Source organism: Cibotium barometz, chromosome 5 (assembly GCF_041138505.1).
Source record: "Cibotium barometz isolate CiBa-2024 chromosome 5, ASM4113850v1, whole genome shotgun sequence".
Taxonomy (NCBI): Eukaryota; Viridiplantae; Streptophyta; class Polypodiopsida; order Cyatheales; family Cibotiaceae; genus Cibotium; species Cibotium barometz.
Window position 1 is genome coordinate 44,144,771 of NC_141050.1, and position 144,179 is coordinate 44,288,949.

Sequence of the window (144,179 nt, forward strand, 5' to 3'; positions counted from 1 at the left end):
TAATCACGGCTTGATTAATTAGCTTCCACCATGCATGTACACATGTAAATGACTTGTTTTTTCTAACGCTTTATCAATGCAAATAACCATTGAAAATGCAAAAACAAACAAAAACAACCCTTTCTTTTCTATTTTCTTCTCCTTTCTCACAACCTTATCCGCTTCTCAACCATCCACCTAGCTTCAAGAAGCCATATCTAGGGAAAAGGGACTTGTAAGAAGGTGACATAAATACAAATAAAGTAACAAGAGACGGTTGCAACGGCAACGGTGCCAAAAATGTTAATGGGGCTACACTACCCCTTCTCAAATGTAATGGATAATGCTTACCTTAACATGGGAAACTTGCTAGCTCCCATCTAGTATCTCTTGAAAACTCCAAGCTACACTGGTGGTTTCTAGCTCCACTCCTTTGCCTCCTTCCTCAAGCTATCACCAAGAGGCTACCTTTCTCCATACAAGGACTCTCACTCCTCTCTACTCTTGTACTCATAAACATAAGCACAAGAGGAACATGCACCAAGAATGGAGTACTCTCTCCTCTCAACTCTCTCTCTCACACACCATATGCACACAAGAGAGCAAAAAGACTCAATTGGCACAAAGGGGGATTGTGTCTTTGCATTATGATAAGTTGATATTTATATAACTGGCCCTTATTCACACTTGGCTTAAAAAGAGCTGAACTAAATGATCACAAGAGTTACTTATTCTTGGGCATGGCCAGCTGTTCTTATAGTTTTAACCTTTATAGTGTGGTTCCATGACACTTATTATGTTATCTCTCATATGTACTGGAGAGATGCTAAGTTAACCTCAAAATGTGACAAACAGCCTTGCAAACTGATTTTGGGATTGTTGATGTGGGTTTTTCATCGCCCCTAATGGTGCTCAATAAAAGAGACGTCCTAATTGCCACGAGAGAAATTATGGGATTTTTGGGGGCATCACAAACTCGAAGTCGATGCTATAAGCATTTGAAAAAGTGTGGTGTATGTTGACATGATTTGAGCACTTCCAGCTGGGGTGAACCTTGATAGATGTGGTCTTGCTCGCATTTCCTCACTAGAGCTTCACCCAAAGATAGAACGGTTCCACACTTTTCATGAAATTCATGGCACTATTTACCAAGCCTATTGGTGAATTTAGGGCTTGGAGAACCCTGGTGCCTCTCCCATTTCTAGGGATTCCGTAGTTCCTCCCCCCATATCTGACTTTACTTGGATCATTTCTTCCCAAATCTCGCTTAAGATAGATTCGAAGGAAGATTGCCTTCTTTATCCATGGGGAAGCACTATGTTGAGTGTTGGTCGTTTGATGAGAATGAAAACTGGGTTTGTTTGAGGATGTATGGTTTGAAGCACTACAATCGACTCGATTATCGTTTCCAACAATTCGATAGGATCAAATTCCCATTAAAGAGTTTATCTCAAGTGAATCAATCCAACAGTCCCTATAGCGAGTTTGAATGGATTCAAACACGTGTACTACCCAAGTTGTAACCTAAGTTATAAAAAGTAAAGTTTTCTTTTTGGATTGAGTTTTATTTATATTTTGAACTCTTTTTTTCCACTTGAACTTGGCTCATGACATCACATCTCGTGGATCACCATGTCACGTAGTATGAGTAGACTCACATCTCGATGGTCTCGCGTCTAGTGGGCTCACATACAGAGGCCTCAGGTTTTATTTTTGGATTTAGTTTTTTTTTTGAATTCTTTTTTTTTCACGTGAACTTGGCTCGTGACATCCAGTATGGTGGATCACCATGTCACATCTGAGTAAACTCACGTCCGGATGGTCCTTGTGGGCTCACATCTGGTGGATCACCACGTCACATTTAAGCAGACTCATGTTTGGATGGTCTCATGTCTGGTGGGCTCACATCTGATGGGCTCACAACTTGTGGCCTCACATCTGGATGTTCACACTCTTGGTGGTCTCATGTCCCATGGCCTCACGTCTCTTTAGATGACATAGGCTCACGTCCTGGATGTTCTCACTCTTCGTGGTCTCATGTCTCATGGCCAGCCTAAGGTTCGAAGGCACTCTCACCAAAACATTTGGAATCCACTCACTATAGGTATGAGCAGTTGGGCGTACTCCCAAGTTGGGTGACAAGAGAGGGAGATTCAATGGTGTACATGTTGCTCCTAGTTAATTGAATTCCCTTTTACTTGGGTTTTGTGGGCTTGTTACCTTCTCGCCCCTTGATTTTAAGTCGTCGAGCGTTTAAGAATGGTGCGTAGCTTTCAAAGATGGCAATATGAGAGATTCTTACAATAAAAATCAATCAATGCCTGCATATCTTGGACGTGAGCCTTCCAGTTCGCTACAACCAACTTTGATACCTTCCTCAAGCTTCACAAAAATTCCGAGCAACTAGAGTTTTTGAATGGAACAAGCCTACAAGGTAGTTGATGTGACTTTGGCGCCTGTATATCCATTGTAACTCGACTACTTTTATTAGAATAGAATTTACCCATTGTTTTTTTTTTAAGTAAAACAGGGCTGATTTATATTACTACAAAATCTCAAAAGGCAAAATTTTATGCCAAAAAACAAAACCTATACAAAATCTCAGGGAGGGAGATAAGAGATAAGAGATGCGAGACATAAACCACTGTGGAGGAATGTTGGGGTACCACCTTGCAAGTGGAAGAAAATCTAGTAATGATTCCAAGTCTAAGAAATGTTCTCTCCGAAACTCACCAGACCAACAGGAGAGAGTCATCAAATAGTCCCATTCACCACAAAGCGTGTGAATGGTGTCGAACCAAATATCTACCAAAATCTGATGAGTGGAAGAAGATTATTCTCCAAGAGTGTGGCGACATTTGGGCCCTCCAAGAGATGTAAGATCGCTCACCAATCATGTGCCCAAAAGCATCTTTGATGTGGGGATTCCATAGGATAGGTGTCGCTCAATCTTCTCTATAAGAGTCGGCTTGGGTGAATGAGGCATCGTCTGAGAGAATGCCGAACACGCAATAAACTACAAAGAAAGACCGAATGAGGCAACTGATAGTCGACAATAGTGAAAATACATCTGATAAAAGGCCTCCAATCTCCACCAAGGCGAGGGTGACAATGACACACACCATCCCAAAGTAAGATCTTCCAAGTGTGATCTCCTGGAGCGAGCCCTCGAATCATGAATTTCGCCAATAAATCCTTGCTCTATGTCTCAAGGTCTATGATGCCCAATCCCCCATCATATGTCGATAGAATAACATATCCCAAGCCACTCTAGCTCATATTCTAAGTGCCATCTAACCCAACCCACAAATAATTTTGGATCAACGAAGTTAAGAGATGGAAGAGTGAAAGGCACCAACAAGAAGCGGCATACCAAGCCAACTACTTTTATTAAAATAGAATTTACCTTCCTCACATGCTTCTATGTTTTCCGTATCTTTTCAATTGATCTATATTCCCCAATTTGGCACTGGCCACACTCTTTCCCTGATCTATTTATACCTCTCATCTTGTTTCAACCTCTCTTCCACTCCACATTCACAACTTCCATTTTTTTTTACATCATCTCCTCATTCAAGGGGCGAACATTAAATTTGGTACCTTCAAGCAACTAATTCACAAAAGCAAAGGTTGATACCTCTAGATTGTGCAAATCCGTCATCCCAGTTCTTGAGTAAATGTTCAAGGGCAAGCTCCGTTTGTGACGAGAGCAAAAGTCATTGTGGGAGATTCTTTCCTTCCACCCCACAGGCAACATCGTGCACTAGCAAACCACATGTACCTTCATTCTTAAGATCATCTTGAGATAGTGGGTCTCTACCAGCTTTCCTTTATCCATCACACGTTTCATGTTGGATGACCTAAGAGGCCTCATACAAATATTTGCATATAGATGCACCAAGAATAAGAGGGCTCTCTTTGCAAAATCATGTTTATGCACGACGACCAATGACAAGGTTCTATTTCTCTGTCTAATTCATAAGAGCAACCAATATAACAGTGCAGCTCACGCAAGGATGTTAATTCAATGCAAATCATGAAGGTTAAAGACAGCTCAACCAAAAACTCCAAGAAAAGGTCCAGAACATCCCCTCGTGTGGATCAGCAGAAACAGCTCACACTAGCGTTTGACCTAATAAACCTTCTAGCGTTTGTGAGTCAGGGTAATCTACGGCCAAAGCACATTAAGGATTAGTCTTTGCCAAAGCCAAAGATCCATATCCTCAACATCCTCCAAGATGTCACTTTACTCCTACCCAATAGCCAGGAGTTACCCCAACACCCACCAATTAACTCCAATTTGAAGGCCGACCTTATGCTCAAGATCTTTTCAGAACCGTATGCTACATATTGTCAACGAAGGAGAGGTTTGCCAACACCAGAGGTTCAACAACATCATTAAAATTCCCTCTCCGACCACTGAATAGCAAGAAGAAATGGGACATCATTGTTGTGGAGCTCTACGTATCCCTCCGTTTTCAACCTTCAACCAGCTCAAAAACCCTTTTGAGGAGCAGCATGTCAAGCTCGCCATCGTTATAAATATCTTGTTTCCACCTCTCTACCTTGCTTGCCAAGAACAAGAACTCTTCCAGAGTCAAAATTTGTATAACAAGCATCAAAATATCCATGCCTCTGTTGGGGTTGAGGAAAGCTTGAATGTACACCACCACACACAGAGCTTGAACCACACACGTGAGAGAGAGCTAGTTGCTGGAAAGTACTCTTATGATAATGATCGGTACAAAAGTACTATGAGTACAAGATATAGCCTAGGGCAAAGTGCCCAACACACAAGTGTGTTCACACGAGTGTGTCCAGCCACATGGAAAAAGTGCCCGTGAGTAAGCTGTGTTCACACTTGAACTAGCCAGGAGTGGTCATGACCAACAAACCCCCCTCAAGTGAATGGTGTGAACGGAGACAGGGTGTAGCAGACTACCTTGGTAGTGGCTGTAAGCTCAAAGCTTTGCGAAAAGCTTCAAACTTTTCCCTCGAAAGAGGCTTTGTAAACCCATCTGCTATTAGCATGTGTAGACACATAAGCCAAGTCAATCTCTCCTGCATGGAGCCTTTCCCTGACATAATGATAGTGAACCTCAATATGCTTTGTGCGGGCATGAAATACTGGGTTTCATGCAACTGCCAAAGCACTCTGATTGTCAATGTAAATGGTGGTAGTGGACTGATGTCCAACACCAAGATCGGCTAAAAGGCGTCGTAGCCAAACACATTCCACAGTAACTGTAAAGGCTGTCCTGTATTCAGCTTCACAGCTAGAAGTGGCCACTGTAGGCTGCTTCTTACTAAGCCATGAGATGCATGAGTCACCAAGAAGAAAACAATTACCACTGGTCGACACTCACGTGTAATAGCAACCTGCCCAATCACTGTCTGTAAATGCAAGCAAGCATAGTGTAGAAGAACTGCCATAAAACAAGGCAAATTTTACAGTGCCTTTAAGATAGCGAAAGACACGCTTACATGCTTGCCAATGCATAGTGCTCGGACAATGCATGAATCTGCTCAACTGAGAAACAACATACTGTGCTCGGGCCAGTGATGACGAGCACGTCATCCACAAAGAATAAGGATGAGAACATTGTTCCCAATGTGGCATACATAAAGTGTACTCTTAGCTGAACTATCCTGAAACCCTTTGGCAGTCAAGTATGCATGAATTTTGTGGTAAGAATCACAAGGAGCCTGTTTATGACCATACAGTGCTTTATGTAAATGGCATACTTTACTTTCTGCACCTTTTTGAACAAAGCCAGGAGGCTGAGACACAAACTTCCTCTTGCAAATCGCCATTCAAAAGGTAGTTTTGACATCCAACTGATGTACATGCCATTGTTTGCGTGCAGCCAATGCAATAACAGTACGTATGGTAGTCATACGTGAAGTGGGAGCAAAGGTCTCCTCATAGTCAATGCCCTCACGTTGAGCATACCCTTGGCGACCAAGCGAGCCTTATGGCGATCAACTGAACCATCAAGCTTACGCTTTAGCTTGAAAACCCATTTTGTGCCAATAGCACACTTGCCAGCAAGCAAGTCTAACTCCCGAGTACCATTTTTGTCAATGGAGTCCAACTCCGAACGCATGGCTGCCACCCAATTGTCATCCTCCAATGCATCAACATGAGAAATGGGTTCCTCATTACAAGCGATGGCAACAAGAGCTGTATCCACATAATGTGAAGATGCATGGCGAGAAGCAACACGTGTACGACCTACGACCTGGCCATAAATGTAGACTGTTTGCTATCACGCAAAGTCTCAACCAGTCATCTAGGAACAGTTTTTGACTTCCTAGTATCTGCATCTTCCTCTACCAATGCATCACCCAAGGAATCTTGATCAGTTTGAGACATTTCAGGATCAATTTGGAGCAAGTTCAGCTGCTGATTTTCAGCAGGCATAGGTGGCTGTAAATGAGCCGAAACTGGCTCTACATTATCCACATTGGAATTGAATAAATAAAGGCAACAAAGTATCAAACACATCTTCCAGCCCAATAGATGACTGTCTGGTACATGAGACAAGTGGTTGAGATGCATATTCATCAAAGATAACATCTCGTGACACAATGATCTTGCATGTATTAGGCACATAGAGTCTTTATCCCTTACTCTCAGTACTATAACCAATGAAAATGCATTTGATTGCTTATGTCTTGCCAAACACCCAAAGACTCTCATATGAGTCACCACTGGAATCCTGCCATTTCATGCCTCATAGGCAGTCATAGATTTCAAGGCTTTAATGGGACAACGGTTAAGTACATAATTGGCACACACAACCGCCTCAAGCCAAAACTTACCAGGCATATCCTTGCTCTTGAGCATGCCACGTGCTATCTCCATAAGTGTACGATTACGTCTTTCTACAACTCCATTTTGCTGAGGAGTATAGGGTTAAGTACACTGATGGAAAATACCATGTAACTGCATGTAAGCTGTGAACTCATTTGATAAATATTCCCCCCCTCGATCTGTACACAATGTGACAAGCTTGTGCACAATGTGACAAGCTTGTGTCCACAAGCATTTTCAGCCATGGGATGAAAGTCTCTAAAAGCTGCAAAGGCACCTAACTTCATTTTTAAACCATACACCCAACAAAACCGAGTGTAGTAATCAATGAACGTGATGAAGTACAAGTGTCCTCCAAAAGATGGACCCTCATGGGGCCACAAAGATCACTGTGAATGAGCTGTCATGGATGGACAGCCCTCATAGCACCATCTTTAGAAAAGGAATTCATGTGCATCTTTCCAAGGATGCATCCCTCACATACATGCTTGAAGGGAACCTCCATAGGAGGGAGCTCATTCACCATACCTTGCTTCTGCAAGCGTACAAGAGATGGAAAATTCAAGTGACCAAACCGAGCATGCCATAACTCAGTGTCACTCAGCATGCGGGAGGTGGATGCAAGCATACCATCATGAGAATAAGTACTCTTGTCATACATGTCAAGCCTATACAAGCCACTGCATAATGTCCCAGAAAGCATAAGAGAAGCTAAATCTCTGCTGTCATTCATTGAGGAACAATAGTCAGAAAACTGAACCTTAAACCCAGATAATGCAAGGGCTGAAAAAGAAATGAGATTCTTCTTAATGCCTAGTACATATAAAGTGTCACAAAGAGAAACTATCCATTACATGTTGTTAGCTCCACATTGCCAATGCCTTTGGAGTAAGAGGCATCATTGGCACACATAACTATGCCACCTGGAGGTGAATCCTGCAAACTGACAAATAGATCTCTGCAAGAAGTGATGTGCTTAGAAGCACCACTGTCAAAGTACCAATCTCCAATTGAGATAGACATACAAGAAGTAGGCAAACTGCATGTAACCACTAATGCATATCCCTCATCAGCAAAGTCAGCCTCTTCTTTGGTGTCCATAGTAGCAGCCAAACCTTACTGCTTCTTTTTCTTTTCACTCTCAATGCGCTTCCTACATTCCTCAATAAGATGGCCAGGTTTTCTACAATAGTTGCATCTCTTCTTTTTCTTGGTTTCACCCTCTTTAGACGAGGTAGAATCTGAATGGGCATGTGGTTTGCCCTTAGGCTTACCACTAGATGCAACCCCAGATTTACCTTTGTTTCAATCAAAGGCACCAAATACCTGATCAACAGAAAGCATAGTAATCCTGTTAGAACGAGACTGCTCCTCCTGCAATAAGAGAGTCACCAACTCATCAAAGGTATACAAATTTGGATTACCCTTCATCAGTAGACGAAGAGTAGTAGCAAAACCCTGGTAGGATTCTGGCAAACCCTGAAGCACTGTAGAACCATCTGGAATGACCTCATCAATGTTGATGAGCTGCTCTCGCAAATCCTTGACGCAGGTAAGGAACTTGTCCATTGAATCACCCTCATCCATATGCTCAAACTCAATCTTCTTGCGAAGATAGGCAACACGAGCCTCATTGCGAACCTGATACAAAGAAGCAAGTACATCCCATGCACCCTTAGCAGAAGTCCATGAACGAATGTGCGGTATAACCTGCCTTTTGCATGAAAGGACGATCAATGAATGTGCCTGAGCATCCTTGGCATCCCATCTGAGCTCTTCTGGAGTGGGTGGCAAAGGTGCAGAAGATGTAGCACCACCTGAAGATGCATCATCACCTGCATCAATGATTCCTAAAGTACTAGCTGCTCCTACAGGTACAATAGGCCTGACATCAGCCCCTGATACATAGACCCACAAATTCTTTGCAACAAACTAATACATGTTTCATCATATATGCCCACATAGGATAGTTCGTGCCATCCAACTTATCATCAATGATGAGCATACCAAACAAATCACTAGTATTCCCAGACATGGCTGTCACAAATGCGTAGGCAAAAATCTGCAATCCAATGCTGAGACACACGAGAAATTGGGGGAAATGCCCCAATTGTGTCTTTATCACCTGTTCCAATGCTGTAACACCCAAAAAATTGGGGGAAATGTCCCAATGCTAGAGCAATGTACCTGTAATAGCAAAAATGCCTGCAAATAGCTCTGGTAACCCTGCAAATAGTGTTAATTTCTGCAAAATCTCCAAAATTTTAGTGCAATTATGCACCAGATCTGAGAAAATCAATACCAATGTCGCAATTTCAGGCTCAATGATGAAAAGCCTCAAAATTAATGTTGTCAATTTGCTAATTTTTCAGCAATTTCTGTAATATTTGATAGAGATTAGAAATAATAGCAAAACAACTTTACTGATTACTGATGGCCCTGGTTTCGAGAAGAAGATGCTGATGTTGATGCAGATCTGTACAGACTACAGCAGGTACCATGGGGTGTTGCAGACAGACAGCAGCGTTGTGAAGAGGTGGCGCGAGCAGGCGACACAGGGGGCAACGAGTAGATCTGAGGCGGCACTGGGCAGATATGAGGCAGCGTCGGGGCGGCGAGTTGCAGACAGGCGGCGCCAGGCAGATCTGAGGCGGCGCAAGGGCAACGAACTGCAGACAGGCAGCACCGGGCAGATCTGAGGCGGCGCAAGGGGCAGCGAACTGCAGACAGGCGGCGCAGGGGTGCAGAGGGGGGCACAAGGCGAAAGGGCGGCGGCAGATCTGAGCAGATTCAGGGCTGTACGAAACCCTAATGCAGGCAGCAGACAATACCAATGTTGAAGACCCTAACCCTTATGCTATGATACCAATGTTGGGGATGAGGAAAGCTTGCCTGTACACCACCACACACACACACACACACAGCTTGAACCACACACGTGAGAGAGAGCTAGTGGCTGGAAAGTACTCTTATGATAATGATCGGTACAAAAGTACTATGAGTACAAGATATAGCGTAGGGCAAAGTGCCCAACACACGTAAGTGTGTTCACACGGGGGAAAAAACCTGTGTCCAACCACAGTGAAAAAGTGCCCGTGAGTAAGCTGTGTTCACACCCGAACTAGCCGGGACTGGTCATGACCAACAGCCTCGAAGTGCTAGTTTAATAGGTACGACAGGTTTGAACCAAGCCCCATACACTCCAGACAACCAACACTCGGTCCAGAACTATGTTTATTGGATTTGGTAGACTTATCATACAACAGCATTTTTGGTCACCGGATAACAAGCAACCCAGGGACAACCACAAAAGCTAAGCCACTACAGACCAAAAAATTCAAGTTTTAAGGCCTCAGAAAATAAAAACTCCCTGTAAAATAAAAATACCAGCCCACTTCAAACGAGGACATTTGCATTTGTACACAAAGTACCAATTCACACCAACATGTCAAATTTATATCATGGGGGAGGCCACCTCTGTAAGAATTTTTACTGGAACAGCTTCTTAGAATTAAATGTGGTTGAAGTAAACCCAATAAGCAGTGGCCAAAGTGTAGATAACAACAGGGTGAGGAAGCATTTGAGTTCTCATTCAAGTAAATGCCAACATTTCAATATTCTTTTAAGTTGTAATATTGAGAACCATCAAATTCTTTCCAACACAATTTTCGATGTAAGCACTGCTTGCTAGAACTACATGTCGTGAAAAGCACATGAAAAAAAAACCTCAAGCATTGTCTTATCACAAATCTTACAGCTTCAATGTGAAGTGGGGCCTGACGCCCATAGAATGCTATCATTACCGTACACTTGCTTTGGCACCCAAAAACACTAGGAGCCAAGCAATAAATGCCTGGTATACAAATCATCTGAATAATCAGATGATGAAGGCCTTTGGCATGCCCCTTTATTATTACACAACTTTCTTTCTTCAGTTCTTAGCGAAGGTCTATCACTTGATACTGCAAATCCGCACTCATTAAGACATGTGCACAACGCTCATAAATTGGATTTCCGTCAGAAGGTGGGTCATGTGGATGAAATCCCCGCAATTGACACTTCTGGATAACTTTGACGCCCCCAGGGTCAGACAACCGAAAGATACCATACTTCCTGTGACATAAAATTTAGTCAATTGATCCACAATCACATAAGAAACAAAGAAACCTCTATATGCATAGCAACGTACCTTCTGCTATCAGTTGGAGCCATGACAATAGCAATGGCTTCTGGCAACATTACCTGCCAAAGCAGTGATGAAGATACAAAAGGTTGAAAAGTTACAATAATGACTAGTCAGCTATACAGGCTACTCACATCAGCTTTTGATGAGTGCAAAGAAGGGGTTGAAACAGGAACTTACCTGGTAGGAATAGTGAGTATGAAGATCAACTGATGACATAAAACACGATTGCGTTGGATGAGTCTGTAAAAAGAACTCATCAGGCATGGGTTCTCAAAAATCAGAATGCCACGAGGGTTGCACAAGTGTTGAGGGAGGGAGGGAGGGAGGGAGGGAAAGGGGGGGAGAGAGTGGGTTGGGAGCATGTTTTAATGTCCTCACATGAATCCATCCCAGTTGAAAGAGCCCACGCTTGTCTTGCCAATCAAAAATCTCCTCCTCATTTACTGTTTGACACTGTAAAACAGTGAAGCATAAAAAAAGGTTTCTAAATTATTTGTTTCAAATTCAATATCTGCAAGTAATTCTAAAGTGCACCACTCACAAAAGCCTCATCACAAACATATGGAACCAGGACAACATGCTTATGGCGTCCCTACTCTCATCCTCAACAATGGTACTTATAAATTATATAGAATGCATAAAATTGTCTCTATTTTAGCATTCATTTGGGAACAAGCCAAAACACACAAAATCAGAAACCCCTCGGAACTTCAACCTGACCAGCTGCCAACAAAAGCTTGTAATGTATCTAGATAAGATCTAGATCTATGAGTTAGTGCCCAACATAGTCACATGGAACGTGGAATGGAACGGGAACAAGGCCCGACTAACGGGGACGTTTGTACTATGAAGCTCTCATTGTCAAGATTACCACTTGCAACTTGAGCCAAAAGGCGCAAGTTGGCTGCCACATACACCAAATCATTTGTTCTAGTTGTTAACAAGCGGTACCTCTTCTTTGAGGCAGCATGGCTAAAGACACTCCATAGTTGCTCAATAGGAGAGGAACTTGCATTCTGACTAAGAATGCGGATGGCAAGACGTTGAAGATCTGGAGTTACTCCTCCATAATCCTCCCACCAAAGAGGCCCTCCAACATGTGTCTTGTCCACTTGCGCATCTGCAGAACCGAACTTTCCAGCTTTGCTCCTATACAAGGAGAGCTGGCTTCTAATTGCAATACGTACCACAGCATCTGGTACCAGTCTCGCAAGAATAAGATCCCAACCTTCAGAGACTTCATTATCCCTCTCTTGCCCATTACCCTGGAACTCCGGATCTAGCACAAATGCAGCCAGTAAATATTTGAATGGTATTGATCCCACCTATCCTGACATAGTTTTCGGAGTTGCTCTCGCTTGTGTTCATCTACTTCCAGCTCCTTGATGCGCTCCACCATCTTGTTGATGCCTTCCACACCTTACCAATGCATGGCTTTCTGCTATCCACAATTCGGAGCATGTGGATGATAGGCTTGGTGATGTCAACAACAGGCTTCACTTCACTCCATGAGTTGTCATCCATGATATGGTTGTGGCATGCTCTTCCCTGCGCTGTTCGAGAGGTTGGCCAACTGTTCCACTCATCGCTCACCACCATCTACTTGAGAACATTTTGCACCTCACCCTGGATATGTATGTATACACGAGGTTGCTCTGTCAGAGCAGGAGGCAGTCGCCATGGGCCACAGCCACTGGCGCCTGCTCCGTGATTCTTGTGGTACACCGGGTGGGCAGATTCGAAGCCGCTCGGATGGGGACTACTCTCCATCCAAGCCGCTTGCGAAGGCCCGCCGTACGGCTGAGACAGCACCCACCTCAGCAGGTCACCCATGAGGATCATCTCATGGAATGTACAGGGCCTGGGCGGAGCACATTTTATACGCTATCGAGGTTGCTTGAGGCAGGAGCTTCAGAGATGCCTGGTTGGTGGCAGCATTGATATTTTGATGATGCAGGAGCACCACTTGGGTGAGAGCAGGATCCGGAGATATGGTTCGGTGATGCCTGGTAGATGGGATACCTTTTGGTCTGCAGGGTTTGGTCCTTTGGGTGGACAGGGAGGAGTTTGCATGGTCATTGCAGATGTATGGTGGCAGGCCATTGTGGATCGAGGGATCATTGTGCCTGGCAGAGCACAGTATGTCATTCTGAGGATGCATGATGAGCTAGTGGGCGTGCTCAACGTCTATGCGCCTAATCATGCTAGTGCCAGAGCAGAGTTCTGGACCCAGGTTATGGATGCATTGCCAGAGGCCGCACATTGGTGTGTCGGGGGAGACTTCAACATGCTTGAGGACCCGGCCGATAGGGTGGGAGGCAGTCATGTTACAGTGCACGGCACGGAGCTTGCAGCTTGGGACCGGTTTTGCATGACATTGAGGATCACTGATGCATGGCAGCATGGGGCCTTTTCCCGCTCTCAGGACAGTCTTAGTTTCTCTCGGTCGGATCGTCGACAGGGAGGGACTAATTTATCTCGGATTGATCGCTTTTATGTGGGCGACTGGTTAGGGGAGCGAGGGGGCTCCGTCAGCATTCTCGCTGGCACCTCATTTTCAGATCATGCGCCAGTTATCCTGACATTGGAGGAGAGGACACGGGAGCCCAGCTTGCAGTTGAGGATCCCAGAGAGGGTACTTACAGATCCCAGTCTCGCTGAGGACATTGAGAGGATCTGGCATGATAGTCAGTGCCCTGACCAGGATGCAGCAAGGCAGTGTGCCCAGGGACTTATCGAGCTTAGCTCTTTTCTGCACGCTGCAGCTTTGACACGGCTGGGAGAGATTCGCGAGCGGGAGCATCGGCTGAGACGCAGCCTTGCCTTGCTTCAGCGCCTTCAGGAGCAGCAGCCTGCATGTGAGTGGTTGGCGTCACAGCTGAGCCAGGCACGCCAGGAGCAGCAGCTTGCATGTGAGTGGTTGGCGTCACAGCTGAGCCAGGCACGCCAGGAGGTTAGAGAGGCACAGGAGCAGAGACATGAGTTTTACTATCGTCGTCAGGCCTCTCAGTGGACGCAGCTTGGTGATAGAGTGACTGGGAAGTTCTTTGAGATCATTGGACCCCGCCATGCTCGGGCAGGAGTCCGTCAGCTTGGTAGACCGGATGGTTCGGTAGCTACTGAGCCTGGGGAGATCACAGCCATTGCCACTGCATTTTATAGAGACCTGCTTTCAGCGGAGTCAGCCACTGAGGACAGAGATGCTTGCAGACAGACTGTGTGGGCCCATGTGCAGAGGAGGGTCACAGATCGTATGCGTTCAGTTCTTGGTGCGCCTCTTTCAGAGATTGAGCTTGCCGAGGCCTTGAGGGTCCTGCCGCGACATAGTTGCCCAGGGGAGGACGGACTGATGCCGGCCTTTTTTATGCACTATTGGGACCTATTGGGGCCAGGCCCCCGCAGGGGCTTTCAGCATGTTTTGGATACTGGGGTGATGCCGCAGAGCTTTTCAGAGGGCTTGATCTATCTTATCCCCAAGGGGGAGGGAGTATCAAATGATATTCGGCATTGGAGGCCTATCACGATCCTCAATACTGTCTACAAGGTCTTAGCAAAGGCCTTGAGTTGGAGGATCCAGCCCTTCCTGCGGGAGTTGATTCATGCTACTCAGACAGGATTTGTCAAGGAGCGCAGTATCCTTGACAACATCTTCACTTTCTGGGAGGCGACGGCCCGAGCTAGATTTCTTGGCGAGGACTTGGTCGTGATGCTTCTCGATTTTGAGAAGGCATACGATAGAGTTGATTGGGGTTTCTTAGAGGGCACTATGCTTCGCTTGGGCTTTGAGCCAGGATGGATCAGAGGGGTGGCGGCTCTGTATTCCACAGCTCGCAGCCAGGTGTTGATTGCAGGAGGACGGGGGCCGAGTTTTGAGTTGACCAGATCAGTCCGTCAGGGTGTCCCCTTGCTCCTTTTCTTTTTCTCTTCTTTGCGGAGGCTATGAGCATGTATTTGACAGCAGAGGAGGTTGGTTTGAGAGGACTCCAGCTCCCAGTCCGGGGAGAGGACCTGCTTGATGCTGAGTTTGCAGACGACACGGGCTTATTTTTGCATGGCCAAGAGGCCAATCTTCTTCGGGCAGAGCAGTCGCTCCAGGTTTTTAGTGCAGCCTCGGGAGCATTGATCAATTGGCGCAAGACAGTGGCCTTTTGGATCAGTAGTGCTCCTACTCCAGCATGGAGCCCGGACCCCGGTTTTAGATGGATTCCTCCAGGCACAGCAGTGCGGTATTTGGGATGCCAGATTGGCCTGGATTTGTCACCTGAGCAGCAGATTGCCCCGCTTCTTCTCAGCATTCGGAAGAAGCTTTTGTATTGGAGTACAGCTCGACTATCCTTGGCCGGGAGGGTGGTGGTGGCAAATCAAGTGCTGTTAGCGACCATGTGGTACATTATGTCTTGCTGGATCTTCTCGAGCTCTTGCATCAGCCAGGTACAGAGGCTAATCAGGAACTTTTTGTGGTCTGGGCGGGACGGTCAGCCAGCTCGGGCAAAGGTTGCATGGGCAATTATTACACTTCCGCTGGCTCAGGGAGGTTTGGGCATTATAGATCCAGTCGATCAGAGTAGAGCCTTATTGGGGAAGCTTATTGTTCGGGGGTTCCTTCCAGGCGCTGAGCCTTGGAAAGAGCTCCTCTTGCAGCGGCTGCAGGCTCGGGCGCCCCCAGCAGGGGGCACTTGGGCACCAGAGATTCACTGGATCTTCATAGAGATAAGGAGGACAGGCCTCAGTAGAGGATGGGAGGACAGATTTGCTTTGAGTATCCTGAGAGCTTGGGAGCTGCTGAGACCGGGGCTCTCTCAGCGACCTCCTTCTTGTGTTGAGGAGCGGGCCAGACAGCTGCTCATCTGGAGCCCTGCGGTTCGCACAGAGCAGGGTCATATGCTGGGTTCTCAGCCTCGTCTAGCCTGGGGGCCTTTAGCGGCAGGCCCAGCTCGTAGCTTTGGAGACTGGCAGGCCTTCTGCAGTCTCCCAGAGGAGATTCAGATGGAGAGGCTGAGTCACTTCAGAGGGGGGTTGATTATGAGGGATGATATCCAGGAGGCACTCACAGAGGAGTGGTTCACGCCTCTCGAGCCAGTGGCCCCACGGTGGATGGGAGCCTTTACTCAGTTGGAGATCCTGATCGCGGTCAGAGCTTGCACTGAGGATGGCAGTTGCCTCTACTATGAGATTCAGGATGAGGGCAGACTCCAACGAGTGGAGGTGGAGTCGCCTTTGGTTGTAGAGTGCACTTTTCAGAGGATTCGGGTAGTGGCCGCCGCTTCTCGGAAGTGGCATATTGACCCCGATCCTGCTGATGTACTCCCGGATTGGCGCATATGGGCATATGCAGCGCGCCCCTTGGCCCGGCTACAGTGGGACCCCGGGGAGTACGAGTGGCCTGATCCTTATGCATCCCTTGAGGCCACAGAGATTACCTTTTTCCAGTATACTGTTCGGCTGGGACGGCATATTTTGACCGCGAGGAGGACGGTCTCTCCAGCGGCAGCGGGGCATTGGCGGCTACAGGGACTTTCTCAGGAGTTCCTGGAGGATTTTTGGGCTCGGCTCTGGGCCAGTCGACAGGCCCGCAGGATCTCGACTTTTCAGTGGCTGGTCGCCCACAGGGGCTCACCAGTTGGCACTTGGCTTGTTTACAGCGGTCTTCCGGCGGCCTGCGTCCGATGCGGCCACCCTCTGGAGACACAGAGACATTGCCTTTGGGATTGCCCTCAGGCGCAGCAGATTTGGCTGCGGATGCTGCGTCCTCTCTCCAGAGGGTATGTTTACGTGGGGTGCCGCTGCTTGGTCGACTTCGTCAGGGCCTGCTATGGGCTATGAGATGGAGCAGGGCAGTCAGGCCATCAGATTTATTAGGGGCCAGCCTCGCCTGGTTCCGGCACCGGATTTCTCGTCCGCCAGCTGGACACAGGAGAGGGATTTACGATGGGAGCTCCTCAGTAGCCTCACCATTTGGTTCACCTGGAGGACCCGTTGCTTTACGGCCTTTGAGAGGAGATTGGAGCCACCAGCAGAGACAGTACGGGGGATTTGGCAGGAGTTGATCCACACCCTGCGAGGACAGTACGACCGCATCCGGGGTGACTCGGACGAGGCGATCTTACGGCGCCAGGCCTTTCACACCACTTGGCGCTGTGGCCCCTTCTACACCTTACACACGAGATCCCCCCGTTGGCACTACAGGCCACCGGTTTGGCTCTTCCCCCCCCCTATTGTATGATTTAGCCTCTCAGTCCTTTGTACTGATGCTTGTATTCTGCAGCACCTAGGGAGAGTCTCCCGAGCTGCCATGCTGTACTCACTGCTCTGTCTCTCTTATGAGCAGGAGCGATCTTTTGTAGCCCTACGGGCGTTTTTTATATAACTAATGAAAGGATCTTTTCTCGGAAAAAAAAAAATTTGATAGAGAGAGAGACTCTAACCAATAGAGTGAGTTGGTAGAGAGAGATTGCAAGATAGAAAATGTGGACATTTTGTAACTTCATACTCATAGCTATAGGAATGAGCATTGAGAGAAGGCTTCAAATTCTAGACTTACCTTATGCACTGCACAAGGCAAGGTTAAATAGAGAGAGAGAGAGAGAGAGAGAGAGAGAGAAGTTGTTATGGAAGGTGGCCAGATGTTTTTTTCTTTTTTCTTTTTTCTTTTTTTTAATTTAAAAAAATCCGAGGTGCAAGCCTTCGCTTCTTCGACAAGGGCAACACGATCCTAAATTCTTATCCAGGTTGGTTGATAGAAGTCATTTCGAATCTATGGCTGGCCAGAGTCCCTCAACGACTAGCGTGAGGCGCTTGTCGAATGTGTGGCTGGCCGCAGGCCGTCGTTTGCAAGTGGGTTAGGCCCTCTTTATTGAGCGACGTGGCCAGGTGTTACTACCAAAATAACAAAGAACAGCAAAATATAAAACAAATGTCGTGGCCTTCGTTCCATCGCTTCGAACGTTGCATTCACACTAGACGTTCCCCGAACGAGTTCTAGGTGTTACCGGAACGCGTTCCAGGCGTTCCCGAAACACTTATTATGTGACAAGCCGACTCAGCCGTTCCCATGCTCCCTTGGACAACAAGCCGGCGTTCCCACATTCCCTGCACTCTAGCACACTGTTCCATGTGACTATGGTGCCAAACCCCCCCAAAAAAAAGAGCTCCCTATTACATACCAAACTAACCATCAATTAAGACATACACTCTCACGCATGGATGCATAGTTGTTTGCAAACACGTTTGCATGAGCTTGCAAACGTTTGCTGCAATCTCCACATTTGCATGAGCTTGCAAACTTGACTTTTTTGCCCACTTAAAAATTTGGGAGGCCGGCCATGTTTTAGCATGTTTTTAATGTGGTGTGAAAAAGTGTGACATTGGGTAGCTTGGTGTTAAAAAACGTGAAAGGCTGAAATTTCAGCGTTGGGAATCGCACCACGTGGCAGCACGCAAAGAGTGTACTGTGTGTAGCTGAGTAAGGAGTGTTGACACATGAGCTGGATAATTATAGATCCAGAAAGGGTATTTTTGCACAGCCTCTTGCACTAGATGAGAACAGTATGCATGGAGTGAAGTGGTGGGAGTCATCTGGTGCAACCACACCTAGATTACAGCAACTTGCCATTCGGGTGCTCTCTCAGAGAAATACAGCTTCCCCATGTGAGAAATTGGAGCACTCTCTCCCTCATACATACTAAAAAAAGGAACAGGTTGAATCCCTCAAACATTGACAAGTTGGTGTACATACACACCAATCCTCGACTCATATCCAAATTCAAGGCTAGAGGATATGAGAAGAGTGAGGTAACTTTACAGATGCTCAATAAGGAGAAAAATGATGAGAGGCTCAGTGCCTTGCAAGAGATTCAAGAGACCATAGAGGATGTGGGTACAAAGAAATTGTAAAGTGCAACACTCACAAAAGCCTTATCACAAACACTCGGAACCAGCACAACATGCTTATGGCGTCCCTACTCTCATCCTCAACAATGGTACTTAAATAGAACGCATAAAATTGTCTCTATTTTAGCATTCATTTGGGAACAAGCCAAAACACACAAAATCAGAAACCCCTCGAAACTTCAACCTGACGAACTGCCAACAAAGCTTGTAATGTATCTAGATAAGATCTAGATCTACGAGTTAGTGCCCAACCACCTGTCACGATTGTGACGTATGTATGTATCAGATCCTCTCTTCATTGCTGATTCCTGTTGCAGATGCAAAGAGTAACCAGCCAAGGGAACCCCTACCCTCGACTGGTTGCGACTCTTCGCCAAAGGATGTACCTCTTCATCGAATAGCCACATCCCTTCGACGAATGGTTGTATCCCTTGATGAATGGTTGTGCCTCTACATTGAATAGACACATCCCTTAGCCTAAAGATGTATCCTTTCGTCTATGGTCATGTCCTTTCGTCAAAAGACATGCCTCTTCAAATGTGTCTCTTCATCTCCTATATAAGAGACCTATTGTACTCAGTTTAATCAATTCAATTCAATCTTCTCTCAAGTGTTCTCCTGAAGTCTTTTGTTCTCTAAGTTAAGTACTTAAGTAGTAATTAGTACACAATATGAGGGATTAACAACATAATCCTCAGTGTGGTATCAGAGCAAAAATTTTTCCTACCCGTGGGTTGTGAAGCCCTCACCCTCTCCGCGGCACTCCCTCGGTACACCCCTCTTCTCAGTGTTGTATGGAAGCAGCGGAGCGATGGTGGATTTGGCGTAAATCTTTGCCCATGGTGATGTTTTTTTTTTAAAAAAAATTCCCGCACCCATACACCGCACCGTGTGTTTCAGAGAGGGAACCCTTGCTGCATACCTGGATTACCCCCCTCCCTGCTGCCAGTGGTGGTAGTTGTTTGCTACATGTCAAGAAAACCCTCCCCCCCTCTCTGCTGAGTATGGAGCACCACCCCCCGCCCTCGCCTCGTTCGTTGCAGGCCGTGAGTCCTTGCTCGCTTTGTGCAGCTGCCGGCCCTGAGCCCCCCTCGCCGCTGAATATCGACCGCCCCCCCTGTCACCAATTGGCCGACCATTTGGTCCATCTCCAAATTTGTGTCTCGTTCACTTGAGGCCAGGCCGGTGTCTCATGTGAAGGGGCCATTATTTTTGCATAACATGGACGAGAGCCAGATTGGTGCCACCCATGTGTTAGCAGGATGGTGTCGTATGGACGGGAGCCAGACTGGTGCCACCCGTGTATGACCTGGACTGTGTTTTATTCATGGGATTGTCACGCCATGGAAGAGCCAGTATTTGTGCCGTGTCTTGCCTATGGGATTCTCACTCCATAGGGAGGCTCGTGCCTGGATCTGTGTCTTACCTATAGGACTGTCACTCCATATGAAGACCGGGATTTATGTTTTCTGTCGTGCCATCATTGTGCCCGACAAAAATGTTTAGTACTTGTTCCATGAACGGGAGATATGTTCATGATACTGTTTGCACATGCATTCATGTTTTGCATTGTGTTTTTGTGTTTGCCTGTTTGACGTGCCACTTACTGAGCGGGGACGCCTGCCAGTGAGTCGTGAAGTTTCCTCTGTCTTCTAACGAGTTTTGTTGCGTGTGAACAAGTGGTAAGTGTATTGCACTTGTTTATTTTATAGCATTCTTTTTAACCTTTGTTTTTATAAGGTTGCACGTTCACACTCATTAATGAGTGGACACCCTCCCCAAATATTACTTGGTGTCCTTGGTGGGGTGGGCACCCATTTTTGGGCACCCACGTTTTTTTGGGTCATGGAGGGTGAAGGGAACCCCTTATGTGTGGGGGTGGGTGCATGGCCACCTACCCACCCCCCACCTTCGAACTGGCCGCCTCCATGCAAGCTGGGGGGCCGGCCAGCTGTTGGACGTGTGCCCTCTCCAACACCTACATATGGGCGACCACTTCATCAGCTTGGGGATACAACTATGCAGGCATCCCATCAGACTCCTCTACACTCTGCAGGCGTCTGTGCCCAGACAGAAGGCGGCTGCGCCCATATACCTATTCCCTTGCAGGCGGCTGCGCGGTGGCTGCGCCCATTCTGCAGGCAGTTGCACCCAAATACAGGCGGCTGCGCCCATAAACCTCTCCACTTTGCAGACGGCTGCGCCGGACACCTCTCCACTTGCTGACGGCTACGCTCAGATCTCCAGGCGGCTGCGCACTCTTCTCTCTTGTCAGCAGCAGCAGGTTGCTGCGCCCTGGTGTCCTTCTCTAGATGCTGCACTTAGGCGCCTTTGGTATTTGTCTTCCACTAGCGAGCTACAGGTAAGTAGATTGAGATTTAAGCAAAGGACTTTGATGTAAATCTGATAAGGGTTACTCTCTCTTGCTAACCACGGTCCATGGGTGCCGAGATCGGGAGAGCCAGGCGTTAGTACGGGAGCGCCTGTTTGTGCCTGGTCCTGGAACACCAGGGGGACGCTCTCTGCGGATTCCAATGAAGGCACAGGACCGTAGAGACTAGACTACTCAAGTGGATTGCTCTCCTTCGAACGTCTACTTCGAGTCTCTTGTTTGGTAACTGTATTCATCTCAGTTGTACATGGACATCATCTGGTTCATTGAACCCATGGAGCATTGTATCTTTTAAATACTCCCAATAATATATCATTTATTGAGGGGGGGGTCGGCCCGTTCCAGCCCCAGTGCTGGTGTCCATTGATCAACATTTCATTTCATTTCAAATTTCTGTTGTTATTAAGTTGTCCATTCAAATTGTGATATTTAAGTTGTGCTATTACGCGTGTGGGTGTCCAACGGAGTCTATTCCCACTTGACGGGATCGGTTTCATTGGTATCAGAGCACGGTTATTTCCCTCTTCTTAGTGGGGAAACGAACCTATGTATTGGACACCCCGCTTCTAGCACACTTAACACAATGGACAGCCAAGGCAACCCTTTGGAAGTGCCTAATTCGAGGGGCCCATCTAATGCCTCGCATGGTTCTGATGCTTTACAGGGAAGGCACAAGCCCCTTGAGAGGGTAAATGATAGTGATTCAAGGAGACAACTGTCTTGAGGAAAGACAGTCATGCAAGAAGAAGAGCCTGATGCAATGAGGGCTAAATTGGAGCATATGAGAAAGCTTTTGCAGGCACAAGAGCAAGAGCTGAAATTTTTGCATGAAGATCCCCATGTGCAAAGTGCCATTGAAGCAAGGAAAGCCGATGCAATGGTAGACGTGACTTTTGAGTCCATGGCACAGGAAGTGGGCAAGAAGCCAAGGTTGTTGGCACTTTCCTACCTCCTCCGCAAAGGTGACATCAAAGAGGGGGAAGATGGAGAACTGAAATTCAGAAATCCACCTCGCTTGAAGCATGGAGATCCCGCATCTCAAAGGTTGAGGTCATTTATGCAAAGGAAGAGGTGACAGTCACCTCTCGTCATGCAGATCTTCTCTCCAGTGGTCAAAATGACCACACTTAGAGCTGTATTAGCTTTGGTTGCTCATGATGATCTGGATTTGATTCAGATGGATGTGAAGACTGCTTTTCTTCACGGTGATCTCCATGAGGAGATATATATGCAACAGCCAGAGGGTTATGCAGTGAATGGAAAGGAGAAGCTTGTATGCAAGCTAAAAAAGAGTCTTTATGGGCTCAACCAGGCACCAAGGGAATGGTATCATAACTTTGATACATTCATGAAATCCCAGGATTTCAGGAGAAGTGACATAGATCACTGCTTATACACCAAGAAAGCTTTGGATGGCAGTCTATTGATCCTCATCTTGTATGTTGATGATATGTTGATTGCCGGGAAATCTCGTAAAGAGATGGATGCCTTGAAGAAGAGGTTGCATCAGACCTTTGATATGAAGGATTTGGGTAATGCAAATCACATTTTGGATATGTGGATACTTCGGGACAGAAATCAGCATGTGTTGCATTTGTCTCAGAAGGAATACATTGGCAAAGTTTTGCAGAGGTTCAATATGGAAGGGGGGAAGAAGACTAGTACTCCTTTGCCTCCATATGTGAAACTCAGTGCTATGGACAGCCCACATTCGGATAGTGACAGGGCTGATATGGCCAAGATTCCGTATGCTTCAGCTTGTGGCAGTCTCATGTATGCCATGGTTGCTACCAGGCCTGACATTGCATTTGCAGTGGGAGTGGTTTCTCGATACATGGCCAAACCTGGCAAGAAGCATTGAGAAGCAGTGAAAGGTGTCATGAGATACCTAAAGGGCACAGAGGATATGTGCATTTGCTTTGGCAAACAAGATGCATTAGTGCATGGTTACACCGATTCGGATTATGCCGGTCATCCAGATAACCGGAAGTCTACTACCGGTTATGTGTTTTCAGTCACAAGAGGTGCTGTGTCATGGATATCCAGGATGCATAAGTGCACTGCCTTATCTACTACAGAGGCCGAGTATATTACAGCCACAGAGGCTTGCAAGGAGGCATTATGGCTATCTCGGTTAGTGGTTGATTTGGGTTATACAGGGGATATTCCATTGTTGCATTGTGACAGTCAGAGTGCCATCCAGTTGGCAAAGAACCCTGTCTTTCATGCAAAGACGAAGCATGTGGATGTGAAGTATCACTTCATCAGAGAGGTGATAGAGAACAAGCAAATTCAGCTTGTTAAGATTCATACGGATGACAACCCGGCTGATCTGTTGACAAAGAGTTTGGGCATTGGATGAGGCCAGTTTCAGCCTTGATATGGCCTTGTATATTATCATGTACATGCTGATTTTTCTTTTCCTTCATTTAAGGGCACTTTGCCTTTAAGTGGGAGGTTGTTGAGGTAAAGGCATTATGCCCACCCTTATAGTGTGTACTAGCCCATAAGTTGTATAGAACATAGTACACTTAGTACTTTTAATGTACTAAGTGCACTATGTGTACTAGAGCAAATATACATGTGTGATAGGGGAGTCACACACTCACACTCATACATTGAGTTGACTTATCCCCACATCTCTCTCTCTCTCTCTCTCTCTCTCTCTCTCTCTCTCTCTCCCTTCTTCTCTGTGTATGTCTCCCACATGAAACCCTAACTCTACAGCTGAGCTCTTCAGAGCTCCTTCATCTTCATTCTATGCTTGTCTGCAGCTTTCTTCTGCTTGGCTTGAGATCTCTCTATGGCTTGATGCACTTGAGTGAGCATATGGTCCAAGTCCTGTACAAATTCATCAGCTGCAAATATCTTCTCTTTGGTTTGCATTATGGGCAGCAAGTGCGGCCTTCCATAAACTACTTCAAAGGGCGCTTTTCCTGTAGAAGAATGAACAGTGTTGTTGTATGCAAACTCCACAAGAGGCAAATACTTCTCCCAAGTTGCTTTCTTTTCAGTACAAAAGCACTTTAGAAGATCTAAAATCTGTAAGTTGACATTTTCACTTTGTCCATCTGTTTGGGGGTGATAAGAAGAAGAAAAATCAAGCTTAGTTCCCACATTCTCAAAGAGGGCTCTCCAGAATAAACTGGTAGTTCTCAGATCTCTGTCTCCCACTATGGACTTTGGAAGCCCATGATATTTGAAGATTTGAGCCAAATAAGTAATGGCTGTCACCATTTGGCCACCCAATTGGTCCACCCGTGCTTTCTTATCATGTATGTACATTGGACTGGTGTCCATGGCAGTTGTTTATGCCGGGGATTGATGCCACTCATGTGATACTGTAGACTTGGCTTTCCGTTGGGACTTGTGCCTCCGTGTACATGCCCGGAAATGCTTGGTGGATTGGTGTTCCATTGGGTCTGGTACCTCGTGTACTTGCCTGGAGCACGTCTATTTTGGTATAGTCTCATGAACGGGGATTGTCCATACCAATGCTGCATTGCATAGCATCTTTATGTGCTTGCTTGCAATTGAAATTGCATGCTGTTTTCATGCCTGCATGACCTATGTGTAGTTCCGGGCTAGGGGATGTCCGCCCGTGAACTGCGTGTGAAACTGTCTGCTGACATGGTTGTGTGGCATGTGAACAGGTGGTAAGTATTACCCAATCTAGGCTCAAATAGTCCTTAGGACTTAGCCAATATTTATAAGTGAGTGTGTTCCCACTTCATTAAAGTTTGGGCGCCCAAAAGTCACTTATAAATTATGACCGCTTCCAAGTTCACACTCACTGAAGTCCCGAGGCAGACAAGACTCAATGTCCAAGACTTGATCCTCCCCTTTTACTCATAAATGGACATCTCCCCATGTCCCTTCACCTGATTGGACCCCAATTCACTTACTTATTAAGAGAAAATTCGTGTTTTCTCTTCATGAAGATTTTTGGAGACTGAAAACTCTGTTTTTCCACCATTTCTCTCCATTTCCAAGCTCTCCATAGCCATACCCAACTTGCTAGGGTGTTTTCCAAGCTTGTGCTAATCACTCTCCTACTCACTCCTAATGACTGAAATTCAGAAAAAACAGCTCTCTTTATTGCTGTAATTTTTGGTCTTTTTGCTGAAAACCCTAATTTCAGCTCTCCTTTCTCAAGTTGAACCATAGGGGAAGCTTTCCCAAGGTTCCCTTCATCCTCTTGAAGACTTTTGTCACGAAGAAAGGCGACAAATCAAAGATCTCAACACTCCAAGGACTTCCATCACGAAAACTTCCGCTGTCATCGACTCTACTTGCTATTGGTAAGCTTTAATGCTTAAATATGGGAGCAAGTAGCAGGAGGGAGGAACCGGATTACAAGATCACATACCCTGTGTAGTGTTCTCTTGTCCTACGTGCTCTCTTGCAGATTGTTGCTACCATGTGTTGGTGGAACAATAGAGAGCAGCTGGTAGGGAACATGGGCACTTGAGAGGGTAGTGTGGGTTGCAAGTCTACATCGACAACCACTTGTTTGCAATACTGTATTGATATGCATTGGTATGGAAATCTGGTCAGAAATGCCCATGACACTATGTACTTGATTCTCCCAAGATCAATATACTTTATTTGAGGGAGAGGTCGGCCGTTCCGGCTCATTGTGTGTCTCTTGTCAATTCAGCAATTTACTTCTTGTATTTTGAGCAGGTGTCCATCAAATCTTAGTGTATTTAAGTGTATTGATTAGCATTGTGTTCAACCAAGTTACATTGGTATCAGAGCATACGGTTCTCTTTCACTTCTATCGTGAGAGACGATCACCGTGAACACTAGCTATCTCTACACTTAGAACATTATGGACAACCATACAATGAATGTTGGAGATGCTAATATAAGAGGCAACAAGGACAATGAAATGCATGCCTCCAATGCTTTACAGGATGAGCAAACTCATGTGGTGCACAATAGGGAACATGAATGTGTGGGACAGCCGTCCCGTGGCAAAGAGAAGATGCACGAAGAAGAGTCCATAGTCTTGAGGGCTGAACTTACTCGTATGTAGGCTCTTCTCCATGCACAACAAGAAGAATTGAATCTCTTCCGCCGCGAGGATCCATTGGTACATGACCGTTTAAAGGCCAAGAAAGTTGAATCTTATATGGATCATTGCAATGGCAATGATTGCTCAAGAGTTGCACATGCAACCGATGGATGCAGCACGTGCATACTTGGCTCGTACCAAGGATGTCTATGCAGAAAAGGCAATCATCCCACATGTCTTGGAATCCCCACAAGTGCCCGAATAAGAACTTATGTCTAAGAGGATGAATCTCCATGCTATGAGAGAGGAACAATCAGTGACTTCACGCCATGCAGGAATACCTTATGTAGCCCATGAAAGATACAATGTTTATGGCAGTGGTCAAAATGTATGTCAAATGCCATTGCCGGCTAAAAATGTACATGCACAACACATGCAACATGGGCTGCAATTTTCTGTTGGTGCAGGTATTCCGCGTATCTCTCATGCCACTCATGCCTTTGAGTGTGCTCGTGAGAGAGAAGTTATGGCTGAAAATGTATCAATGCGTGTTGAGGGACCAGCCATGCCTCATGCTTACAAGGCACATGTATCTATGCCTTATGCATCACCTTTTGGTCCTAAAATGATGCCGATCACAGGGGCTGTCCCAATGGACAAACATGGGGGAAAACATGTTGAGATGCACACACATGCATCAAAGTCTCGTGACTTCAAAGCCGGAGATAAATCTGTGAAGTTTGACACATATCATGGGGAATATGATGCATCAAAGGCACTTGCTTTTTTGCCGAGTTTGATATTGCTTTCAGTGATGAGGATTTCACTCAAAAATCCATGATCCGGCATGTAAGCATGTTCATGAAAGACACTGCTGCCCATTGGTGGCTCACGGAGAAGCTCTCACCGAATCCTATTAGATCATGGGAAGAGTTCGAGGAGAGGTTCTATGCTCAATTCTTGCCTCCCAATGCATTGAATGAGATAACAATGAAGTGGGATTGGGTAAAGCAAAATGAGGGGGAATCGGTAAATGCATATGTACAAAAGTTTTGGAAAGTGTTTTTGGAGATCTCTCCATTTATGCATGTCACCGAGGCGGAAAGAAAGAGAAGGTTTCAATCGGGATTGCAACCCGTGTACAAAGCGGGACTACAAATGTATCCTGGTCATACCTTACACCAATTAATCACAGCCGCCACCGCCACCGAGCAATTGGAACTCAAATTGAGTCGATCCAATAAGGCTGAACCCTCATTTCAAGGCAAAGAGAGGGCTGTCCAAAACCTGCAAAATGATGGACAGCCACCTAAAAAGAACCAAAACCAAGATAAAAATGGTCCAAAGGCTCAAAATAACACTACCAAGAAGCGTCCCTTCAAACTGAGAGACTACGGTCTCACTCCGGAACAGAAAAAGCAATATATGATTGAGGGGAAATGCTTTACTTGTGGTAGCACCGAGCATATTGCAAAGGCATGCCCAAACAAGAAGAAGCGTGATAATGCAAATGCATCAAACCCTAATGTGCATATGGTTCCGGATGTGCAAGGCAACACTTCACATGATAGCAAAGATAGGGTTGTATGTAAAGCTTGGGAACAACTCAAAGATCAGCCCGCTTTGTTCATGTTTGATGATTGTGCATCTGAAAATTTCATATCCACTCAAATGGCAGCTGCTTTGGGTATTGAAGTGGAGGACATGGATCCTCAAATTGAATCAGGGACTGCCTTTGTTGGTAGAGAAGTGCAGGTCATGCCTATTTTTGGCAAGTTGCGCATACACATTCAAGGCTATGTGGATCATGAAGATTTTCTTGTGGCGCCTTTGAATGGTTGTGATCTATTGCTTGGAAAGCCTTGGCATACAGGTATTGATCCGTGCAAGGCTTACAAGACCAACAGGATCACCCTCATGCATAAAGGCCAAGAGCATGTAATTGATGCTGGTGAAGAGGGTGATACCATTCCCCTTGTATCTCATGTACAAATTAAGAAAGTAATGAAAAAGAGTGTTTTTGCGTACTTGATTTTTGTACGAGATCATGTTGAGGAAAATAATGTACATGTAAACACTCTTGGTAATGATAGGCTGAAATTTTTGCATGAGCGCAATGATTAATTTGCTGATGAGTTACCAAATGAGTTACCACCCGTACGACCAGAAGATCATCGCATTGATCTTGTGCCGGGTAGCTCACCACCTAATAGGTGCATCCCAAAAAGAGGAGATCATGAAGCAAGTGAATGAGCTTCTTAAGAAGGGTTTGGTTCAGCCAAGCTCTTCCCCATATTGTTCACCCGTCCTCTTGGTTCAAAAGAAGGATGGATCCTTTCGTATGTGTGTGGATTGTAGAGCTTTGAATAAGCTTACCATCAAGAATCGGTTTTCGATTCCACGCATAGACAACATCCTTGACAAGTTGGATGGATCGGCATGCTTTAGCTGAATTGATCTCAAGAGTGGATATCATCGAGTGCGTGTAGTGCCTGAGGATGTACACAAAACTGCTTTCAAGACAGCATTTTGGCTTTATGAGTATCTTGTTATGCCTTTTGGTCTTACAAATGTCCCGGCTACATTCAATAGAATGATGGATCGCATATTCCGTGGGTACAGGAAATTTACAGGTGTCTTCTTTGATGACATCCTAGTCTTCTCGAAGACCGAAGAAGAGCATAAAGCTCATTTGGCCATTGTTTTTGAAGAGTTCCATAAGCATAAACTCTTCATAAATGCAAAGAAGAGTGAGTTCTTCTTATCAGAGATACATTATCTTGGACATATTGTGTCCAAAGATGGAGTGCGGATGGATCTTGCAAAGATTAATGCAATTCGGAATTGGCCCGAATTAAGTTCGGTGCATGAGATTCGTAGTTTTATTGGATTATGCTCTTACTACCGCAGGTTCATTCGGCACTTTGCATGGATTGCTTCTCCTTTACATGATTTGACAAAGAAGAAGGCCATGTTCAAATGGACTAATGTAGAGAAAAATGCATTCCTCAAATTGAAAGATGCAACTACTCATGGTCCAGTGTTGATCATTCCGGATTTGCAAAAGCATTTTTGTGTGGAATGTGATGCATCTGAAAATTGCATAGGAGCTGTCCTTAATCAAGAAGGACATGCCGTGGCTTATGAGAGTCGTAGATTGCATGATGCAGAGCTATCTCTGGGCATTTATGAGAAAGAACTCTTGGCTGTAATTCATGCACTTACTATATGGAAACATTACCTTCTTGGGGCTGATTTCACTGTGAAGACAGATCACCAGAGTTTGAGGTATTTTCTTACTTAAACTAAGTTGTCAGAGAAGCATATGAGGATGGCCATTACCTTCTTGGGGCTGATTTCACTGTGAAGACAGATCACCAGAGTTTGAGGTATTTTCTTACTTAAACTAAGTTGTCAGAGAAGCATATGAGGATGGCCAATTTCCTCTCTATGTTTCATTTTCAGATCTTACACACCCCGAGAAAGAAGAATGTAATGGTCGATGCATTGTCACGAAAGCCATATGTAGCAGCTATCTCGGTTGCCTCTCATGGGGACTTGTCTACCATGCGTGATTTGTATCATACGGATACTGATTTTGCCACTATTTGGGCTGATTTGATGGCTGGTCATGCACATGCCTCATATGTGATCAAAGAGGGTTATCTCATGAAAGATAATTGCCTATGTGTGGTGTATGACATGAGGCAAAAGGTTTTGGATGAGTGCCATGCTCCTCCATATGCTGGTCATAGAGGCATAATGCCTAATACGCACATGATTGAGCGGTATTTCTTTTGGCCAGGTATGCGCAAGGACATAGAGTCACATGTACGTGCATGTATCACCTGTCAAAAGGTCAAATTTGATAGGCAAAAGGCACCAGGTTTTCTTCAGCCATTGCCTATTCCCACGCAGCCATGAGAAAGTATTACAATGGATTTCATTATGGATTTACCACGGACCCAACAGGGTAATGATGCAATTTGGACAATTGTGGGCAGGTTAGCAAGCAAGCTCATTTCTTGCCGGTCAAAAAGACCATCAAAGCTGAGCATATGGTTAAAATATATCTTGCACAAGTGTTCAAACATCATGGAATGCCAAGTCCATTGTGGGGGATAGAGATCCCACGACTACAAGTCTCTTTTGGCAGGCCTTATTTGGTAATATGGGCACCAAATTGGACTTCTCATCAACTAATCACCCTCAAACGGATGGGCAAAGTGAGGCTGCAAATTCAGCCGTGTTGGATCTCTTGAAATGTTATGTGGTAGATCAGAAGTCTTCTTGGGAGAAGTACTTACCGCTTGTGGAATTTTTTTACAACACGATGCATGCATCTACGAGAAAGGCCCCGTTTGAGATTGTTTATGGTAAGGTGGTTTTGCCACCCATCCTTCGCACAAAGGATGAGATATTTGCAGCTGATAAGTATGTAAGAGACTTGGATATTGCATTCGCTCAGGTGCGGACAGCCATTGCAAGGTCACAAGACAAGCATAAAAAGGCTGCCAACAAGCATAAAAGGCAATTGGATGTTAAAGAGAATGATTGGGTATTGCTGAAATTTGAGGAAGCAAGACTCGCAAAGAGGCCTGGCAAAGAGGGTGCATATCCTAAGCTTACAACCAGGTACTATGGGCCTTTTCGAGTGATCGAGAAGATCAATGAAGTGGCTTTCAGATTGGCATTACCTAGTCATTGACACATACACAATGCTTTTCATGTGAGTCTCCTTCGCAAGTATGTAGGGCCAGAGCCCAGTGAAATGGTCATTGAGGATCCACCAAAAGTGGATGAGCTTGAGGAGATCTTGCAGCCAGAGTAGATTGTGTGTGTATCACAAGGAACGCAAGCTTGATGCAGGCAAAGTTGTGAGGCGTTACCTTGTGAAGTTGGGTAGATGAAGAGTTCCTCAAAGATTGCCCGCATGTGCTTCAGACATATTTAAATGCTTTTCAGTTGCGGATAACTGTTTAGAAACCGGGGGGATGTCACCATTTGGCCACCCAATTGGTCCACCCGTGCTTTCTTATCATGTATGTACATTGGACTGGTGTCCATGGCAGTTGTTTATGCCGGGGATTGATGCCACTCATGTGATACTGTAGACTTGGCTTTCCGTTGGGACTTGTGCCTCCATGTACATGCCCGGAAATGCTTGGTGGATTGGTGTTCCATTGGGTCTGGTACCTCGTGTACTTGCCTGGAGCACGTCTATTTTGGTATAGTCTCATGAACGGGGATTGTCCATACCAATGCTGCATTGCATAGCATCTTTATGTGCTTGCTTGCAATTGAAATTGCATGCTGTTTTCATGCCTGCATGACCTATGTGTAGTTCCGGGCTAGGGGATGTCCGCCCGTGAACTGCGTGTGAAACTGTCTGCTGACATGGTTGTGTGGCATGTGAACAGGTGGTAAGTATTACCCAATCTAGGCTCAAATAGTCCTTAGGACTCGGCCAATATTTATAAGTGAGTGTGTTCCCACTTCATTAAAGTTTGGGCGCCCAAAAGTCACTTATAAATTATTCTTGCGAAGAAAGGCGACAAATCAAAGATCTCAACACTCCAAGGACTTCCATCGCGAAGACTTCCGCTGTCATCGACTCTACTTGCTATTGGTAAGCTTTTATGCTTAAATATGGGAGCAAGTAGCAGGAGAGAGGAACCGGATTACAAGATCACATACCCTGTGTAGTGTTCTCTTGTCCTATGTGCTCTCTTGCAGATTGTTGCTACCATGTGTTGGTGGAACAATAGAGAGCAGCTGGTAGGGAACATGGGCACTTGAGAGGGTAGTGTGGGTTGCAAGTCTACATCGACAACCACTTGTTCGCAATACTGTATTCATATGCATTGGTATGGAAATCTGGTCAGAAATGCCCATGACATTATGTACTTGATTCTCCCAAGATCAATATACTTTATTTGAGGGAGAGGTCGGCTGTTCCGGCTCATTGTGTGTCTCTTGTAAATTCAGCAATTTACGAGAAGAAATCCACCCATTAACGGTACGAATCTGAGCGCCCAGCAGTTTCCTTCATCTTCCCAGTTGAAATCTCCTGCCCAAGAGATAATGCTTCCAGATGGTCAAAGCATGAACCACCGCAAGCAATTCCCTTTCTTTTCAGCTTCATGCAACTTCCGGCTTTCATAGGCAACCGGTCTTTCTTCCTGCATTAAGACAACACCAATGCCTATATCGGAAGCATCACAATGTATTACCAAATCTTTATTTAAATCTGGCAAATGCAAAACAATATTTTTGCTAGGCTCGAAGACTCGCTGAAGCTCCCGCTCTCTCCCCCCTACTCGCGCTGCCTGCACGCCCTTCCCCCCTTCCCACCCACGCGCCCTCTTCCTCCCGCCTGCCCTCGCTTATGCGCCCCCCCTCCACCTGGCTCTCTTGTGCTGAAGCGCCCGCCCCCATATCCTCGCCTTCGCGCCCCCCCTCCCCTCTTCAGCGCCCCGTCCCCCCCCCCCCTTCGCCAGCCATCTTTTCCCCCCGCCCCTCTTTCACGCTGCTCCCCCCCCCCCCCCCCCCCCCCCCCCAGCTACTGGGCCGTGGACACTACCAGATCGAGTTCGAGACAGCCCAGAGCGTGGCCCAGGTCCTTGCCATGAGCCCCCTTGACATCAGGGGCGCTCGGGCATTCTTCAGACCTTGGCAACATGGCTTTGACCCAGCAGCGGTCGAGCAAGGAGAGCGCCTTTTCCACGTTACAGTTTGCTTCCCTGGACTCCGCCACGAGTACCTTCCACTCCTTTCGAGGCTAGGAGCACTGGTGGGCTCGGTGCTCGAGACTGGCCCCACAGCAGCTTCAGTGGTGGCTAGAGCAGCTGGGCTACCTTCAGTGGTGGCTAGAGCAGCTGGGCTACCTTCAGTCAGATTTTTGGTTCCTGACATCTCCTCCCTTCCGAAGGTCATTCAGCTACCTAGGATAGGGGAGGGATGGATTGATCAGAGAGTGGAGTTCTCGGGGCTCCCGAACCAGTGCTTTATTTGCAGGCAGGTCGGCCACCTAGCCAAGGCTTGCCCTCGCAGGAGACCCCGACCTTCACCGCAGCAGAGCAGGCCCCTGAGTGAGGGCCCGACCACAGATGCGGCTCGGCAGGCAGCCTCCAGGACACCTGCTCAGCCCACAGAGACCTCGGAGTGGCAGCCTGGGCAGGGGCGCCGTCGAGGGAGACAGCCACAGCAGCACGCCCAGAGACCGATGCAGCAGCAGCCACAGTCTCACCATCACTAGGTTCCCGTGAGGAACAGCTTTGCTCCCCTCCAGGAGGAGACCCCAGCACCGACTGAGGACCAGGAGATGCCAGCACCCCCTCCTTCGCCCCCACCCCCCCCTCCCCCGTCCCCCCCTTCTGCCTCGCTTCCACCTCCGCCTCCTCCCGTCCCCGCTCCGGTTTCGACAGCGGCTCCTTCTCCACCCCCTTCCCCCCCCCCCCCCCCCCCCCCCCCCCCCCCCCGCCCGCCCGCCTCAGCTCCCCGGGAGGCCCAGGCAGTCCCCTGGCGTTCACCTACAGTTCGGAGAGCTCTAAGCACCGACCTTGCTCGACGCAGAGGAGACTTACCATGCCGATTCGGGCTTCACGAATATCATCTATCCGCAGTCGGCTGAGTCGTCTCGGCACTAGACAGTGCTCGGAGGCTTTTGATTACTCCTTCACATGGCTTTTTGGAGCACAGGGCCCCCATGAGCCAGCACCCATCAAAGTGCATGTAGTGATACCTCCGGCCCGCGGGGAGGAGGCACTTGATTCAGCAGTGGCCTTCTCATTCCCTCTCTGTGGCCCATGCGACCGAGAGTGGACTCTGGAGCTCGCTCTTAGCACTTTGAAGACTCAGGCAGTTGAGTTTTCTAACCATGTGAGCGATCTGGAGGTGACAAATGTGATAGGCCGACTATGGGAGTTGGCTCATTTTTTCTTGGATCCCGGGAGTGTGGATGCCTCAGGGATTCGTCATTTGGTCGTTCGCATAGTGGCAGACTTAGCACGCGACCCTGGATATGTATGCATACACAAGGTTGCTCTGTCTGAGCGGGAGGCAGTCGCCATGGGACAGCCACTGGCGCCTGATCCGTGATTCTTGCAGCACACCGGGTGGGCAGATTCGTAGCCGCTCGGATGGGGACTATTCTCCATCCAAACCGCTAGCGAAGGCCCGCCGTACGGCTGAGACAGCATCCACCTCAGCAGGTCATCCATGAGGATCATCTCATGGAATGTACAGGGCCTTGGCGGAGCACATTATATACGTTATCGTGGTTGCTTGAGGCAGGAGCTTCAGAGATGCCTGGTTGGGGGCAGTATTGATATTTTGATGATGCAGGAGCACCACTTGGGTGAGAGCAGGATCCAGAGATATGGTTCGGTGATGCCCGGTAGATGGGACACCTTTTGGTCTGCAGGGTTTGGCCCTTTGGGTGGGCAGGGAGGAGTATCTATGGTCATTGCGGATGTATGGCCGCAAGCCATTGTGGATCGCGGGATCATTGTGCCTGGTAGAGCACAGTATGTCATTCTGAGGACGCATGATGAGCTCTTTGGCGTGCTCAATGTCTATGCGCCCAACCATGCTAGTGCCAGAGCAGAGTTCTGGACCCAAGTTACGGATGCATTGCCAAAGGCCACATATTGGTGTGTTGGGGGAGACTTCAACATGCTTGAGGACCCGACCGTAGGGTGGGAGGCAGTCATGTTACAGTGCACGGCACGGAGCTTGCAGCTTGGGAGCAATTTTGCATGTCACTGAGGATCACTGATGCATGGCAGCATGGGGCCTTCTCCCGCTCTCAGGACAGTCTTAGTTTCTCTCGATCGGATCGCCGGCAGGGACGGACTAATCTATCACGGATTGATCGCTTCTATGTGGGCGACAGGTTAGGGGAGCGAGGGGGCTCCAATGGCATTCTCGCTGGCACCTCTTTTTCAGACCATGCGCCAGTTATTTTGACACTTGAGGAGAGGACACGGGAGACCAGCTTGCAGTTGAGGATCCCAGAGAGGGTTCTTACAGATCCTAGTCTCGCTGAGGACATTGAGAGGATATGGCATGATAGTCAGAGCTCGGACCAGGATGCAGCAGGTCAGTGTGCCCAGGGACTCATCGAGCTTAGCTCTTTTCTGCACGCAGCAGCCTTGACACGGCTGGGAGAGACTCGCGAGCGGGAGCATCGGCTGAGACACAGCCTTGCTTCGCTTCAGCGCCTTCAGGAGCAGCAGCCTGCATGTGAGTGGGTGGCGTCCCAGCTGAGCCAAGCACGCCAGGAGGTTAGAGAGGCAGAGGAGCAGAGACATGAGTTTTACTATCGTCGCCAGGCCTCTCAGTGGACGCAGCTTGGTGATAGAGTGACTGGGGAGTTTTTTGAGATTACTGGACCCCACCATGCTCGAGCAGGAGTCCGCCAGCTTGGGAGGCCGGACGGATCGGCAGCTACTGAGCCCGAGGAGATCAGAGCCATTGCCACTGAGTTCTATAGAGGCCTGCTTTCAGCGGAGCCAGCCACTGAGGCTCGGGATGCTTGCAGACAGACTGTGTGGGCCCATGTGCAGAGGAGGGTCACATTGACGCCTGCCTTTTTTATGCGCTATTGGGACCTTTTGGGGCCAGGCCTCCGCAGGGGACTTCCAGTGTGTTTTGGACACTCGGGTGATGCCACAGAGCTTTTCAGAGGGCTTGATCTTTCTTATCCCCAAGGGGGAGGGAGTATCAGATGATATTCGGCATTGGAGACCTATTACGATCCTCAATACTGTCTACAAGGTCTTAGCAAAGGCCTTGAGTTTGAGGATCCAGCCCTTCCTGGGGAGTTGATTCATGCTACCCAGACAGGATTCGTCAAGGAGCGTAGTATCCTTGACAACATTTTCACCTTCTGGGAGGCGACGGCCCGAGCTCGATTTCTTGGTGAGGACTTGGTCGTGATGCTTCTCGATTTTGAGAAGGCATACAATAGAGTCGATTGGGGTTTCTTAGAGGGCACTATGCTTCGCCTGGGCTTTGAGCCAGGTTGGATTCGAGGGGTGGCGGCTCTGTATTCCAGAGCTCGTAGCCAGGTGCTGATTGCAGGAGGACGGGGGCCGAGTTTTGAGCTGACCAGATCAGTCCATCAGGGGTGTCCTCTCGCCCCGTTTCTTTTACTCTTCTTTGCTGAGGCTATGAGCATGTATCTGACGGCAGAGGAGGTTGGTTTGAGAGGACTCCAGCTCCCAGTCCGGGGGGAGGACCTGCTCGATGCTGAGTTTGCTGATGACACGGGCTTATTTTTGCATGGCCAGGAGGCCAATCTTCATCGGGCAGAGCAGTCGCTCCAGTTTTTTAGTGCAGCTTCGGGAGCATTGATCAATTGGCGCAAGACAGTGGCCTTTTGGATCAGTAGCGCTCCCACTCCGGCATGGAGCCCAGACCCGGGTTTTAGATGGATTCCTCCTGGCACAACAGTGCAATATTTGGGATGCCAGATTGGACTAGATTTGTCACCTGAGCAGCAGATTGCCCCGCTTCTTCTGAGCATTCGAAAGAAGCTTTTGTATTGGAGTACAGCTCGGCTATCCTTGGCTGGGAGGGTGGTGGTGGCAAATCAGGTGCTTTTAGCAACCATGTGGTACATTACGTCTTGCTGGATCTTCTCGAGCTCTTGCATCAACCAGGTACAGAGGCTGATCAGGAACTTTCTTTGGTCTGGGCGGGATGGTCAGCCAGCCCGAGCAAAGGTTGCTTGGGCAGTTATTACACTTCCGCTGGCCCAGGGAGGCTTGGGCATTATAGATCCACTTGATCAGAGGAGAGCCTTATTGGGGAAGCTTATTGTTCGGGGGCTGCTTGCAGGCGCTGAGCCTTGGAAAGAGCTGCTTTTGCAGCGGCTGCAGGCTCGGGCTCCCCCAACAGGGGGCACTTGGGCACCAGAGATACGATGGATCTTCATAGAGATGAGGAGGACAGGCCTCAGTAGAGGATGGGAGGACAGATTTGCCTTGAGCATCCTGAGAGCTTGGGAGTTGCTGAGACCGGGCTCTCTCAGAGACCTCCTTCTTGTGTTGAGGAGCGGGCCAGACAGCCGCTCATCTGGAGCCCAGCGGTTCGCACAGAGCAAGGTCATATGCTGGGTTCTCGGCCTCGTCTAGCCTGGGGACCATTGGCGGCAGGCCCAGCACGTAGTTTTGGAGATTGGCAAGCCTTCTGCAGCCTCCCAGAGGAGATCCAGGTGGAGAGGCTATCACTTCAGAGGGGGGTTGATTATGAGGGATGACATTCAGGAGGCACTCACAGAGGAGTGGTTCACGCCTCTCGAGCTAGTAGCCCCATGGTGGATGGGAGCCTTTACACAGTTGGAGATCCTGATTGCTGTCCGAGCTTGCACTGAGGATGGCAGATGCCTCTACTATGAGATCCAGGATGAGGGCAGACTTCAGAGAGTGGAGGTGGAGTCGCCTTTGGTTGCAGAGTGCATCTTTGAGAGGATACGGGTAGTGGCCGCCACTTCTCGGAAGTGGCATATTGACCCAGACCCTGCAGATGTGCTCCCTGATTGGCGCATATGGGCATATGCAGCGCGCCCCTTGGCCCGGCTCCAATGGGACCCTGGTGAGTACGAGTGGCATGATCCTTATGCATCCCCTGAGGCCACAGAGATCACCTTTTTCCAGTATACTGTTTGGTTGGGGCGACATATTTTGACGGCGCGGAGGATGGTCTCTCCAGCTGCATCGGGGCACTGGCGGCTACAGGGACTCTCACTGGAGTTCCTGGAGGATTTTTGGACCCGGCTCTAGGCTAGTCGACAGGCACGCAGGATCTCGACTTTCCAGTGGCTGGTCGCCCACAGGGGCTCAGTAGTTGGCACCTGGCTTGTCTACAACGGTCTTCCGGCGGCCTGCGTCTGATGCGGCCACCCTCTGGAGACACAGAGACACTGCCTATGGGACTGCCCTCAGGCGCAGCAGATTTGGCTGTGGATGCTGCGCATTCTGGCCCCCCTCTCTCCAGAGGGTATGTATACGTGGGGAGCCGCTGCTTGGTCAACTTCGTCAGGGCCTGCTATGGGCTATGAGACGGAGCAGGACAGCCAGGCCATCAGATTCATTAGGGGCCAGCCTCGCCTTGTTCCTTCATCGGATTTCTCGTCCGCTAGCTGGACACTGGAGAGGAATCTACGATGGGAGCTCCTCATTAGCCTCACCATTTGGTTCACCTGGAGGGCCCGGTGTTTCAGGGCCTTTGAGGGGAGACTGGAGCCACCAGCAGAGACTGTTCGGGGGATTTGGCAGGAGTTGATCCACACCCTGCGAGGACAGTATGACCGCATCCGGGGCGACTCGGATGAGGCGATCTTGCGGCGCCAGGCTTTTCACACCACTTGGCGCAGCGGCCCCTTCTATACCCTACACGCGGGATCCCCCCGTTGGCACTACAGGCCACCTGTTTGGCTTTTCCCCCCTCCTATTGTATGATATAGCCCCTCAATTCTTTGTACAGGTACTTGTACTTTTCAGCACCTAGGGAGAGTCTCCCTGGCTGCCTTGTTTTGTTCTCTGCTCTGTTTTCTTATGAGCAGGAGAGGATCTTTTGTAGCCCTACGGGCGTTTTTATATAACTAATGAAAGGATCTTTTCTCGGAAAAAAAAAACAATATTTTTGCTGGCCTCTTCTTTCAATCTTTTGAAGGCAGCCTCCTCTCTTTGAGTCCACTTGAAAATAGCCCTCTTTTTGCACAAGTCATGCAATGGTGTAGCAATGTGTGTAAAGTAGCGCACTTACTGCCAGTAGTAGGAGCAAAGTCCAAGAAAGCTTCTCACTTCATGGACATCCTTCGGAGTTGGCCACTCCACAATGGCCTTGACTTTGGCTGGATCCATCATTCGCACACCTGCTCGGTGAATGTGCCCTAAGAACTTGATTTCCTGCAAAAAAAACTCACTCTTCTTTGGATTTATATACAACTTATGTGTTCTGAGTTCTTGAAATATTATAGCTAAATGCTTCTTGTGTTCCTCTTCATTTTGTGAAAAGACAATAATGTCATCAAAGAAACTTCCACAAAATTTTCTGTGTTTACTAAAAATCCGACCCATCATTCGGTTGAAGGTCGCCAGAGCATTAGTCAAACCAAAAAGCATGACCAAGAACTCATAGAGACCAAAGGTGGTGCGGAATGCAATCTTTGAGATGTCCTCCGGTGCAATCCGAACTTGATGATATCCACTTTTTAGATCAATGCGGCTGAAGATTGAAGCTCCGCTGAGTGTATCCAAGATATCATTGATTCTTGGAATAGGTTATCTATTCTTCACAGTGACCTTGTTTAGGGCTCGGTAATCCACACACATGCGGAAAGAGCTATCCTTCCTTTGTACCAGCAAGATTGGCGAGCAGTAGGGAGAGTGGCTAGGTCGGATCAAGCCCTTCTCCAACAGTTCATTTACTTGTCTCATGATCTCCTCCCGTTGTGAAGCACTCATCCAATAAGGAGCTTGATTCGGAGTCGAGCTTCCTAGAATGAGATCTATCTTGTGGTCTTCAAGTCTTTCAGGTGGGAGTTCACCTAGAAGAGACTCACTGAAACAATCATTGAATTGTTGCACAAATTTCATATGCGCAACATTTACATCATTTTCAGATTTACTTTTGTGTAAAAACCAAATAACTGCAAATGAAACTTTTCATTGCTTTCTTAATCTGTACATGACCAACAAGAGGAATGGAGTTTCCCCGAACTCCTACTTCTAATGCAATATTCTTTCCTTTATGAGTAATCTTGATTTTATCTTCATTTGGGCCGTACACAGGTACAGCTTTGACCTTGCGCATCCAAGGCATTCATAGCATTACATCACACCCTTGAGTAGGGCCTATGAGAAAATCCACAGATCCAAGTAGTTTCCTATGTGAATCCTCAAAGGATCCTTCACAGTGACAACTTGTGCTTGTTGACCAAAAAGTGTGTCAGCAATAGTGGATATACCTTTGTCTTCCTCCATTAGGCCAATGGATATGGCCACCTCTTCAGAGATGAAGTTATGAGAAGACCCAAAGTCAATCATAACTACCACAGACTGATTTCTCAACTTACCAAATGCCTTCCATGGCTGTCTTTCTTTGGCATCATGGCTGGCTTCAGAAACTTGCACATCAGCTATGGTACCAACCTTAGGTTTTGATGTTTCTTCTTCGGTCCTCTTCTCAACATCCTTCTTTTTGCATTCCCAGGCCATGTGCCCTTTCTGTCCACACTGGAAGCATCTTCCTTCTTTGATGTGTTGCTCTAGCTCCTCCTTTGACAGCTTCTTGAAGATTGGTTTAGGCTTTTTGGTTTGATCTTTGGAATTGGATGATTTGGAGGTTACATAAGGCTTCTTTTCTGGCTTCTCTTGGTTCTTTGTCTTCTTTAAGTGTGGCTCCTCCGAAGAAGGCCCCTTCCTCTTTATCATCCACTTCATGTCATGAGATTCTGCATTCAATGCAGACTCCATCCAATCCTTCAAAGTATCTATGCGTGAAATATGCATGAGAGGATGTAAGAGAGGATTCAAACCTCCCTCAAACTTGCGGATCACTTCACTATCACTGATGTCAATGTATTGAGCAGCTTTGAGGTCGACCTCCCAAAACCGATTAATGTACGTTTGCACATTATCTCCTTGCTGATCCAACTTATCCCATTCTATGCACACCTTCTTCTTGAAGTCAATGGGCAAAAACTAAGTTCTAAACATCTCCTTGAACCAAGTTTTTGGATTGAGATTCCTGGTAACAAGTGCTAGATACCAATTACTAACAACTTCTTTAAGATGTATAGCTACCTGATGGAGTTTAGATTCTTCTGAGAAGTTCCGGTTCTTGAAAGCCAAATCAAACTCCCGGATGAAGGCTAAGATCTTTGAGATGTCACGGTCCTTCCCATCAAAGTATGGCAGTTTCACACTTCGATCTCCCAGCTCTTGCAGGTCTCTTTCTTCTCTTTCTCCTTGGTATCTTGAACAGCTGCCTCTTTCACCATCATGGGTAACTCTGTTGGTGATATATTAGAGGAAGCTATGACATAGGGCTCCAAGAAAACAGCTTGCCCAGGTGGATCGGGACCAATGATTCCCTTCTCATAGAGGTATTCCTTTGCAAACAGCATAGGATCACCTAAATCTCATTTCTTCACATAATCTTCAAAATGAGATACCTTGGAATGGTTGATGGTCTTCTTTGACACAACCGCTTGCACATCTGGATCGGTCAGCAGGTCCTCCATTTCTTTGATTCGGCGATGGAGCGCCTCCTCACCATAGGCATGAGAGTTACGCCGTATTTCTTCATTTTGGCCAAAGGATCTTGAAGTTCGTGGAGAATCACCACTTTGTCTTGTTTCCTTGTCAGCACCACCACCTCTTCTTTTTGAAGAAGACTTCCATTGACTCACTAGGATGAGCCAGCGATCTTGATCTCTCTCTGTGGGTTGACATCTTCTTCTTTAGCAGCAAAAGGCTTGTTCTCAAGGATTGTCTTCAATCACCAACAAGATAGAGAAGAAAACACTGCTCTGATACCACTGAAACTCGTTGAGGTTGCGTAACAAGCTTATCACTGCTAAATCACATTAATTGACTTCTAACCATGGCTAAAAATTGAAGTAAAACTTGTGAATTTTCAGCCAACAATACTTAAGCCAAATAGATGGAAGAATAAATGTGAGAGAGAGAGAGACGACATAGCATAAACCCGGAACGGCCGGGCCCCTTCACAAGAATATGAATTATTCCTCCAGAATTTTACAAGTGTATGGGCTGATTTGAATCAGCATGATACCGCCATCAAACAAGATAGAAAACAAAGCCTTTGGAATCTCCTAGTTTGTATTTGGTGGCCTACCACACACACACAAGTGTTGGAGAAACTCACCCGTCTGTGTGCCACCCCAATGGCCTACCAATGGGTCACACAACCGGTTCTCTTGTGGCAAGGATGCTTACAAGTGAGCCCTTTGATGAAGAAAACAACAAGCTCTTCTTCAACTCTTCAAAGCCTCTTCTTGAGTAGCACCTCCGTCTTCACATCATAGCCTTCTCTCTTGAAAAATGGTTCTCTACACTTGTAGAGAAGAAGCTAGTCTTCTTGCCTTCATGCTCTCAAAAATGCATAAGTTTACATGAACTCTCCTCTTCCAAAAATGAAGGGAATCACCTCCTTTTATAGGTGAATTCCTTTCTAAAAAGCTTTCTTAGTTCAAAATAAAAAAAGATTACACAAGTTAGGTTGCATGGGAAACTTTCCTTTGTCAACAAATAGAAAGAGTTAGTTCTCTTTCCCTCTTTGGAAAATAGAAAGAGATGCTTATAACTCAAGTTCTAAAACGAATTTGCATGTGCAACTGAAGAGACAGTTGTTGAGATGGCCCGGGCGAGTCACCACCTCACCTCAAAAAAGAAAATTAAAATTTAAAAAAAAATGCCCGGGGAATTTTTGACCGCTTTGATTCCGATTCCAGCCTCTGTTTTCCCAAACGATGAAAGGAAAGGCCTCAAAATTGACCTCCAACTTAAAAGGTACATATCTTGTAAAACTATAAAAATTGAAAGTAGTTTAAGTAAGAAACATACTTAACCTCCTGCAAAATACAAGTCGCTAGATCAGCAACCAGTATTATGCACAAGTTCGATGCTTTAAGATGAATGCCTAAATGTTCAAGCATTCTCAAAATTAGCATCCAATGCAAGCTCTTCAAACAGCTTATTGTGCATGTGCCTAAGGTGAGTACCATCCGTTCCATACACCTTTATCCATCTATACGCTCTCCCATAATGGTAAGAGTGCATAGTCCATCATGCTTATGAAGCATGTCCAATCATACTTCCCCACTTTTGGGATGGAAGCATGTCCATTCATGCATGCAATATTATGCTCGCCCATTTCGGAATAGAAGCATGTCCAATCATGGTTCCTTGGAAAAAAAACACATGTCCAATCATGAAGTCTGCCATGCTAGGTCAGACAACATGTCCAAGTTTTATTAACTTCAAAATTCTTGATACAAAATTCCCTGTAAGTTGATTAGGGTTTTGGATTGGGGATTTCTCACAAATACAGGAGGGTGACAGGGCTAGTTCTGGGAGCTGAGGGATTTCATGTGTGACCAAGCTCCTATCAGGCCTAACATGAGAGTTTTAAGTGTTGGTGCACTGTGCTCTTTTGTATCACATGTATAGTCGTGGGCACAAATCATCATGAATATGAAGGCTACCCACATAACACCTCGCTAAGTCCGAAAGGGGGTTTGTTGAGCTTCGTAGTCTACCTTGTGTCCGCCCTTTATGTGTGTGTATGTGTTCCTCCTAAATAACCTTCATATAGTCCTACTCTTATGAGTAAGTGTGTGTGTATAAATGGGAACACTCTCTTAAGCCTTTTCGCTAAGCAGTGACGTCAGCGACGTCAACACCTATTACGTAGATATTAACTTCTTTGATTTAGCCAAAGACCAAGCCTATAAAAAGGCCCATGTACTTTCATTTCAAATCAATCAAGTGAAGTACTTGTGCCAATCATTCTCGCACTTTCACACACTCACTTTGAGTCGCTATCACACTCTGCAAAGACTCCTACTCTTGCACACCATGTCTACAACCGGGTTGTCAGGCAATTTGGAACTCGTGTGAATTATGATTTCACACATTGAGTGTGATAGCAACTCATTTTGAGTTGCTATCACACTCTGCAAAGACTCCTACTCCTACACACCATGTCTCCAACCGGGTTGTCATGCAATTTGGAACTCGTGTGAATTGTGATTTCACACACATGGTATGGTGTGCACAACTACAAGCTCATATTTGATGAGACATGGACATTTTAAATGAAAGAGGACACCTGTGGAGGTCAAGATTTGATGTGGAGTCTTTACAAAGGTTTAACTAGCATGGATATGCCTAAAAGAAGGCCACAAAACATAAGTTTTATGTGATTTTATTCATTTATATGGTTTATTAGGTTTATAAGTGTATGTGTATACACTCACTAAAGTTGGGCGGCCAATAGCTAATACTTTATAAGTGAATACACACCAAAGGTGGACTATTTTAATGGATTATGAACAAAACACAAGATTGGGCGCCTGGAAGCTACAAACTAAAAAGGGCTAGGGAAGCTTATTTTGAGCTGGTCAACTTGCAAGAGAAGGCAAGGGGATTATTTTCAGCTGGCCAACTTGCATGTGTGGATATAATTGGCATGAGCGTGTGTTTTTCACCTCTCCTTCTCTCTTGCATTGACATGTAGGGCTGGTCGATGGCTATTTTCTGTGCTGGGCAGCCCCCAAACAAGCAGCACAGCTCTCTCACTCTTTCACATGCATGAGCCGGATTCTGGAAAGTTTCATCATGAAAAGCTGCTTGCTTTGCGAGATATCTTGAAGACCTAGCCTTGGGTTACAAGTGCAGAACTTTATGAGTTTCTGGGACAGCGCTCTCAGAGATTCGTCTTCTTTCTTTGATTGGATATCTTATGTACTTCAAAAATTACGGTGCTGGGCACCCGCATCCTTTGTTTGAAAGATTACTCCTGAGGAATAGAGAATTCCAAGGGGGGCCCGCCGTTCCGGTCCCTGTGTCTTGTGCAAATATTTATTTTTCAGCCCTGTGGATAGTTTGTAAATGGTTAATTTGTCAAAGTTCTTAGTCCACTGAGCTGATTGGTTACAGCTATACCAGAGCAGCCAACTGTTAGGCCAAGCCTCGCCAACACTTGGCTACTGCTGAAATAAATTAGCCGGAGATGCCATTGAATAACTTTACAGCTCGACTTGTGAGATCCCAACAAATGATGGCTCATGAATGTAGTCATCAAACCAACAAAAGATTGACACTAAAAAACACAAAGCAGAGCTTCTGTATGCCTTGTCATCCTAGACAAGTAGAAACTCAAAGCAGCTTTTACCTCACCTCCAGCTTACATAGCAAAATACAAAACAAAAGAACAGCCAAATGGATACATGGGATAAAAATTCCATTACTTTTTACTCAAAACTCTCTGAATCTAGGTTTGTTAGTGCTGGGTTTCCTATGCACTTTCTCAAGTAGAAATCTTAAGTAGAAAATACAACCCTTTCAAATTTAACTTACTGAGTCTGATGTTGCCTGCTGTTTTGGAATAATGAGAGCTGTCACAGAAAATGTAGCATTCTTCTGAAATCACAAGATAACCAACAAGTCAGAGTGCTTTCCGCTCTTCAAACCACCATTTCCTATCATCGCAACAATTACCCAGACTTTGAGCTTCAAGGTTGTGTCCTAGAACATACAAGGGATCCAGCAAGAACTCCACAAGTCTCAATATTGCTATTGGTGTTTTGCCAAGCAAGCTTCATAAACTCCTCCATCATTTTTGCCGACTGAAAGTGTAGTATCAAAGTACTAATCAATATCAGACGAAATTTTGTAGCTACAGTGACTTGCAACTGTAAGTTTTGAGTTTTATGAACAAAGACCATAATCTTACAATATGTAACTGTTTTGGGCCTTCAGTTTGTTTCAAGTCATCTGCAATTGTTGGCATGGACCCTGGCAATGGGTCATCCAGTTTCAAGTGCGGCAATGGATCCTCCGGCTTACAAAGTTGCATGAGATCAGCCATAATTGGTAAATCTTGTACAGGTGCAGCAACAGGTGGAGGTGCTGGTTGCCTTATCAAGCTTAGTTGAGAAGTAATGTCCACAGGCTTGGCATCAACCCGTCTCTCGAAAGTAGGTTCTGCTTCCAAGTCCATAGTGGCTGCGAAATTTGGAGCTTCTACGGCTGATAGTGTCTTGTTCCAGTTTTGATCCAAACTGTGTTCAAAAGTAGTAGTAAAACACTGTGATCAAAAGGCAATCCTTGCTTCAAAGATTCCCACACCCCCCCCCCACAAACAAACAAAAAAACAGACGAAAAAACTTTATAAGCACCAAATAGGATGCCTTCCCCACACAACTAGTTTACAGCAAAAACTAAAAAAATACCGTACCTTGATATCTCCATAGATGTTGCATCACTATAGCTCGGGTACTCAACCTACAGTAAGTAGTAGTCTGTTAGGATAGCTGTTAGAAACATGAAGTTGAGAAGACAGTTCATAGAACGGAACAAAGTTTGATACCCTGGCTTGTGTGACAGGAGGGTTCCAGCGGGCCCGCAGGCCATCTGGCCCCAAGAAAGAGTGCCTTGATAGCGTCTCCTTGTTTGGGGGGAGAAACTTTAATGAGCTACAACACAGTAAACAAGTAGTCGCCTATGTCAAAATCCACATACTTCTGAAGGCATAACAGATGCTTACCAATTTAAGTGTAATACTTCTAATTCTTAACTGAACACTACATTACGCATGGCCAACCACATTTCAAAGATCTTGAGCACTGCAATAGAGCAAAGAAGAGCATAAACGTTATGAACAAATACAAGGATTTACATCCAAATGGCATGTGTTTTTGAAAATACATTGTTAGAATAGCTGGGGTCCAGCTAGGATTAAGTGTTGGATATATTGGCTTGGAAGTGTTGTTACAAGCTAAATGACGATGTCCATCATGGAGTACAGGATAATCCTGCACGTGACACCACTCACTCCTGGTCTCTAAAAGATCGTCCTTACTTCTCCTTGCCAAGAGGGCCAAAATGGCAAAGAATGAAGGGGACGAGCAACATCTGCCTCCTCACAGCAAGTCTTGGTCGGATGTGAGGTAGGAATTTTTCACCTCCAATTTCCTAAGACACCACCTTACCACACTGGGCCAACCTCCATGTTGGAGGTGACAATTCTCATAGCTACTCTCGGGTTATCGCATGACTAGAAGTTGTGGTGGATTATCCCATATGCAAGAGCATGGGAAGTTGAAGAGCCATATATAGGGTGTGGTGGCACCTTGTCATAGATATCTCCTCCAACTGAGTTTTGGGGGGAGCAATGGCTAGGAGATGGGAGCCCAGCCACCCACGTTGCTCAGTGCCATAGGGTGGTGTGCATGCTACTGAAACTGGCCTCTGATAGAAACCAGAGTGCGGTAGACTAGCAGTCACCCGTCCACTTATAGTCTAGATATGAAAACAGAAAAGATTGGGGCTAGAGTGCCCAAATCTGAAAACAAAGCGACACCTGTTGGCCCCAAAGCTTGGCGCCCCTTGCGATATTTCCTTATTCAATTCCAAAAGTATGAAAGGCTGAGTACAACAAAAATCAACCAAGAGATTACACCTGTATGTGCAATCTGACGGCCCACAATACCTCTTAGCACAGAGGATCCACGTGCACAGATCTGTGTCTCAAAGCAACACACTATGCCTCCCTCTAATCAGCCAAGACCACTAAGCAGGGCAGCCATGAGCATACATCTGGCATAACTCAAGCACATGATTCAACATCTCAGCTCATACATACATGTACTCTTCAGCCTCTGTCTCCACCCTTGTCAATCTGCCATACCCCTCCTCTCACAAGGGGCCAGATAACTCAAATCTACAACAGACATCAAGCAGTAGAAAGAGAGACAGATGAACAGATGCGGAGCTTACCAAAATCAGCCCGTGAATATGCACTGGAGGAAGCAACGGTACCAATCTGTACTTGCAGGCACTTGTTTCCACAACCCTGCTTCACACGTGGGTATGTACTTGTCTGTACCCTCCTCCTTGCATCCAACTCTATGCTGTACTTGACTGTACAGATCTGAAAAACAGCACTGTACCAGTCTGTACCGCCTCGGGATACGTGCCAGAAGCTGTCCTTGCCTGCAGCCAGCACTTGCACACACATGTACCTGCGCAGCTAGTAGTAGCCGCCTGCTGTTTTGATGCTGGTCGCCTGCGCCGCCTGCAACAGTGATTCCTAGCACCTGTACTTGCACCTGATCTGGCCGTACAGTGTACCTGCAGAAGTACAGAACTGTACTTGCAGTCGTACAGCCTGTACTGCCTGAGTTCAGCAGCTGCAACCGCCTGTTGCAGCCTGTCTCTGTTCCACAGCTCAGCGCCGCCTCTGTCCACAGCAGTACTTGCTGTCGTACAGACCTGTACGGCTACTGTACAGCCTGCTCCAGCACACAGAAATCAGCAGCAGCAGCCCTAATCAGCAGTCGACGACTCCTCTTCCTGCTTTTCCACGCATGAGAACAAGCAAGTATGCTCCACGACTCTTTTTCCCAAAAATAAGAGAGAGAGAGAGAGAGGAGAGAGAAGCACACACTCCAAAAGTGGAGTGGCCCCCTCCCCATAATAATCCTAGGGCCCCCCCCACTTTAAAAGTTATTAAAGTCCCTAGGGGCCACTAAGGCCTAGGGGCAACTTTAATAAAACATTAAAATACTAATGTTCTAGTTCCCCCCTTCACACCTAGGGATGTCCACACATCTTTAACTCTGTCCGGGCACCCCCATGTGAATCATTCAATATTCTGACTCAGCAACCACCATGCCCACACTTGTCGACGGGAAACTTTACCTCGTACCTTCCTTTCTTTATGTGCCAGTATCTGCTCTGGAATCAGAACCTCATCAAGTTCCTCAACTTCCGGCTCAGCCTCATCTGATACATCCTCAGGCACATCCCCACGGAAAGGTCTAAGAAGACTCACGTGAAAAGCATTGTGAATCCTCCAGTGATCTGGTAACTTCAAACGATAGGTTACCTCACCAATCTTTTCCAAAACCTGAAAAGGCCCATAATAACGCATGCTCAATTTAGGGAATAAGCGCTCTTTACCCTTCATCTTCTTGAGTCTAGCCTTTTCAAAGCGCAAAAGAACCCAATCACCCAATGCAAACTATAAATCACGTCTGTGACGGTCTGCGGTTTTCTTTTGCTTCTGCTGAGTTTTCAGAGTGCCAACTTAACCCTCCAATAAGCTTCATCCAAACTTTCCACATACTGATCAGCCTCAAAGATCTTAGCCTTTGTATGCAAAATGGGTGGTACCTTCTTCCCTCCTTCCACAATCTCAAAAGGCGCCTTGCCTGTCGAGGTATGTACAGTGTTGTTATATGCAAACTCCACCAAAGGAAGATACTTTTCCCATTGTTGCTTGTGCTCTGACACATAACACTTGAGAAGATCCAACACTGTAGAGTTAGCCTCTTCTGACTGACCATCTGTCTGTGGATGAAATGACGATGAAAACTTGAGAGTTGTACCCATGTTGTCAAACAACCCTCTCCAGAACAAACTCGTCATCCGTGGATCACGGTCACTAATGATAGACATAGGCAAGCCATGATACTTGAAGATGTTCGCCATGAACAACTTCACCATATGATCCACTTTGATCGTCTTACGCACGGGAATGAAATGAGCCTGCTTACTGAACCTGCATATGATAGTCCAGATGCCATCATTTCCCGTTTGTGTCCGTGGAAGATCAAATATAAAATCCATGGCAATGCTCTCCCAAGGTCTATCTAGAATAGGTAAAGGCTGTAATAACCCTGGTGTCTTCTGACAGTCAAACTTTACCTTCTGACATACAATGCATTGCCTCACAAAGGCATCAACATCTCTTCTCAAAGTTGGCCAATAAAAGAAAGTCTCCACTGCTTTGACCGTGGCGTCAATACCTCTATGACCTACATACGGTGGAGCATGACTTTCAATCATAACCTTGAGTCGCAATGGCCTGGTAACACACAGTCTGCCATGCATCAATAAAAACCCATCCCTGAGGGTATAGTGCTCATGCCGCTGACCCTCAGACATCTGATCATACAACCTTTCAAAGTCCTCATCATGGGCATACTGCTCTTTCATTTCATCAAGCTCATGATGATAAGCAAGTGAAACTGCAGAGACCTGTGGCTTGCGTGACAAAGCATCTGCCACTACATTCTTTTTGCCTTCCACATGCACAATCTGGAAGTGAAACATTGACAAAAAGTTTGCCCAACGCATATGCTTCTCTGAAAGCTTAGTCTGCGTGAGGAAATAACGCAAGGTTTGATGATCTGTCTGTACAGTGAAATCAGCCCCAAGCAAGTAGTGTTTCCATGTAGAAAGAGCGTGAATTACAGCCAACATCTCTTTCTCATAAACCTGTAAATGCTTCTCAGCATCTTGCAAAACTCTACTCTCATAGGCTATCACATGTCCCTCTTGCATGAGAACTGCACCAATGCTACTTCCACATGCATCACACTGGACAACAAAAGCCTTTCGGAGGTCCGGTAACACCAATACTGGGTCCGAAGTAAGCTTTTCTTTGAGCTTTTTGAATGCTGTAATTTCCCGATCAGCCCATCTAAACGGAGTTGCCTTCTTCGTCAAAGCATGAAGAGGCAAAGCAATTTCAGCAAAGTGCCGTATGTAACGCCTGTAATAGGAACACAATCCTAGAAAACTGCGTACATCATGCACGGTCCTCAAAGCTGGCCAATTAAGTATTGCTTCCACCTTTGCTGGATCCATACGGACTCCATGCGCAGACACAATATGCCCCAAGAAATGTATCTCTTGCAAAAAGAACTCACTCTTCTTGCCATTAACAACCAGCCTATGGTTTCTGAGTTCTTCAAACACAATGGCCAAATGCCCTCTATGCTCTTCCTCAGTTTGTGAATGCACAATCATATCATCAAAGAATGTGCCCACAAACTCTCTATGAGGCCTGAAAATCCTGTCCATCATTCTGTTAAATGTGGCAGGCGCATTTGTCAAACCAAAGGGCATAACCAAGAACTCATACAACCCAAACGTGGTTCGGAATGCTGTCTTATGCACATCCTCGGGTCTAATGCGTATCTGATGATACCCACTTTTCAAGTCAATACGACTAAAAACTGTGGAGCCCTGTAAGCGGTCCAAAATGTCATCGATCCTCGGTATGGGGAATCGATTCTTGATGGTTCTTGTTCAGCGCCCTGTAATCAATACACATGCGCCAAGAACCATCCTTCTTCTGCACTAAGAGCACAAGTGAGCAAAGGGTGATGAGCTAGGCTGTATCAACCCTTTATTCAAAAGCTCCTGCACCTGACTCATAATCTCTTCCTGTTGGGCTGCACTAACATGGTACGGCGGTCTATTCGGTGGAGTACTACCAGGAATCAGATCAATGGCATGATCTTCTGGCCTCTCAGGAGGAAGTTCTCCTGGCAATGACTCGGAAAAACAGTCTTGAAACCCACATAAGAAATCAGTCCTGTCCTTATCTAACATAGACAAATTAGACTTAGACTCATCATCCTGTGCATCCTTTACATAAATCAAGTACGCGGAAAGATGCTATTTCATTACTGATGAAATCGCCAAAGCGGATACAATAGGAACAGATTCCCCTTTGAGTTTTACATCCAATACATGTTCTTTGTGAGTCACAGTGATCTTCCTATTGTAAGTATCCACCACCGCATGTACTTTGTGGCACCATGGCATCCCCAACAAAACATCACAGCCATCAAGTGGCATGATAAAGAACTCTTCGCTGTCCACATAACCCTGCAAATGAAGCCGAAGCTTCCCAATGATAGGAGTAACGGGTTCTGCATACCCTGGACAAGCCATATTAGCCTCATGTAACGGCCCCATCTCCTCTGCGCGAATCCCCAATCGGCCAGCCAAATCTGGTGAAATGAAGTTGGCTCTAGCACCTGTGTCAAAGAACTTAGAAGATCAAGGCATTCTGATCTCTCACTTTGCTCCATGCCCTGCACAACTCTGTTGCTTCACCACCTGGCTGTTCCCCCACAAGATCAGGAACTAAGCCTGCAGAAGGCTTTTGTTTCTTTGGCTTGGGCTCTCCTTTATTGTCAGAGTCCTTTTGGGACTCTCTTTTGGGACAATTGAATGACATATGCCCCTCTTCAGTACAGTAAAAACACTTATGAGCATCTCTCAAAGCCTATCTTTCCTCAGAAGTCCTCTTGGGCATTGGCAACTTCTTATACTTCGTCTCTGAAGACCCTTTAGCATCACGAGAAGCATGCCCAAATTTTTCAGCTTTCTTGTCCAATTTCTTACTGCCTTTAAACCCAAATGATCCACCAGTGAGTAACGCATTAGCTGTCATAGCATTTTCAATCATCTGTGACATGTTCGTTACTCTTGTCTTGATACAATAATCTCGTACCTCTTTGGGCAGCCCACAACAATACTTCTCTACCTGCTCAGACAATGGCACCGCACGATAAGAAGTCACTCGGAGTAAAGCTTCCCAAAACTTCTTGTTATAATCCTCCAAATTATCACACTTTGAAGCATCCAATTTGTGCCATGCGGTCATAACATCCAACTCAAATGTAGATGTGAGCCATACGGAAGAGAAAACCTGTTTAAATTGGACCCATGTGGTGGGTGCTATGCCCTGCAAAAGAAGAGTAGACCACCACTGCAAAGCATTGCCCTTGAGAAAAGTGGCAGCTTTCCTCACCTTAGAGGACTCTGTGTAATTCCCACCAGAAAAAGCAGCATCAAACTGTTGTCAAAAGGTAAGTGCTTTCAATTTATCTTTGGCCCCACTGAATGTATCAAACTTCACAGCAGCTCCCTCTTCCTTATAATCCTTCGCCTTTCCCATAGGCGTTAGATTATCATATGGAAGTGGTTTCGCAAGATTGCTGCCCCCAACATTCATACCCATCATTGGGTCAACATTTCCCATTCCCATACCAGGCATACCATACATTCTAGCCATGTTTCCAAACATTCCATTATGCATACCTGGCTGCATACCACCAAACATATTGCCTTGCATTCCAGGTTGCATGCCCCCAAACATATTTCCTTGCATACCGGACTGCATACCACCATACATATTCCCCTGCATACCAGGCTGAAAATTAGCTCCAAAAGGCCCGTGCATACCCATGCCTCCCTGAGGATAATCCCCAGTCATAGATTGGAACACCGAGCCACCACCAAAATAACCTGGATGCATATTCTGCTGAGGAATAGGTGGCTGTCCATAGAAGGAACTCTGAGAGTTTGCACCATAAGCATGCTGCATGTTCGGAAACTGGCCAAAAGATGGTTCCTGTGGGATGGCTCCACTATGACCCTGTGGAAGATTCTTAGAACGAACCTTCTTCTTCTTTTTCTCGGGCTCTGTGCGGGATCTCATAAATTCAGCAAATCTCTCACTCTGAGTGAGCTGCATAAATACATCCATAACACTAGCCAAACAAACTTTGAACCGAGCATCATCATCCTCTTTACCAAGTACATCTTCTGGCTGTGTTACATCCTCATAAGGTTCAACATCTACAGCCTGTTCTCCTACAAAAATATCCTCAAATACATCTTTCTCAGGAGAAGTCTCTTGCTCTTCTTCTTCATGATAGAAATACTCATCCTCTGTATCAGACATGTTTGCTGAATTTTCAGCGATGGCTTTCTTCAAAGCAACCACGAGCTCACCCCCTTCAGAAAGTTGATGATTGGTCCCGGCAACGGAACCTTAACCGGCCTCTGATAGAAACCAGAGTGCGGTAGACTAGCAGTCACCCGTCCACTTATAGTCTAGATATGAAAACAGAAAAGATTGCGGCTAGAGTGCCCAAATCTGAAAACAAAGCGACACCTATTGGCCCCAAAGCTTGGCACCCCTTGCGGTATTTCTTTATTCAATTCCAAAAGTATGAAAGGCTGAGTACAACAAAAATCAGCCAAGAGATTACACCTGTATGTCCAATCTGACGGCCCACAATACCTCTTAGCACAAAGGATCCACGTACACAGATCTGTGTCTCAAAGCAACACACTGTGCCTCCCTCTGATCAGCCAAGACCACTAAGCAGGGCAGCCATGAGCATACATCTGGCATAACTCAAGCACATGATTCAACATCTCAGCTCATACATACATGTACTCTTCAGCCTCTGTCTCCACCCTTGTCAATCTGCCATACCCCTCCTCTCACAAGGGGCCAGATAACTCAAATCTACAACAGACATCAAGCAGTAGAAAGAGAGACAGATGAACAGATGCGGAGCTTACCAAAATCAGCCCGTGAATATGCACTGGAGGAAGCAACGGTACCAATCTGTACTTGCAGGCACTTGTTTCCACAACCCTGCTTCACACGTGTGTATGTACTTGTCTGTACCCTCCTCCTTGCATCCAACTCTATGCTGTACTTGACTGTACAGATCTGAAAAACAGCACTGTACCAGTCTGTACCGCCTCGGGATACGTGCCAGAAGCTGTCCTTGCCTGCAACTAGCACTTGTACACACATGTACCTGCGCAGCCAGTAGTAGCCGCCTGCTGTTTTGATGCTGGTCGCCTGCGCCGCCTGCAACAGTGATTCCCAGCACCTGTACTTGCACCTGATCTGGCCGTACAGTGTACCTGCAGAAGTACAGAACTGTACTTGCAGTCGTACAGCTTGTACTGCCTGAGTTCAGCAGCTGCAGCCGCCTGTTGTAGCTTGTCTCTGTTCTACAGCTCAACGCCGCCTCTGTCCACAGCGGTACTTGCTGTCGTACAGACCTGTACGGCTGCTGTACGGCCTGCTCCAGCACACAGAAATCATCAGCAGCAGCCCTAATCAGCAGTCGACGACTCCTCTTCCTGCTTTTCCACGCATGAGAACAAGCAAGTATGCTCCACGACTCTTTTTCCCAAAAAGAAGAGAGAGAGAGAGAGAGAGAGAGAGAGAGAGAAGCACACACTCCAAAAGTGGAGTGGCCCCCTCCCCATAATAATTCTAGGGCCCCCCCACTTTAAAAGTTATTAAAGTCCCTAGGGGCCACTAAGGCCTAGGGGCAACTTTAATAAAACCATTATACTTTTCTGCCAATATATGAACTTCTTCACTTCATATCGCTGTTTCTTTGCAGAGGAAGAGAAACTGGCATTAATTGCCTTGCCTGATGTAAATGCGGCCATGCAATGGCAGAAATTACGAAAGTGGCGAGTCCGCAAAGCCAGCCAGATAAGGAGACAAAAATTGGAGATTGAAAAGCGGCTCGAATGATATTCACAGCGTGCCCATAGAATTTTTGAGCGCCTAAATTATCTTCACCCATCAGGGGAGGTTATATATGCTGAATGGTATCCTCTTCCAAACCCAATATGGGTGCCTAAGCGACTGTGTGATGAAAAAAGTGTTGAGATATCGAGCTCATCTAGTGAGGCGGTGGACACTGATGACCCGCCTGGGGGATAGGCTCCACACTTACACCACTGGCATGGTTGGTGAGATCATGGGAGAAATGCGGCCAGTGGGATGTGTGACAGCCATTCTAGAGACTGGCATAGTTATAGCGCCAGCTCATTTAGTCGGGTTCACACTATAGAGAACTCGTGTATGTATTGGTTGAGTACCTTTCATATTATGTGTACTCTTATCTTGTATATGGTGTGTTGAGAGTTGAGTAGAGAAGAAGAAGATGTTCAGCCTCTCACCTTGTGTGTTCTCTATTAGGGTTTTGTGAGTGTGTGTGTGCTTGCAAGAGTTCAAGCTCTGGAAATTCTCATAGCTACTCTCGAGTTATCGCATGACTAGAAGTTGTGGTGGATTATCCCATATGCAAGAGCATAGGAAGTCGAAGAGCCATATATAGGGTGTGGTGGCACCTTGTCATAGATATCTCCTCCGACCGCGTTTTGGGGGGGAGAAACGGCTAGGAGATGGGAGCCCAACCACCGACGTTACTAATGCCCTACAGTGGTGTGCGTGCTGCTGCTGCGTGACTTTGACAAATGGGAGAACTCCTTATATAGTGCATGTATGACCTGGCCAACCAGCTCACAACCTACTAAATCAAGGAGAAATACATAAATGCCCAATAATAGGCACAGCCCAAATACACCGAGATGCATAAATTCTAACACCCCCTCTGCAGCTCAGTGTGTGCAAGAGTCAGAAGAAGATAAGCCGATGAAGATGCAACCATGGACCCTCCAGCACCGCGAATACTGGAATCACCTCGAAGAACACCCGCCGCCAACCTGTTTCCTCGAAAAAAGCCACCACGAACAGCAAGGAATTTTTCTTGGCCACGAATTCCCACACAAGTGTGCAGTGAACTCCAAGAATAGATGATGAGCTGCTCGACACAACGCGCCCATAATCCCCAATAGTGGACGGAACACATCACGTCCCAAAAAACTCGAACAATGAACTCGGAACAGATCCAATTCATAATCTCTACTAAACAAAAGATAACCATGTCCTGCCAGATGTCTAATGCTTGGAACTCCGAATCATGGTCCCCATGCACCAGTAAGTGGAGCTGTAATCAACCCCCTCGCCTGCCCACAAGCCTCCTCTGGCTAGAAGCACATGGGAGGGAACTGCATGTGTACTAGGGAAGTACACCATCTGGGTCCTCCTAAGCTGGAAGCACCCTGGGAGCCCTAGAAGTGGTACTAGAATCTGTATCACTGTCATGTGTCGTGTCTTTGCCCTTTCTCTGAGATGAAGCCTTGCCCTTGGTCTTGTCCTTCTTCTTGGACAAACAATCCTTGGACAGATGTCCGCTTTTTCCGCAAGAGAAGAAGCGGCTCCGACCTTTCTTCTAAACTGAGGAAAGTGCCTGGTCAAAACTGTTGACTGACACCTTCAACTTACCCTGTGAGACGAGAACGGACTCCTCCAAAAGTAGGGAGCTAAGATCATCAAAATCCAACTGAGTGGATATGAACTAGCACCGCAAAGATCGAGAAATCGCATGATAGTCCGGGGGAAGCTTCCGGCTCAGGAGGACCCAAATGGTGTACTTCTCTAGTACACATGCAGTTCCCCCCCATGTGCTTCCAGCCAGAGGAGGCTTGTGGGCAGGAGAGGGGGCTGATTACAGCTCCACTTACTGGTGCATGGGGACCGTGATTCGGCGTTTCAAGCATTAGACATTTGGTAAGACATGGTATCATTAGCTTAGGTTCAGGCTGCTCCATCTTCTGCAAATCTGCCCGCCTTCTCATCTGTGCCTTGCGTTTTCTGCCCTAGCTCCTCCTAGCTGCAGATCAGTCCCAAACAGTGGCTGTGTTTCCCTGATCTGCTGCGTTTTCTGGTCCAGCCAGCCCTTTTCTTGCTGCTGGCCAATTTCTTGGCTGCGTTTTCTCTACAGAGGCAAGCCAGCCAGGTTCTTGGCTGCGTTTTCTTCTACAGAGGAAGCATTGGAGTTTTGGCTGTGTTTTCTGCTCCGGCATTAGTTGATGGTGAGTTTCTTGCATGTGGAGTTGCCAGACAAGTGGCTGTACATCTCCTCCTTCCTCCACAAGTCCCTACCCTTCCGGTTGCAGGTTCCCGGTGGTTTCTTGGACTGTTTTGCTGCTGTCCAGCCTGTCTCTGACGTTGCTCAGCCACAGCTAGGAGATGGGAGCCCAGCCACCGACGTTGCTCAGTGCCCTAGGGTGGTGTGCGTGCTACTGCTGCGTGACTTTGACATGGTATCAAAGCTCGGCCTGTGTGGTCCTAACCTCTGTTTGATCGAGGTGCTCGAATTGAAGGAGGGTGTTGGAGGTGGCAATTCTCGTGGCTACTCTCGGGTTATCGCATGACTAGAAGTTGTGGTGGATTATCCCATATGCAAGAGCATGGGAAGCCGAAGAGCCATATATAGGGTGTGGTGGCACCTTGTCATAGATATCTCCTCCGGCCGGGTTTTGGGGGGGGAGCAATGGCTAGGAGATGGGAGCCCAGTGCCCTAGGGTGGTGTGCGTGCTGCTGCTACGTGACTTTGACACTCCATGCATGGAAAGGTGATGCCACTGGCCAAGACAAAGCTAAATCTATTGCTCCTTTGTTATAGGTGAAAAATTCAAATGGCATCCAAGAGTGAGTCTACCACTTAGCCGTGATGACAGGCCACCTTATCATTGACTTAGAGATCATCAAGCCCAACAAAGTGGAGTAGATTAGTGTACGAGAGGGAAATTTTAAGCCTCCCTACCTTATTATGACAAGGTTTTTCTGATGGATAATCTGTGGATTCATTTACAGACAGGCCTCCTGCAAGTGGGACACCAGAATCATGAAAGGGGATTTCCATACGATTGAGGTATGTCAAGAGACACCCCTTCATGACTTGTGAGGAGCTGATTTTGGCAACACAAAGCAAGAATGTTTAGAATCATGAGGAATTTCCCAGGCCATCCAATAGTCTAAGCTTCACTCTAGGGGGATGGAAAAAACACCAACCGGCGATTCCCTACAGTTTTGGATAAGCCTACAAGAAGAGCACCAGAACATCCTATGAGGAGAGTTGCTTACTCCAGTTCTAGATATGCAAGCGAGAGGAGCACGAAGGGTATCTTGTGAAGGAGAGTTTGCCTCCATGAGTAAAACCAAGACATTGTGGGGCGTTGCTTCCTGGAGTTTCGGGGTATCCTATGAGAGTGAGTCTCTCCAATTTCGGATATACTACCAACCGAGTCTCATCCGTTGATCTTCTCAGTAACCTGAAAAGGTCAAGAGTATCTGGGGGCAAGCTTGGGTTCATTGTGCTCCTTAGCTTTAAACTTTCTCATGATGTTTGAAAATCTGCTGAATAAACAATCTCGCCATATGCTCTGTGCGGATAGTCTTCTTCATGGGAATAAAGTGGGCTTGCTTATTGAATCTATCAATAATAGTCCATATTCCATCATTCCCGAATCCTAACTTATTAGAGAAGGGCATTGACAATAGTGTGCAATGTTGGCCCTTCAAGCTCATGCTCTAGATCAGGGACGATTGGCACCAATTCAAAGCAGCATCTTTCAAGTGCATGCAAGCCATGTGAAGTTTTGAATTTTCGGAGTAGTCATCTCCTCCAAAAGCGGCATCAAACTGCTGAACAAAAGTAATACTTTTTGTATATCCCGCTTTCCATGAAAAGCATCAAACTTGACACTCTTCTCTCCCAATTTGAAGCTTGCAGGTTGATGAAGGCTCCTTTGCCTTCCTTTCCTTTACCTATCCTAAAGAAGCTTCATTCAAGAGAACGGGCCTAGGGATAGCCTCCTTGTTCCCTCCACAAAGAGCAGTCTGGGTGGCTCCTGATCCTTCTGAAATGGCGACTCCTTTGGCTCGAAGATAAGCTTTGGCGGCTTCAACCCCTTCAGCTTCGGTGGCTCGATCCTTGATGAAATCTCCTAATAATCAAGCCCTTCTTTGGTCTTTTTCCTTCTTGGCTCTTCAAGCTAGAAATTCTTCATCGTAGAGAAACTATCTGAACTGTTGAGAGTCATGGTACTCTTCTGATGCCATGGCCGTGGTTTCATGAGTAAAGAATCGACGACCCTGGTTCCCGTCTTGAAGTCCTGTATTGGCCTCATAGTTGTTCCCTTCATTAGGCCCTTGATCTCCCTCTACTCTCGACATGGCTCTGTCACTCCAAGAAAGTTTCTTCAAGAGAAATCTTGCTCTGATACCATTGTAAGCCCAGCGGGACATGCAATGACAGACTCAACCACGTGTCCAAGAGATAAAGATATATAGAGAGAGAGGGGAGAGAGAGAAGGGAACAAGAATCTTGCACAGTACACCACACTGAGCAGGGAACAAGCCCCACCTCCTTTCAGGAATTTATTCAAGAACAATCCACGGGCACGCTGGCCAGGATCAATACAATCAATGAATACAAAACAAACAGATATGCCAATATAGAATATCTCAGTCAATGTCGATGTCTGTGTCTAGGCACAAGATCTCTGATGCCGAGCACACCACGAGAATGACCCACAAGTATCTCTCACCGGGCTAGTACCACATCTAATATCCAAATCCAATGAATCCAAGTCCAATGAGTCCAAATCCAAATCCAAGCCAAGTCCAAGTCCAAGTCCAAGTCCAAGTCCAAGTCCAAGTCCAAGTCCAAGTCCAAGTCCAAGTCCAAGTCCAGATCCAGATCCAGATCCAAATCCAGATCCAAGTCCAAGTCCAAGAATCGCTCGCTCATCCTATGAGTAAAACTCCATCAGCCTTGTCGATGAAGAAAACCATGGAAAAGCTCTTTCTAGCAAGAAAACTGATACAAAACCTATTTTAATGGTTTTCAGGTGATAAAAACCTCCAAAAAACAATTTTTAGGATTTTTGGAAATTTTTAGGGTTTCTGAAATTTTCAGTCCGTACAGCCTTGCACATGTCCGTACAGTTCCGTACGGCTTACAGATCCATACAATCATGCGGACATATGATGACATGGCACTGCAGTCGATGAAGGCGCTTTGAATCAACGGGCAACAATAAAAAACTCCATGGTTTGGTTCATGATCAAGAAGATGATTTCCAAGCTTCAACGGAGATGGCAACAACTTAAAGATGAAGAGGTTGTTCCCCATCTTGATGCTCAAGAGAGGCTCACACTCCTTTTATACTTGAAGAGGGCCCTGCTTTCTGCCAAAAGCTTATCCATGCTTTGCTTTCGCCTTTTACTCTCTGCTTTTCGTTTTTTGCTTTTCGATAATAAAATATTACTAAACTTTTGTCAAAGTTATTTAGCTTTTGCTTTTCTAACTTCACGGCCTTGCTTTTTGGCCCTGGAGCTACTTTTGGGAAAAGCCGCTTTTAGCTTTTTGGTCCAGCTCAGTCTCCTCTTGCCAGTGGTGCCCCTGACTCGCGGTCAACCTAGTTTGACTTTTTGCTTTTTCCTACTTTTTGACCAAAACGGGTGCCTTTTCTAAATCAAACCTTATGGACCCTGTCCCCATGTCTTCTTCCACATGTCTGGTGTCCGAGCATGGGTTTCATCATGAGAAATAGAGTTAGGAGGGCCAAATAGTTACAAATCCACACCGGCCTCCGGAGAGTAGTGAAGTGATATTCTTCTTTCCCTTGAGTGTAGCAGTAGAGCGTGAGTGGACCGAAGTCTCTCTCCTCCACTATTCATGGACAGAGGATGGAGCTCTATCACCGAGTCACCACCTGGGATGTTGAGAAAACGTGGTGCTCATGCTAGATCAAGTGTGTGGAGAGGAGAGACTCACAAAATACAAGAATAATATCTTGCTTATTAAGTTGCTTATACATACAACTAGGCCTTGCTCTCATACAAAATGCCTCATGGCCTCACCTTTAAATAGGTGAACAAGTGGACCTCAAGTCCATTCACACTCACACCCTTCTACATAACCTTAGTCTCTTAATACCCCCCCTCAATACCAACTATGGAAGGATGGAATAGGTGGTATTGGACATAGGATGCCTTTATAACATTAGGCGTACAAGGCTTGGAATATAGGTGTGGTAATCTAGGATTTACAACTTTGTTCCTAGAGCCTTAGAGGCTATTACATTGATGCCATCTAAGTCTTTATTGTTGTCGATGAAGATGTACACCTTGATGATGGTGCACCCCACTCTTTGTGTTTGCTTGACTTCTTGTAGTAGATGACATGTTTGTAACATCCATGCCATTGCTTCCACCATATGCTTTCCACCTTGACCATTCTCACACAATGATCATGACAAGGCTGCCACCCTTGCTTAAGTGGTTTGCTTTTAGATGGTCCTCCAACATGCTTGATGCTCCCTTGAATAGTATATCTCCTCCATGAGTAATGAGGTAGATTTAAATAGGGAAGGGAATGGGAGGGTCTTACCACTTGCCTTATGCATTGGTCAAGGGCAGTGTCTACTCCACAATTACAATAGCTTTTATGCATGTTGGTTAAATGATACCCTTTAGGGTTTGAAGTTACAAGCTTAATGAGTAATTGGTTGAGGTAAATACTCAAACAAATAAGGTTTATCATCTTTGGCTCAAGAAGGAGAGAACATGGCTCATAATGTTGCCAATGCCTCTTACAAAAGTAATGCCAAAAAATGCTTAAAATCATGACAACCAACAAGGTAGAGCATTTAGGGATTCTATGCTTAACCTTACAACTCATCTTATACGATGAAAATGCAGAATATGCAGCGGAATGAAGTGCCTTGGGCTTGGGAAGAGAACATATGGCTTATGACTTGCCTATGTCTTTTACAAATAAGAGCCTCAAGGGTAAAACACAAACATTGAAGATGAGCACTTAATGTACATGTGCCCAACTTTAAGAACACTCAAAAATCTGAGTTTTATGATAAAAAACCAGAATTCTTCAACCTCTTTGACTCTAGAGGTGAAGACAATTGGTTCATGGTTGCACCATTTCTTTGGAAGAAGCGGTTTGTCGATGAAGACTTGAATGTGGCACTTATGGTGTGTGCCCGGCCTCCATGTTGATGAAGAAGAGCCTTCTTAATGTAAATGACCTCCTCCTTTGATGGTTAAGACCACCTTAGTGTTGAGCAACACTTTAGTTGATGATTAATATCACCATTAGTGTGTATAAAACACAATTAGTGCTAAAAAGCACATTTTTAGTGTAAAATAACACTTATTTTGGTGATTAACTCACCATTAGTGTTTAATAACACTATTAGTGTTTAAGAACACTTTAAAAATAACCTCCCTTTGCTGGATTCACAGCTTAATTAGTGTTAAATAACACAATTAATGCTTAAAAGCACACTTTGAATCACTTTGAAAGCTTAAAAACTTGATGTTGATGTTGAAGCTTGTTGAGCATGAGGCTTATGGCTACCTCATGTGGATGGAAGCTCTTCAAAATCAAGTGAAAGATCAGCTACAAGCATTCACAAGTTTTCATGAGTGATTAAAGCAAGGGGGTTATGATACGAGCAAGAAAAATCACCAAAAATCAAGCTTTAATGGAAGCTTGAAGGTGAAGATGAAAGTGGCGCCTGGTTTTTTTCGTGTAGCCGTCGCGTTGCTGCAGTGTTGGAGCTCAAATCAGAGCTGTAGGTTCTCCTCTCATGGGCCTACACAAGCCCTAAGCTTGTGCATGCTATAATACACTGTAGAGGGCGAATCAATGTACGACCACGCCTGCAGCTCAGAACTGCGCCGGTTTGCTACAGTCGGAATGCCGCCGAGTTGAGAGGAGATTTTCAGCAATTAGCAGTATGAATGTGAACGCCCACGACTCTTCTACAAGTTTCTTGAAGAAATCTCGGCTAGTTAAGGCTTCTACAAGCTGCTGGAAGGCCCCCAATGGAAGAGGGTTGAGCTCCACACAAGAAAGATGAGGAAAAAGTGGATATTTTTGACCTAATCTACACCACAAGTGGTTCAAATCACCTAGGCTCTAGATACCATGTTGAGAAAACGTGGTGCTCATGCTAGATCAAGTGTGTGGAGAGGAGAGACTCACAAAATACAAGAATAATATCTTGCTTATTAAGTTGCTTATACATACAACTAGGCCTTGCTCTCATACAAAATGCCTCATGGCCTCACCTTTAAATAGGTGAACAAGTGGACCTCAAGTCCATTCACACTCACACCCTTCTCTCACCCTTCTACATAACCTTAGTCTCTTAATATGGGAGACCTACGCCTCACAGACATTGTCTTCCACTTTTGGCCCTTGGCCCGTATATAGCTCGGCGGATCAGGCCACGATAATAAGGATGGCGAGCTCGTAAGCTCAAGCTTGGAGGTGATCCTCTTCATTTAACTTCATGTATCGTTGGCAAACCTTCTTCCCTCCCTCCTACAGATACCTTTATTGTGATAGTTGGAGCCCAGTTTTTGCATACAACCGAGCCAAAGCCAAATGGTTCCACATGGTGCATAGGATTACAGAACACCTTGGTCAGCTCACACCAAGACAATTTGCCATCCAAACCCCCGCCCAAGTCTCATAGGGTTGAGGATAGCACAGACAGATTTCACCCCACTAGACCCCTATGATGCAGATAGTCGCTTGGAATATCCAGGGATTGCGCGGCTCAAAATGTCGCTATAGGCACGGAGTCCTTCGTGAAGAATTGCACAGAGCCTTAGCCGGAGGCACTATCGACATACTCTTTCTGCAAGAGTATCATTTGTCAGCAAGTCGTACCCACAAATATTTTGCAAGGCAAGAGTCGCACCTTTTGGTCACCCGCCTTTGGCCCATCTGGGATCTAAGGCGGCGTACGTATCTTTGTTATTGAGCATCTTCTTTCGACGGTGGTGGATTCCAGCACCATAGTGTTAGGGAAGGCTCAGTGGGTGATTATCAGACTTGGGGAAGTCTGTGTGGGCCTCCTCAACATTGTTGCCCCTAACTCCATGGCAGGTCGAGCAAACTTTTGGAGGACGATTACACAGGGCCTCCCTCAAGCTGATTTCTAGTGAATCGGGGGAGACTTCAATATGTTGGAGACCACGGAGGACAGACTTGGTTGTAGACAGGATACCATCTCTGGAGCAGAGCTATCGGCTTGGGAGAAGCTTGTCTTCTTCACCATCAGGGGACAAGACCCCCAACATCTTCCAAAGTTTGGGCGTAGTCAGGGGAGTGCAAGAGATTCTCCAACTCCGACAGGCGGAGCCCGAGCCCCAACCTCTCCCGGTTAGACCATTTCTACCTTGATGACTGGGCCCAGCCCGCACTGAGTTCCGCACTGAGTTCAGCTCTTAGAAGAGAGGAGAGTGGAGTACAAATTCCATGGGACACAGAGGGGCGCTTCCTAGCTAGCTGGCCACTCTTCTTGGAAGGCTATCTCATACAATATGCTTTTTTTAGGGGGAGGGGGGGGGAGGGGGTTTTGGGGGGGGGGGGGGGGGGGGGGGGGGGGGGGGGGTTGGGGGGAAGCCAAATAGTAATGACGAGTAAACCTCGCTGTCTCTGACCGTGGGGAAAGGACCGCTGCTCCAAATTCGCAAAAAAGCCTCTTGGTGTTTCCACATGCGCTTAGAGCCGCGTCCCACTGGCCACAGAGGGTCTGTATGGTGTCCATCCATATGGTCTGGATGGACTTGACAGGTGGCGTGGTAGTGCCCTCTATGGCCTTGCTGTAGCGAGCACGCCAAATGTGGCATTCTGCAACGCTACTAATGATCTCCCACCTTTGACAAGTGCCTCTGGTACTCCTCCCCTCCCAGACTACTAAAAACGAGGCTGATGTGATACTACAGTGAGAGGAGAAGGGCGAGGCCTTGTCCCGTCTCCTCATATGCTAGGGCCGGTGCAGACTCAGAATCCCATGCTACTGCCCCCCAAGTAATGGTGCGGGCAGATGCCTAGTCCATGGTGAAGATATGGAGGATCCCTCCCAAACCTTTTGGGCCTTGGGACAATCCCAAAGGCAATGACGCTGAGACTCATGTGGGTGTCCACACCTAGAACAAAGTGCCAACCGACCAGCCAGTGCCCATTGCCAAGCTCGTGTGAGCTATCTGCCAAAGGAAAAGAGTAATCTTCCGCGGCCAGAAGTTGTCCCAGAGCTGTTTCCAAAAATCACATAGGAAACGCACGGGAATGTCCAGAGCTGTTTCCAAAAATCACATGGGAAACTCGTAGGAACGTCCTGGGTCTGCCAATGTACTATTGCCGTTGGGGTACTGTCAACCTCTGCCATTTGAATCCTACGGCCCAAATGGACTCTATACTCAAAAAAGGGGATGTCAGGGCATCCTAAGGGGCGAAGGGATCGTACCACTGCCACTCGCCTGGATCCCACTATAGTCTCATCAGTGGTCGGCCCTCCCACAACCATAATCCCCATAATCTCTCTCTACGGCCCTCCCACAACCATAATCCCCATAATCTCTCTCTAGTCACTTTGGTTGGGGGAGGGTCACGACGTGCCACCTATGATCATGAAACCCGATCACTCTCTCTCTCTCTCTAAAGTGTAGCTCTGTACAAATCCTCTCTTTGGGGGGGAGGGGGAAACGGCTCAATCTACCATGTAGCCCAATAGAAACGGTCATGAGGGTGTTAGAAGTCATCTCCTGTCTTTCTCTAGACACCAGGGCCTTTGTTGTGGGTGTGCCCGCCCTTGTAGGTGTTGTTCTCATCTTTCCCCACTCTTCGTATTTTTCCCCCATTTTTCCCTATTTTTTCTTGCCATGGGAGGCTGCCCTGTGATGGCAGGAGGACCCAGTTGCTGGCCGACTGCATCAGTATCCTTGTGTTCACATTCAGGAGCTGGCCGACTGGTCTGACAAGTCGTGGACCTTTTTTATGCAGGCAGACTGCTGTGTGCAGGTCGTGGGCTCTTTTGGTGTCCTGTCGGCTGTCCCTGATGCAGGCCGACTGCATGCTTGGGGCCATATAAAATGGCCCCACAGCCCCTTGCCATTGGTGTATCATATTCGGGATCTTCTTTGTGTATATAGAGCAGAGTTACACGCCTCTATCTCTCTCCCTCTCTTGTGCTGTTTTTTTCTGCATTGCGTTTGCTCGTGTTCCCAGATTTGGTCATCATCTCCGCTGCGTATTCTGACATGGTATCAGAGCCCTAGGCTCTAGATAGTTCTTGGGATTTGTGTGAGCAAGAGGGGGACTGTTGGGTTGCTGACTGGTGGACTGTACGGGACTGTTTGGGAAGAGGAGAAGCAAGAGGACGGCGGGCTGATTTGCTGGACAGCCACTTGCAGGTGTAAGTTCTTCTTTGTTCCCTCCCACCCACCCTCTTTCAGAGTACATCCCCGCAATGGCAAATCTGTTAGAGATGGCTGAGAGGCATGTGAAGATCCCTACACTCCCCACGATACCGGCGGACCGTCAGTTGGACGGGAACAACTACGGCATATGGAAGGTTATGATGGAAGTGTTGGGGTTCCACGGCCGGAAGTAGAGGAAGGGGAGTTACCGTCGATCCAAAAGGACCGGAAGGCACAGGCACAGGCACAATTGTGGGATCGTGTCAACGGCAGGGTCCGTTCGTTTATCTTCCTCAACTGCACACCGCAGGTAATCAATCATGTAAAGCATATGATGCTAGCCAGAGGTATATGGCAGCATTTGCCTCCTCTTTATAACAGGGTACCACCCATGAAGAGGATTTCCTTGGAAGTACAGATGCGGGTTATGAGCCCTGCAAAGTCGTCGACAATGCGGGAGCATATTAACAAGCTGCAGGCTCTTCAGCACGAAGTTCTTCAGGCTGGGAAGGAGATATCGTCAGAGGACATGGCCATAACGTTGCTGTCGCACTTGCCCTCTCAATACTCAGCATTTTACTCGTCTTTGATTACCAGTGGCAGGCTCAGCACTATCACGTGGGAGGAGCTAGTGCCCATGGTCTTGGACCAGGAGGAACGATTCACAAACCCTCCACAGGGCGGAGGTTCGGAGGCCTTAACTGGACAACGGTCGAAAGGCCGTAACTCGGGCAAAGGGAAGGCTTCATCGGAGAAGTCTTCTGAGAAGAAGTCCGACGCTGACCCCGAGAAACTAAAGGCAGAGAGGACCTGTAATGATTGTGGCGAGAAAGACCACTATTGGAGGCAGTGTCCCAAGCAGAAGACCAAGAAGGGTGAAGATTCCTCAACAACAATCATGAAGACTCCGGCTTTTGTGCACCCGGAGGTGATGGACACCGATGTTTCATTTTCTTCAGGCAGGGAGGAGGTTGGAGGATTCTCCGCAAACGGATACTCGAGAGTGGATTCTAGAGAGTGGTGCTTCCAGGCACATGACTCCTTCCCATTCAGATTTACAGGATCTCTGCAGGTATTCTGGTCACATTCTTACTGGGGATACATCCACTATCCCAGTTCACAGTGAGGGCAGGTTGGAGATAGTTCCCGATGGCAAAGGGGGGAAGCATTCCTCCCGGGTGTTGTATATTCCGTCACTTGGTTTTCATCTGTTGTCAGTGCACCAGGTTTGCAAGACTGGCGTACGGGTGGAGTTTGATGAGCATTTTGTTGCTCTCCGGGACAAGGCAATAGGCCATGTAGTTTGGGAAGGCAGAGTGGAGAATGGAGTTTACAAGCTTTCAGCACTCTCTCTCCCAGGTTCTCACTTATGTGATGAGTGGCAGTCTGGTAATGGCCACTTAAGTGTGGATACACTGTAGGTGCAAGCTTTCCCAGACCAGATGGTGGATAGCTTGCCAGTTGATGGCAGCAGTTGGCATGAACTTTCCAGTACTGATGTTGGTGGTTCTTGTGTTCGTCAGTCAGAGGAAACTGAACAGGTAACTTATGCTCTGATGTCTCGTAGTATTCGGGACAAAGAAACTCCTGTAAATGAGGATGTTCTTTCCACGGGGACCTCTTGGAAAGCCACGCAGGTGGCTGTTGATTACTTGCAGAAGGAGGTGCATTCTCCAAGCTTTGTGGTTCTGGACTCAGAGGGGGTGGTTGACAGGTTTCAAAAGGCCTTGCGTGGTCTTCAGCAGGTTTCCAGGACTTGGCTTTGCACCGTAACAGGACTGATTCAGATTCAGATGAAGATGAAGATGGGAACAGAAAGAAGAAACACAAAAAGAAATCTAGTAAGAAGTCTAAGAAGAAGGTGAAGGATAGTTCGGTTGAAAAGATGATAGAAAGGAAATTGAAGGAACTGGGAGTCAAGAAGGAGTCAAGCAGTAAGACAACTTACTGTGACATCTGTGATAAGGATGGCCATAAGACAAAAGACTGTTGGTATAATCCAAATTTTAGGGGAGTAATCCCTGAAAGGATACAGCAGAAGATTCAGCAGAACATGGCGCAAGCCAATGGAGTTTTTCCGAAAGCTTCAGGACAACAGAGATCATTTAACAACCAAGGATGGCATAGGCAGCAGCATCCATATTCAAACTAGAGACCACCATTCAACTCTGGAAGACCACCATTCAGAGGAAATTTCAATCAAGGAAGTCGACCAAGATTTGGCGGATGGCAAAATTTCAGACCATCATGGGGAGGAAATTGGGGTCAGCAACAGAGTTGGCCACAACAACAGAATTGGCAACAACCACCTAATTGGAATCAACAGGGCTGGAATCTGCAGGGTTGGAATTAGCAAGGGTAGAATCAGCAGGGACCTAGTGAGCAGTTACCTGAGTTACCTGCACCACCTGCGCAACAAGGAGAAAAGGATAAAGCACCACAAAGTAATTTGATAGAAGTAGAGATTCCTCATGATCATGGGACAAATCAGGTATCGGCGGATTGTTCTCTTGAAAGTGATTGTTCTCAATGTCGGCTAGAGGATCCCGAAGTGATGGTTGTTACACGTGCTAAAGCAAAATTAAAACCACCTTTGAATTGGGAAGAGCAGAAGGATGATCGGCATGAGGCAGCAGAAGAGACTCTCTACCAAAGAAAAACAACCAGCTATCATGAAGAGAAAAACTTGGCCCAGTAGGAAAAGACTTCTTAAATGGCATAATGAAATCAAAACCTTGTTCAGAATATGATTGAGCCACTTACAAGCTATTCAGCTGCTCTCCAATCTGGTAGGAGTTGCTCTGAATCTTATGAGGCACCCACTCATTCTGCATAAAAATCCAAGACACAAAGGATAATTATGTAACCCCGAGTAAATTGCCTTCATACTCATAGAGAACAACCCCAACCCAAAAAAAAAGGGAAAAAAAGAACGCGTAAATCAGACTAAGCCTCTTCACATACCTTTTCAGTGTGGAAATTTTGAATTGCTAAACTCTTTGATATTGGAGGCCATTCATAGCTTCTTTCCCCATTATTTTCTAGCACCACAACATCATCTGCAATTTCTTTATTCAGTTTCTCAACCTGCTTTTGAACCTCTGGCTTGAGTGTCTCGAGCTCTAACAATACATGCGTACACTTCTGCAGGCCACGACAAATACTATCAAGACCATGCTTGACATCACATGCTTTTTTTTAATCCTCTTAAATACCCTTCGATCAGACATTTATAACCTGATTGTACACTGCTCTCTCTTTCGCAGAAGAGGTCCTGTAGTCCTGATGCTCAGGAATGGTTTCTCCAACAAGACTGTGTCAGCACAAAACTAGTCCAATGTCAAGGTGCGAGTGAATTTGGCAGTGCATTCTCATATGATATACAAAAAACTAACACTCATTTCACATTGATAGCTTTGCCCTACAAATTACATCTCAATGGAAAGCTGTCTTAAAATCATCTCGTGTCTAATCGGCCTACTCCCACCCTGCTACCGAAACAACCCCATGTCAGTGTATGTAATTACCTTGCCTTGTAGATTACCCCCCAACATTAAAGCATTCTAAACATTGGTCCCACCTATCTGTTTATAGTTCCCAAGTTGAAACAATCCATGATATTTAAAGTACATTAGTTCCACCTCTGCTACTCCACCAGCAGATCCAGCACTTCATCAAACCAGGACAGTATCCAGGAGCATAGGAGTCCCTCTACCGCGAGCCACAATGCTCCGAACTGCGAGATGACCTCAGCCCCCTCGGCCATGACCACCACCAATCCATCAGGCCCAAATCAATGGCATCCTTACACGTCACCAACGCACAATGGAGGCCTCTTCTTCTCAGTCTCTCTTCACTATTACAAATCTTACGGCCATCCTCTCCTGCCCGATGCAGCAGCAAGAACACAAGAGATGGTGATTGATGCTCACACAACAAGGATTGCTTCGAATTGTGTGGAGCTAGGGAGTTGAGTCCATAATATCAAAATACAATTATAATGATGGTGTCCTTTCACACCAAATATCCAAGGGGAAAAACCCAAAGGGAGAAAAGTGCCCTTGGTTAGCCCATGTTCACATGTGGCACTACTCATAGCATATATGCCTTAGGGTTCCACACAGATAGAGACACACAGAGAATCAGCAGCAATAAGAACACAAGAGATGGTGATTGATGCTCACACAAAAAGGATTGCTTAGAATTGTGTGGAGCTAGGGAGTTGACTCCATAATATCAAAATACAATAATAATGATGGTGTCCTTTCACACCAGATATCCAAGGGGAAAAACCCAAAGGGAGAAAAGTGCCCTTGGTTAGCCCATGTTCACATGTGACACTACTCATAGCATATATGCCAATAAATCCCCCTTGTAGTGGCAATGTGAATCACTCTCTATAGGAGAGTAAGCCTAAAGCTTTGCGGAAAGCTAGGAGAGTAAGCCTAAAGCTTTGCGGAAAGCTTCAAACTTCTCTCGAGGCAACACCTTCGTGAACAGATCTGCAACATTGCCCTGTGTAGAGCAGTAAGATAATGAGATCTCCCCTGCATGAATCCTCTCCCTAACATAATGATAATGAATCTCTATGTTCTTAGTACATGCATGAAACACAGGGTTTCGTGCCATGGCTATAGCACTCTGACTATCAGTGAGTATGGTGGTAGGTGTCTGCTGACACTCACAAAAATCAGTCATCAATCTCCTCAGCCATACACAATCTCCTATGGCTGTAAAGGTTGCCCTATACTCAGCCTCACATGCTGCTTTTTGCCCAACCATGATATACATAAATGCCCTAAAAAGAAACAATCCCCACTGGTGGATTGCCGTGTATCATAATCACCAGCCCAATCAGAATCACTGTGAGCATGTAACTGCAAGCTGCCCCCCCCAGGATATATGTACTTAGTACATGCATGAAACACGGGGTTTCGTACCATGGCTATAGCACTCTGACTATCTGTGAGTATGGTGGTGGGTGTCTGCTGACACTCACGAAAATCAGTCATCAATCTCCTCAGCCCTACACAATCTCCTGTGGCTGTAAAGGCTGCCCTATACTCAACCTCACAGGCTGCTTTTTGCCCAACCATGATATACATGAATGCCCTTAAAAAAAACAATTCCCACTGGTGGATTGCCGTGTATCATAGTCACCAGCCCAATCGGAATCACTGTCAGCATGTAACTGCAAGCTGCCCCCCCTAGGATATACCAATGCAAGATCCAGGAAGCCTTGAAGATAGCGGAAGATCTGCTTTATTGCTTGCCAATGCTTTGTACCTGGGCTATGTATAAATTTGCTACACTGGGAAACCCCAAACTGAATATCCGGGCATGTGTTGCATAAGTATATGAGGCAGTCCTGATACCTCAACTGCCAGGTTGGCATTGATCTCTCTCGGGCAGCAGCTCGCTCCGCTTCTTCTGAGTATTCAGAAGAAGCTTCTATATTGGAGCTCGGCGAGGCTATCCCTTGCAGGCAGAGTGGTGGTGGCGAACCAGGTACTGCTTGCCACCATGTGGTACATCACCTCGTGCTGGACCTTTTCTCGGGCTTGTATTGGCCAGGTACAACGTTTGATCTGAAACTTCTTGTGGGCCGGAAGTGATGGGAGGCCAGCCAGGGCCAAGGTGGCATGGAGAGTAATCATTCAACCATGTGGCAGAGGGGGGCTAGGTCTCATTGATCCAACTATACAAAGCCGTGCCCTGTTAGGCAAGTTGATTGTCAGAGGACTCCAACCCGGTGGTGAGCCTTGGAAGGATTTCCTCTTGGCCCAAATTTCAGCCCACACTCCGAGCCTTGAAGGACCGTGGCCGCAGAGCACTAGATGGATCTTCACAGAGATGCGAGCCCGTGGTTTTAGTCCTGCCTTTGAGGATAGATTCGCAGCCAATCTACTTCGTGCTTGGGATCATCTCAAGCCAACCCTCAGACAGATTGTCCCAATGGCCTCAGAGGAGCAGCTTCGGCAGCCTTTGATCTGGAACCTCTTGATCCGTTTACCCAGTGGCCACATGCTAGGGACCTGACCGCACATATCCTGGGGCACCTTGAGCATGGGACCAGCCAAGTCTCTTGGAGATTGGGTTGCACACAGGCAGTTACCTCAGGAGGAGCAGGAGAGAGACTTGATAGGGATCCGGAGTAGAGACAGGCTCAACATCGACATTGACTCAGTTATTCCTCCGGAGTGGCTGACTCCTATTCCAGACCCAACCCCACCAATATGGCTAGGCGTGTTCACCAGACACGATAATTGTGCTTGAGTCTAAAGCTTAATTAGTTTAGAGTATTCATCATGTTTGTATTTAGGTATCGGCAAGCTTTAACAATAACAACATTCCAAAGCTCTTTGGCAACCAATACATGACGCGTCATATAGGACCACAATGGATAGTTGGTCCCGTCAAGCTTATCCTCAGCAAAAAGTATCCCTAACACATCAGTGCCTGCCATTTCTGTTACCAGTCATCTCCTGTCTATACATATCACTCAGTGAGGACCTTTGTTGTGGGTGTGCCCGCCTAGGGGTTTTTTTCCATTTTATTTTTTTCCATTTTTTCGAGGTTTTTTCTCCTTGTTTTTGGTCGTGGAGACTGTCTCGTGTTGGCCGATTTTCTCTGTCCTAGTCGACTTGATGTCCTTTGCTGGCCGACTGTTCATATGATGGCCGACTTGTTATTCTCAGTCGCGAACACCATGTATACACCCTGTCGGCTATTTTAGACCTGGCCAACCAACACTGTAGGGTCCACCCTTGCCCTCCACACCAGTTTTGTATCGGATCTTCGTGTATATAGAAGAGTTTATACAGCTTCTCTCTCTCTACACTTCTGCGTTTTGTTTCTCACAACACTTGTCTCATTTTCCGTTGTGCATTCCGACACTTGGCTGATTTCATTGTGGTTGGTGTTCCACGACCAGAGTTGGAGGGGGAGCTTTTATCCTCTACTAGGAAAGAACGGGAGGCTCAAGCACATTTATGGAATCGTGTCAATGCCCGTGTGCGTTCTTTCATCTTCCTTAATTGCACACCACAAGTGATTAATCATATCAAACACATAACGCTAGCCAGAGGGATTTGGTAGCACTTGCCTTCTCTGTATAACAGGGTATCACCCATGACGCGGATTTCCTTGGAAGTGCAGATGCGGGTGATGAATCCTACAAAGTCTTCGACGATGCGAGAGCACATCAACAAGCTATAGACTCTTCAGCAGGAGGTTCTTCAGACTGGGAAGGAGATATCTTCAGAGGACATGGCCATCACTTTGTTGTCTCATCTGACCTCTCAGTATTCAACTTTCTACTCCTCTTTCATCACCAATGGGAGGCTCAGCACCATCACATGAGAGGAGCTTGTGCCTATGGTTTTGGACCAAGAAGATCGTTTTACGAACCCTCCACAGGGCGGAGGTTCTGAGGCCCTGACTGGTCAGCGGTTGAAAGGTTGTAACAACAATAAGGGCAAAGGGAAGTCTTCATCGGAGAAGTCTTCTGAGAAGAAGCCCAATTCAGAACATGATGCTTTGAAGGCCGAGCGGACCTGTAACCATTGTGGCCAAAAGGGTTGTTGGGGGACTCACACACTCACACACAGCAATGCTTCCTACAGATTAGGGTTAGGTGCAGGGAGAAGAAGCTCACACAGAAGAGAGAGAGTGAGGGAGCTAAACACAAAATGTGTGGTGATCACAAAATGCAAGTCAACCCTTGCATATGTGTCACATCCATATAATATAGAAGTACAAAAGTTATATGGATAGAGTATCCTTTCACACTTAATATCCAAGGGGAAAAACCACATGGAAAAAGTGCCCTTAGTTAAGCCCTGTTCACACGTAGCACTACCATAAGTGAGGATATGCCTACAAATCCCCCCTGTAGTGAAAGTGTGAACCTGTACAAGGTAGCAGATCACTCTCTGTATGAGAGTAAGTCCAAAGCTTTGTGGAAAGCTTCAAACCTCTCTGGAGGTAAAGCCTTTGTGAATAGATCTGCAACATTATCCTGTGTAGGGCAGTAAGATAAATTGATCTCTCCTACATGTAACCTCTCTCTGACATAGTGATAATGAATCTCAATGTGCTTGGTACGTGCATGAAATACGGGATTTCGTGCCATGGCCATAGCACTCTGGCTATCAGTGAGAATGGTGGTGGCTGTCTGCTAACACTCACAAAGATCACAAAGATCAGCCAATAATCTCCTCAACCATACACAATCTACTGTAGCCGTGAAGACTGCCCTGTACTTGGCCTCGCAAGTAGATGTGGCAACAGCGGGTTGCTTTTTGCTCAACCAAGATATGCATGAACTGCCAAGAAAAAAACAATTTCCGCTGGTGGATTGCCTGATATCATAATCACCAGCCCAATTTGAATCACTGTATGCATAAAGCTGCAAGCTGCCCCCTGGGATAGAACAAACCAAGATCCAGGGCAAGGTGGTAAGGTACGTAGTGTACGGTACGCTATCAGTACGTACGGAACGTACTTCTGTACGGAACAAATTTTAAGGTACGTAAACAGTACGTACCATTTGTAAACAGTCCTAGAAACCTGAATATTTTGTAGACATAGCAACCAAAATACTTAAAATAAAGAGACTGAACCTCATTACTTAAAGTTTAAATCAATTATCAGTTACCAAGCCCATTACACAATACCTCATGTTAACAGTCATAGTGATATAAGCAAGAACCATGAAAGTCATAGATGATAAAAGAGAGTACAAATATCATGTCTACAGCTGCCAGCACATGTCCTGGTCCACAAGTGCAAAAAGCAAAACAATGAAACACTACAGTTGTCTAGACTCTAGAGTCTAGACGCAAGAGTCTCAAATCTCATCATCAGATGAAGATGATGAGTCTTCTGAAGAGAGCATGCCTCCATCATTGATACCATTGCCCTCTTCATCGAACTCTGGCTCAGCAGCAACAAGCTCCAGTGCATCCTCGTCATGTGCCTCGGGGGGGGGGGGGGGGGGGGGGGGGGGGACGTACGGATCCGTACAGTATGGTACTGTACCGTACCGTACGGTTGTACCATACTGTACGGATCCGTACGTACGTACAGAATCAACCTTGATCCAGGGTACCCTGAAGATAACGAAAAATGTGTTTGATTGCTTGCCAATGCTTTGTGCCTGGGCTACGCATGAATTTGCTCAACAAAGACACCTATGTCAGGTCTCGTGTTACACAAGTAAATGAGGCATCCCAAATGCCGGACTCAAAAGGCTCTCCAATATCATGCATAGTAAAAATTGACTTACATTCATCCATGTGAAACCTTTTTAGCAAACTTTTTGGATAATAATGCCATCATCTCTATGCAAAAACTGTATGCCGAGATAGTAGTGTAAAGACCCCAAATCTGACATATCAAATTCAGCTTTCAAATCAGCCTTGAAATTTGAAATTTGTGCTTTGCTAGTCCCTATTATGAGCATGTCATCTACATACAAGATGACTATGAGAATATCGGCACCGGTTTTCTTCACATACACTGTGCTTTCAGCTGGACTATTCACATAACCTTGGCTGGTTAGATGAGCATGTATTTTATCATACCAAGCTCTTGGAGCTTGCTTTAACCCATACAATGCTTTGTGTAACCTGCATACTTTATGTTCCTCACCAGGAACTACAAAACCAATGGGCTGATTTACATATACTTCCTCCTGTAAATCCCCATTTAAGAATGCAGTTTTGATGTCCAATTGATGCACTTTCCATCCTTTATGTGCAACCAATGCAATCACTGATCTTATTGTAGTCATTCTCGAAGTAGGAGCAAAAGTCTCCTCATAATCTATTCCCTTTTTCTGAGAGTAGCATTTAGCCACAAGTCTTGCTTTGTACCTGTCAATAGTACCATCAGACTTCCTTTTGACTTTGTACACCCACTTTGTTCCAATGACATGCTTGCCTTTCGACGAGTCCACAAGATTCCAAGTATTGTTCTTCATGATAGAAGAGATTTCATCCTGCATGGCTTGCACCTAGTGCTCATTCTCATGTGCTTCTTCATAAGAAGAAGGCTCTTCTGAATCAAAGAGACCACCCATGGCTACTGCAGACTCCCCATGATGCATATTCAATGCATGGCTGAAACTAGCCCTTGTTCTACCTGTCAATGAAGCTGCAAGTTTGCTATCTTGCAAAGTTTTCAACAACCATCTTGGCACCGACTTGGCTGTGTCTATGGCTGTTTTCTCTTCCCTGACAAGATCTTCAACTTCTTCCATAGAAGGGGACTGAATTACTGGCTGTTCCACATGTTCTACATGAGGATTTTCTTGTGTAGGAGCTGGCTGATCTGAATCCCCCCTAATTGCAATGGGTAATAGCCCATCAAACATGTCCTGCATGCTTGTATCATGACTTTTATACAAGCTGTACATGGGCTGTACTGAATTTTCCGCAAATACCACATCTCTACTAACAAAAATCCTGCGTGTTGTTGGATTATAAAGACGGTATCCTTTGCTCTCATTTTTGTAGCGCACAAAAATGCATTTCATTACTTTATCATCTAGCTTTGTTCGAAGTTGTTCTAGCACATGTGCATATGCCAAACACCCAAATGTACACATATAATCCACTTTTGGCTTTTGGCTATACCACGCCTCAAATGGTGTTATGGTTTTCAAAGCTTTTGTTGGACACCTGTTCAACACGTGAATTGCACACATTATAGCTTCCATCCAAAAATTGTGAGGCAACTTTTGTGCTTTCACCATGCATCTTGCCATCTCCATTAGAGATCTGTTTTTCCTCTCAACTACACCATTCTGTTGCGGTGTATAAGGCACAGTACATTGGTGTTTGATGCCCTTTTGAAGCATATAATCCTTGAATGCATTTGACATCTATTCTCCACCTCTATCAGAGCAGAGTTTTTGGACTTTACATCCACACATATTTTCAACCATTGCTACAAAGTGTCGAAAGCATGTAAACACCTCTGCTTTCGCTTTCAAGGGGTAAACCCAAGCAAACCTGGAGTAATCATCAATGAATGTGACGAAATAAAGATGCCCCCCTATGGATGGTGTCTACATTGGATCACATACATCACTGTGTATGAGCTGTAATTTACTTTCAGCTCTAACAGCTCCATCCTTGGGGAATGGTTTTCGATGCATCTTTCCCAAAATACACCCCTCACATACATGTCTTGTTGGAGACTCAAGAGGCGGCATATTATCAACCATATGATGCTTCTGCAAAAGCATCAAACTCCTAAAACTTACATGCCCAAAACGAGCATGCCATAGCTCTGCATCATGCATAGCAGGAGTGTGGGCAGCCACTATATCTGCATCATAAGTACGCTTGTCATAGCTGTCCAGCTGATACAAGCCTTTGTATCATGTTCTGGAAGTGACTATTTCATAACCCTTTGATGGGTCTTTTACCAAACACTTCCCATCTTCAAATTCAACCTTTAAACCTTGGTCGTTTATGGCTAAGACAGAGAGTAGATTTTTCTTTAACCCTAGAACATACAGCACATTTGTCATACATATATTGGCACCGTTGGCCGCAACAAGTATGACATTGCAAATTCCCTTGTGGTATAATCTGCACATGATACAATGCAGCCATTTGAAGCATAGACCAAGTGCTGAAATACATCTTTGCATGAAGTGATGTGGCTCGAAGCACCACTATCAAAATACCATGATACATCCTCTCTGTCACATGCAATGCAAGACATATCATTGTCTGAAGCACTTGGTGTGTCACTAGTGCATGTGACCAAAAAAGTGTACTCTTCTTGAATTATATTAGCCAATTACTGTGCTTTGTCATCAGAAGAGTCTGCTACTGCATTGCCTGCATCTTTCTTTTTCTCTTTTGCAATTCGCTTTCTACATTCATTGATGTAGTGGCCAGGCTTATGGCAATAGTGACATTTGCCCTTCTTTTTAGGCTTGTTTGCATCCCCTTTGTCATACTTTTCACCACCAGACGAGGGCTGGCATGACCAACCTTACTAGACTGTTGTCCTCCATGCTTAAAGCTCTTTGCTTTACCCTTATCCTTGGCTGTAAATGCCTTGTCTCCACCACGGTTGCTAGATAGGTTTGCTCTTGTTTGCTCTTACTGCAAGAGTAAACCCACCAGCTCTTCAAAAGTGATAGGATCACCACCTCCTCTCATAGAGAGATTGAGAGAGGTGTGAAAGTCCAAAGTAGGAAGGTGGTGAAGAATGAAGAGTATTGTTGACCAGCTATCTGTCTGGAATAACCTCATCAATGTTGAGCAATTGTTCCTGCAAATCTTTCACTTTGGTGAGATAATCTGACATGGAGTCACCCTCATCTATAGAAAGAAAATCCAATTGCCTCTTCAAGTAGGCAACTCTTGCCTCGTTGCGTACCTGATACATTGCTTCCAATGTGTCCCAAGCAAGCTTCGATGTCTTGCAAGACCGAATGTGTGGAATAATAGACCTTTTCACTGAAAGGGCTATCAAGGACATGGCCTGTGCATCCCTAGAGTCCCATCTCTTCTGCTCTTGTTTGGGAGCAGGTTCTACCTCAGGAGCTCTTTGAGCATCTCCCCTTTGAGGCGTTGTTGGCTGTATGGTAAGTGGGCGTGTGTCGTCATCACACACAATGCCCGAAAGCCCTTTGGCTACTAGCAAATTATGGATCATGAAACTCCACAGGGAGTAGTTTCAGCCATCCAACTTGTCCTCCTGGGTGAGCACACCGAATACATTTGTAGCATTTTGAGCCATGTCGACAAAATACACCTGCAGGCAAACCAAGCACCGATGTGCACTGCCAGGCAACCCAATGTCCTATGCAAATTTTTGCTTGTAACCTGAAGCAAGTATAAACTTGCACCAAATTGTCCAATTACACACAATGTGTATACATATGTGACAAATCACCACTGTAATCCCCAATTACATGCTCGAAACTGAAAAGCCCTAATTTTTATGCACTGCAATTGCTTCAATGTGCAGTCAATTGTCCAATTTTCACAAAAGCCCCAAATTTATGCAACTAGAAGAGGCTTAATTTGCTGATTTTGAACTTAATTTGAAAAACCCCCAAATTCCAACCAAAGCAACATGTTCAATTTTTGGCAATTCTGCATCAAATTGAGAAGTGTACTTATGGTGCTTCCTGCAATTTTCCATGCAAAGGGGAATTTGCCAAACCCTCGAAATTCTCTAAACCTCCACTAGAATGTCTGCAATTTTTATTTTATTTTTTTGAAATAAAAATACCAACAAGTGAGATGACGTGACCCTCTTGAGATGACCAAGTACAGAAGGCGGGACTACAGATGTGGAGGTGGTGGGACATTGAAGCAGGGCTAAAGGTCGTAGGCGGCCGGGGTCAGTCGGCCGTAGGTGGGCAGGGTCAATTGCAGGCAGCCAGGCTCAATCGACAGTGGGCGATGGTACCCAAAGGGCGCAGCTGCGTGACGTGGACGGTGACCGGAACGAGCTGTGTGGGCGCCGATGACATTGACGGCGAGAGAACCAGTCCGGTGGTGTGGCGGCGACGACGACCGGGGCTGGTAGTACGGACGGATCTGTAACCGTTGACAGGGAGCAAGCGGAGGTGCGCTCTGGCCGCCTCACGTGCTGCAAGCGCCGCTGTCGAGTGGGGCAGCGGTGGAGCTCTCCCCACTAGCTCCGCCCCTTTGGGAGGCTGAATCGGGCAACGAGCGCTGACGGGCGGCGGACATCGACAGAGGCTGCCAGACGGGTAGGACTGCAGCGACGGAATCTCGCAGCGTCGACGGAAAAACGCAGGGTTTTCGAAGGAACCTGACGCCAAAACTATATGGGCAGAGGGTGCAACCCAGCTCTGATACCAATTGTTGGGGAACTCACACACTCACACACAGCAATGCTTCCTGCAGATTAGGGCTAGGTGCAGGGAGAAGAAGCTCACACAGAAGAGAGAGAGTGAGGGAGCTAAACACAAAATGTGTGGTGATCACAAAATGCAAGTCAACCCTTGCATGTGTGTCACATCCATATAATATAGAAGTACAAAAGTTATAAGTGTCCTTTCACACTTGATATCCAAGGAAAAAAACCACATGGGAAAAAGTGCCCTTGGTTAAGCCATGTTCACACATAGCACTACCATAAGTAAGCATATGCCTAGAAGGGTCACTATTGGAGGAAGTGTCCTCAGCGGAGTATCGAGAAGAGTGCTGATTCTTCAGCTGTAGCTGCCATCTCGATAGTGGTGCTTCCAAGCACATGTGTAATATGCGGAAGCTTCGGAGAAGAATCGGTAACTTCAATACTCAGAAATCAGCACTCTTTTCGCGACGGATATTAACGCACAAACTGAAAGGAGAAGTGCAGAAAATAGAGAGAGAGAGAGGGAGAGATGGAGAGGACACAGTATTGGGTCCCAATTACCCTCTGTAGGGCCCCCACCACGGATGGTGTATTTGCTTTATTAGAATGATGTAAATCTAAAAAGAAAATACAGAATTCTTGACCTTTCTTGGCTGGAAAATCCTTGATTAAGGAGTAATTAAGGAGAGATTAAGAGAGTTAGTCACAATCGTGACATTCCCTCCCACTTAAAATAAGACTCCGGCTAAGAAGAGATGGTTGTCTTTGAAAGAATTCCCGAAGAAGTTCTGGATATTCCTGTAAGTCTTCATCACTTTGCCAAGTAGAGTCGGAATCATCAAGATCTCTCCATTTAACCAAAAATTCTGTAGTGAGCTTCTGTCGTGTTTCTTTCTGTCTGACATCAAGAATTGTCTATGGAATTAAGAGTATGTGTTCATCTTCGATTTCTGGAACATAATCCAAAATATCTCAAACTGAAAAATCACCGTCCACAAACTTCTTGAGCCAAGAAATATAGAAAGTTGGATGAATTCTACCCCAAGAAGGCGGTAACTCCAACTTATAACTGAGAGATGAGTTCTTCTTAATAATACGAAAGGGTCCATAATCTTGGGCGAAGCTTTGGAAAGACTGATTTCACTGTCTTGTATCGACGGGAGACAGTATATAATAATATCAAGTCTCCTTCTTGAAATTCAATGTGACGACGACGCTTATTAGCTATGCGCTGATATTGCTCTTGGACACTGACCATCTTATCCTTAATCTGTAATAGAATATCATGCATTTCCTGTAGTTAGTCTACTATAGCCACTTTATGTCAAAGAACAAAGTTGGCAGGAAACAAGGAGAGTATGACCATAAGCTGCTTGAAAAGGTGTCATTCCAATAGCTGAATGATAAGAATTATTATAAGCAAATTCCACCAAAGGTAAATATTCTTCCCATGAAGCTAATCGAGACTGAACATAATGACGCAACATTTCTTCCAGAATCTGATTAACTCCTTCCGTTTGTCCATCTGTCTGTGGATGATAAGCAGAGCTAAAAAGGAGACTAGGAGGAAAGCCATGCAAGTGAAACTCGATACCATAGAGGAATAAAACTTGGGAGTTGGTTTCGAGGCCGTCAAAATAGTCAATCCTTGGTGTCAAGTGGGTCTTTAAGACCAAGTATACGTCTGATGGGTCGGTTAACAAGCACAAGGCCAAACTTGTGGCTAAGGGCTATGCTCAGCAACCTAGCATCGACTATGAGGATACCTTTGCACCGAGCGAGAATGACCACGATTCGGACAGTTCTTGCCCTTGCCTCTCCTCAGCGATGGTCCGTATATCAGATGGATGCCAAATTTGCGTTCCTTAATGGTGACTTGCAGGTGGAGGCGTATGTTGAGCAACCTCCAGGCTTTGAGGTTCCAAGATCAAAGGGGATGGTTTACAGGTTGCAGAAGGCCTTGTATGGTCTTAAGTAGGCTCCCAGGGCTTGGAATCAGAAGATTGATTCCTTCTTTCTACGGATAGGTTTTCAGAGATCACTTGCAGATCCTAACTTCTATCTCTTTCAGGAGCGCAGTTTGATCACGTTGATTATCCTTTATGTGGATGATCTTATTCTCACTGGCGGTCATGTGGAGCACATAGCAATGACGAAGGTTGCCTTGTCAAAGGAGTTTGAGATGACCGACTTAGGCTTACTCCATTTCTTCTTGGGATTGGAGATTTGGCAGACCCAGAGGGGGTTCTTTGTTTCTCAGCAGTGGTATGTTCATGAGTTGCTGGAGATCTTTAGGATGGAGAACTGCATGCCTATTACTTCACCGATGGACCCGAACACCAAACTTACAATGAATGATCCTTGTGAGCAAGTCGATGGCTCCTCGTATCGGAAGCTTGTTGGTTCATTGATTTGGTTGCTAAACACCAAATTGGACTTGAGCTTTTCAGTGAGGCTATTGAGCTCATTCATGCAGACGCCTCTGAAGACTGATTGGGACGTAGGATTGAGGATCTTGCGGTATCTGGTATCTGCATGGTACGAAGGATCTTGGATTCTTCTATGACACTAGAGGGGGAACAATGGAACAAGTGAGACTTCAAGGTTGGAGTGACTCAGATTGGGGAGGAGATCCAGACACGAAGAGATCCACATCAGGCTATGGTTTTACCCTTGGCTCAGGAGCTATTTCATGGAGCAACAAGAGGCAACCAACTATTGCCTTGTCTTCTACAGAGGCAGAGTACCGGGCTACTTGTGGTGTTGCTTGCGAGGAAGTGTGGCTGCGGAGGTTACTTGGCGAGATTGGGTTTCCAGAGAAGGAACCCACGGTCATCCAGTGCGATAACCAGAGTTGTATACTATTGCTCGGAACCCGGTCTTCCATGCCCGGACCAAGCACATAGAGATACAATATCACTTTGTTCGTGATAAGATTTTAGCAGTGACATCTTGCTTGTTTATTGTTCGACGGAGGACAATGCAACGGACCTCTTCATGAAGTCTCTACCTCAGGCTATGCTCTAACAGCACTCCAGCTCACTGGGGTTGGTTCCACATCTAGGAGCTGAGAGGGGGTGTTAGCAATCATCTCCTATCTGGACATATTACTCAGTGAGGGCCTTTGTTGTGGATGTACCCGACTCTCTTGTTGCCACGAAGTTGTATGGCTGCTGTACGGCTGTTCTAAATCTGCCCGGATCACCCATGTGCTACCCAAACTGAATGCTGCTTCTGTACGACCACTTACAGACTGCTCAGGAGCTGCTTACTGTTGGTTAGAAACCTCTCTCCCTGAAGATCTTTCTTGTAGACCGGAAGGATGACATGATGGCGGAACAGCTTTTCCATTGGGTATAGTAGCTTGGCATTGAGTTGCAGAAATGAGAGAGCAGCTAGAGGGAGACTCGGTCCTGGATTGCATCCCAATACCAAATGTCATGTAAATGGATTTTAAGCCTGCTACTTTTGATGAAGCTCTCGCTTTGTTTTAGAAGTTTGAGCCTGTTGTGTTCAAGAATGGCAGAAAGGGATAGTCATTCTCTTCAAAACAAGCCTCCCAACAAGATCAGAGGGAGACTGCTGGCAACAAGGAGGAAGACAAGACCACCCTATGCAAGAAGAAAAGATGTATGGCCGTATATCTAAGGAGGAGGTGAATCATCCTTTTAGTTTAGATGTTTAAAGTTCCATAAGGTGGGACAGTTCAAGTAAGGTAGCCTTCAGTTGCAGGTGGTTCAACCAATTGAGCAAACTCACTCAGTACCAGTTAGCACTGATGCTGTTATTAAGGATATAGTATAAGACAAGCAGGATGGAGACATGAAGAAGACGAAGCTTTGAAGAAGGTGCTCAAGTGCTACGAGATGATGAAGGGTTAGAAGGTGGTGGTACTCTTTGATCCAGGCAGCATAGAAGGCCTCCGGGATGAAATGTCTTAAAGGCCTACAGTCTCTTAGTTCCATTTTAAGATGGCACCTTGGATATTTTAGTAAATATTCAGGGTATAGAGTTGGTTTTGCAAGGATGGATCAAGAGGTGGACTTTCACCACTGCACCTTCAGTGAGAGACTTATTTAGTAGATCACTGCTAAAGACACTTGGAAGAAGCTTAAAACTTTATTTAATGCAACAATTTCCTATGTTAAGGGCCCATATCGATGAAGTAGCATACCTGGAAAACCTAAGAAGGAGAACATAAAGATCTATGACATTTCTCTCCTCCCGATAAATGTAGGCCTGTAAGTCAGAAGATAGAGGCAGAAACTGCAAATAAAATTAGGATGTCTTTAACTTAAATTAAGCAGAAAAAAAGGCCGTAATATTCAACAATTCTAAGAATAAATGCTTGTAAGGCTAATGTGAGCAAAAATGCTTGACTGAGTTGACTGTGACCTCAGAAAAGTCTAAAATTGAACAGAGAAATGTTAACATAATCATAAATGCTTGGATGTGTCCCATGTGATCCCAACAAAGCTTAAAAGAACTTTAAGATGAAAAAGATAAATGTCACAAGCATAAGTGCTTGAAGGAGTTGCATATGATTTTGACAAAGGTCAAAAAAAACCCTAAGATAACACAAATGCTTCATCGGCACAATGAGGGAGACAGTAATGTAAGCATAAATTGCACAATTGAGATGCTTGTGATGTGCATTAACAATAGTAAGGTGCCTCTAAGTATGAGCATCAATTGCACGATTGAGATGCTTGTGATGTGCATTAACAATAGTAAGGTGCCTCTATGTACGATAAGGGAAAACTCTGATGTCTTTTAAGCGCTATTATGATGTGGATTAAGCACAGACATGCATCTTTAAGGTGAACTGCGATGTGGACTAAGAATAGTGATGTTGCACAAATAAGGTCCCTTAAAAACATGATTAAGGTGAATTATGATGTGGAATAAGCAAATGAGATATCTTTATGATGTAGATAAAGCAAAGAAACGTATGACTGTAAGCATGGTAAAGGTGCCTTCATGATGCTGATCAAGCATAAAAATGCACGATTAAGGAGCCTTTTATGTGGATTCAGCATAGTAAGGTGCCAAAGCGATGTGGATTAAGCATAAAAATACATGATTAAGGTGAAATGTCATGTGGATTAAGCATGAAAAGTTAAGGTGAACGGTCATGTGTATTAAGCATGAAAAGTTAAGGTGAACTTAAATGTAGATTAGATTAAGGAGAACTGTGTTGTCGAATAAGCATGAAAGTGTATAATTTAAGTGAACTGTGATGTAGATTAAGCAAAAATGCATAACTGTGTGTGGATTTAAGCAGCGGAGGAAACCCTAGAAGACAAGAGAGAGGAGGTAGCGGCACACCTGTTTAAGAAGATTGTCTGCAGCGCGGTAGTACTTCTTGAGGGGGAAGCGATTGTCGACCTCGAGCTTGGGGGTGTTGGCAGCGATGCTAAAGCGACGAGATGAGCGGCCCCGCATGGTGAAGAGATCATAAGAGGGATAATTTCACACAGAAAATACGTTCTCGCTACAGAAGGCTAAACGATCTTGCTGCAGGAGAAGACGTAAGGTTGAAGCACGTTATAATTATAATAATTATAATCCCATAACCTCTCTTATGATCACAAGCATGGGGTTTGACCACCTCTCTCCCACACACCCACTCATCAACCAACCACCCCCAAAAAGGACATAGTGTCTCATTCATCTCTCATAAACTTTGCAACTTCGTAGCATCTCGAGAAGGCATTCATCTCCATGCCCGTGATCTTAAAATTTTGGGTGGCCTCAAGACATGCAAGCATTTTTTTTGCTTTTTTGTACCTTAATATGTAAAAACAAAATTCTAAATTTTGTTTGCTTATTTTGTTTCTTAATATATCAAAACAAAATTATTTATTTTTATTGCCTTGGATCTTGGGGAGCTACCTTGTGTCCGAAATTAGTCTAATGCACACGTGCACCCATGCCCATAGCTAAGCTCACTTGTGGTGGCCGTATGCCACAGTAACATGGGTTTTACTTATCTAGCATTAAGACTGAGCATTAACATTGACTCATGCTAACACATGTTAAAACCTAGTCTTTACACCATGATTATCATTGAACTCATAATCTTATCTTAAAGTATATAGTAAATTTTGCCACTTATTAAAAAACCCTCATTTTTGCCCAACTTAATCATGTTTGATTGGAAAACAACATGCACTCTAGCAATAGATAGCCTCATTTAGAGACCACTCTATCCATAATCACTATACATGTAAGTAACTCCCCTTTTGGTGCTATAGAAAAAAAGAGTGATTGGTCACCACCATTATCTCCTCCCCCACCTTGTTGCAAACATTATAAGCCGTGTTCCACCTTATTCCAAACATTAGTAGCCTCACAAACATCTTCTCCCCCACCTTATTACAAATAGTGCAGGCCTTATTCCACCTTATTCTAAACATTAGTAGCCTCACAAACATCTTCTTCCCCACCTTGTTCCAAACATCACCACCCTCACAAGGTCTTCTTCCATTGGATAGTTGTGTGCTGGCATTACTTTGGTTTGCATGCACATGGCTTTCATTATGAAGCATTAATCTCAACAAAAAAATGGAGCACTAAGAAACATAGCTCTCATAAAGTTTGAGTACTAATCTCACACAAAATAATTGAGTACTAAGAACATAGCTCTTGTAAAATCTGAGCATTACCAAAACTTACCTACATTCATTACTTGCATAAACATAATCAAAAGTCCTCTCTTGAAACTCAAAAGGTCAAAGTGCTCTCTTGAAACTCAAAATGTCAAAGTCCTCTCATGAAAATCAAAATAGTGATTTCTCTTTCACTACTTGAATAAACATGGCCAATAGTTATATCAAGGATCTAAAATTAGAACAAGAGCCCCTATTCTAGAGCCAAAGTTGTATGGTCATATTAATATATAATTTTGATGTAGTTTGAGAGCCCCCAATATTAAAATAAAAAGAATCTTTAGGATGTACATCAATGATTATCCCCAAGCATGGAAGGTTCTTACTATATTTTCACTCACAGACAGACATAAGCTGTCAGGACCTTTATGACACTTGGAGAAGGAACTCTAATTCTCAATCACAAAAATTAGAGCATAACATATACTTGCACAAATTAAAAGCATAAACCTTAAAAAATAAAATTAAATAAACAAAGAGAGATGGAGAATAGAGTAGAGATCACTGTCGACATAAGATTAGGTTGAATCTCCCCTGGGATGAGTGTGGCCCTTGTACCACTTACCCATATTTATATGTATTAGAAAAAGCTTGCTTTTTAAAAAGAAACTTCTAAAAACAAAGAACAAGTACTTTTGAGTTTTTGAGAGTTTAAGCTCTACAAAAATATAGTAAGCTACAATTTAAAAGTCTTGGGTCTACCAAAAGTATAAAATACTATTTGGTATGTATAAAAGTATGAGGCCTTAACCTTACAAAAATATTAATGCCTGAATATGAAACCATAAAAGGTGTTCTAAAATATCTCATAATGGTCCAACACATGTTCCACCCACGATTAACACATAATCCACCACTCAATCATCGCCTATATGTAAAATAATATTAGTCAATGCACATAGCTGATTAAACATATTAATTTTGACCATATCGTTCCAGCGCACATGGCTAATTAAACACATTAATCCTAGTAAATGATATAAATAAAAGACGTATCCAAATAAAATAACCCAAAATTAAATAATGCACGTCCTTATAAAGGTTATGACTAACTTTGCCTCTTGCTCCGATTGCAATTAAGATCCTCAATTACGTGGATGGTAAGAGTGGATGAGATTTTGGTAAGAATGAAAAAACTTTTCTAGCCTCCATTTGGCATCTTCAATAGGATGGTTCTTGAAAGTCATAAGATACTTAACATAAGTGTCAATAATAGACTCAAGCACAAGATGTTCTTCTTCATCTCCTAATTCAAGAGGTTGTTCTAATATAGGATAAGAAGGTAGAGGTCCTCTAAAAAGGTCTTAAAAGACTAATATGCAAAGAATTATGAATATGGCTATTAGAAGGTAACTCTAGCTTATATGCATTATGTTGATGTTTGTAATTATCTTGAAAGGTCCATAAAATCTAGGAGCTAACTTTATAACAAGATTGGTCTCTATAGATTTAAGTCTCCTTTTCTCAATATGAAGAAGTACATAATTGCCTTCATTGAAGATGACATGTTTGTGTTTACAATTTACATACTTCATGTATTTCTCTTGAGCTTTTTGAATATTTAATTTTACTAACTCATGAATTTAGTCAAAGTCTCTAATAAAAGAATCTACAACCTCTGTAGATTGTGAAAGTCTAATCATAGGAGTTGGCAAAGCCTTACCATAGACTATCAAATGGTGCTTCCTTTAGTAGCAGTATGAGGACAGTAATTATATGCAAATTGCAAAATGTGTAAATACTTATCCCATTGTTTAGGATAAGATGAGACATATGATCTAAGGAAATCAAGAATTGTGCTATTTGTTACTTCAGTTTGTCCATTAGATTCAAGATAAAAAGTAGTAGAGAAATCGAGGTTGTTCCAAGATTATCAAACAAAGTAGTTCAAAAGTTACTACAAAACTTTCTATCTCTATAAAAAGTAGTAGAGAAATCGAGGTTGTTCCAAGATTATCAAACAAAGTAGTTCAAAAGTTACTACAAAACTTTCTATCTCTATAAAAAGTAGAGTGAAATCGAGGTTGTTCCAGTTCAAAAGTTAGATTCAAGATAAAAAGTAGTAGAGAAATCGAGGTTGTTCCAAGATTATCAAACAAAGTAGTTCAAAAGTTACTACAAAACTTTCTATCTCTATAAGAAACAATAATCTTTGGTAAACCATGAGGTACAAACACATGTTTAATGAAAATATGTGTAGTGCAGTCAATGTCTTTTTGCAAGCAATAAAGTATACATGTTTACTGAATCTACTACAGTAAGCATGTTTACCAAATCTATCGACTATAGTAAGCATGTTTACCAAATCTATCAACTATACTCCAAATCATATCATTCTTGTTAGCAGTCAAACGAAAACCAGTAGTAAAATCCATACTTATTTGTTCCCATGGTTCATAGGAATAGATAAAGGCATAAGCAAACCAAAGTTCTTTCCTTTATGACTCTTAATCTTTTGACAAATATCATATTAAAAAACAAACTTAGCAGCATCTTTTCACATGGTAGACTAAAAGAAGTCTTTGGCAACTATTTGCAAAATAGATGATGCTCCTCTATGACGAATAAAAGGAGGTTGATGAGATTCTTCAATAATAGCTTGCCTAAATGATTCAGACATGCATAATCTCTTTTGGAAGAAAAGAAAACCATCATCATATGAATAATCCGAATGAGGTAACCAACCATTATCTTTCATTTTGTTATATGCATTCAAAAAAACAGAATCATTTTCATATATTCTCTTCATGTTATCAAAAGAAATGCCTTCAATAGTAGATATATTATTAATGGTAGGTCTCCTACTTAACGCATCAACAGAGCACGTCCGGGTGTATTGAATAGCTGGCTGAAAACTCCAGATAAAGGATGCCCACTTAATATGTCTATTTGATATTAAGATCGTGAAAGCAAACGTTTAATACTTTGTTGATCATTTTTAATGCTCATAACCCATAAGATAATGTAACTTCTAAATTTTCAATACATGAACAACAGCAAGTACTATTCTTAAGCTTAGATGGTTTTAATTTTCTACTTTCAAAAGCAATTAGATGATTATCTTCCAAAAGCATAAAACCAATACCATATTCACTAGCATCAGTTTTAGTACCATAAAGAATGGTCTAAGGAAATCAGGTAGTGTTCATATAGGTGCATAGGTAAGTGCACACTTAAGTGTATTTAAAGTTTTTTCATGCATGTTAGTCTAAAGAAAAAAATTAACCTTTTTTCAAAAATTTAGTTAAGTAATATGCTTTTTAAGCAAAAAAAATCACAAATCTTCTATAATAAGAACATAAACCAAGAAAAGATCTCAACTCATGAATGTCCTTTAGTCTAGGCCATGATCTAATTATCTCTATCTTTTTAGGATCAACATGAATTCCTTTTGCAAACATAATGTGTCCAAGGGTATTCAATTTCTTTTTAAAAGAATCCACTCTTGTCTAGGTTGGCATAGAGTTGATTTTCTTTCAAAAGATTGAATACTATCTCTAGATGTTTCTCGTGCTCATTTTTGTCCTTACTAAAAAACAAAATGTCATCAAAGAAAACAACTACAAAATTCTGATGCTTCAGGAATATACGGTTCATCATGTGACTAAATGTAGCTGGAGCATTAATAAGTCCAAAAGGCATTACTAAAAACTCATTAATGACCCGTTTGTGTGTGAAAGGTGGTCTTATAGACATCTTCTTCAACCATTCCAACCTAATGATAGCCTAACTTAAAGTCAATTTTGGAAAATATTATGGCTCCTTTTACCTTATATAAGAGATCATCCACATGTGGGATAGGATAGATATTCTTGACAATATTCTTATTCAAAGCTCGATAGTTAATGCACATGCAAAATGTTCCATTCTTCTTTTGACGAGAAGAAGAGGTGCTCTGTATGGTGACTACTAGGTAGGCCTAATAAGTTTCCTATTAAGTAGGTCCTCAATCTAAGACTAGATTGCTTTTTTCTTTAGAAAATTTACTCTATAAGGAGCTTTACAAGGCGGAATACTACCAGGGATAATGTCTATCCTATGGTCTTCTAGTTTAGAATTAGGTAATCTAAGAGGTACCTCATTCATAAAACAATCCAAAAATTATGAAATGAATGGCTCATGCAAGATGTCCGTGGAAATTAATTTAGAGGTAGAAACCTCATTAACCATGACTAGATAAGTCTTTTCCTTTTTCTTGAGCTCGCTTAGCTTGGGTATGGCTAAGAAGTGCACATTCACTAGATTCCCGTAATCCTTTTAAACATATATTCTCACCATTGAATTGAAAAGATATGTCAAGGGAATCATAATTAATGTGAGGGCTATGCTCATGTCTCCATGGCATTCCAAGAATAACATTCTATGAATGCAAAGGTGCAACTAGAGAGGTGCGAGGTTGACTATATGGTGCAATGGATAAAACTACATCTTTCACTTCCTTAGTGCAATTATACTTTGTCCCTTGAAAGGCGGTTTTGATTTATACTTTAAAGGAATAGCATTCAATTTAAGAGGATGAACAAGATTTTCATAAATAAGATCATGCGTACTATCATCATCATCATGCAATATATTTACATCGTTGCCCTTAATTTGTCCTTTCATTTTTAGAAGCATATGAGGTGTAACTCACTTTTCAATAGGTTTAGGCATACCTGGATCATCTGAAAGATATTCATTTTTGTAATTACCCTCTTGCTTGAGAGAGCAGTCGATGTCTTCTACAGCTTCACCCCCATCAATCATGCTGAGGCGTGCGGTTGTTGACTTCTTCTTCTTCTTCTTCAGGAAATTGGGTGCAATGTGTCCTTTCAATCCAACAATTGCAACATGTTACATCTCAAGGTACAAGATCTTATTTCTTCTTTGCCACATCATTCCTCTTATTGTTATTGTTGTTAGCACCAGTTATTATTGTTTGAAACAACACCTTTGGTATCATTGGTGTACCTAGATCAAATTTATGAAAAGGAACAAACTTTTAAATTTATTAGTATGAGAATTCTAAGGTGGTTTGTTGTCCTTTCATACTCCATTCTTCTCATCATAATTGTAAGTTGAAAGAGATTACCGTGGAAAAAGAATGAGGTTAGAACATATTGATCTCCGCACGAAGAGTAGGCTTTAATCCAACAATGAATTTTTGTTTTTGATCCGTTGTTCTCACTTGTTCAATGTCTTGGAGTTGAATGAGAACTTACCAAAATTTCTCCACATATAGCTATACGGTCTCTTTATTAAGTTAACAAAGCATATCCCATTATTGTCATACTCTGACTTTATACTGAGGTGGCGAGAAATTCGTTTTAATGAGCTTTTGAAACTCTTTCCAAGTTCTTGGTCTTTCACGTCCTTGCTTGATTGCATTCTACCATAATGATGCTTGATCGACTAAGTTATTTGCAACACACTTGATCTTATCTTTCTCAAAAAATTCTTCAAAAAAAAAAGTCATCAAGTTGACTTAATCCATGACAACACTGTTTTTGCATCCTTTTTTACCATCAAAATTTAAAAATGTGAAAGCCTTATGACTGATTTTCTTTCCCTTTTGTTTCTCTTGCTCACGAAAAGTTTCTTTGATGGTATGTCTAATGTCAAAGTTAAATTCAACACTTCTAGGTCGTTTCCTATTAGAGATTAGTTCTTCCAATTCTATCATGTTAGCTCGTTCATTTAATTGAGCTTGAAGTTGCTCAAAAATAGAAGGAGGTTGTGGGTTTGACATGATGAGGAATTGAGAGAGAAAAATAAAATTGTAAAAATTTGATAGTAATTAAGACAAGGAAATGAAGAATATGGGAGAAGTAGAACTTACAGTCCTTACTTCAAATTTGTTGAAGTCATATGTTGTCCCAATTTTTTGGAGCAAGAATCCCAACTTCAAGTGTCGTAAGTGGTATTTTAAGCCTTCAATAATGAATTGTTGCAGACGCCCAAAATTGCCTTGAAAGGATACGTATGACGAATTTATTTGAACCTTTTTCCCTATTGTGCAGGGAAGAGCATTCGAAATTTAAAGCTTTTTAGGATAGAAAGCTGTTAAAATTTGAGAAGGCTATAAGTTAAAAGATATATTGTAAAGCTTTTTACAATTTTTTGAAGCTTTTAATAGTAAAGCGTGTAGGAGATGCTTGAGGATTTTAATATGTGTTGTTAAAGCTTTGTAACATATGCTTTATAGTGTGAGTTGTAAAGCTTATATTATAAGCTTCACACCATAAAGCTTTAAAACTAAATCTTTTTATAGTTAAGCTTTTGAAAAAAAAATACAAAAAGTGCATGTAAAAGCAGTAGGTATTGGTGCAGCCACAGCGAGGAGAAAAGGGAGGAAAGATGGCGATGGCGATGGCGATTGCAATGCATAAAGGAGGAGAGAGAAAGAAATGAACAGTTGTCCTAGGCCCGATGCACGAAAAACTCGACTTTTATTCGATGATTTAGACAGAGATTTCACCACCTACCACCCACGAGTGGAATGGCTAGGTTCTTAGGGACACCCAGCAGCGAGATAATCGTGAAAGGAAAGGCAGGGCCAAAGGATTATCATCCATTCTCAGCAGCCCCGCAGAGAGCTCTTTTTGATCTGTAATTTTGCTACTCCAGTTTGGTTTCATGGGCAGCATTATTATATGCCCTCTACTAACCGTAATCCTAAGTTGGTGAGCCGTGCAATGGGCGACCATCTCACACGGTTCGGAGAGCACTTGATCATGCCACTCGGGTGAACGGTCGCGTCGTGGTACGGATAAAAAATAAGCTCGCTTGATTTGTAGAGGGAAAGGCCCGGTGAAGTAACTTCCGACCCGGTGTTCGATAGTCCACTGTAGTTATGCCAATTGTGGTGACATTCGTCAGTAGCTTGGTTCATCTGTATTCCATTTCATATATGTCCGAGGATCCGCATAGCCCCCGATTCATGTGTTACTTATCCATCCCCACCTCTTTTACGCTAATGTTGGTTACCGGAGATAACTCCATTTAATTACTTCCAGGATGGGTGAAAGTTTTGCGCTAACCCATAGCAATGAGAGAGAGGAGGAATTGGCGGTTTAGTGCACAAAATGGGGGGGGGGAGGGAGGAGGGGGAAGAGAGAAAGTGGTCGGCACGGCAACGGGCAAAGGGAGAGAATGAAAATGTTTCTTTCAAAAGTTATTGAAAAATTATGGAGGCCTCTTCCACACTGTCCAATATGGATTGTTTGGGTAGTGAAGCCCTGCAAAATCTGAAATTAGGAGGATTAAGGCAAGAACCTGCTCATTCCACCGATGTGGTAGGATGTTGGAGAGGATGAAGAAATCAAAAGGTGGTTTTTCTGTTGAGGGTGGTATTTGGAAAGTGGGAAGTGGTTTCTAAAGAAAGGTGACCAAGATTCGTAGCCCTTAATCTAGATAACCATCCAATGGTTCACAAAGTTTCCATAAACCTCACAACCTTTTGCCCAAAGGTTTTTATTACTTTACTTTCTTTACCCTTTGGGTTTTTGTGAGCTCCTCTCTTTGTCTAGGCCTTTCTTTTTCTCAAGAGAATTCTCCTTTGATTTGTTGAAGCTTTAGTAATTCCCAAAAAATTAAACTTTGGCCAGCTTTGGTCCAATTAATTGTGTAAACCTTATTATTGAAAGTTTCTTCAAACATCCTTCTCCTTGAGTGGTCCCCAATGCTCTGATGTTAGGAGTGACACTCGGAGAAGGAACTCATTCTTAATCATAAAAATTAGAGCATAACATATACTTGCACAAATTAAAAGCATAACCTTAATAAACAAAATCAAATAAACAAAGAGAGATGGAGAATAGAGTAGAGGATCACCATCGACATAAGATTAGGTTGAATCTCCCCTAGGACTAGTATGACCTTTGTACCACTCACCCATGTTTATATGTATTAGAAAAAGCTTACTTTTCAAAAAGATTACTACCAAAAACAAAGCACAAGTGCTTTTGAGTTTTTGAGAGTAAAAGCTCTATAAAAATATAGCAAGCTACAATTTAAAAGTCTTTGGCCTACCAAAAGTATAAAATACTATTTGGTATGTACAAAGGTATGAGGCATTAGCCTTACAAAAATAATAATGCCAAAATATGAAACCATAAAAGGTGTTCACATGTATTCCAAAATATCTCATAGTGGTCCAACACATGTTCACCCCACGAACATATAATCCACCACTCAATCATCGCCTACATCCAAAATAATATTAGTAAGTACACGTAGCTGATTAAACACATTAATCATGACCATATCATACCAACGTACACAGCTAATTAAACACATTAGTCCTTGTAAAAATAATATATATAAAAGGCGCATCCAAATAAAATATCTCAAAATAAAATAATGGGCGTCTCCATACTAACACAAGCATGCACAGGTGCACATACATATATACACCCACGCATGTACATGCATACAACTTGAGTTGAGTGCTTGCTTAGCTTGTTCATACACAAAAGATGTTGAGCATGTGGATATGGATATTGTGTTGACATGTGGAGATCATAAGGGGGGTCATTTCACACAGAATAATGCTTTGGCTACATAAGGCTATACACTCTTGTTGCAATACCAATTTGACATTAGTTTAAAATATAGGAGAAGATGTAAGATTGAAGCACGTTAAATATCTATTATAATTCCATAAAATATCTTATAATCACAAGAATGGGGTTTGACCACCTCTCTTACATAGAAATTGAGCTTAAAATCCCCCCTTCCCCCCCCAAAAAAAGAACTTAATTTCATCAATGCCCCTTCGATGTCATGTGAAACTTGAGCATAGCATCCCATGACGGCATCATCCACCACATGCCCATATTCCTATTATTTTTTAAATTTTAATTTTTTTTCTTATTTTGTTTCTTAATATATAAAAATAAAATTCTTTATTTTTCTTACCTTGGATCTTGGCAAGCTAGCGGGAGATAGTTTCTTGCACACACACATACCCATTAGCAAAGCTCACTCGTGGTGGGCCACATTCCACATTCACATGAGTTTTACTTATCTTACATTAAAACTAAGCATTAACATTGAATCATGCTAATACATGTTGAAATATGGTCTTCACACCATGATTATTTTTAAACTCATATATAAATGGGTTTCGATAATCTTATCTTAGTATATTTAATAAAAGTGTAAAAGTGTAACCATAAATTTAATTTATACCACTTTATAAATTGATTTATCAGCCTTTTTTTCCCCCAATTTCATCAAATTGAACTCATACAAATGGGTTTCAAAAATCTTATTTTAGTATATTTAATATTGAGCATCCCTCTTTTTCCCAACTTTATCGTGTTTGACTAGAAAACAACATGCATTCTAGTAATAGATAGCCTCATTCTAACCTTAATCACTACATATATTTAAGAAACTCCCCTTTTGGTGCTATAGAAAAAAAGGCTAATTGGTCAACCATGTTCCCAAATATTACACGCCTCATAAGGCTGACATTCATCTTCGTCCATTGGATGGTTGTGTGCTACTTAATTTGGATGAACATGGCTCTCATGAACGAAGAATTATTCTCACACAAAATAATTGAGTGCTATAAGAAACATAGCTCTGAGAGAGAGAGAGAGAGAGAGAGAGAGAGAGAGAGAGAGAGAGAGAGAGAGAGAGAGAAAGAGAGGTGTTTTATGAGGCGTGAGTTGTGAATAGCATTAATAAGGTTGTGAGTTGTGAGTTGTGAATAGTATTCATTAATAAGGTTTTCCATTCTCCCAATAGCAAGTGGTTGTGCACGGGAAAGTGTGTTGGAGGCTACGATAATTAGTAAGCGGTAAAATTTATAAGGCATGAGCAAATAACTCCACAATGTAGATCTCGATCTAGACAATGCTTCTATCAACTCCCACCCAATCATCTAAGTCATGAGATAACAACTCCACAATGTATATCTCGATCTAGACAATGTTTCTATCAAATAGACTTCTTAGTCCAGCATCTCCTATACAATTATGTTAATTGTGCTACAAAATTGTGCATAGATGGCAGCAGGTCATTGACCAGCATTCTTTACTTTGAACATAGTCAATAAACTCGTTTGAGAGATTGCAATTCGGAGTTGGTTTGATACTCCAACCATTCCATACAAATTGATTATCCTTGATTTAATGTAATTTCTGGTAAAATTATGCTGATAAAATTGTGGTAATCATCATTTTACATTTAACCCTTGGTTAATGCCTATAAATCTCACTCAAATTCAAGATTTTTCATAGCCAAAGTTGCATTTGGGAATGTGCATAAGAATGAATGCTATATGCATTATGTATTGGGCACATTGCATCAGTGTAAAAATGGGATCAGACACTGCCCTTGTCCAGAATAAGGCAAGAGGTAAGACCTCCCGCATAAATTTGGGTTTGCATTGCATAATGACACAAGATAAACATCAAAAACCCAAAAGAACTATCAGCAAAATGGTTAAACATGTTGCTCACATGGAGCAAGAAGACCTGACGGACAAGCTCATGGCCCCAGCCATGAAAGAAGAAGATCTCTTTCCAAGAGGAAGATCTACACCAAGAAGATCTAGAGGAAGCATTGAAGGAAGACATGGACACGAGAAGAGAAGCTACCACAAGAAGACTGAAAGAAGAGGAAGACATGGACGCATGGAGAGAAGCTGCCACGACAAGAAGACTGAAGATAAGAGAAGATGTGAGGCTCCAAAGAGTGAGGACATGTGAAAATCTCTGAGAGAGAGAGAGAGAGAGAGAGAGAGAGAGAGAGAGAGAGAGAGAGAGAGAGAGAGAGACCCCACAACCCAATGTAACCTACCCCAATAAAGTAAAACCACCTCTGAGCCACCGCCGATGATCCGATGATGTAGGCCACGTGGGTAGATAGATGTATGTGTGAGCACTTTAGTCAAGGTCGCAGGCACTTGTAGTAAGCCTTGGACACATAGAGAGAGAGAGAGTGTCAAGGACTATGAGTTTAGGGACTTGAGGCACTGGTCGCGGGCTGTCAAGTAAGAGAGAAACTTGGTATAGGGTCTAGGTGTGCTAGGAGTATTCACTTGAGGGGAGGTGTTGAAATATACAAGTGAATAGGGTGTGTGCGGGAACAAGCCCTTGGTTAGAGGATGTAAAAGAGAATCTGTAAATGTGAAAGAACCTGTGAAAAGGTGAGAAGAATCTATTGCGAGAGAATAAAGGGTAGCATGAGAAGATTTAGGAAGTGTGGAGATATTCTGGGAAAAGTGAAGAGGTGGAGAGAATCAAACAAAAGAGGTGGAGTGAATCAAGGAGAAATTAGTGGGATTAGATGCTTGGATGTAAACTCTATAAATTGAGGCATTGGCCTAATGAGAACTTGCTGGTTTTTTATTATCCATGCCTACATTAAGCTATTTGTTAATTACTCACTAATCACGTCTTAATTATTTACTAATCACTTTGTTAATGATGTTGATTCTAGTATTTGATCCACCATAGCTCATCACATTGCTGTAATTTCAACAAGGTGGACAAGATAGACACTCTCAATAGCTTGTATTTGTAATATGTTATGAACCATACAATGAAAGGCTTTTAATATAGATAGTTGCTAGCCCTATCTCCTTTACACATCATCATCCCATGTGGCTAGAGACTTCTAATATAGACAGCCTCTAGCCCAATCTCCTTTACACATTATTATGCCATGTGGTAATTCCTTTTCCACATTCTTTTATGTGGCTCTCACCATTCACACAATATCTCATGTGGAATTCTTATCTTTCCATAATAAGATAATATCTTGCACCTTTAAGGTGTGTTCACACACTCAACCAAATAACCTGAGTTTTATTTTACATTGCACATTTCAACACCCCTCCTCAATGTAAAATTAGATGTGTGAACTAACCATCTCTCCAACCACTTTGACCAACTCATCTCTCAATCTTAACAATTTGGCATTGCTAATCTCAACACTTCCCCTCAATGCAAATTGGAGTGTTCAACAAGTGTGTGTGTAGCCAACCTTGACACCTCAAGTCTGTTTCAAGCACTATTTTCCTTGAGCGGAGCCACCTAAGTACTTTTTGGACACCCATGTACCCAGGAGAAGGAACCAACCCACAAAGTGTATAACCCATGTGTGCACAACTCAATGCACACCACATTACAAACTGTTTCCAGCATCCGATGGGCTAGGTTAGGAGACCCTCGTAATTTGGATGAAGAAATACAATCCTTTTTATGCATCAAGGCAAGTACTTATTGTTATGGGTTTCCTCACCTCCAAGAGAGAACTTTACACATTCATCTAATGGGATAAGCAATAGAACATAACCGTCGTGGGATACTTACCAATGCTGTGATCTCGAGTCCCTTGAGGCCTCCAAGCTCGCTTTGTAAAGCTCCAAACTCCAAGCTCCACCTCCACTCTGTCACCGTGGAGCCGCTCACACCATCACATAGACTAATCACACTCTCTCTCACTCTCTCATACAAGCATAAACACACAAGCATGAAAGAGGCATAATGCTAGAATGTTCTGGGAGAGCTCCCAATAGCACAAAGGGGATTGTGTCCTTTTGCCTTATATACAATTGGCCCTTATTCACACTTGGGCGCCCAAAACTTACTAACTAGGCCTTGAGTGGCCAATATCTCATAATGTATAATCTTTATAGGGCCTTTACATGACACTTATTAATGTCCTCAATTGAGGATCATGTTGTTAATCCGAATGGGATTAACATTCCCCCCTTCCTAATGTAGGTTCTGTCCCCTTAGAACCTATTACCTAGGTCGGAAGACTTGGTCACCGAATTCATGTCGGTAGAAGTTGCGTCTGGATTGGAGTTTTCAGAGTGTTCGATGGAATGCCGAGTGGGACTTCCAGAAGCCGGTGTCGATCACGTCTTCAAATGTCAGATACATATAAGCTGGAAGACATCTTAAGCGGTGGTAATACAGCAGTATCCCTTTGTGTAAAGGAAGTTCGTTCATGTTGAACTGTAGATGCTGCGCTTCAAAGCCATCATAAGGTTCTATAGGTTGATCTAGAAGTACCACCAATAACTTCATGAACCTAACACTGGCTACAATTGCAGGGTTAGGTATTCTATGCCAAGCCTTGATCCAGGTTAGCAGTTACTGTCTTTGTTCTTGAATATTCCCAAATTTAGCTGGATTGAATATAGGAAAGTTGTAGTAGACATTAGAATCCCTGCTTTTGGCATCCTTGAACTCCAGCGGTGTCCACCTTCTCTTGATAGGCATGTATAGTGGATCCACGCGCAGTGTTGGCGACGCACTCATGTAAACTCTGATGTATTCAGGCACTGTTAAAAATTCTTGTATCCATGTAGGTTGGACACCAAAATTTGGCAATTGTGGCGCTTCTTCATTTGTGTGAATGGTGGTGTATCCACCTCTGGGTGTGCACATGATGTCACTTCCTCCATCTTCTTCTGTAATAATAGCCGATCATGAATGTGACCAGGTGAATTTCCAGCAAGTCAAAGAGATGAGGGTTTCCTAGCTTTGTATGTTTTGCCGTTAATCCAATTCTAGGATTAACAAGAGCTACCGCCATTATCTTACATCAAGGAGTCACGATAGATACACCAAAGGGTCATCAAATCAAGATATCAAGCAATAGTGTCCAAAGCTACAACTTGGATGGGCACCCGTAATGGTGAATGCTTGAAACACCATGTTCATGAAACGTTGAAATGTCGCTGGAGCATTGGTTAAACCAAATGGCATGACTCTGAAAGCATAACAATCCCAAGGAGTGATGAAGGTTGTTTTCAATTGATCCTCCAATGCAATCCCAATTTGAAAGTAACCCGAGTAGCCATCACATATTGTATACTTCTCATGACCTGCTACCTCATTTAGGATCTCATCTTGAAATGGGAGAGGAAAGTGGTCCCTTTTTGTCGCCTCGTTGAGTGGACGATAGTCCACACAAACCCTCCATTTGCCGTTCTTCTTGGGAGTGACCACGACGGGAGAGACCCACTCTGAATTTTCTACAGGATATATGAATCCTGCTGCTAGAAGCTTCCTCACCTCTTTGAGTAGTGCTTGCTCCTTGATGACTCCTAGTCTTTGTAGCTTTTGTGCCTTAGGTTTGGTTTCTGGCTTTAGCTCGATCTTGTGTTGAATGGCCTCTACGCCACGCACATCTGTGTAATCTTTAGCAAAAAACCTGGGAAATTTCCTTAGAACACATTTAAACTCCTCTCCTTCCTCCGATGTAAGCGTTTTTGAGAGCATAGCATCAAACATTTCTTCATCATGCACAATTTGGTCTTCTTGAGAGCCTACCTCCTCCAAACCTTGACAGGGTGTCTCTTTGTCTTTTGCTCTGAATCTTACCCCCATGACTTCAATGGAAGACTCCTCGTCCATAGTGCTACTGCTGCTTTCTTCCTCTGAGGCGTCATCGGTCCAATCCTCCTCTGTTTCGCCTTGAGAAGATTCTTCATTTATCTCCTCTTGTCGTTGCTCCTTCATGTCAAAGATAATCTTCTTACGATTTTCATTCTTGCAAATTAACTTTCCATTTTCCCAATCCTGCAAAGCTCGCATTCTCATTAGCCATGGTCTACCTAGGATAAATGGATAACCACTTCCCTTGGTAGACATAACATAAAAATCAACAACCTTCTTAATGCCAAAAACTTCCACAGAAACATTCTTACAAATCCCAAGACACTTTGCTTTGCTATTGTTTGCCATTTTCACCTTAATTTCAGGTGTTTCATGAATATGCATGCCTAGTTTTTGCATAAGGTCCTCTGTCATGATGCAAATTTGTGCACCCCTATCTACTAGACCCTTCTTAACTAGCCTTCCCTTGATGTAGCAATCTAATATAGGTGTAATGTCCTCATCCATCTCGGCTTGTGAAATTTTTACAACAGGTACATTCTCTTTTGTTTTTCTCCTAGTGCTCACGGCCTTTGTTAATTCCCTCCTAACTTGTGGACATAAGGCTAGAAATTGAGGCCACGAGATATTAGGACCCTTACCTCTCATGTCTTCCAAAAGGTTGTATGGAGCCATACCATGTCCAAGGGGAAAATCTTGGAGGTTTATACGACGTCGTCTCCTCTTGACTTCCTTGTTTTCCTTCACTTTCTTTCCTCGTCCATGGTCACTTTGTGATGCCACACCCTCCTTTTCTTTCTCTTTTCCACGTCCTCGTTTGATACCATTTGCTTCAATGTCTACCTCCTTGGCCTTTGTTACCTCTACCACATGTACATTTGGGTCCGGCAAGGGTGGCATTCCTTCCACTCCTCGTGGAGGTGGTCTTGTTGCATTGGGCCTCTGCAAAATCATCGGTTGTTGTTGACTAGTGCCTTCACTTGCATTCATCACTGGATAATTCATGTTAGGCTTCCCTGGCTCCCCACGAGGCCAAGGACAATTATACATCCCATGCCCTGACTCTCCGCAATTCCAACATTGCAAGAGTCGCCTAGGTCGTTGCTCTCGTTCTTCAACCCTTTTAGCTTGGCCCTTCTGTTCCACAGCTTGTGCAAAGTGGATAGACAAGTTATTTAAAGACTCATTTAACTTTTCTATCACCTCGACTGTGACCTCAGGTAATTCTCTACGAGTGCAAGACTGTACCTCTTCCCTAGGCTTTGAGTCATCAAAGATAAAGCCCCTCCCAAGCATACACCTCATCTTTCGGAGTTTCTTGGTAGCCCTAGCCTCAGCAGCATCAAATGTTGTGGGCTCTCCTGACTCTACTTGCAATTTTTAGTGATGGGTACATCCCTGCAATAAATCTCTCCTTCTTCAAGAATTCAGCACAATCTCCAGGGTTAGGAAGACTACGCAACCAAAGAGTCCAAAGACGTAAGAATTCTTGCTTATAACTCAAGTAGTCCTCTAGATCCTTTTGCTTATGAGCAACTATTTCTTGCCATAGCTTTTGTGTGTTCAAAGGAGTGAAGTAATTGTCTCTAAAAAGTTGCATGGCCCCCTTGTAATCTACTCGTGCGGGTGCAGGTAGAGATTGAAACCAAGTGGAAGCATCTCTTCGTAGGACCAACTCAAACATGTCTAAGCATTCTTGGTCTCCTACCACTCTCTTTATGTGGAGTGCCATTCTAAAGTTTGATAAGAATAACTCGGCATCCTCACCGGGCTCTCCAAAGAATAAGGGATAGCCACTCATTTGCCTAGTGGTATCCATGCTTGAGAAGAAGGAAGCACAAATATGATTGCACAAAGGTCTTCCTTCACTCTCTCTCTCTCTCTCACTCCTTTTTTTCTTTTTTCTTTTTTTTTCTTTTTTCCTTTTTCAAAGTAGAATGAAAATGTAGACGTCAAAGCTTATGTCATAACGAATCAAAGGCAAAATAAATGGATTAACTGAGGCATTAATGGCTGCTACTTGCCTAGGTCAAAACATACGACGAATGATACGCTGAAATTGTAACTTACTACCAACAACTATGTGTATTTCTTGCCTAGCATAAGAGATTGGCCTATGGTATAAGTCTTCTTGATTCATAAAACTAAGCTAAAACAAGATGAAAATATGCACATCAAAGGAAATGGTGTAATCTAAAATGGGAAGTATGATAGGATTAGGTGATGCTAAAATCTCACTTAGTCTTTCTGGACCAAAAAGAAGAACCATGCGTTGTTGGTAGAAAATCTTTCTATCAATGCAAACATTCACTCTAATGGAGTGCACCCAATGAAACTGGTTGAATTGAATCCCAAGAGGATTAGGAGGAGGTAAATTGTTCATGAAAGATCACACAAAAGTACCACTTTCCTTCTTAAAATATGATACCCAACAAGCAAACAAGGAAATTTAGGTGTTAGAGAGATCGATGTACCTTAAATACCCATTCAAAAACTGCTCGTTCCTCAGTGGGGGCACCAAAATTGAGGCGGTCCGGGGCGGGCAACAAGAAGAGCGGCCTCTAAGCACTCCTCAAGGCTCCCGTGTTGCTCAATGGGCTTGGGGCACAACGCCACACAAACATAAGAACCTCAAAACCACACACCCAATAAGAAAAGGGGCACCACCTAGTTATGTGTGTGAACTAGGACACCAAAAATCTTTCCTTGTAGCAAATCAATACAAGCTAACCATATACATCAATCAAAAAGGCACACACACTCTCAACAACACTCATAACATATGATATTGTGTGTGGAGGAGACTAGCATAACACAAATGGTGGATGCACACCAAACTTGGAGAAGAACTTGGAGAGACAATATAAGCTTGATTTTGTTGTCGCTATGCACTTGGTCTTAAGGTTACGGGAGCCCTCTCACCATATAACCCTCTTACCATGAATTGAGCAACAAATCAAAAACAAGCCCTCAAGCCTCCAAGCATAAAATCACACCACAAAATACAAGGATCGAGTTTACCTTAAATCAAACATCGTACCGCTTTGGTAAAATAACTTTGGAGTTGGAGGAGTCCAAGATTTTGTACACAATTACACCCAAACTACTAATCTTATTTATGCACAAAGGCAAGATACAATTATGATAGGGAGTATGGCATCACTCAAGCTCTCACAATGACATAACTAGCTTCAAGCTTCAAGCTTCTCTATGCAATCAAAGGTATTGATGTATAGAGAGAGCTCACAAGTTCACTATCTCCTTACACACTAGAGTTGGGAGTGGTGTACAATGTGTGTAATCTCTTCTTTACAAGGAATGGAAGGGGCTCTATTTATAGGTTTGAGAAGTCCCAATTAGGATTAAGCTTAATCAATCTTATTATGAAAAATCATAGATTATGGATTTTTTATTTTGAAATGAGAGTGGGCCTCTTCTTATCCCTTGAGTCACATGGATGTGGGCTCAAGGTGAGAGAATTATTGAAGATGAGAGGAGAGTGTGATGTAGAGGTTTGAGCAAATACTTGTAGTAATGCCTACTCCAAAAGTAGTAGAGTGGGTGCTTATTTACAAATGTTAGTGGTTAGTAGTAGTTAGTAATCACTATAAAAGGTTAGTAATACAATGTACAAAATGAGTGAGAGGAGTAAAGATTTGGAAAGATCCTTTGTGTGGTTGAAAGCTCGAAGAAGCTTGGATTCTCTCATGTGTAGATCTTTAAGTTAACCGCCGTCGGTCTCCTTCTTGCATTTGACGCCACAAAAGTTGATTGAGGTGAAGAATATAGGAGTTTTTGTAGATAGAAACCCCATATTTGCAGAGGTTAATATGATACATTCATGCTGAATTTTTATGTATTTTTGAGATTGGGAAAATAATTTAGTAATATGGGAGTAGGAGGGAGAGAAATGGAGATGAGGTATGGGTGTAGAGTAGAAATGAGAGAAAATGGAGATGGAAGGAGAGGGAAAAGGTGGAGAGGGTGAGAGAGGACATGAAGTTTGCAGGTTTGATGGAGTGAGAAAGGAATGAGTGAGTATGTAGGTGATGAATGTGTAAGGGAGGTGAGAAGAGACTAGGTGTACCTTGCCAAAAAGTGGGCATACTGGGGTCCAATAAAAAATTCATATCTCACCGCCATCAGCTCCAAAAATTCTCAAAAAAATTGAGCATATTCTTGAGCTCCCGAGCTAACGTTTGTCTTTTGATTACCAGTCCAAATTCGGAGTGGAGGTGGGCGCAAAAAATTCAGCAGAATCATGTATTTTCTGAATTTTTAAAATCTTTGTGTGGATCCCCATTGGTGGAATTTCTTGATAGCTCCAAGAGTGAGCCCCCCAATACATCATATCCTGACCTTAGAGACTCAAGTGTATGTGGACACTTGCATGGAGGAGATTTTTTCTATTTTATAAAGGATTTACATAATAAGAAAAAATAAGCTAGTATTTAACTAGTCAACATATCATGACAATATGGTTATTATGATAGGAAAATAAAATAAACAAAGAGATCTATTTGTGAATAAAATATACAAAAATAATTGATATATAAAAAAATATTTAATGAAAATATATAAAATATTTAACAGTAAAATAACTAAACTATTGAAGTCAAAATGGAGGGAAACCCTCATTATTTTAGGGTAGATGAGAGAATAAAAGATGAAATAGTCTAAGGGAAAAAGTGATTTGGGTAATAGGCTTTCTACATGGTGTGGGTAGAAATGTGAGAGCATAGGAGTTACTTATGCATGGTGAAGTTGAAGCATATGTACAATGATGGTCCAAAAGTATTATGAAGAAATAATAATAATAATAATAAATAAATAAAATATACTTAGATTTTGTAATACACACACCTAATGAAGTATTTACATATTTGAGAAAATAGAGACCCCCATATTTAGGCCCTTATATGGAATGAAATATTTACACAAAATGGGCCGTAATAATTTTATTTATTTTTGATGAGTGGCTAGCAAAAACTTTTTTTTTAAATAATATAAAAAATATATGGAAGATATGGGTAAAGTCCCTAACGCACACACGCCTATTTACAGTGAAAAGGTATTTATGACAAAGAGTTTATATGATTTTTCCTTGGCCGAGGTAGCTCCTTGTGGTAATGTGGATAGCCAAAAAAATGGCTATCACTAGATCCCACCCAACCACCCCAAATGTATAATAATGATCACATGACATATGTAGAATGTAAAAAACGAGCTCAAGAGTGCATGCTTAGCATGGTTGAATGTCTTACAGAGTCACCAGTTGTGATTGAGCCTCATAATGCCACAAGTAAAACAGCAACCAAGATACAAAACCTAGAGGAGTATCGCTTTCCCTTTTAAGAGGAAGACATACTTTCTACGGAAGAGTCATTTAAAATAGACTATACGAACTATAGGCTTGAGAAAGCACGTACAGAACTCGATAATTCCCTTGCAAGATTAAAACAGTCTCTCACAACCTCAATAGAGGAATGCTCTTCTCTCTCAGATAAAGCCAGAATCATATCAACACTTGCACCTTTAATGGATCAACTTGAGTTATACAAGGACATAACAAACTACATAAAATAGGACTGTCAGTATTCGCAAGTTTCGAAACAGCCCTCATTAAGAATTGTCAAAGGGCCAAGTGTGCCATTGTATGCACTGGGCACTTTTGAAAAAGCTGAGACCCAAACATAGGATGAAAGTGAATGGGAATATAAAATAGACATAGGATTTGAAGCTGAAATACTAACTGAAATACCCATGGTTCCTTTGGAAGATTCTATCATGATATGGTTGGATTTCCCTACAAGCAATGATGTTCAGCATAAGCGCGCAGCATTGATTAGCCCTCGAGTAAGTCATAACATTATGACAATAGACACTTGGGTGTCATAGGGACAACCTAAACTCACCCTCACAAGCAATGGTCTTGTAAAAGGAACCAATGAACAAAACATTGAAGTTCCAGGTTACTTTAAATACACTACTCGAACAATCGATTGACGATATGGAATCTACATTTCATGTCACCCTAAATTCCCTTGAGTATGATGTCATCATTGGTGGACCTTGGATAAGTGAATCGTTGTATTCACTAGATGAATCCATGCAAACAGTCACCTTGAACACTCCTGCATGCAATGTACAATTGCTATTTTATGGGAGGAAGAAACCTTGCAAGAGCCGGAACTTCAAACATATCTTACTAACAAGATCCCTAGGATTTTGGTTGGATTGGAAATTTCAAATGAAATCACCATAGATCAAGCACAGCTTTATCCAAAACGAGAACACAATCTCATGACCCTCGAGCTATGGGATTTGTTAGGACAACCAACACTCACAGAACATCCTGAAAGGATTACCTTTACATAAGACTTGAACATGCCATGTCTGGGTACTTTTAACATACAATGTATATTGAAACTAACCTCCTCACTTGCAAGTTTTTTGTGGTGATCTTGGGTACCATAATGCGAGGAAGAAGATCCAACTTTAATGGATATCTATGATGCTGAATGCAAAAGGATACAAACCTCTTCCACAAAAGCCCCTCTACACCATGACCTACCATATGCGTCAACAACCAACTCCGATAAAGCCTCTACTCCTTCAATCCCATCCTCACCTATCTACGAAGTTCGATGCCAAGACCTCGCAATCGACATCTATTCCTGAAGAAATTCCCAGAGCCCAACCATCCATCTCTAACAGGGAACTCAAAGGAAAGGCCCCGACTCCTATGCATCTTCATCGACAAACCTCACCAAAGGAGATAACCACATGCTCAAAGGTCTCGTCATCGACAACCACTAAATAAGAGACTCTAACCTCATTATCATCAACAATGCTCATGAGTCTCAAACCTACAGCCTCAGCGCCAACCAAAGTTAAGGAGGGCCCCAAATCTTCCACATCACCCCAAAAGAAAACTCCACCACGACAACCACAATCAAGAATCTTAATAGTATCAAAATGTGGGTGGAAAAGCAGCTACTTGTAGCTCAAGGCTACTATGAAGGTGCCAATCAAATTTGGGTGCCTTGATAGTCAAAACCTCTTCCCATCAACGTAGCACTTGAAAGCCAAGGAAGAAGAATAGTACTCTACAACACAGTCCACAAAAGCCTATATGCGAGTTCCTCAAAGAACTTCACCAATGCAACAAGTGTGGGTACCAAAAACATTGCTGCAAGTATAAGGGTACTACCAAAGAAATACCAAAGCTTGGGTCCCCATGTGCACAAATTCCCCTAAGCTTGCACAAAGAAGGAAGCCTCAACACCAAGCACATCGGTCAACAAATTACAGTGTTCATCAAAGATGGGTACCTGTGCATGTGCTTCAACAACAAAAATACTATGATGGTAATTCCATAATATGGCTGCCAAAATCGAACAATGTGAAGAAAACCTCACCACCGACTTCAACCCCAATAACAACTTCACCTAAAGTTCGAAAAGAATGGAGGCCCAAGCAACAGCAAGCAAATCACTCAATCACTCTCACGTATTCAACACCAACATAAGAGCTTGTCTGTTCAAGCAAACAATTAGCAACAAATTCAAGATCAAATATGGAGACTTAAGAGCACATCAAGAACAAAATAACAATGCTCTTATCACCCCTCTGGAAATGATAAATGATCCATCCTAAGCAAGTGCAAACACAGTTGTAAAGTCACGACCCATGTTAGTCTTGCATTTTCATGTCATGACTTTTACGTCTGCTATTTCATGTCATGACTTTCACGTCTGCTATTTCATGTCATGACTTTCATGTCTGTTATTTCACGTCATAACTTTCATGTCTGCACTTTCACGCCTCAGTGTTTCAGTCTTAGCAGTTCACGTGAGAAAAAAAAAAAGAGAGATCAAAATTTACAAATTCAAGGAGTTCCATCTCAAGGCTTAAGAACTTGCACTTTCACGATTTAAGTCTCATCATGGATTAAGCCATATCACACAATAGCCACTATATTTGTTAAGCTTATTGCTTACTATTCTTTTGGCTAAATTAATGTAGTAGCTGATCCATGAGTACATATCCATACTCATGCACTGGAGAACATTTGCACCAAAGCCTCACCATCGACAACTTCCAGATACATCTCTGGATGGGGGGGCCATGGTGGGCAGAAGCTTGGTCAATGGTACAACCCATTGCCTGGAATTTTCCTTCAAACTATAAACCTCTCCAAACGATGCCACCATCTTTGCAAATCAATGATCTTCAATCCTTAGTGAAGATATCTATATTAGCCTTGCAAGTCGACGTAATTCTTTCAATCCTCACCAACAAGTGGCTACATCAGCACAGAGAGCAGTTCAATAAGAGTCTATATGACTCCATTCTTGTACTTCATGTAAATTAGCTTCATAAGAGTACTTAAATATGCATAAAAAGATAAAAAGCACATGGGCAGAAAAAGACAGGATCAGGTCCTACTCAACAACATTTGACAAGAATCCTTCCACACAAAGGGACATCATCATAAGCCAATTATTTCAAATGATGAATGTCATTTCAATGAATCAAATGAGGAACTGAGAATCACCATCTTGTTCTGATGATTAAGTCTATGTTCCTCTGGATCCTTCTCTCTCTCTCTCTCTTCTCTCCCATTATTAACATCTCTTAGTGTCTCCGCTAACAAAAATCACATGTAACCTTTGTGAAGATTGCCAAAAACAAAATGAGCAAAAAAAAAACGGCTCACATGAATATAAAAATGCAATCATTCGCAACCCCCCACCCCGTTAGGAATTCCCAATACACCATTAACCTGTTTATTCATTAACTAGATTTTCTTATTTCTTTCGGAGGAACACATACCATTGAACGTCATTCAACATCAAAGCCATCGACAAAGCTTGTTCATTCTCCCCACACAAAGGTCTTCAACGTGATCATGAGGACGCGATCATCATTTCACAGGAAGGGGGGAATGTTAATCCAATTCTAGAATTAACAAGAGCTACCACCATTATCTTACATCAAGGAGTCACAATAGATACACCAAAGGGTCATAAAATTAAGATATCAAGCAATAGTGTCCAAAGCTACAACTTGGACGGGCACCCGTAATGGTATGACAGAGTATTTATGGCAACTCCCGCTTCAAGAGCATGTGGTAGCAAGTTAGGATGAAGTCCTAAGTGATGTACTTCATGGATATATTATGAGAGTAGTCATTGTAATAGCATTAGGCCTCTTATGAGCCTTAAGTTCCCGGCCGACCATAGTTTAAGTGAGTGTGAACACTTATGGCCATATATATAAGTGAACTTCTCTCATAATACCAGCCAGATTCTACCAGAAGCATATTCGGCAGTCACACCCACAAGGCAACACTATGTACGGAATTAGAAGAATTACTTCTATTGGCAGGAGAAGGAACATTGTGGGGGGGCCAATGTCGCAAATGTTAAGGCTTACCCTAACCCTCCTTGAAATACATCCAAAAGAGATTACCTGGTGAACTGCAACTGTTGTGAGGATCTTTCCAATGACCGAGCTCGTAACCCTCGAGGTCTCCAAGCTATACAACTCCTTGAGAAGTAATTCCATCGTGTTTCCCGTGAGCGTTGTCACACCGCCATGTTGCACTACGGGTCCTCGACCCTCCTCTCACCTCACTTCACTCACACACACTCACTAGCATGCATTAGGGAGAGAGATTAGCAAGAGGATTAGCAAGAGCAAGACTCTCTGCATTAGCACTTTAAACATGAGTGTCGAATGTAATAATGGATTGCCTTGTTGGATAAACTCCTCATATTTGACAGTTATCAAGGAATCCAAAACATTTTGTTCAGTATAAGGCACAATATTATCAAGTGGAGGCAGATTACTGTTGGAATTAGGGTTGCAGGAATGCACACACAACTTCAAGAAGATGAGGAAGCTTGAGCACAACACAGTAGTGTATTATGAGTGCCAAAAATGAAAGATAACAAGCCCTAGAAGATAATGGGCGTATATACAATGCACGGGGGAAAAAAACTCCTAGTGAGGGAAAAAGTGCCCCGGCGGTCCTAAGTGTGTTCACACACATCACTACTATAATATGGTAACAAATCCCCCCTAGAGTGATGCGGTGAACAAGAGCTAGCACTCATGTATAGGGAAGTGTCTAGCTATGTGGACGAATCCACAAAAGGGAGTAAGCCCAAAGCTTTGCGAAAAGCTTCGAACTTCTCACGAGGCAGAGCCTTTGTGAAAAGGTCTGCAAGGTTATCCTGTGTTGGCACATAAGCCAAACTGATCTCTCCTGCAGAGAGTCTCTCCCTGACATAATGGTAGTGCACCTCAATGTGCTTCGTACGAGCATGGAACACTGGGTTCCGCGCAACTGCCAATGCGCTCTGACTGTCAGTGAAGATGGTGGTGGCAGATGGCTGCCCAACACCCAAATCAGCCATAAGGCGTCTGAGCCACACACACTCAACCGTAGCTGTGAAAGCTGCCCTGTACTCAGCTTCACAACTAGAAGTGGCCACAGTAGGCTGCTTCTTGCTCAACCATGATATGCATGAGCTTCCAAGCATGAAGCAAAAACCACTCGTGGACACGCGTGTGTCATAACAACCAGCCCAGTCAGAATCTGAAAAAACATGTAAATCTGGCGGCAATGATCCCCCCTTGGGATAAAACAACCCAAGATGCCGAGTACCACTCAAATAGCGAAAGATACGCTTCACTGCCTGCCAATGCTTAATGCCTGGGCTATGCATAAATCTGCTCACCTGTGAGACTGCAAACTGAATGTCTGGCCTCGTAATGCATACATAAATGAGGCAACCAACAGCTGTCTGATAGAGTGTGACATCAAAGTGATCTCCAGCATCATGAAGACTCAACTTCAAACCTGTCTCCATTGGAGTAGCAATAGGCTTGCAGTCTTCAAGGCCAAATCTCCGCAACAATGTTTCAATATACTTTGTCTGACACAAAGCAATACCTCCATCACACTGCTTAAATTGTATCCCCAAATAATGATGCAAATGCCCCAAATCTGACATCTCAAAAGAGGCATTTAAATCAGCCTTGAAATCAGCAATATGACTCTCATTTGGTCCTGTGAGCAGCATGTCATCGACATAGAGAGCAATGATTAGATGTACACCATCCACACGTTTAACATACAAAGTGCTTTCTGTTGGACTATTCTGAAACCCATGTGCAGTCAAATATGCATGTATTTTTTCATACCAAGCTCGTGGAGCTTGCTTTAAACCATATAAAGCCTTTTTTAACCTGCACACTTTGTTTTCCTGCCCTCTTTGAACAAAACCACGAGGCTGCGATACATACACCTCCTCATGCAAATCTCCATTTAAGAACGCAGTCTTTATGTCCAGCTGATGTACATTCCAACCATTATGAGCTGCTAATGCACAGATGGTACGAACAGTGGTCATACGACATGTGGGAGCAAAAGTCTCATCAAAATCAATGCCCTTCTCTTGAGCATAACCTTTTGCAACAAGCCTAGCCTTATGGCGATCCACTGTGCCATCAGGCTTACGCTTCAATTTGTATACCCACTTAGTGCCAATGGCCTTCTTGCCAGGGGGCAAGTCACATAAAGACCATGTACCATTTTTCATAATAGCATCGTATTCTGCTTGCATAGCAGCCATCCAATTTTCTGAACTTTGTGCCTCATCAAATGAAACAGGCTCACTTTCATCGCACATACTAGAAACAGCCAATGCATAACAATCTGACGCATAAGAGGCACCATGAGAGCCAGAACGAGTGCGACTAGACAAAGGGGCATCCAACTTGCTGTCACGCAAAGTCTGCACCAGCCATCTAGGCATATTCCTAGAGCCCTCAATCTCTTGTCTCTCATCCTCAAGTGCATCATGCACATCTGCATCAGATATAGGCTGATCTGTGCCATCATTTAAAACCTGCATAGGCTGAAAAACTGCCTCATGAGGTATTGCACTTGACTGTGCACCACTGAAAAGAGGCAACAATGTATCATAGACATCACGTGAGCTGATATCTGTCTCCTTAGTACATGAAACCAAGGGCTGAACTGCATCTTCCACAAATACAACATCACGGCTAACCAAAATGCGCTTTGTCTGTGGATGATACAAACGATAGCCTTTGCTCTCAGCACTATATCCAACAAAAATACATTTGACAGCTTTGTCATCCAATTTTCTGCGATGTTGCACAGGCACTAATGCATATGCCAGGCAACCAAAAACACGTAAATGGCCAACAGATGGCTTGCGGCTATGCCAAGCCTCATATGGAGTGACAACCTGTAATGCTTTGGTGGGACATCTGTTTAGTACATAAGTGGCACACATGACAGCCTCAAGCCAAAAACCATGTGGTAGACTTTGACTCTTAACCATACATCTTGCCATTTCCATGAGAGACCTGTTTTTTCTCTCAGCCACACCATTTTGCTGTGGTGTATACGGCACTGTACATTGGTGTTTTATCCCACGCTCAGCCAGAAATGCATTAAATTCTGAAGACATATACTCCCCCCCTCGATCTGAACGGAGGGTGCCCATCTTACTTTCTGACACATTTTCAGCCATAACCAAAAACTGTTTGAAGCACAAAAACACTTCGGACTTTGCCTTCAAAGGATATACCCATGCATGCCTGGTAAAATCATCAATGAAAGTCACGAAGTAAAGGTAGTTTCCAAATGATGGAGTTTGCATGGGACCACAAACATCACTGTGAACAAGCTGCAATCTGCGTTCAGCTCTCACTGATCCATCTTTGGGAAAGGAAGCACGCTGCATTTTACCCAATATGCAGCCCTCACAAACATGCTTGACAGGTGCCTCAAGCTTAGGCAAAGAAGACACCATTTCAGATTTCTGCAGGCGCAGCAAACTTGCAAAATTCAGATGACCAAAACGTGCATGCCACAGTTTTGCATTTGAAATAGCCTGCGTATCCATAATAGCACATGCTGAATCCTCTACACATTTGCCATCCATATTGAGCTTATACAGCCCTCGACATAGTGAACCAGATGCTACAATGATGTCACCACAAGAGAGATCATGAACAGTACATCTGTCATCCACAAATTTTACAACCAAACCTGTTTTGGCAAATGCGGAGACTGACAGCAGATTCTTTTTGATCCCTGGCACATACAATGCATCAAAAAGTGTAAAGGTGTTGCCATTTGCAACATTCAGCACAATCTGTCCAACTCCTTCAACGGGATAAGAGGAGTTATTGGCACAAGTGACAGTATTCCCTGTGGGAGCAGACTCAAGGAAAGTGAATAAACTGCGCTGCGAGGTGATATGCTTAGTGGCACCACTGTCAAAGTACCATACATCTGAATCTACTGCAGACATACATGTGTCATGCAAAGATGGGTCATAACTGCACTGCGCATTGAATGCCCATTCTGTATCTAGCACAACATTAGCAGATTCATTGTTAGAAGGAGAGGCATCTGCAACAGCCATACCAGCCTCTTTCTTCTTAGCCTCTTTCGCAGCCAGCTTAGGACACGCTTTGATGACATGATCATTTCCCTTACAGTACTTGCAAAATGTCTTCTGTTTGTCACCCTTCTTCTCATCTTTGTCTTCCTTCTTTGGTTGCGCAGCATTTGCAGATTTCTGCTTACTAGAAGAAAAGCCAGCTTTACCTTTCCCGCTTCTCTGATTAGCAACGAAAGCTTGATCTGCGACACGCATATTATTCCTGTTTTGCCTTGACTGGTCTTCTTGCAGCAAAACAGAAACTAACTCCTCAAATGATAAGGCATTGGGATTGCCTTTCATCATCAAGCGAAGAGTGGAAGCAAAACCCTGATAAGAATCTGGTAGACCATTCAAAACAGTCTGCACAAGTGAACTGTCTGACAGGATTTCATCTGCAGAAATGAGCTGCTCTTTGAAATCCTTGATCTTTGTCAAAAAGCTATCCATAGAATCACCTTCGTTCATATGCTCATTCTCCAACTGTTTTCGGAGGTAAGCAACACGAGCCTCATTTCTTGCCTGATACAATGTGGCAAGTACATCCCAAGCATCCTTAGAAGTCCTGCAGGAGCGAATATGTGGGATAATGGTACGTTTGACAGACAGCGCAATCAAGGCATGAGCCTGCGCATCTCTACCATCCCAACGAATCTGCTCTGCTGAAAGTGGTGGTTCTCGAACAGCTGCTACAGCACTTGTGCCTGCACCATCATCTACAGTACCTGTTTCTGATGTGTTTGCAGCATTCCCAGCCACAATAGGACGTGCATCAATACCCTGCACAATGTTCCATAACCCCTTTGCTACCAATACATGTCGCATCATATATGCCCACAATGGATAGTTGGTGCCATCCAACTTATCCTCAGCAGCCAACATGCGAAATACATCATTGTTGTCAGCCATGGCCAATGACTGTACTACTAGATGTAAATGCTGTCTGTAAGAGGTAAACGTGTATAAAATCGACCTGTGCTATGCAGCACAGCCCAAAACAGACGAATGGGCACCTGTCCTGCAGATTTTAATCTTGACAGAAAATCTGCACAGTAGGACGATTTTGCCTGCGCAGTACTTGTAATGCAAAAACGGAGGGCGAAATGACTTCAGATCAAAATTCTGAAACGACCGAGCCCTACGGGCTCACCCACGGCATAAACTAACCTGCAGACGCTCGTGAAACCTCGTTGCAATCGGAGGAGATGAAGCGGCAGGTGCCGGTGATGCTGCCCGGGAGAAGGAAGCCTGCTCTGATACCAATTGTTGGAATTAGGGTTGCAGGAATGCACACACAACTTCAAGAAGATGAGGAAGCTTGAGCACAACACAGTAGTGTATTATGAGTGCCAAAAATGAAAGATAACAAGCCCTAGAAGATAATGGGCGTATATACAATGCACGGGGGAAAAAAACTCCTAGTGAGGGAAAAAGTGCCCCGGCGGTCCTAAGTGTGTTCACACACATCACTACTATAATATGGTAACAATTACGTACCTCTTAAGGTTGCCGTGGGGTGGAGATGGGATAGGTGCCAATATCTCCTCGGGGGTGAGAGTGTTAGTGGGAAAATCTAATGCTAGCGGAGAGAAGGAAGAGTAGATACATTCAGCTTGGGGAAGAGGTAGTAGGTGGCACGCTAGGATAAGGATTAAGCAGCCTGCTCTGCTGCTGCTGTGCTGACGATATTAGAATATACAGGGTAAGTGTTTTTGAAAAATGAAGATGGACCCTCATCTTCACCTTGACCAGAGCTAGGGGGTGGGTGGCTAGGTTTATGAGCTTTAAAAAAGTTTTGAATTGCATGGATTTCTTAGTTATCAACATTCGGGTAATTTATGTGAGTGGCATCAAAATTACAGCTTCCGTTTGTGAGCATAGCCTCTAAATGCTTGTGTATATTAGTATAGAGCTTAAGGATGCCAACCAGGTGATATAAGGTAGACTCACAAAGATTTAAATGTTGGTGAGTATTATATACTTCTAACCACCCATGACTAATTAACCATTGATAAGTATTAGCCACCACCTCATAGTTGGCTGGCATCGCTGGTATGCCATCTGGAACAAACAGGTCAAGTTTGTCATTACTGTTGTCCAGGATGTCTGAATTTTGTAACACATGACACCAACTACAGAGGTTGACTATAGGATGCAAGGGATAGAAGAAGATGTCTTGCGGGTTAGTTAATATAAGATCCCGCCTAAAAATGCCCATAATGATTGTTGGGTCAGCATCTCTTTCAGTATTTTGTTTAATAAGGGTTAATTCTCCTAGGCCTATATCTTCAGCTAAGTTGATGTCATATTGAAGTAATGAGAGTGTTAGGGTAGATAAAAACAAGGTAAGAGTTTGAGGAGGGGCCCGAGGAGTTATTGGCAACTGTCCCAATTCTGAGGCGCGCTCAAGGAGGGTACGCAGATCATCGGTGGGCTCCGGTCGTTGACTCCTTTCTTGTGCGGCCAATTGGCAAGCTAGATCCTGCATGCAGATATCAACGTTGCTGAGCTGGTTGGAAATGGCTATTTCCCTAACCATCCTCTCAGCATCCAGTTCCTCAAATCTTCTTGTTGCCGCCTCCTGTGCTCTTCTAGCAGTAGCTTCTCTTTGAAGGGCCTCAGTAATTTGATTTAATTGTTGTGCTGCCAGTCTTTGTGTATCCTGTAATTGCACTTCCAGTTGTGATATTGTCTTTTGTCTTCTTTGCACCTCTGCTTGGTTGGTGACGATTGTCTCATTAAGGGCCTTGGTTTTTTTTGCATGTGCTTTGTTAGCCTACTCTCTTTCCTGTTGCAGTCCTTGCACTCTTTGTTGTTCTTCTTTGAGGTGGGCTGTGACGAGCTCTATTTGTTGTCGAAGCATATCCTCATTATGCTTTGCGCCATCTTGGTACTCCTGCATTTCCTTAGCATGCCTAGTTGTGAGGCTCTGTGTTTGTGCTATCTCTTTTTGTAGCTGCTCCTTTGTTTTCTCTAGCCTTGCATTCAAGTCAGCATTCTCGCTCGTTGATTTTTTGTACAATGGTTTGACTTAAAACTGAATTATTGCTTTCCAAGGCACTGTATCTATTTTCTTGTTCTTCTATAGCCTTTAAACTCTTCATGATTACTTCTTTATGAGTTTCTTTTGCTGTTGCCAAATTTTCTTTTACGCTTTGTATTTGTGCATTGGCCTCTTTTAGCTGCTTCCATAGGTTGGCATTCTTGTCATGTAGCATGTGTGTTGTCAATAAATGGCAACACCACACCTTTTGTTCTTGTTCCTAGTTGGTACTAGTGGTAGCTCCTATTTTTGTAAGGGGATCATGGAGTAGTGCGTCTAAGCCTTCCAATGTATCCTAGATGAATTGCTGAGAATCCACATCCTCCAAGTTGTGGCAGTGGCTTATTATCATCCAACCTTCTTCGTTTGCTTGGACTGGAAGTATCTGGGGAGTGTGGGCATTTACTCAATTCTACTAGATCCTCCAATTCTTATGTTGCCATAGGTGATTCTTCAATTACTGGTCCTTCCAAGGCATGGTCCTTTGGTGTTTGTTCTTCAGCTCCCTTTATTGGTGTATCCACTAGTTGTGATGTGAATCTTTGAGCGGGGAGAGGTCTTTGAAGATAAGTTGTGCAGGGCTCGTTGGAGGGGAGAGCTGTTGTTGTTGTTCCTACACAGTTGGCTTTGTAGCTTTTCTGGAGGGCCTCTTGGTATGTTTTGATCTCAGATGCCACTCTCGCTTCCAGTTGTTGAGATTTTGTTGTGACGTCTACTAGTAGCCCTCTCATTCTCTTGTTTGTCTTCTTCTTTTGATCCTTCTTGATTTTCTTTAAGAGCTCCTTTGTTTCCATTAACATTGCTTGCCCCTCTTCTACCCTTCCAGTAGCTTCTGTAAGGTTGGGCAAAGATGATAGTTAGCTGCAGGCTTTCCTTTGGTTCTGGCTCTTTTAACGGCCTCTATGCCACATGGCTAAGTATTTGAGTTAAGAGGTACGGGCTGCTGATCTTTAACTGATGGGCTTTTAGGTAATTCTCCATCTCCTTATGCATGTAAAATGCCCAATCCTCCTCCTTCTCTTCATAAGCTTTCGCCATCCTGTTCAGGCCCACCCTATTGTATCATCTCTGATGTTTTCGTATTCCATGCCATTAGAGTTATAGGAATCTCTCTTTAGCATCTCCTTGATTGGAATTGTATCTAGGGTGTGCCTATGGGCTTTCACTGCAGAGCGGGGAGCTGTAAAGCTTCTCTGATGAGGTCTTCTATAATAAGGAGCTCTTCAGTGGTGCCATCCGCCTTTGTAATCTTGCCTCTTTTTGTTTGCTTGTCGTATGTTTGAAGGTATTTGCGTGAGATCAGTGTCAATTACTCGGGGTGGTAGCATTTCAGCCATTCTGCCTAGGCCGACTTTGTCCAGCTTAGCTTTTACTTTGGCATCCTCTAATAAGTGGAGGCACTCCTTGCTGTGGCATTCAAGAGTGACCTTGTCATGTGGTGTGGTGACCTCCTTCCTGATGACTGTGCCTTGGAAGGACTGGGCGTAAGGGCCCAAGAAGTTAGTCTTCAACTTGCTGGCACTTTGGGACCCTTTAACACTACTGGCTTGTGCTGTAGAGGATTGCTCTCGGGATTCAGATTCTGAAACAGACATCTGTGGCAACATATATGGTCAGTCGAATGACTGTGGAAGCTACCTTTTTTTTAGGTTAATTAGTGTTAGTATGTGACACAGGACGTGCAAGAGTAGTCGTGAGTGAATGATGAAGGCGTGAATTAGCAGACATGAAGTTTAGGACGTGAAAGTGAAAGCGTGAAGTTCGAGACGTGAAAGACTTCACGTGAAGTAGCAGACGTGAAGTTCAGGACGTGAAAGTGAAGGCGTAAAGTTTAGGACATGAAGGTGAAGGTGTGAAGTTAGGGACGTGAAGGTTGAAGATGTGAAAGTCTTGACGTGAGGTTGAGGACGTGAAAGTGAAGGCGTGAAGTTGAGGACGTGAAAGACTTCATGTGAAGTAGTAGACGTGAAGTTTAGGACGTGAAGGTCTTCACGTGAAAGTCTTGACGTGAGGTTAAGGACATGAAAGTGAAGGCGTGAAGTTCAGGACGTGAAAGACTTCACGTGAAGTAGCAGACGTGAAGTTCAGGACATGAAGTTCAGGACGTGAAAGTCTTGACATGAGGTTAAGGATGTGAAAGTGAAGGTGTGAAGTTCAGGACATGAAAGATTTCACGTGAAGTAGCAGACGTGAAGTTCAGGACGTGAAGGTGAAGGTGTGAAGTTAGGGACGTGAAAGACTTCACGTGAAGTAGCAGACATTAAGTTTAGGACGTGAAGGTCTTCACATGAAAGTCGAAGATGTGAAAGTCTTGACGTGAGAGTTAGGGACATGAAAGACTTCACGTGAAGTAGCAGACGTGAAGTTCAGGACGTGAAGGTCTTCACGTGAAAGTTGAAGGCATGAAAGTCTTGATGTGAGGTTAAGGACGTGAAAGTGAAGGCATGAAGTTAGGGACGTGAAAGACTTCACTTGAAGTAGTAAACGTGAATCCACAGTTGTGAGACTACAGACGTGAATCTGCAGTCTTGTCTTTTATGCATTTCATGCCTATGTAGGGATGTAGTCTTTTTTCTTGTAAAATGACAATATGCAAATATACATTCAATGGATAATGCATGGCAAGCATTGATCATTCCATGAACATTCAATATAAAACAAGGGATTCTCGACTTGACACAAATTTATATTATCACTCACGAATTAAAGATATTCAAAAAAAGGAAAGCAAAGGAAAGAAAAAAGCAAAAGGAAAAGCTCCCACCTTGATTAGTTCAGACAGGCGATGTCAGGAGCAAGGAAGCGATGGTGCGCAAGCAATCGAAGAAGAAAAAAAACAAAATCACTAAAAGCAAAGTGACGAGACAAGACGGGGATTCGATTTTATAGCGTAGTCGTCAGACAGGACAACTACATTAAATAAAAAAGCCATGTGTCATGTTGTAATTGGCTGTTGAGTTCTTATCGTTTCACAGCATGAACTTCTTCGCACTCTTTCACGACGTGAAACACAAAAAAAATGGTTCACGTCGTGAAAGACTGTAGGGTGGTTCACAGCGTGAACCATTTTTCTGTAGTTTCATGTGGTGTCCTATAAGATCAAATTTTTATCTTTTGTGCTTAAACACTTACACATGCACATGATGATGCATTGTTTTTCTTTTCCCGTTAATTTTACCATGGAAACCAAACGTTCTCCTTGGCACTTTTTGGCATTTTTTGATGTAATCATTTTAATTCTATTTGGGAGGTTCTTAGTGTTCCTTCCACCCAACTAAATATTTTTGTTGCAGTGTCTGGTTGTGTATTGCTTATATTTGGGACACCCTTACCTTTACCTTCACATGTCTTGTTCCATTCCATATTCAGTGTAGGTATTGTTGTTGCCTGGGTTCTTTTCAACTCCGTTTGCTGAATTTTCTTTATTCTCCACACAAGTGCAGGTGTGGGGTTTGCTCTTTTGGGGAGTTGATGCTGCAAGTGCTCACTCTCCTTTGTATATTGATTCGAACTTCTTGTAGTTTTGACCATGGACTTTGGTTTGGGTACCCATATTGCTGTATTGCCTTGATAGTAGCCTTGTGCTCGCAGTAGGTCTTTTTGGACCCATTGCTGATGACAATCATGAGGCCTCTGTAATAAGTGCTTTAAGTTCTGCCACTTAGTAGGTGCTGGCAATGTCCGACTTTTGAACCGGGCCTTCCTCTGAATATGTTTATTACTCATTGTCTCCTTCCTCTCTGGTTGATCCTTGAGTTGATTCTGGGCACCCATTTATGTGTGCCCCTGTATCTTGGGTATTGTGTGTATGCACATTCAACATAGTGGGTGCAGATTCTGTTTTCTGAGGTGTTGCTTCTGTAGTGATGATTTATTTTCCTTGATTTGCCGAGGTCCATAATGGTATGGACATGACCTTCTCACCGATGGTCAATGATGCTATTCTTTCTTCCCATTGAATATTGCATTTGTTGGCACAGATCCAGGATCGTCCTAAGATCATCTCCTCTTCCATTGTACCTGCAGGCATCACAAACACCTTTCCGACCAAGGGATTATTATTAATGGATATATTAACATTTAAATACCCTTCGGCCTTTGTGGTTGTTAGGTGCACACTACGAACTTGTGCATCCATGGGTTCAAGGTGTGGTCTTCCTAAAGCTATCCAAGTATTATATGAGATTAGGTTGTGGCTAGATCCTGTATCTATTAATGCAACACTTGTTGCAATGCCTTTAGTTGTTAATGAGTCCCAACTTGAGTCGTGCTTGCTCAATATTTAGGTCTCCTTCGTCCTCAAGGGTTACGGATGCCATGTTGACATGAATCAGGCCTTTTTGCATTTTAGCTTTTGCTTGGCCAAGCCTTAGCCTCATCTTGCACTTGCTGGATCTTTTCTTTTGCTAATTGTTTCTGTTGTTTTAAGAAGAGCATCTCCTAGGTTAATGGTCCAAAATATTTTTTCAGTTTACTTCCATTAACATAGCCTTCCATTTGGCTGCTGTCAATTGTCTCTATTCGGACAGACCCTTGAGGGGTGATTTCTGATACTCGAAATGGTCCCAGACCTCAGTATTTAAGTTTCTTTTTCCTGGTATTTCCCACACCATACATTAGGACAAGGTCCCTGTTTTTAATTCTTTTTGTTTAAGGTTTCTATCAAAGTAGTGTTTCCTGCGTAACTTTTTGACCGTAAGCCCATGTGATGCTATCTATCGGGTCTCATCCAATTTTTCCAAGTCTATTAGCCTTTGCGCTAAAGCATTCTTAGTCAGACGCTCTTGTATAGCAATCCTTAAGCTTGGGACTAGGTATTCCATGGGCATAACCGCTTCAACACCATAAGCTAGACGAAAAGGAGTATATCTTGTCGCTACCTTATATGATGTGCGGTAGGCCCAAAGAGCTACTCTTAGCTTATGCTCCCAATCTGTTCGATTTGCTTCCAATGTTTTTGTCAGGATGGTAGGCCCAAAGAGCTACTCTTAGCTTATGCTCCCAATCTGTTCGATTTGCTTCCAATGTTTTTGTCAGGATGGTAAACAAAATCTTATTGGTACTTTTTGCTTGACCATTGGCTTGTGGTGGGTAGTAAGGTGATGATTTCCGATGGATTACCAAGAATCCTGCAAGCAAATGATTAACCATCTCATTGATGAAATGTGAGCCGCGATCACTCACCAATTCTACGGGGTAACCGAATCTTGATATGATTTGTTCATATACAAATTTTGTAGTTATTTGTGGGCCTACTTTCTTTGAAGCTCTGGCTTCCACCCACTTCGTGAAATAGTATGTGGGTACGATTATGTAGCGGGTTTGGAATGGATGCGCCGTTGGACTAATCGGCCCCACAAAATCTATCCCCCATTTTTTAAATGGTTACCTTACGAGATGATGGGGGTTAGTGGCATTTTGTCTTTTTGTTGAGGTGTTGAAATTAGCTTAATCTAGTGGGATAATAATAGTCATGTTTAATTTTATGGTTAAAATTATGACTTAAATTCATAGTTTTAATTTAAGCATAAAAGAGGAACTACTATCATATTTTCATTACAAGCTTTTATTCTTTAGATTTTTTTTTTGAGAATTATCAGTAATAGCAGCAAAGCTATGGCAAAATTTTTAGAACAAAATACAAATCTTATTTTATGCATAATGCTAAAAGAGGACTTCCTATCATATTCTAGGATTGGACATTCTATGCAAAAAGAATGATTTTCATCATATTCATGAGAAATATATATTTTTTTGTAATTATGCATAATTAATTGATTATGAGAAAAGAGTAAATTTTGGTAAATTTATTTTTATGCAAAAAGATGAATTCCCATTATATTTGAGATCCAAGTAATTAAATGCTAAAAGAGGAAATTTTGGCATAATTCAAATTATTAGTATTTATCAAAAGTGAAATTTTGAGCATTATTAATTTTATTGGGAAATATGGGTAGAATTGATTTTTATAAATCCCATGAATCTTTTACTCAAAAGAAGAATATTGAATATATTTCATTTGAGAAATTTGAGAAAGAATATGAAAATATCCATCAAGAAAAAGTACCTTTAACTAGGCCAAGCAATTGGCAAAAACTTAGAAAAGTCCCATCAGTATCGAAAGTAGAAAACAGTACTAAAAGTGGATGTGATAAGATATGAATATGATGTGATAAGATGTGAATGCAATGTGATAAGATGTGAATGCGATGTGATAACATGTGAGTGGATGTGGATGAGATGTAAATGGATGTGGATGTGGATGAGATGTGATGTGATGTAAATGGATGTGGATGTGGATGTGGATGTGGATGTGGATGTGATGAGATGTAATGTGATGTAAATAGATGTGGATGTGGATGTGATGAGATGTGATGATATATGAATGGGTGTGATGTGACGTAAATGGGTGAGAATGAGATGTGAAGTGATAGATGTGCATATGAATGAATGGATGGATGTGGATAGATGTGAATGTGAATGAATGGATGGATGTGGATGAATGTGATGAGATATGGATAGGATGTGGATGTGATGTGATATGGATGAAATGAGTGTGATGTGATAAGGATAGATGTGGATGGAATGTATGTGATGTGATGTGGATGCAATGAATGTGATGGATGTGAATGGGTGTGATGAGATGTGAATGGATGTGATGAGATATGAATGAATGTGATGAGATGTCAGTGGATGTGATGTGATGTGAATGGATCCGATGAAATATGCATGAATTTGAGTGGATGTGATGTGATGCGAATGGATCCGATGAAATATGAATGAATGTGAATGTGATGTGATGATATCTGAATGTGATGTGATGATATCTGAATGGATGTGGTGAGATGCGCTGAGATGTGAATGTGACGTAATGAGATGGGAATGGATGTGATGTGATGTGAATGGATGTGATGTGTTGAGATGTGAATGGATGAGATGTGATGTGGATGGATGTGATGTGAAGAGATGTGGATCTGAATGAATATAAGTTGATGTGATGTAATGTGAATGGATGGATGAGATGTAAGGTGGATGAATGTGATGTGATGTGGATCTAGGTAGATGTGAATGGATGTGATGTGATGTGATGTGGATCCAGGTAGATGTGAATGGATGAGATGTGATGTGGATATGGGTAGATGTGAATGGATGAGATGTGATGAGGATGGATGTGATGTGATGTGATGAGGATTTGAATAGATGTAAGTGGATGTGATGAGGATCTGAATAGATATAAATGGATGTGATGAGGATCTGAATAGATGTAAATGGATGTGTGATGAGATGTGATGTGATGAGATGTAATATGATGTGATTGGATGATTGGATGTAATATGATGTGATGAGATGTGATGTGATTGGATGTAATATGATGTGATTGGATGAGAATGGATGAAGGATGATGGGAGTAGATATGACTAGATGAGGAATAAGCAAAGTCAATTGATTTAGAAGAATGTGGAATAACGAGAAATGATGTGGAACAATGTGGAAAGATGAGAGTTTCTTAGAAACTGTATTTATGACCTATTTTATGTCAAGAATGCTGGGGAAGCATTTTGACCATCTTGTGAATGAGGTCGTGGAGACCTAAGTGATAAAACTGCAATAGTTGATGGAGAGTCAATGGAGGACGTCTCGCGTAGCAAGGTCCGGCCGAGGTCTTGACTTCAATTTAAATGGTGAGCTTCTGATATGGTGGATGAGGGGCCAAGGAAGCGGCTTGTGAGTGAAGCGCTAGGTGACCTGCGAAGGAGCCTAGAGGATACTGACCATACGGTGCTTGGGCTCTGGGTCACCGAAGATACCCATGTGTGCGTCGACGAAGAAAATGGAGCAAGGAGTTAGAGTTGTTTTCTAAACTCAAGCATGGGTTTGGTTGATTGACCTTGCTGGTCTTCAACGGATGAGTCCATGGCTCTTTTATATGGATCTATTGGTTAATCTTGCTGATCTTTAATGGAGAGTCCCTCTGGATCTTTTTAATGTGATTATAATTCCAAGTACTATGAGCTAAGAACTATCGAAAAGGCCCCTGAGTGAACAGGTGGTGAGTGTTCAGGTTGCGAATGATGCCATAGGTACGCCGGGGAAGAAATGAATGTAATACTTGATTATATTTCCGGGTACTATGAGCTAGGAATTATCGAAAAGACCCCTGAGTGAGGAGGTGGTGAGCGTTCTAGTGCCAATGATGCCATTGGTACGCCAATGAAGGAATGATTGGAAATTAGAATTCAAGCTAGATATTTTGGAGGATTATGATAAGTGATACTATGGTTTCATTAAAAGATTATTTTAAAGATAGTCAAATCTATGAAAAAGGCAATTTCATATTGGGTGTGTAAGTGGTGTGACTATCTTGAACTTTGCCTGAAGCACCGGCTAGGGAGGCTGCACTGAGTGAGACACCCTGCTCGGCATGCAAGAAGTACTACTTCCGCTGCTAGCACCCCAGAATTTGTCGATGCGTGGAGGGGGCCAGGATCTTTCAGTTGGTATCAGAGTGAATTGGCTAGAGTGGATCAACCAAGAAGCAAGAAATGAAAAACATTTATGAAGTACCAGTAAAAGATTGTAATTGTGTGATAAAATTCATACAAATTGATATTCAGAATGAAGATTTATAAATTGGAAAGTGGGTCTTCAGATGGAAGTACCACAATTGTATAGAATCCCTGACTTGCTTGAAGCCTATATATGATGGTATTTACCTTATAGCTCCAAGGACCATGACTACCCGTATATACCGTGGGTATATCTGCAGCTCTTTACTGACAATATATACGAGTAAATCTAAGACCTTGAAGTTATAAGGAAAAATGCTATCCAGAGGATGAATGCGAATGCTGGTTGATATGATTTTTGAATTTTGGTTGAGAATTGATGAATTGATTTGGATTCTGATTGAAAGATGATGATATCTGAATTCTGGTTGAAAGAAGATAAGTTGAACAAAGCCACAATGAGGAATGGGACGAATCCCAGTAACGATGTTAGTAACTGGAAGACGATATGACTTCAGCAAATCACTAGGAGATTAGTGGATTGTGCTAATAGATTGCTGCTATTTACCCAATGGATCTAATTAAGGAATAACAAATTGAGAACTTGCATAGCTGAAATTTCCGTGGGGGAATGTTAAGATGGAATGTTCGGTCTGATGGGCCATTATTGTGTTAAGGATATGAATGATATGTTTTGAATGAATTGTTCTCTGATAATGAGCTTTGCATGTTCTTCTTGTAGAAGGGATCTTTATCCCAGGATTCTACGTGGGCTGACTAGACTATAAGGAACCCCAGAATCAGTTGGATCTTAAGGTGAAAGCCTAGCTGTGAGATAAGGACATCTCACGTTTTTTATGTGGGGTAGGATGTAAGATTCCTCACTCCAAATTTTGAGGTGTAAAGGTGTAAGAAACTCCCCTTCTGTTCTTGTAATTATTCCCCTCTCTGAAATAGAAGAAAGATCTTATTTTACCCTGTTTTGGCCTAGAGCGAGAAAATGTCTAGAGAGAGATAATCCAAAATTGAAATATCTTTGGATATAAAAATCCTCCTAGTGTCTAAAATGGATTCCACGAAAACAGAAGTTCAAAATGAACTTTCCAATGTGCATTAGGAATTAATTGAAAATGGTATAAGAGACCTTAGCCTAAGGGTCTACATTTTCAGAAATTTTTGGATAATGGTCCAATTAAGGTTCCAATGGGCTAATTGGATTAATCCAAGTGTTGGGATGAGATAAATCCAAAAGAATAAAAGAAAATACCCAAAAATGAGTAAATGCTCACATAAGATGAAGAGTTGACTGAGTACAAGGTTTATTAGTTAAAAATTATGAGTTATTACTAAAAAAATGAGATATTTTAGAATAATGATGCATTTTTGACACCTTGGTAAGGAAAGGGGGACTCTTGAGGTAGGCACCTCTTTCACATGTGTGGAAGGGTTTTTAATTCAAAAAAATTGTGATATTTTTATCTCTCCTCTCTCCTAGATCAAAACCAAATAAAAAAGGGAGCCAAACTGGTCCAAATCTTGTCCAAATTGAGTCAAACTGAACCTGGAAAATTCTAGAACCCAGTTGGTCTTGGTTAGTGGCCTCCCTCACCTATAAATAGACCCTCAGTCATTTGTAATAAAATATTGGAGCTATACCATGCCAGTATTGTATTAAAATAATCATATTTTATATTATCCTTTAAATTTTCCTCTCTCTTGGGAGCTTGGAGCTCTCTCTCTCTATAACAACTCTTGGAGTTGCTCTTCTCCTCTTGGTGGACCAATTGATTGGTTGGGGACTTCACTGCAATTAGAGAATCAAGCCAAATTTAGAGGTAAAATCAATTTTTATGTTTTTTTCTGATTTTCTCAATGACTTTCTTCTTCTCAACCCCTCTCAAGCTTGAGAAGCTTTCAAAATGATTGTTTTAATTCAAATCAAGCTTTCCCTAAAAATCTTAAAGTTTAATTAAGAGAAAGTTAATCTTTATGCCTGCTTAATTGTAATGCTTTCTTTAAGTAAATCTCTCTCTCTCTAAAAGAATAGCCATCTTTATGGCTAAATCCCTTGAAAAAGGATGCTTCTCAATGATAGTCTCTTAATTCAAAGCTAAACTCTAGGCTTGATAAGCTAGAGATAAAGAAAATGCTATTTTCATGATTTTGTGCTATTAAAATAATGGTAAATTTTTTTAGATTGTTTATGAGTAGTTGAAAACTACTCTAATTCATTCTAAATGAGAAATGGATTATCCTAACAATTTGGGAAAAGAGGAATGTTGAAATTAGCTTAATCTAGTCATGTTTAATTTTATGGTTAAAATTATGACTTAAATTCATAGTTTGAATTTAAGCATAAAAGAGGAACTACTATCATATTTTCATTACAAGATTTTATTCTTTAGATTTTTTTTTGAGAATTATCAGTAATAGCAGCGAAGTTATGGCAAAATTTTTAGAAAATAATACATATCTTATTTTTATGCATAATGCTAAAAGAGGACTTCCTACCATATTCTAGGATTGGACATCCTATGTAAAAAGAATGATTTTCATCATATTCATGAGATTTTTTTTTATAATTATGCATAATTAATTGATTACGAGAAAAGAGTAAATTTTGGTAAATTTATTTTTATGCAAAAAGAGAAATTCTCATAATATTTGAGATCCAAGTAATTAAATGGTAAAAGAGGAAATTTTGGCATAATTCAAATTATGAGTATTTATCAAAAGTGAAATTTTGAGCATTATTAATTTTATTGGGAAATATGGATAGAATTGATTTTATTAGGAAATATGGGTAGAATTGATTTTTGTAAATCCCATGAATCTTTTACTCAAAAGAAGAATATTGAATATATTTCACTTGAGAAATTTGAGAAAGAATATGAAAATATCCATCAAGAAAAAGTACCTTTTAACTAGGCCAAGCAATTGGCAGAAACTTAGAAAAGTCCCATCGGTATATCAAAATCAGAAAACAGTACTAAAAGTGGATGTGATAAGATATGAATATGATGTGATAAGATGTGAATGCGATGTGATAAGATGTGAATGCGATGTGATAACATGTGAGTGGATGTGATGAGATATGGATGAGATGTGATGTGATGTAAATGGATGTGGATGTGGATGTGATGAGATGTGGATGAGATGTGATGTGATGTAAATGGATGTGGATGTGATAAGATGCGAATGCGATGTGATAAGATGTGAATGCGATGTGATAACATGTGAGTGGATGTGATGAGATGTGGATGAGATGTAAATGGATGTGTATGTGGATGTGATGAGATGTGGATGAGATGTGATGTGATGTAAATGGATGTGGATGTGATGAGATGCGATGTGATGTAAATGGATGTGATGAGATGTGATGTGATGTAAATGGATGTGGATGTGGTTATATGTGAATGGGTGTGATGTGATGTAAATGGGTGAGAATGAGATGTGAAGTGATAGATGTGCATATGAATGAATGGATGGATGTGGATAGATTTGAATGTGAATGAATGGATGGATGTGGATGGATTGTATGTGATGTGATGTTGGATGCAATGAATGTGATGGATGTGAATGGGTGTGATAGATATGAATGGGTGTGATGAGATGTAAATGGGTGTGATGAGATATAAATAGATGTGATGAGATGTGAGTGGATGTGATGTGATGTGAATGGATGAGATGAGATATGAATGGATGTGAATGTGATGTGATGATATTTGAATGGATGTGGTGAGATGCGGTGATATGTGAATGTGACGTAATGAGATGGCAATGGATGTGATGTGATGTGAATGGATGTGATGTGGATCTGGGTAGATGTGAATGGATGTGATTTGATGTGAATATGATATGATGAGATGTAAATGGATGTAAATGTGATGTGAATGGATGAGATGTGATGTGGATGGATATGATGTGATGAGATGTGGATCCGAATGAATATAAATGGATGTGATGTAATGTGAATGGATGGATGAGATGTAAGGTGGATAAATGTGATGTGATGTGGATCTAGGTAGATGTGAATGGATGAGATGTGATGTGAATGGATGTGATGTGATGTGATGTGGTTTCGGGTAGATGTGAATGGATGAGATGTGATGTGAATGGATGTGATGTGATGTGATGTGGATATGGGTGGATGTGAATGAGATGTGATGATGAGGATCTGGATAGATGTAAATGGATGTGATGAGATGTGATGTTGATGAATGTGATGTGATGAGATGTAATATGATGTGATTGGATGAAGGATGATGGGAATAGATATGACTGGATGAGGAATAAGCAAAGTGAATTGATTTAGAAGAATGTGGAATAACGAGAAATGATGTGGAACAATGTGAAGAGATGAGAGTTCCTTAGAAACTATATTTCTGACCTGTTTTTAAATGATTGTTTTATGTCAAGAATGCTGGGGAAGCATTTTGACCATCTTGTGAATGCGGTCATGGAGACCTAAGTGATAAAGTTGCAACAGCTATGACGGAGAGTCAATGGAAGACGTCTTGCGTAGCAAGGTCAGCTACCGAGGTCTTGACCAGTCTCGGTTCAATTTAAATGGTGAGCTTTCGGTACGGTGGATGAGGGACCAAGGAAGGGGCCTATGAGTGAAGCGCTAGGTGACCTGCGAAGGAGCCTAGAGGGTGCTGACCATACGGTGCTCGGGCTCTGGGTTGCCGAAGATACCCACGCGTGCGTCGAGAACAAAAATGAACAAGGAGTTAGAGTTATTTTCTGAACTCGGGCATGGATTTGGTTGATTGACCTTGCTGGTCTTCAACAGATGAGTCCATGGCTCTTTTATATGGATATGTTGGTTGATCTTGCTGATCTTCAACGGAGAGTCCATCTGGATCTTTCTTATGTGAATATAATTCCAGGTACTATGAGCTAGGAACTATCGAAAAAGCCCCTGAGGTGGTGAGCGTTCTGGCTGCCAATGATGCCATAGGTACGCTGGGGAAGAAATGAATGTAATACTTGATTATATTTCTGGGTACTATGAGCTAGGAACTATCGAAAAGGCCCCTGAGTGAGTAGGTGGTGAGCGTTTTGGTGCCAATGATACCATAGGTATGTCGATGAAGGAATGATTGGAAATTAGAATTCAAGCTAGATATTTTGGAGGATTATGATCAGTGATACTATGGTTTCATTAAAAGATTGTTTTAAAGACAGCCGAATTTGTGAAAAAGGCAATTTCATATTGGGTGTGTAAGTGGTGTGACTATCTTGAACTTTGCTTGAAGCACCGGGGCTAGGGGGCCTGGGAACTCTTTTCCCTGGTACCTAGGGCAAAACATAACCAAATTCCTAAATGGATCCTTTCACTACAGTGGTTGGGCAGTTGGCTAACCCATGGATGGGGTTAGGCTGGACTGATGGATCCCTAAAATGAGACTCAATTATGTTAAGTTACGATAATTGAAGTAAATCCTGGATAACCCTTGTTCTATGGAAAAGAATCAACGGCTATGCCTCTTGATGAGGAAAAAAGCGTTGGACTCTATGATCCAAGTGCAAGTCTCTTCTTTGATTTGACCATGAGACTTACAGGTTCGGTCGGATTAGTTTGGTTAGTGAAGACCTTGACTGCGTTAGAATAAAATATCTTAGAGGAATCGCCTATGTCTGTTGGGCGAGGGAAGTTTTTCCGGGTACGGTTTTGGAAGAACCGAGGCATTAGTCTCTTGTCCGGATATCCATGTGAGCGAGGCCCTGAGTGAGAGGCCCTGCTCGGCGCAAGAAGTGCTACTTCCGCTGCTAGCACCCCAGATTCGATGTGCGGAGGGAGCAGGGATCGTTCAAGAATTCTATGGAGACAGATGTTATTTAGTCTACTATTGATAATGTTGGTATAAGAAAAGATGGGTATTCTTAGATATATAAAACCTTGAAGAAGAAGCTCAAGAATAAAAACATTACAGGTAATCTTCCTCCCAAGCCCTCCAATGTCTCTTAAAATTGTGTTGCAATGAGTGCTCGTGTTCTTCAATTCTTGGGGGAACTATTTCATATTAAAATGCTCATCATGGGAAAAGAAAAGACTTGGTCTTCAATGAATTCAATAACATATGGATAGAGACACTTCAATGAATTCAATAACACATGGATAAATCTCATCACACTTCAAAAAGCAACGGTTAGATTTTATGAAATATATCAAGAGGAAGCATGCAGAGTATTAAAATTTGTCATCAAGTTGAATGAAGTAGAAATACTAAAAAATCAAAAGCAAGAAAGGGTTTCAATAACATTATTGAACATGGCATTTGACCCAATGATTACCAAAGATCATTAATAATATTTTAGTATGTAGTTAGAGAACAACATTTGGTGGCTTGGGGCCTTTGAGGTAACTTCCATTCTAAGGTTTGATAAAGATAAACGACTTTGATTTTGTTTAGTCATTTGATAGAATAATAACATTTCTCTTTTCTACTATCATCTCTATAAAGAAGATCATGCCATATTGCCAGACCTTCATTCTTCCAACACACAAGGAGAAATGGTGGACATATAAGAGCAAATAGTTTGTTGGAGGCATTCCAGTGGTTTTATTGCAATGGATCAGACTAAAAGAAATAAATAAAGAATCTTAGGTACAAATGGCAATACAACTGGATCATAAACAAAGAAGACACAAGCATGGCACACATTTAGTGTAGCATCTAAATGTTTTCAATGGTGGAGAGCAATGTAACAATGATACAAAAAAGAGTCTCTGCTATAGAATCCAATAACTTAATTTCACAATCAAAAAGCATCATTCATCGTCGGGATCAAATATGGTATCTCTTCATTTCATAATTTTCTTTTTTTGGTGGGAGAACATCATCCCCTGGACCGATCTTCAATCTATGATATTTTTATTATAATAAAGTAGCTCATGTTTTCCATAAGCTGGAAGCTTGCCCGAATCATATATTCCACAAGCAATTGCATATGATAAGTATTATTGAATGCAAATACTCCTAGTCCAAATCCAAAAGTGCACAGTTAAAACTCCTTCTCCAAAAACATCAATTTATCTACATTCCATCGTATTGTATATCCACCTATAAATCTAGATAGTGTTTTGATGATGAATAATGGCACTACTACTTGATCATTGGAGAATTTTGTGTGAAATACCAGGAATTGTGGTTTCTTGAAACACCGTAAGCCCAGCTACTCTTTGGCTTTAGCTCGACTAAAAAATTGGCTTCAAAGACCACAAGCTACAAACAAATACAAGATTTTATCATAAACCCAATTAAACATGAAAAAGAGTACTTGAATTAAACTACAAAAATGAGTAATTGAATTAAACTATGAAAAAGAATGCTTTAATTTTCATCCTTGACAAGTTTTGCATCTGTCCAAATGTTGATGCTTCTTGAATGAGGAGCTGAAGAAGAGGACTCCCCCCACTCCACACACTCCTTCTTCCCATGTGCTCAATGTTTAATCTTCTTTGTATTTCTACAAACTCATCCTCGCTTGAAGATCTTCTGTCTCGAACTTATGAGCATCACTGTACAGAAGGCATAATGTGCTTGCAGCATTCACAAATTCATTGTTTTTTAACTTTAAGTCTAGGCCCAAATACTTGTCTTGAGCCTCTTCAAGAAACCCAACATCTACCTGCAATATGAGCAATTATTTCAAGGCAGTAATCCTCCCTTATGTCAAAATATCTCATTTTTTAGTAATATCTCATAATTTTTAACTAATAAACCTTGTACTCAGTCAACTCTTCATCTTATTTGAGTATTTACTCATTTTTGGATATTTTCTTTTATTCTTTGGATTTATCTCATCCCAACACTTGGATTAATCCAATTGGCCCATTGGAACCTTAATTGGACCATAATCTAAATTTTTTTGAAAATGTAGACCCTTAGGCTAAGCTCCCTTATACTATTTTCAATTAATTCCTAATGCACATTGGAAAGTTCATTTTGAACTTCTGTTTCAGGGGAATCCATTTTCGACACTAGGAGGATTTTTATATCCAAAGATATCTCAATTTTAGATTATCTCTCTGTAGACATTTTCTCTCTCTAGGCCAAAATAGGGTAAAACAAGATCTTTCTCCTATTTCAGAGAGGGGAATAATTTCAAGAACAGAAGGGGAGGTTCTTACACCTTTACACCTCAAAAGTTGGAGGGAGGAATCTTACATCCTACCCCACTTAAAAAACGCGAGATGTCCTCATCTCGCAACAGGAGGATAAACTCTTTCACCTTAAGATCCAACTGATTCTAGGGTTCCTTATAGTCTGGTCAATCCACACAGAATCCTGGGATAAAGATCCCTTCTACAAGAAGAACATACATTACTCATTATCAAAAATAACAATTTATTAAGAACATATCATTCATACCCTTAACACAATCAGACCAAAAATTTCATGTGAACATTCCTCCACGAGAATTTCAGTTATGCAGGTTCTCAATTTGTCATCCCTTAATTAGATCCACTGGGTCAAAGGTTAACAGCAGCAATCTGTCAGCACAATCCACTAATCTCATAGTGAGTTGCTGAAGTCATAATCTTCATTCCAATTACTAGCATCATCACTGGGATTTGTCCCATTCATCCTCATTGTGGCTTTGTTCAACTTATCTTCCTTCAACCACAATTCACGAATCATCATCTTTCAATTAGAATCCAAATCAACTTATCTTCCTTCAACCACAATTCACGAATCATCATCTTTCAATCAGAATCCAAATCAACTCATCAATTCTCAACCAGAATTCTAAAATCATATCAACCAGTATTCGAATTCATCCTCTTAGATAGCATTTTCCCTTATAACTTCAACATCTTAGATTTACTTGTACATATTGTCAGTAAAGTGCTACAGTTATACCCACGGTATATACGGGCACAGTCCTTGGAGTTATAAGGTAAATACCATCATATCTAGGCCTCAAGCAAGCTAGGGATTCCATACAATTGCGATACTTCTATCTGAAGACCCAATTTTCAATTTATGAATCTTTATTCTGAATATCAATTTATATGAATTTCATCACACCATTATAATATTTTACTCATACTTTATAAATTTTTGACATTTTTGGCTTCTCAGTTGTTCCACTTTAGCCAATTCACTTTGATACCAATTGAAAGATCCTTGCCCCTTCCGTGTAACGAATTCCGGGGGTGCTAGCAGAGGAAGTAGCACTTCTTGTGCCAGGGAAGAACCTCTCACCCGAGGCCTCGCCCATGGATATCCGGACAAGAGACTAATCCCTCGGTTCTTCCAAACCTAGAAAAACTTCCCTCGCGACATAGGCGATTCCTCCAAGATATTTCTATTCTATCATAGTCAAGAGCCTTAACTAACCAAACTGATCCGACCGAAGCTGTAAGTCACATGATGGTCAGCACCCTCTAGGCTCCTTCGTAGGTCACCTAGCACTGCACTCATAGGCCGCTTCCTTGGTCCCTCATCCACCGTACCGGAAGCTTACCATTTAAATCAAATTGAGGCTAGCTAAGACCTCGACCGACCTTGCTACGCGAGACGTTCTCCGTTGACTCTCCGTCAGCTGTGCAACTTTATCACTTAGGTCTCCCCCACGACCTCATTCACAAGATGGTCAAAATGCTTCCCCAGCATTCTTGACATAAAACAGTCATTTAAAAACATATCATAAATAGAGTTTCTAACGAACTCTCATCTTTCCACATTATTCCACATCATTTCTTGTTATTCCACATTCTTCTAAATCAATTCACTTTGCTTATTCCACATCCACTGATATATATTCCCATCATCCTTCATCCATTCTCATCCAATCATATCATATTACATCTCATTACATCTATCCACATCACATCTCATCACATCCAGTTACATCTTTTCACATCCTCATCACATCCAGTTACATCTATTCACATCCTCATCACATCATGTCACATCCATTCACATCACATTCACATCTACCCATATCCACATCACATCACATCACATCACATCCATTCACATCACATCTCATCCATTCACATCTACCCCGATCCACATCACATCACATCTCATCCATTCACATCTACCTACATCCACATCATATCACATCACATCTATCCATTCACATTACATCACATCGATTTAGATATCATCATATCCCATTCACATCTCATCGCATCCACTCACATCTCATCACATCCATTCATATCTCATCACACCCATTCACATCTCATCACACTCATCACATCCATCACACCCATTCACATCCATCACATTCATTGCATCCATAGAACATCACATTCATTCCATCCACATTACATCATGTCCACATCTATCCACATCACATCTCATTCATTCCATCCATATAACATCATGTCCACATCTATCCACATCACATCTCATTCATTCCATCCACATTGCATCATGTCCACATCTATCCACATCACATGTCATTCATTCCATCCACACTACATCACGTCCACATCTATCCACATCACATCTCATTCATTCCATCCACATTACATCACATCCACATCTATTCATATCTCATCACATCCATTCACATCTGATCACATTCATCCACATCCATCCATTCATTCACATTCACATCTATCCACATCCATCTATTCATTCACATACACATCTATCCACGTCCATCCATTCATTCACATTCACATCTATCCACATGCATCCATTCATTCACATGCACATCTATCACTTCACATCTCATTATCATCCATTTACATCACATCACACCCATTCACATATCATCACATCCTATTCACATCCACATCCACATCCATTTACATCACATCACATCTCATCACATCGCATTCACATCTTATCACATCTATTTCTGATTTGGAATTAATCAAAGTAGTTTTTAACTACTTTTATAAATAATCTAAAAGAAATAACCATTATTTTGTTAACACAAAATCATAAAAATATAATTTTCTTAAACTCTACCTTATCAAGCCTAGAGTTTAGTTTTGAATTAAGAGACTATCATTGAGAAGTATCCTTTTTTAAAGGATTTAGCCATAAAGATGGCTATTCTTAGAGAGAGAGAGAGAGAGAGAGAGAGAGAGAGAGAGAGAGAGAGGGAGAGAGAGAGATTTACTTAAAGAAAGCATTACAAATAAGCATAAAGATTAACTTTCTCTTATTTAAGCATTAAGACTTTAAGGGAAAGCCAAATTTTAAAATAAATATTTATAAAGACTTTTATAAATAATCTAAAAGAAATAACCATTATTTTGTTAACACAAAATCATAAAAATATAATTTTCTTAAACTCTAGCTTATCAAGCCTAGAGTTTAGTTTTGAATTAAGAGACTATCATTGAGAAGTATCCTTTTTTAAAGGATTTAGCCATAAAGATGGCTATTCTTATAGAGAGAGAGAGAGAGAGAGAGAGAGAGAGAGAGGGAGAGAGAGAGAGATTTACTTAAAGAAAGCATTACAAATAAGCATAAAGATTAACTTTCTCTTATTTAAGCATTAATCAAAACAATTATTTAGAAAGCTTCTCAAACTTGAGAGTGGTTGAGAAGAAGAAAGTCATTGAGATAAATTGGAAAAAATCATAAAAATTAATTTTACCTCTAAGTTTGGCTTGATTCCCTATTAGCACTGAAGCCCCAGACCAATCAATTGCTCCACCAAGTGGAGAAGAGCAACTCCAAGAGTTGTTGTAGAGAGAGAGAGCTCTAAGCTCCCAAGAGATGAAAATTTAAGGGATAATAGAAAATATGATTATTCTAATATAATACTAGCATGGTATAGCTCCAATATTTTTTTACAAAAGACTAAGGGTCTATTTATAGGTGAGGGAGGCCACTAACCAAGTCCAACTAGGCTCTAGAATTTTCCAGGTTCAGTTTGACTCAATTTGGACAAGATTTGGACCAATTTGGCTCCCTTTTTTATTTGGTTTGATCCAGGAGAGAGGAGAGATAAAAATATCACAATTCTTTTGAATTAAAAACCCTTCCACACATGTGAAAAAGGTGCCTACCTCAAGATTCTCCCTCTCCTTACCAAGGTATCAAAAATGCATCATTATTCCAAAATATCTCATTTTTTAGTAATATCTCATAAGTTTTAACTAATAAACCTTGTACTCAGCCAACTCTTTATCTTATGTGAGCATTTACTCATTTTTGGGTATTTTCTTTTATTCTTTGGATTTATCTCATCCCAACACTTGGATTAATCCAATTGGCCCATTGGAACCTTAATTGGACCATAATCCAATTTTTTTTGAAAATGTAGACCCTTAGGCTAAGGTCCCTTATACCATTTTCAATTAATTCCTAATGCACATTGGAAAGTTCATTTTGAACTTCTGTTTCAGGGGAATCCATTTTCGACACCAGGAGGATTTTTATATCCAAAGATGTCTCAATTTTGGATTATCTCTTTCTAGACATTTTCTCTCTCTAGGCCAAAACAGGGAAAAACAAGATCTTTCTCCTATTTCAGAGAGGGGAATAATTTCAAGAACAGAAGGGGAGGTTCTTACACCTTTACACCTCAAAAGCTGGAGAGAGGAATATTATATCCTACCCCACTTAAAAAACGTGAGATGTCCTTATCTCGCAACATGAGGATAAACTCTTTCACCTTAAGATCCAACTGATTCTGGGGTTCCTTATAGTCTGGTCAACCCACGCAGAATCCTGGGATAAAGATCCCTTCTACAAGAAGAACATACATAACTCATTATCAAAGAACAATTCATTCAGAACATATCATTCATACCCTTTACACAATAATGGTCCATCAGACTGAAAATTTCATCTGAACATTCCTTCACGAGAATTTCAGTTATGCAGGTTCTCAATTTGTCATCCCTTAATTAGATCCATTGGGTCAAAGGTTAACAGCAGTAATTTGTCAGCACAATCCACTAATCTCATAGTGATTTGCTGAAGTCATAATCGTCATTCCAATTACTAACATCATCACTGGGATTCGTCCCATTCATCCTCATTGCGGAGTGTGTGCGTATCTATATTCGAAAGCAAAAGTTAAGAAAGGCTCAATTATGGGTGGGTGAGTAATTGTCTGGTTCTACGGATTCCAATGGTTGCCCATAGGCTAGAATTAGTGGAGTTTTAATAATTAAATTGAAATAATAGGAATACGCTTAGAATTTGAGTAGTTAAATAAAACCCTGAAGAATTTCTCAAATGAGTAGATCAATGGCTGTGTCTGACTTCGGTTAAGAAAAAAGCGTTGATTTCCTCAAATGATTAGATCAATGGTTGTGCCTGATTTCGGTTAGGAAAAAAGCGTTGATTTCTTTAAATTAAGTCAGTGATAGTCTTCCTTCTATCTGGTTTAATCAGGTGAAGGATAGTTTAGTCTCTTGACCCTATTAGAAAATTCGTTTATGAAAATCAAAAAGGTGGAATTGTCACTGTTTTTCGGGCAAGGGAAATTTTCCCGGTTTCGGTTTCGGAATGACCACCAGATTAGTCTCGTGTCCGGACATTCGAGGGCGAGGCCCCGAGTGGGAAACCCTGCCCCGGGCAAGAGGGAGCTACTTCTGCTGCTAGCAACCGGGGATCCAGTGCGCGGAGGGGACAGAGGGGTCTCACACTTCTGTTCTTTTGGAGGCTAACATTGCACTGGATCTTCTGTTATCCTTTGGTACCCATACTTTCATGGCTTCTTGATAGTATCCATGCACTGCTAGTACGTCTTTTCTTACCCACCTCTTGTGAATGCCAAATGGTGTTCGGGCTTGCTTGGGTTGCTGCTTTCTCTCCCTGGTTCGGTTCCCTTGGCTCTTGCATGTATCTTTGTTTCTCTGCCCTGACACCTCTAAGGTGTTGTCATTATCATAGTATCCTTGGGATTTAAGCTAGGATTTGGGAACCCATTATTGTCTTACTGGATACATATAGTGATTTTGCTATGGTCCTCGTGAGTGGTGATGTTGGTTAGAGGTGGTTGCCTATTTCATGGATCCTTCCTCTTTGCTTGGCATTGGTGGCTCCATGTCGCATATAATTGCCTGCTTTCCTTATTCAAGGGACTCCATAATGTGATGGTCATGGTGTCATTTCCATCATTGAGTTGTACTGTCCATTTCTCCCATTGGATGATACAATTGGTGGCATAAATCCAGGATCTTCACAGAATCATTTCCTCTTCCATTGTTCCTACAGGCATAACAAATACCTTCCCAACCAAGGAATTATTTCAAATGGAGATAAATCCACGATCTTCACAGAATGATCTCCTCTTCCATCGCTCCTGCAGGCATAACAAATACCTTCCCGACCAAGGAATTATTTCTGATGGAGATGTTAACATTAAAAAACCCCATGGTTTGCGTAACAAATAGATGCACGCTATGAACCTGGGCAATGAACCTGGGCATTAATTGCCTCTAGAGTGGGTCCATTTAGAGCTACCCAAGTTTCATAGGAAATCAAGTTATGAATTGATCCTATATCAATCAATGTAATGCTCTTTGTTTGATTACTCTTCCTTCTTTTTCGCATCATCCACATTTGCCTCATTAATAGGCTAATCTGTGGACTGAAAAACATGCTGATTCGTAACTAATGTGGGCTGATTTTCAACATTCCTTTGATTACCCAAATGCTCTACATCAATGTCCTATCCACATCCACTCATATCTATTCCCATCATCCTTCATCCATTCTCATCCAATCATATCATATTACATCTCATCACATCTATCCACATCACATCACATTCATCCACATCACATCTCATCATATCCAATTACATCTATTCAGATCCTCATCACATCACGTCACATCCAGTCACATCACATCTCATCCATTCACATCTACCTAGATCCACATCACATCACATCACATCTATCCATTCACATTACATCACATCCATTCAAATATCATCATATCCCATTCACATCTCATCGCATCCATCCACATCTCATCACATCCATTCAGATATCATCATATCCCATTCACATCTCATCACATCCACTCACATCTCATCACATCCATTTATATCTCATCACACACATTCACATCTCATCACGCCCATTCACATCCATCACACCCATTCACATCCATCACATTCATTGCATCCATATCACATCACATACATTCCATCCACATTACATCAAGTCCACATCTATCCACATCATATATCATTCATTCCATCCATATTACATCATGTCCACATCTATCCACATCACATCTCATTCATTCCATCCACATTACATCATGTCCATACACATTACATAACGTCCACATCTATCCACATCACATCTCATTCATTCCATCCACATTACATCACATCCACATCTATCCATATCTCATCACATCCATTCACATCTCATCACATTCGTCCACATCCATCCATTCATTCACATTCACATCTATCCACATGCATCTATTCATTCACATACACATCTATCCACATCCATCCATTCATTCACATTCACATCTATCCACATCCATCCATTCATTCACATGCACATCTATCACTTCACATCTCATTATCATCCATTTACATCACATCACAACCATTCAAATATAATCACATCGACATCTATTTACATCACATCACATATCATCCACATCTTATCACATCGCATTCACATCTTATCACATCGCATTCACATCTTATCACATCACGTTTACATCTCCTCTTATCACATTCACATCTCGTCTAATCACATCGCATCCATTTACATCCTGTCACATTCACATCTCGTCTAATCACATCGCATCCATTTACATCCTGTCACATTCATTTACATTCATTCGGCTCTACATCACATCTTATCACATCCACTTTTAGTACTGTTTTCTACTTTCAATACCGATGGACTTTTCTAAGTTTCTGCCAATTGCTTGGCCTAGTTCAAGGTACTTTTTCTCGATGGATATTTTCATATTCGTTCTCAAATTTCTCAAGTAAAATATATTCAATATTCATCTTTTTGAGTAAAAGATTCATGGGATTTACAAAAATCAATTCTACCCATATTTTCCAATAAAATTAATAATGCTCAAATTTCCACTTTTGATAAATACTCATAAGTTGAATTATGCCAAAAATTTCTCTTTTACCATTTAATTTCTTGGATCTCAATTATCATGGGAATTCCCCTTTCTACATTAAGAAAATTTACCAAAAAAATCCTCTTTTTCCATTTGATTACTTGGATCTCAAATATCATGGGAATTCCTCTTTTTGCACAAAAATAATTTTACCAAAAATTCCTCTTTTTCCATTTAATTCCGTGGATCTCAATTATCATGGGAATTCCTATTTTTGCATAAAAATAAATTTACCTAAAATTCCTCTTTTACCATTTAAATACTTGATTCTCAAATATCATGGGAATTTCTCTTTTTGCATAAAAATAAATTTACCAAAAATTCTACTTTTACCATTTAAATACTTGATTCTCAAATATCATCAATAATTTCTCTTTTGCGTAAAAATAAATTTACCAAAAATTTCTCTTTTTATTTAATTACTTGGATCTCAAATATCATGGAAATTCCTCTTTTTGCATAAAAATAAATTTACCAAAAATTTCTCTTTTACCATTTAAATACTTTATTCTCAAATATCATGGGAATTCCTCTTTTTGCATAATTTTTTTTAATACCAAAAATATCCTTTTTACCATTTATATACTTGATTCTCAAATATCATGGAAATTCCTCTTTTTGCATAAAAATAAATTTACCAAAAATTCCTCTTTTACCATTTAAATACTTGATTCTCAAATATCATGGAAATTCCTCTTTTTGCATAAAAATAAATTTACCAAAAATTACTCTTTTTGTTAATTAATTAATTAAGCATAATTAAAAAAATTATTTCTCATGAATATGATGAAAATCATTCTTTTTGCATAGGATGTCCAATCCTAGAATATGGTAGGAAGTTCTTTTTTAGCATTATGCATAAAAATAAGATATGTATTATTTTTTAAAAATTTTACCATAGCTTTGCTGCTATTACTGATAATTCTCAAGTTTTCTAAAGAATAAAAACTTGTAATGGAAATATAATAGTAGTTCCTCTTTTATGCTTAAAATCAAATTATGAATTTAGATCATAATTTTAACCATAATCAAAAACTTAATTATGATTATTCCACTAGATTAAGTTAATTCCATTATTTCTCTTTTCCCAAACTGATAGGATAATCTATTTCTCATTTAGTATTAATCAAAGTAGTTTTTAACTACTTATAAGTAATCTAAAAGAAATAACCATTATTTTATTAACTAAAATCATAAATATACCATTTTCTTAATCTCTAGTTTATCAAGCCTAGAGTTTAGCTTTGAATTAAGAGACTATTATTTTGAGAAGAATCCTTTTTCAAAGGATCTAGCCATAAAGATGGCTATTCTTATAGAGAGAGAGATTTACTTAAAGAAAGCATTACAAATAAGCATTAAGACTTTAAGGGAAAGCTTGATTTAAATTAGAACAATTATTTAGAAAGCTTCTCAAGCTTGAGAGGGGTTGAGAAGAAGAAAGTCATTGAGATAAATTGAAAAAAATCATAAAAATTGATTTTACCTCTAAGTTTGGCTTGATTCTCTATTAGCTGTGAAGCCCCCGACCAATCAATTGGTCCACCAAGAGGAGAAGAGCAACTCCAAGAGTTGTTGTAGAGAGAGAG

The 144,179-nt window shown here is 43.0% G+C and overlaps 1 protein-coding gene across 1 annotated transcript; it reads right to left on the bottom strand.

Annotated features, from left to right (window-relative positions):
• Positions 1 to 10,366: 10,366 nt before the first annotated feature.
• On the bottom strand, positions 10,367 to 86,048 carry LOC147638535 (AMSH-like ubiquitin thioesterase 3). The gene is made up of 14 exons (XM_086798446.1): positions 85,796 to 86,048; positions 84,642 to 84,706; positions 69,842 to 69,917; positions 69,569 to 69,748; positions 69,368 to 69,432; positions 46,415 to 46,520; positions 46,283 to 46,329; positions 45,779 to 46,106; positions 45,582 to 45,671; positions 45,403 to 45,465; positions 11,361 to 11,435; positions 11,160 to 11,222; positions 10,986 to 11,038; positions 10,367 to 10,909 (listed from the first exon to the last, which is right to left on the bottom strand). The coding sequence occupies exons 1-14, from the start codon at positions 85,910 to 85,912 to the stop codon at positions 10,735 to 10,737; spliced, it is 1,503 nt and encodes a 500-aa protein (XP_086654572.1). The 5' UTR covers positions 85,913 to 86,048; the 3' UTR covers positions 10,367 to 10,734.
• Positions 86,049 to 144,179: the final 58,131 nt, after the last annotated feature.

Excerpts from the sequence above, each read along its gene's own strand:
- LOC147638535 (XM_086798446.1), bottom strand. The coding sequence starts at position 85,912 with ATGCGGGGCCGCTCATCTCGTCGCTTTAGCATCGCTGCCAACACCCCC. Across the intron at positions 69,433-69,568 it reads AAAATTTCCACACTGAAAAG|AATGAGTGGGTGCCTCATAA; the intron begins GTATGTGAAGAG and ends ATTTTTATGCAG. Across the intron at positions 46,107-46,282 it reads ACATCTATGGAGATATCAAG|TTTGGATCAAAACTGGAACA; the intron begins GTACGGTATTTT and ends TTTTGAACACAG.